This window comes from Anomaloglossus baeobatrachus, chromosome 11 (genome assembly GCF_048569485.1).
Source record: "Anomaloglossus baeobatrachus isolate aAnoBae1 chromosome 11, aAnoBae1.hap1, whole genome shotgun sequence".
In the NCBI taxonomy this organism is placed as follows: Eukaryota; Metazoa; Chordata; class Amphibia; order Anura; family Aromobatidae; genus Anomaloglossus; species Anomaloglossus baeobatrachus.
In genome coordinates, this window is record NC_134363.1 from 37675139 (window position 1) to 37819317 (window position 144179).

At 45.8% G+C, this 144179-nt stretch overlaps 1 protein-coding gene and 1 long non-coding RNA gene across 2 annotated transcripts; both read left to right on the forward strand.

Moving 5' to 3' along the window:
* The first annotated feature begins 35158 nt into the window (after window positions 1-35158).
* LOC142255787 (uncharacterized) lies at window positions 35159-101817 on the forward strand. The gene is made up of 16 exons (XM_075327234.1): window positions 35159-35207; window positions 41364-41720; window positions 50439-50702; window positions 58550-58807; window positions 65239-65349; window positions 65716-65765; window positions 69505-69537; window positions 70031-70240; window positions 84034-84157; window positions 84438-84779; window positions 87333-87608; window positions 90591-90680; window positions 94061-94198; window positions 98340-98401; window positions 101425-101457; window positions 101600-101817. Exons 1-16 carry the CDS (start codon window positions 35186-35188, stop codon window positions 101645-101647), a joined length of 2418 nt encoding a protein of 805 aa, XP_075183349.1. The 5' UTR covers window positions 35159-35185; the 3' UTR covers window positions 101648-101817.
* Window positions 101818-118544: 16727 nt separating this feature from the next.
* LOC142256858 (uncharacterized) lies at window positions 118545-125472 on the forward strand. Its single transcript, XR_012727573.1, has 5 exons — window positions 118545-118587; window positions 121712-121870; window positions 123942-124000; window positions 124256-124287; window positions 125343-125472. It is a non-coding gene; the product is annotated as an uncharacterized LOC142256858 (long non-coding RNA).
* Window positions 125473-144179: the final 18707 nt, after the last annotated feature.

A 144179-nucleotide genomic window follows, 5' to 3' on the forward strand; every position in this document is an offset into this window, starting at 1 on the left:
CCATAATCCTCCATATAGTATAATGCACACACCATAATCCTCCATATACTGTAGTATAATGCACACCCGATAATCCTCCATATAGTATAATGCACACTCCATAATCCTCCATATAGTATAATGCACACTCCATAATCCTCCATATAGTATAATGCACGCACCATAATCCTCCATATAGTATAATGCACGCACCATAATCCTCCATATAGTATAATGCACACTCCATAATCCTCCAGATAGTATAATGCACACCCCATAATCCTCCATATAGTATAATGCACACTCCATAATCCTCCATATAGTATAATGCACACTCCATAATCCTCCATATAGTATAATGCACACTCCATAATCCTCCATATAGTATAATGCACACTCCATAATCCTCCATATAGTATAATGCACACTCCATAATCCTCCATATAGTATAATGCACACTCCATAATCCTCCATATAGTATAATGCACACACCATAATCCTCCATATAGTATAATGCACACACCTTAATCCTCCATATAGTATAATGCACACACCATAATCCTCCATATAGTATAATGCACACCACATAATCCTCCATATAGTATAATGCACACTCCATAATCCTCCATATAGTATAATGCACACCCCATAATCCTCCATATAGTATAATGCACACTCCATAATCCTCCATATACTATAATGCACACTCCATAATCCTCCATATAGTATAATGCACACACCATAATCCTCCATACAGTATAATGCACACTCCACAATCCTCCATATAGTATAATGCACACTCCATAATCCTCCATATAGTATAATGCACACTCCATAATCCTCCAGATAGTATAATGCACACCCCATAATCCTCCATATAGTATAATGCACACTCCATAATCCTCCATATAGTATAATGCACACTCCATAATCCTCCATATAGTATAATGCACACACCATAATCCTCCATATAGTATAATGCACACTCCATAATCCTCCATAAAGTATAATTCACACCCCATGATCCTCCATATAGTATATTGCACACACCATAATCCTCCATATAGTATAATGCACACTCCATAATCCTCCATATAGTATAATGCACACTCCATAATCCTCCAGATAGTATAATGCACACCCCATAATCTTCCATATAGTATAATGCACACACCATAATCCTCCATATAGTATAATGCACACACCATAATCCTCCATATAAATGCACACCCCATAATCCTCCATATAGTATAGTGCACACTACATAATCCTCCATATACTATAATGCACACTCCATAATCCTCCATATAGTATAATGCACACACCATAATCCTCCATATAGTATAATGCACACTCCATAATCCTCCATATAGTATAATGCACACCCCATAATCCTCCATATAGTATAGTGCACACTACATAATCCTCCATATACTATAATGCACACTCCATAATCCTCCATATAGTAGAATGCACACACCATAATCCTCCATATACTGTAGTATAATGCACACTCCATAATCCTCCACATAGTATAATGCACACCCCATAATCCTCCATATACTGTAGTATAATGCACACACCATAATCCTCCATATAGTATAATGCACACTCCATAATCCTCCATATAGTATAATGCACACCCCATAATCCTCCATATAGTATAGTGCACACTACATAATCCTCCATATACTATAATGCACACTCCATAATCCTCCATATAGTAGAATGCACACACCATAATCCTCCATATACTGTAGTATAATGCACACTCCATAATCCTCCATATAGTATAATGCACACCCCATAATCCTCCATATACTGTAGTATAATGCACACTCCATAATCCTCCATATACTGTAGTATAATGCACACACCATAATCCTCCATATACTGTAGTATAATGCACACCCGATAATCCTCCATATAGTATAATGCACACTCCATAATCCTCCATATAGTATAATGCACACTCCATAATCCTCCATATAGTATAATGCACACTCCATAATCCTCCATATAGTATAATGCACACTCCATAATCCTCCATATAGTATAATGCACACTCCATAATCCTCCATATAGTATAATGCACACTCCATAATCCTCCATATAGTATAATGCACACTCCATAATCCTCCATATAGTATAATGCACACTCCATAATCCTCCATATAGTATAATGCACACTCCATAATCCTCCATATAGTATAATGCACACTCCATAATCCTCCATATAGTATAATGCACACTCCATAATCCTCCATATAGTATAATGCACACACCATAATCTTCCATATAGTATAATGCACACCCCATAATCCTCCATATAGTATAATGCACACACCATAATCCTCCATATAGTATAATGCACACACCATAATCCTCCATATAAATGCACACCCCATAATCCTCCATATAGTATAGTGCACACTACATAATCCTCCATATAGTATAATGCACGCACCATAATCCTCCATATAAATGCACACCCCATAATCCTCCATATAGTATAGTGCACACTACATAATCCTCCATATAGTATAATGCACACACCATAATCCTCCATATAAATGCACACCCCATAATCCTCCATATAGTATAGTGCACACTACATAATCCTCCATATACTATAATGCACACTCCATAATCCTCCATATAGTATAATGCACACACCATAATCCTCCATATAGTATAATGCACACTCTATAATCCTTCATATAGTATAATGCACACCCGATAATCCTCCATATAGTATAATGCACACTCCATAATCCTCCATATAGTATAATGCACACTCCATAATCCTCCATATAGTATAATGCACACCCCATAATCCTCCATATAGTATAATGCACACTCCATAATCCTCCATATACTATAATGCACACTCCATAATCCTCCCTATAGTATAATGCACACACCATAATCCTCCATACAGTATAATGCACACTCCACAATCCTCCATATAGTATAATGCACACTCCATAATCCTCCATATAGTATAATGCACACTCCATAATCCTCCAGATAGTATAATGCACACCCCATAATCCTCCATATAGTATAATGCACACTCCATAATCCTCCATATAGTATAATGCACACTCCATAATCCTCCATATAGTATAATGCACACTCCATAATCCTCCATATAGTATAATGCACACACCATAATCCTCCATATAGTATAATGCACACTCCATAATCCTCCATAAAGTATAATTCACACCCCATAATCCTCCATATAGTATATTGCACACACCATAATCCTCCATATAGTATAATGCACACTCCATAATCCTCCATATAGTATAATGCACACTCCATAATCCTCCAGATAGTATAATGCACACCCCATAATCTTCCATATAGTATAATGCACACACCATAATCCTCCATATAGTATAATGCACACACCATAATCCTCCATATAAATGCACACCCCATAATCCTCCATATAGTATAGTGCACACTACATAATCCTCCATATACTATAATGCACACTCCATAATCCTCCATATAGTATAATGCACACACCATAATCCTCCATATAGTATAATGCACACTCCATAATCCTCCATATAGTATAATGCACACCCCATAATCCTCCATATAGTATAGTGCACACTACATAATCCTCCATATACTATAATGCACACTCCATAATCCTCCATATAGTAGAATGCACACACCATAATCCTCCATATACTGTAGTATAATGCACACTCCATAATCCTCCATATGCTGTAGTATAATGCACACTCCATAATCCTCCATATACTGTAGTATAATGCACACCCGATAATCCTCCATATAGTATAATGCACACTCCATAATCCTCCATATAGTATAATGCACACTCCATAATCCTCCATATAGTATAATGCACACTCCATAATCCTCCATATAGTATAATGCACACTCCATAATCCTCCATATAGTATAATGCACACTCCATAATCCTCCATATAGTATAATGCACACTCCATAATCCTCCATATAGTATAATGCACACTCCATAATCCTCCATATAGTATAATGCACACTCCATAATCCTCCATATAGTATAATGCACACTCCATAATCCTCCATATAGTATAATGCACACTCCATAATCCTCCATATAGTATAATGCACACACCATAATCCTCCAGATAGTATAATGCACACCCCATAATCCTCCATATAGTATAATGCACACACCATAATCCTCCATATAGTATAATGCACACACCATAATCCTCCATATAAATGCACACCCCATAATCCTCCATATAGTATAGTGCACACTACATAGTCCTCCATATAGTATAATGCATGCACCATAATCCTCCATATAAATGCACACCCCATAATCCTCCATATAGTATAGTGCACACTACATAATCCTCCATATAGTATAATGCACACACCATAATCCTCCATATAAATGCACACCCCATAATCCTCCATATAGTATAGTGCACACTACATAATCCTCCATATACTATAATGCACACTCCATAATCCTCCATATAGTATAATGCACACACCATAATCCTCCATATAGTATAATGCACACTCCATAATCCTCCATATAGTATAATGCACACTCCATAATCCTCCATATAGTATAATGCACACCACATAATCCTCCATATAGTATAATGCACACTCCATTATCCTCCATATAAATGCACACCCCATAATCCTCCATATAGTATAATGCACCCCCATAGACCTCTGGCCACCGTTTACTCATTGATTAAAAAAAATAAAAACATGTCCTCACCAGAGGCGTAGCTGGGTTTCAGCTCAGAGCTTGTGTAGACACCTGTATTTTTGGCCCGAGTGTGATCTGATAAAACATCGGATCGCACTCGGACCAATGTTTTCCAATGATGCCGTGGTTATGTTCAATTTTGTTCTTGGACCGAGTGGTCTGGGAAAACAAATTGCAGCGCGCATGCGCACAATGATACAGTTACGTGTAGCGGCAGGGCCGTAGTTGGGGTTCATGCTGCCCCTACCAGTACGTCAGTCTAAAGCCTCATGCCGATGTGGCTAGAAGTATGCAAATCGCACACTTGTGGTCACATGACTGCCGCTCTCACCACCGGCACTGGAAAACCCTGACTGCTCGCTGTGCATATGCAATGAGGATTTACAAGTCTGCAGTCACAGGCCATTAAACTGCCAATCAGCTTCATATAATCAAACGGTCAATGATCATTTAAAGGGAATCTGACAGCAGGTATTTTCCCTCTAATCTGAGAGCAGCATAACATAGGGGCAGAGATCCTGATTCCAGCAATGTGTCATTACTGGGCTGCTTAGTGTAGTTTTGATAAAATCACTGATTAATCAGCAGCAGATTATCATTACAGGACTACTTGGCCTGATGCCAGGTAGTCCAGCATATTCATGAGCTTTTATCTGCAGCAAAGAAAACATTGATTTTATCAAAATGACAGCAAACACTTCAGTAAGTGACACATCGCTGGAATCAGGGTCTCTGTCTCTACATTATGCTGCTCTCACATGGGGGGAGCAAATCCTGGTGACAGATTCCCTTTAAAAGAGGGATTGTCCAGTATAAATGCTCCCTTAGATCCAGGTACCTTATTGGTGACTTCTTCTCAGATTGTAATGGTCTCATCCCATTCTTCTTCATCTGGTCCAGACGCCATGATGACCTTGGACATCCACAGCTTGTCTCCGCAGACTTCCATCTTCTCTGGTTTTCCACAACATATCCTAACATGATGCCCTAAAAAATTAGTGTCATTATTACACCTAAATAAAAAATATCCATACGGGCTGACCTTGGACATCCACAGCTTGTCTCCGCAGACTTCCATCTTCTCTGGTTTTCCACAACATATCCTAACATGATGCCCTAAAAAATTAGTGTCATTATTACACCTAAATAAAAAATATCCATACGGGCTGTGCACTAAATAACCCGTATACTGTGCACTAAATAACCCGTATACTGTGCACCTGAAAAAAATAATTCCCCCACTATGCTCCCTGACAAAAAAGTGACCCCGCATTGTCCCCTTTATGATACATGGCCTCCACACTGCCCCACTCATATACTATGACCACTGCACCATTCCTCCAGCATGATTTATGGCCGCCACACTGTCTTTCCTTATGAAAAATATTCGTAAAACCATCCACTCTCATTAACCCCTTCACCCCCGGGCAATTTTCCAATTTTGTTTTTTGCGCCCTTCTTTGAAGAGCCGTAACTTTTTTATTTTTCCGTCAATCTCGCCATATAAGGGCTTATTTTTTGCGGGGCGTGTTGTACTTTTAAATTAAACCATACATTTTATCATATAGTGTACTGGAAAATGGCCAAAAAAATGCCAAGTGCGAAAGAATTTTAAAAGAAAGTGTGATTGCACGGTTGTTTTTAGGATATTTTATTCACCGTGTTCACTATATGGTAAAACTGATGTGTGGCTGTGATGCCTCAGGTCGGTGCGAGTTTGTTGACACTAAACATGTATAGGTTTACTGTTATCTAAGGGGTTAAAAAAAATCAGACGTTTGTCCAAAAAAGTTGCAAATTTTTTGCGCCATTTTCCAAAAACCGTAGCGTTCTCATTTTTCGGGATCTATGGCTCAGTGATGACTTAATTTTTGCGTCTTGAGCTGATGTTTTAAATGATACCATTGTTGGGCAGATGCTATATTTTTATCATCAATGAAATAGGCTGGCAGCACGCACCGATAAAACGCTGCTTTATTCATGCTTCATTCGTGCATATAAAAGGCAGGCAAAAGGGGGGAGGGAGCACGCTGGGCAACGGCACCGTTTCACACCACTAGGGGTGCTTCCATGGGTCCATCACACACACACTACACCCCCATATGTCACACACCCTGCTCCTCATACAGCCTGCACCCCCCATATCACACACACTACATCCGCATATCTCACACACCCTGCTCCCCATACAGCCTGCACCCCCCATATCACACACTACATCCGCATATCTCACACACCCTGCTCCCCATACAGCCCCTACCCCCCATATCACACACACAACACCCCCATATGTCACACACCCTGCTCCCCATACAGCCCGCACCCCCCATATCACATACACACTACACCCCCATATGTCACACATCCTGCTCCCCATACAGCCTGCATCCCCCATATCACACACACTACACCCGCATATCTCACACACCCTGCTCCCCATACAGCCCGCACCCCCCATATCACACACACACTACACCCCCATATGTCACACATCCTGCTCCCCATACAGCCTGCACCCCCCATAACACACACTACACCCGCATATCTCACACACCCTGCTCCCCATACAGCCTGCACCCCCCATAACACACACTACACCCGCATATCTCACACACCCTGCTCCCCATACAGCCTGCACCCCCCATATCATAAAACACTACACCCCCATATGTCACACATACTGCTCCCCATACAGCCTGCACCCCCCATAACACACACACTGCACCCCCATGTCACGCATCCTGCTCCCCATACAGCCTGCACCCCCCATATCACACACACTACACCCCCATATCTCACACACCCTGCTCCCAATACAGCCTGCACCCCCATATCACACACACTACACCTCCATATCTCACACCCTTTTCCCCATACAGCCTGCACCTCCCATATCACACACACTGCACCCCCATGTCACACACCCTGCTCCCCATACAGCCTGCACCCCCCATATCACACACACTGCACCCCCATGTCACACACCCTGCTCCCCATACAGCCTGCACCCCCAAATCACACACACTGCACCCCCATGTCACGCATCCTGCTCCCCATACAGCCTGCACCCCCCATATCATACACACTGCACCCCCATGTCACGCATCCTGCTCCCCATACAGCCTGCACCCCCATATCACACACACTACACCTCCATATCTCACACCCTGTTCCCCATACAGCCTGCACCCCCATATCACACACACCCTGGTCCCCATACAGCCTGCACCCCCCATATTACACACACTACACCCCCATGTCACACACCCTGCTCCCCATACAGCCTGCACCCCCCATATCACACACACTGCACCCCCATGTCACACACCCTGCTCCCCATACAGCCTGCACCCCCATATCATAATCACACACACTGCACCCCCCATATCACACACACTACACCCCCATACAGCCTGCACCCCCATATCACACACACTACACCCCCATATCCCACACACCCTGCTCCACATACCTCGCCCTGCATGTAATCCAACTTACCCCTCTCAAAAACTCTGCACCCCTTCACATGCTTCTGTTACAGTCAGTCTGTAGGCCTCATATGCCCCTCACCCTGCACCCCCTCCCCCTCATATCCCCTCTTTTCTCATTACCAGTCATGTGTCCCAATCTCTGTCAGGAATCAATATCATTATCTTCTGTTTCTTTCTGCCCGGCATCCTGTGTCTCCTCCCACACAGTCACATGGGCAAATGACATCATCGCAGGTCTTGGAAGGATGGCTTCCGTCTGCTCAGCACTTCTACTCTGCCGCACGTCAGAAACGCCTGGTGGCCTCTCCAGGTCTGGAGCCCCTCTGTCCCCTGATGACACCGGGCCCCCCCTGACTCACAGGCCGCCCCCCCTGACTCACAGGCCGCCCCCCCTGACTCACAGGCCGGCCTCCCTGACTGACAGGCCGCCCCCCCTGACTCACAGGCCGCCCCCCCCTGACTCAAAGGCCGGCCTCCCTGACTGACAGGCCGCCCCCCCTGACTCACAGGCCGCCCCCCCCTGACTCACAGGCCGGCTCCTGGCGGTCGCGTAGTAAAATATCCCCCCTCACACACACACTGCCCCTCTGGATAAAGTACTCTACACTATTATGTGCCCTAATCCCCTCCTCACCCATCCACAGTGATTAAACCTTTCATCTTCGGCTCCTCCATGGAGCGTGCTGCCTGACGTGTCTCTGCGGCGACAGCAGCAGGGTGATGATGTCATTACGCAGCTGCACGTCGAAGCCCCGGTCCCGGCACTATCACTGATCTGTGTAGTTACGTCTGACAGACGTAAAGGAAGACTGGAGCTGCGGTCACTCTCCTCAGCAGTGTGCGCACAGCGGGCGGCATATTTTGCCTTGCGCACACGATCGCACAGTAGGGTCACAGAAGCACAGCACAGCGCGCTGCCTCCTGGTCCTGCTGCTCTCAGCTGTGCAAGTGTGCGTAAGGCAATTTTTTTGCTGCCCGGCATGCACACTGCTGAGGAGAGCGGCAGTGACTGCAGATTGAGCAGCCACTACAGGGACCAGCCCTTCTGACTGTGTGTGTCTTGCAGTGACAGGGCAGGTCGGGGAGGGGGGTCCCCGGCCGGTACTGTCAGCGTTACAGAGCTGGCGGGGTCCGGAGCATAGCCCTGTACTTTAAGCCAGAGTGCTTCAGGTCACCAGAAGTTATACCTTGAGAACCCGAGTATGACCCCCGGTGAATTGTGACATTACTGCTGCCAGCCAGGTCCCCCTTGTCAGTGTTTCCCGAAGCCCAGAGAGATCGGACATGTTTTCGGTCTCTCCAGGCTCGGATGTGGCAGAGCCAGGACCGTCGTGGAACATTGTGTGGATTACGACGGAGCTTCAAAGGTCTTTTGTGGGTTAATAAAGAGGGGAAAGAGGGTGCTGTATTTTATTTCAAATAAACGATTTCTCACTGTGTTTCTGTTTATTTCTTTTTACTTATAGGATTAGTTATGGGGGGGTTTCATAGACCCCTACTCATAACTATTTCTGGGCTTGATGACAGTTGTGCACTGTCATTAACCCCTACTACCCTGATTGCCACCGCACCAGGGCAATTAAGAAGAGCCGGGTAAAGCGCCGGGCTTGTCGCAGCTAATGGTTGCAACAAATCTGGGGCAGATCTAGGCTGCTATTGTTACTCTGGGGGCTTCCCAATAACCATGGGACTCCCCTGCCTGAGAATACCAGCCTCCAACTGTTGGGCTTTACCATGGCTGGGTATCAAAATTGAGGCAAAACGCACACCGTTTTTTTTTTAATTTATTTGTTTAAATAATTTAAAGGGAAAAAAAGCCACATGTGTGGTTCCTCTTATTTTGATACACAGCCAAGATAAGCACAGGGCTGGGGGTTGCAGCCTGTAGCTGTGGGCTGTATCTGTGCTGGGTATCATAATATGGGAAGATTCTACGTCAATCGTTTTATTATTTTTGCATCGTGATAGTGACCCGCAGACAGTTTCACTGCTTTCCCCACCCACCGCCTGTTCTGGCGCCTGTTATTGGTTGCAGTCAGATGCTGTCACACAGGATGGGGGCACGTCTAACTGCAACCAATAACAGATGCCAAGAAGGCTGGTGGGAGGGGAAAGCAGTGCATATGAGCAATGATGAGCGGCCCAGGAAGTGAAGGAGCGGCTGCTGGAGCAGTGTACGACCGGGTCGGAGCCTTCGTAAGTAAGGAGTGCTTGCTTCATTCTTATTTTCTTTATTTTTCCCCTTATTTTTTCTTTTAATTTCCCCAGTGTTGAATCCGGATCAATACCTGGAATCCCGAGTACGGAACCTGGGCACCTTTGATACAGTGCAGGTCCGGACTTTAAGGCTGTGTCCGCACTTTGCAGATCAATTCTGCAGCGTGTAAGTCACTGCGTGTGCGTCTCAGAACGCAGCCGAAAAAGCTGCGTTCTGAGACGCATTCGGCAGAACGCAAAGTGCGCACATTCCTGGGGAGAATTCATGCGTTCTGGATGCTTTCTCTGCCATAGACAGAATGGGAAAAGCATCCAGATCGCACATTTTTCACAGTACGCACCCACTCGGCTCTGCTGCATCCTCATAGACTTGTAGCAGAGCCGAGTGCGACCGCACTGTCACTGTCATAGCTGGCTGCGGGACAGTGCCGCGCGATCAGAATGAACTCGGATGAACTTACCCGACTTCATTGTGATTGCGCGGCTCTGCGGCTTGATTTGCGGTCACACGTGAAGGACTCACCTGTGATCGCAAATCCCCTGAGTGACTGCAGTGAGCCACGAGATCAGCTGTGCTTTCACTCAAGTTGTTACTCGCGGTCACAGCTGCAGTCCTCCACCTGAGAGCAGTGGTCGCGAGTAACCTCAGTGACAGCACAGCTGATCACGCGACTCACTTCAGTTGCTGCATGGAGCTCACAGGAGCGGCGGTGTTCTAGTGACGCTCCTGTCAGCTTCCGATGTAGCAGAGTTGGAAGCTCATGGGACCTTGCATGGATTACCTCGGACCTAGAGGTGTTTTTGAGGGGTTAATAAAGTGGTGAAAGAGGGTGTCTTTCATTACAAATAAATTATTTTTTGGATGTGTGTGTTTATTTACTTTAACTTACAGGTTCATCATGGAAGGTATCTCGGGGAGACGCCTGCCATGATTAACCTAGGACTTAGTGGCAGCTATGGGCTGCTGCCATTAACTCCTTATTACCCCGTTTGCCACCGCACTAATGGATGCGGCATTTCCGGGCGGCTGCTGGCTGATATTGTTAGGCTGGGAAGCTCCCCATAACGTGGAGCTTCCCATCCTGAGAATACCAGCCTTCAGCCGTGTGGCTTTACCCTGGCTGGTATCCAAATAGGGGGGGACCGCACGTCGTTTTTTTTTACATTTATTTATTTATTTATTTTACTGCTCGATATAGACACGCCCACCAGCGGCTGTGATTGGTTGCAGTGAGACAGCTGTCACTCAGCGTGAGGGCGTGTCTGACTGCAACCAATCATAGACGCCAGTGGGCGGGGGAAGCAGGGAATACGAGATGGATTAATGAGAGGCCGGCATTTTCAAAAGAGAAGAAGCCGCCACAGTGTGAACGCCTGCAGCGCCGCGCCGGTGATCGTGGATTGGTAAGTATGAGAAAGTGGGTGGGAGGGAGGGACCGACATGGACAGAGAGAGAGAGATAGAGACATAGAGAGAGAGAGACCGACCGACCGAGAGAGACCGAAAGACCTGCCTTTGTTATGTGAAATAAATACATGTGGATCGCAATAATAATGCAATGCAAGCGCACTGCTTAGCATTTTGGCAGCGATTTACTACAACTCATTGATTTCAATGGGTGTAGAACGCAGCCAAAATGGCAAAAACAATTGACCTGCTGCTTCTTTGAACGCATGGTTTTTGCCCAAAATTATGCAAATTAAACGCAGCGTTTGGAAATTCCCATTTTCCATAGACTTTGCTGGAAAATCAAAGCGCATGCATTTTGGCATGAAAACGCTGCAGTTCAAAACGGACCTAAAAAGCAGCTAAAAAGCAGGTGGAAACGGAAAGTGCGGACACAGCCTTACAGTCCAGGTTCATCCATCACTACTAGTAGCCATTTTTAAAAAAAAAAATAGGGTTGCTTTCTTGCAATATTAAACCTAAAAATAAATGAGAAAAAAATATTTAACTAAATAATTGCCAGCAAACATCTTTCATATCTGCAATGGCTTCTCCAAGCTCCTGGAAGAAGCAGTCATGTAACAAATCTGGAAGAAAAACAGGCATTTGTGCAGCTGATTTCTTCATGGATTTTGTTCAGGCTTAAAGCCCGCTTTACACGCTGCTATGTATCTTACGATGTGTCGGCGGGGTCACGTCGTAAGTGACACACATCCGGCATCGTAAGGTACATTTCAGCGTGTGACAGCAACGTGCGATTGCGATTGAACGAAAATCCGTTCACCGTATACACGTCATTCATTTCTCACGAATTGACCGTCCGGTTGTGCAATGTTCCCGAGGCAGCACACATCGCAGTGTGTGACATCCCGGGAACATTGAACAGATCTTACCTGCGTCCCGCAAGACCCCCGGGTCCGGACTCCCCTCGAGCCACCGCGGATCCGGATCCGAGCAGCCCGGCTGCTGACATGGGGGCGGCACACAAGCGTTACACATTTCCTGTCTCATCACTATTTCAGGCTGCTCATCTCTGTCCTGCAGCTCTGCCTCTGTCGCGGGCGGAGGGGACGCGCTCGCCACGCTCGGGTCCGGGGCTTCTGCTGCTGCTCGGTGGCTCGAGCGGTGGGTCGGACCCGGGGAGTCGAGCAGCGCTCCTAGTCCACGAGTGAAAAGGGGTTTTTTTGTTTAGGGAGATAGTTCGTGATGCCACCCACGGGTTGTGGTGATGATGGCACCACCGCTGCTGGTGACAGGGATCCCGGAAGCGATGGTAGGAAGCAGCTAGGATGTTGTCCCCTCCGTGGGTAGGGGTTGGTGATCCTGGGGCCCGGTGGTGTAATGGGGAGGCTGGATGGCTGGGGTGCAGGGTTGCAGGGGCAGCGCGGCGCGGTGCCGAATGGCACTGGTGTACTCACTCACGCAGTCAATGACAGAGTCTCTGGTAAACCAAACGGCTGGATGGATGGGTCCCGCAGCCGGCTGCAGTGCTTTTGTGCTCTCCCCGGACCGTGTGATGGTGGCTGTCTTTCCCTGCACCTTGTTATAATGTTCTGATTCCTGTGGTTGCCCACCGGTAGTCTGCTCCCCGGCGTATAGGTGCCAAAGGAGCCCGTTTTGCCCGCAAGCGCTGGCCCTTGGATCTCTAGCCTATGGCGGTGGCTGTATATCCTCACGGTGTGGACTGTTGCCTTCTGTCGGGTCTTGGTTGTTGGGAAAACCCCTGGGGTTCCGGTCACACTCGGATTTGACCGTTGTCGGCGGCTCCAAGCTTAGTCGGGCCCTGCCTGTGTGCTTAGCGTCACTCCACTCCCCGGTTCGGTACCGGCGGGCCACCTGTCCTACGATTTTGCAGAGATCCACTAACTCCTGCAGACGGCCACCACCGTCTGCCAACCTTGCTGTCAGTGCCTGGGCTCCGACCCAGACACTTGCAGTTTCTACTCCTCACACTTTCACCTCCAAAACTGAACTCAACTGCTTTTCCCGCCTCCAGGCCTGTGAACTCCTCGGTGGGTGGGGCCAACTGCCTGGCTCCGCCCCACCTGGTGTGGACATCAGACTCTGGAGGGAGGCAACAAGGGTTTTTGTTTGACTGTTGTGACTGTCCAGGGGAAGGGGGTGTGTGTGTGTTATGTCTGTGACTACCTGGCTAGTCCAGGGCGTCACATTTCCTCGGATTACTTGGTTAGCCTGTGATAGCCTGTCCGTGCCAGGAGAGATTAATTCATTCTGTCAAAGGCAGACTAATAAACTAACAGACAGTTAAAGCTCAGATAGTAGAATTCCAGTACTGGTCCATAAGAAGCAGACTAACAGAAGAAATAGACCATATGGTCCAGCTCATACAACACTACATTTCTATTTGTCTTATTTAAAGGGAATCTGTCACCAGGTTTTTGCTACTTCATCTGAAAGCAGCATAATGTAGGCAAAGAGATTCTGCAAGTAACGATGTAACGAAAGTAACGAGAGAGACACACACAACACAAAAATGTTACTATGGCGATGGACACACATCTCGCACCGTCCGGCGACGAGTACAAGGTAACAACCAAACCCCTTGCCCACTGGATGCTACAAAGTCATAACACTAAGGGGCACTTTGCACACAACGACATCGCAAGCCGATGCTTGCGATGTCGCACGCGATAGTCCCCGCCCCCGTCGCAGCAGCGATATCTTGTGATAGCTGCCGTAGTGAACATTATCGCTACGGCAGCTTCACATGCACTCACCTGCCCTGCGACGTCGATCTGGCCGGCGACCCGCCTCCTTATTAAGGGGGAGGGTTGTGCGGCGGTCATAGCGACGTCACACGGCAGGCGACCAATAGAAACGGAGGGGCGGAGATGAGCGGGATGTAAACATCCCGCCCACCTCTGTCCTTCCGCATAGCCAGCGTGAGCTGCAGGACGCAGGTAGGAGATGTTTCTCGCTCCTGCGGCTTCACACACAGCGATGTGTGCTGCCACAGGAGCGAGGAACAACATCGTACCTGTCGCAGTCGCGTAATTATGGAATTCCCAGACACTACACCGATGATACGATTACGATGATTTTGCGCTCATTAATCGTATCATCTAGGATTTACATACTACGATGTCGAGTGCAACGCCGGAAGAGCGTCATTTTCGACATGACCCCACCGACATCGCACCTGCGATGTCGTAGTGTGCAAAGTGCCCCTAAGACCTCATCACACTGCTTCTATCACCAGCACCGCAGCGCAGAGAATGCAGCTGGAAATGGGAAGTGCTCCAGGAGAAGACGAAGATTATATATATATATATATATATATATATATATATACACCATTATAGGAGAAAGGAGAGGGGGTACTATTGCTATGAGGACACCTTAGGGAAACGGTGGGGGTGGGATTGTGAAGGGGGAACATTATGCAGAGGGGCAATGTGGGACAAATTATGGAGCAGTGCAGGGTGTGGGGGCCATTATGAAGCGGTACAGGGTGTGGGGGACATTTTAGTGCGATGCAGGGTGGGGGGTATTATAGAGAGGTGCAGGATGTTGGGGATATTATGGTGAGGTGCAAGGTCCGGCGGAGCATTATGGAATGATACAGGGTGTGGGGGAATTATGGAGAGAAGCAAGTTGTAAGGGACATTATGGAGCCGTGCAGGTTGAGGGGAATATTATGGAGAGGTTCAGTGTGGGTGATATTTTGGGCAGGAAGCATAGTGAGGGTCAATGATTTATTTAGGAGTACAGCATAGGACATACTTTTGTTTTTAAAGGGAACCTATCAAGTGGGAAAATGCTATTAATCTGCTGATATGGGGTTAATCTGCAGGTTAAATTAATAGCATTCTAAGCCTGCACATGAATCCCCGCTGTCAGGAGGAAAAGAACTATAATCCTCCCGGCAGCGTTCTGCGCTCATGCGGACGACGCCGGCGCAGGTTCAGTCACCGCTGTGTATGGAAAGTGGGAGAGTGGCCCATGCCCCCCTCGCCCCACTCCTACCCCCCCCCTCACTCCACCATCTGGGGCCGGAAGTACCCACAGAGGAAAACCTTGCTGATTGGCTGCTCTGCAACCTTTCAACAAGCTTTATTCGGTTGACGAACCCGAACAGGAAATGGACGTACAGGTAAAAGTCTGTGTTCAGGTCCAAGATCCAGACACCCGGTATTCAGTACAAACCTCAAACTTTACATTTCGGGTTCGCTCATCCCTACTCTTAATGAATTCATCTTCAGCTCCCATGTTTTTTTTCTGATGAATTGCAAATATGCCACCCTAGTGCACAGCATGTACCCCCTATATCCCACACAACGTACACTCCCATATCCCACACACTCTGCACCCCCATATCCCACACAACCTACACTTCCATATCCAACACACCCTGCACCCCCATATCCCACACAGCTTGCACTCACATATCCAACACATCCTGCACCCCCATATCCCACACAACCTACACCCCCATATCCCACAGAGCCTGCACTCACATATCCATCACACCCTGCACCCTTCACACCCCTCTGTCACTGTCTGCATCCCCAATGTCCCCTCTCCCCTCATTACCGGTCACATGTGTCCCCATCTCCTCCAACATCTAAAGGCTACTTTACACACTGCGATATCGGTCCCGATATCGCTAGTGTGGGTACCCGCCCCCATATGTTGCGCGACACGGGCAAATCGCTGCCCGTGCCGCACAACAGCCGTCACACATACTTACCTGTCCGGCGACGTCGCTGTGACGGGTGAACCGCCTCCTTTCTAAGGGGGCGGTCCGTGCGGCGTCACAGCGACGTCACTGAAGCGTCAGTGAACCGCCGCCCAATAGCAGCGGAGGGGCGGAGATGAGGGGGACGTAACATCCCGCCCACCTCCTTCCTTCCTCATAGCGGCTGGGAGGCAGGTAAGGGGAGCTTCCTCGCTCCTGCGACGTCACACGCAGCGATGTGTGCTGCCGCATCAACGAGGAACAACTTCGTTACTGCTGCAGTAACGATAATTGAGAATGGACCCCCATGTCGCCGATTAGCGATTTTGCACGGTTTTGCAATGATGCAAAAACGCTTATCGGTGTCACACGCAACGGCATCGCTAATGCGGCCGGATGTGCGTCACAAAATCCGTGACCCCAACGACTCCGCATTAGCGATGTCGCAGCGTGTAAAGCCCGCTTTAGGCTGCTTTCTGCCCGGCAACACTCTGTGGCTCCTCCCACATGATCACATGGGCATGACGTCATTGCAGGTCCTGTACCAATCGCAGACACTTTCTTCATCTCGGCGGGAGCTGGTTAGTCGTCCTCCGCCCCTGGAGAGCGAATTCCTCCTAGTGGCTCATTCAGCCCTGAGCAGCAGTAGCTCCGAGTGGGCTCCTCCAGGTCAGGGACCACCACCCCTCTACTCCCCAGGTAGCCAGGCTACTGCCTCTGATAGCCCTGCAGCCTCTGCAACTGCCCCAATACCAATAGAATGGGCTTCATAGCCTCGAGGTTGAATATCTAAAGACGCAGGACACAATTCACATGACATGACAGCAGCCAGTCCACCTCCTTACATCACTTCTTGTTTATCTGGGACATTTTTACTTCTTTGTGACATTTCTGTTGTTTTTTTTTGTAGACATTTGTCATTTTGTAATTTTTGCTGCTTTAAGAGAAATCCAAGATGTCAGACGGGTTTAAGGAGACAATAGGAGTGGCGACCAATCCGTATTTACTCTACGCCGCATCTTCATGTGGACAGCAGCAAAATAAAAGAAAAAAATTACAACAATTTTTAATATTATATGTTTATAATAAAACTGTGTTTTTTTAACTGATTTTTTTTTTTATTTGATTTTTTGATATCAGGTTTGTGACATGGAGTTTGGCTGCAGATATATTTATGTAGATGACCCCAAAAGTCAAGATAAGACGCAGCCAGAAAGTCTCCAGATTCCAGTGACTGCACCCCCGTCCCAGTATGGTATGTACATATGAGCATCATGGTGACTTTTGCCATTGCAATGCTTATAAGAGCAGCGCTTGCAAGCTCTATAGCAAACAGCTTGTAAGTGCTACACTTTTTGCCTATGTGACCTGGAGCAACGAGCAGTAAGCAATAAAATGTAAAACTTTTCTATTTGTGAGAATGAGGAGGATTTTTAATAAATAGTAAATTGCAAAGTTGTTTCTTTTGTCAAGTTCCTGATTGAATGGCTGTTTGGATGACTGGAACTGTATGCTTTCCAGTAGCACAAAGACACCTTTGCAGTATTTAAACAATGCAGATGGAATGAAGCTGATCGGATACATCGATCCAACTAGCTTCAGAGCAGCGCTTACAAGCTCCATAGCAAAGAGCTTGTAAGCATTGCACTTTTTCCCTATGAGACCTGGACAACCTCAGCGATGAAAGGTAAGGGCGGTTTCACACTGCAGTCTGCTCCTCGTTCAGTGGTGCCGTCCGGGCTTCTTTCCGGACCCCTCGCATAATGGGTTTTGAATGTACTGTATGTGTCAAGGGGGCCCTGACTATAATGGTGCAGAAGGAGTCACCCTTTGCTTTGTTGTACCCCATTTTCGGGGGTATATGCCTATTGAAGGCGGACACCCAGATGTACCATAGTAGACTGCGTCTGGGTGTCCATCTCCAATAAGTGTATATCCCCGAAAATGGTGCACGACAGAGCACAGGGTGACTCCATCTGCACCATTATAGTCAATGGCCCCGTCGGCGTCTCATTTTGTGGGGGGTTTGGAAGGAAGCCCCAACTGCACCACTGAATGGGGAGAGGAACGCAGTATCCTTTAAAGGGGTGTACCATTTTTGTGAACAGAAGTTGACCACTTTTCAGCCTGTAGTCCTCCTGCTTTGCGATGGGGCAGTGCATTCCTTATCAAAAGGTTTGTCCAACCAGCTGCTCCACTGGCCCAAATTGTCAAGTTCCCGATTGAATGGCTGTTTGGATGACTGGAACTGTGTGCTCTCCAGTAGCACAAAGACACCTTTGCCTTTGCAGTATTTAAATAATGCAGATGGAATGAAGCTGATCGGATACATCGATCCAACTAGCTTCAGAGCAGCGCTTACAAGCTCCATAGCAAAGCGCTTGTAAGCATTGCACTTTTTCCCTATGAGACCTGGGCAACCTCAGCGATGAAAGGTAAGGGCGGTTTCACACTGCAGTCTGTTCCTCGTTCAGTGGTGCCGCCCGGGCTTCTGTCCGGACCCCTCGCATAATGGGTTTTGAACGTACTGTGTGTGTCAAGGGGGCCCTGACTATAATGGTGCAGAAGGAGTCACCCTTTGCTTTGTTGTACCCCATTTTCGGGGGTATATGCCTATTGAAGGCGGACACCCAGATGTACCATAGCTCTATAGCAAACAGCTTGTAAGTGCTGCACTTTTTAGCTATGCGACCTGGACAACACAAGCAACGACTAGTAAGCAATACATTAAATGTAAAACCTTTAATGAGGAGGATTTTTAATACTAAAGCACAAAGTTGCTTGTTTTTACAAGTTCCTGATTGAATGGCTGTCGGACAAGTGGCACAGGTGTGCTTCTGGCCCCAAATGTGCATTCCCCAGTACCACACAGACAGCTTTGCCCTTGCAGTATTAGAACAGCACAGATTGAGTGAACCTGACCTGATATAGTGATCCAACTAGCTTCGGAGCAGCACTTACAAGCTTTACAGCAAAGAGCTTGTAAGCATTGCACTTTTAGCCTATGAGACCTGGGCAACGCCAGCAATGAAAGTTAAACCATAAAATTAAGAATTCCTCTATTCTTTACATTAAAATTGCAATGTTTTGGTTTTTTTGGGCACTGTACAACGTGCACTCTTAAGATGTTTGGCTTCAATTTCCAAAAGCATTCATCTTTTTATTTATTTTCTTGCTGGCGTTACCCCTGGACCACGTTTTTATGACAATTTTAATGGTGAAGAAAGATACAGCAATAATGCCGGAGGTAATGGGAGGAACCAAGGCAAACAGAGGGTCCTGTGCACTGACACATGACTCCTTAAGAGTGACTCGCTGCGAAGGGAGAAGGTGTGGACCCTCAGGTGGACATTTATCATATTACTAGAAGGTGGCCCGTTTCTACGCATCGGGTATTCTAGAATTTACGTATTGTGTAGTTCATGTATGATTTTTGTTATATAAATATATATATAGATGTTGTTGTCTGTAGTTACCAAGTGTTTGTGTAGGGGCTGTACATGTTCTGGGTGTTGTCTGGGTGTGGCGGGGGGTGAGAGCGGTGTTGTATGTGTGTTGCGTTGTTTGTGGAGCGCTGTGTGTCTGTAGCGTTGTGTGTGTGTGTGTGTGTTGCGCGGTTTGTGTGGGTGTGGTGTGTTTTGGGGGGAGGTATGTTTTGTGCAATGTGTGTGTGTTGTGCGGTATGTGCGTATATTTATGTATGCCGCGGTGTTTGTGTGTTGGGTGTTGTGTGTGTGCAGCGTTGTCTGTGTGTGTGGGTGTCTGTGTAGGGCGGTGTTTGTGGTTCCCAGTGTGTGTGTGTGTGTGTTGTTCCCCCATGCTGCGCACCCCCCATCGTGCTCCATCCGCCATGCTGCGCACTCCCAAACGTGCTCCATCCGCCATGCTGCGCACTCCCAAACGTGCTCCATCCGCCATGCTGCGCACTCCCAAACGTGCTCCATCCGCCATGCTGCGCACTCCCAAACGTGGTCCATCCGCCATGCTGCGCACTCCCAAACGTGCTCCACCCCCATGCTGCGCACCCCCCATCGTGCTCCATCTCCCATGCTGCACCAGCATCAGCCTCTCTGCCCCCAGCATCAGCCTCTCTCCTCCCAGCATCAGCCTCTCTCCTCCCATCATCAGCCTCTCTCCTCCCAGCATCAGCCTCTCTCCTCCCAGCATCAGCCTCTCTGTCCCCAGCATCAGCCTCTCTCCTCCCAGCCTCAGCCTCCCCCAGCATCAGCCTCTCTTCTCTCAGCCTCCCCCCTCCCAGCCTCCCTCCTCCCAGCCTCCCCCAGCATCAGCCTCCCCCTCCCAGCCTCCCCCAGCATCAGCCTCCCCCTCCCAGCCTCCCCCAGCATCAGCCTCTCGCCTCCCAGCCTCCCCCAGCATCAGCCTCTCTCCTCCCAGCCTCCCCAGCATCAGCCTCTCTCCTCCCAGCCTCCTCCAGCATCAGCCTCTCTCCTCCCAGCCTCCCCCAGCATCAGCCTCCCCCTCCCAGCCTTCCCCAGGATCAGCCTCTCTACTCCCAGTCTCCCTCCTCCCAGCCTCCCCCAGCATCAGCCTCCCCCTCCCAGCCTCCCCCAGCATCAGCCTCTCTCCTCCCAGCCTCCTCCAGCATCAGCCTCTCTCCTCTCAGCCTCCCCCAGCATCAGCCTACACCCTCCCAGCCTCCCCCAGCATCAGTCTACCCCAGCATCAGCCTACCCCAGCATCAGCCTACACCCTCCCAGCCTCCCCCAGCATCAGCCTACCCCAGCATCAGCCTACCCCAGCATCAGCCTCTCTCCTCCCAGCCTCCCCCAGCATCAGCCTCCCCCTCCCAGCCTTCCCCAGGATCAGCCTCTCTCCTCCCAGCCTCCCCCAGCACGCCATGCTCCTCTGCCGACACTCACAGATCCGATCGCATACACTCACACACACACACTCACACATCAGAACACACTCACACACATCCGATCGCATACACTCACACACACACTGAAGATATTGCACATACGCGCTCACACTCACAACATCCGGAGATACCACATGCTTCTGGCCATGTGATCCTCCGGCAGGTCCTGGAAGGTCACTCCACAGTATCGCCGCCGAGAAGCAAGCGATATCCCAGGATGTTGTGAGTGTGTGGATGCGATGTGATGTGATGTGTGTGTGAGAGTGAGTGTGATCTGATGTGTGTGTGTTGTTATGTGTGTGCGTGTGTGTGTTCCGCCGCTGCAGGACCTTGATGCGTTGGTAACTATGCTACCATGGTTACCAGCGTATCCCGTCCCCCGCTCGCACGGGAGCCCACACCAGCATACGGCGCCAACCCCAGCAATGTGAGGGTATGTGTCGGCTGGGTTGGCGGCGTACGCTGATGTGGGCTCCCGGGAGTACAGTACTCACTTGGGAGTCGTGGCTCCGTGTCGGTTTGGGGAATGCGTGCGGGGGGCGGGGCTAGAGCGAGCGTGCATTGCGTGAGGGGGGCGGGGCGTGGCCGAGGGCGAGAGGCCAATCCGTGTGGGAGGCGGAGCCTGGGCGAGCGGCCGGCCAATCCGTGTGCGGGCGGAGACTGGGCGAGCGGCCAATCCGTGCAGGGGGGCGGGGCCATGGCGAGCCCAGCGGCCAATCAGCTTTGTGTCACCGTAAGGACACAATTTTGGAGCAAGACAGACAGACAGACAGACAGACAGACAGAATAAGGCAATTATATATATAGATCTGCGCCCAAAATTTGGGAATTTGGTGCATTTCCATGTCATAAATGCTGAGCGGGCTCTCCCATAATTCCTTGTAGTTGTCATGTTTAGCACAGCCAGCAGAAGGGATTATCATAGCCTGTATAAAAGCAGAGGCAGGGAATGCAGCAGCCATTTTCGGGGGAATCTGGATAGTGAGAGGATGTAACGGCTCAGAGCTTAGATATAAAGATATGGAGAGAAAGACATAGAACACTGAACAAATGCTGCAGACAGTGTGCGACAGCAGACATGAGGAAAGAGAAATCTTATAAGAGACACAATCAGTTCATGGCTGACCTGTCATTACTCCTAAGAGAAGATGCTCCAGTAGAGTTATATTATGGGACATGCAATATTTACTAGAACTAGATTTGGAACGTATTTCATGTTGCAGTTTATTTCCTACAATTATCAGTAGAGATTAGCGTGCTCGGGACTCCTCGGTCCTCATCCGGGTATCGCGGGTGCTCGAGTCCCTGCCCCATGTGTTTCTGGGTTGTTTTTATGCTATAAATGATGCAGGGATTGCCTGCCACTCACTCTGATGCTGTAGCCACTTTGGCTACTGACGTTACTGTGATTTGCCGGCCACATTAGGATGTTATATGAGACCTGGGGGTGCGATGCACAGTGCAGTTCAGGGAGAGTTGATGTAGTAGAGAGATCCTAGAGCAGGCATATAGGCAGGGTTTGTACACTTGCTGTCACACAAGGTACGGGGAATGGAAGTGAAACCCTGTGTCTAGGGAGAGGGAAGATGGTGACCCCTGACCAAACCTACTGCTGGTCCCTGGGGACCCCCACCACCCTAGATAGGTTCTGCACCTACACACAAAGTGATCTATTCCTATATACTATATAGAGTCATTACACACAGAGGAATCTATTCCTATATATTATAGAGAGTCATCAAACACAGAGGGATCTATTCCTATATATTATAGAGAGTCATTACACACAAAGTGATCTATTCCTATATATTATATAGAGACATTACATATAGAGGGATCTATTCCTTTATATTATATAGAGTCATTACACACAGAGTGATCTATTCCTATATATTATAGAGAGCCATTATGTGACGCCCTGGACTAGCCAGGTAGTCACATACATACCAACATACACACCCCCACCCTAGGCCGTTACAGCAGCCAAACACAAAACCCTTGTTGCCTCCCTCCAGGGTCTGATGTCCACACCAGGTGGGGCGGAGCCAGGTGGTTGGCCCCACCCACCGAGGAGTTCACAGGCCTGCAGGCGGGAAAAGTGTCAGTTCAGTCTAGGAGGTGAAAGAGAGAGGAGTGAACACTTGGGTGTCTGGGTTGGAGCCCAGACACTAACAGCAAGGTTGGCAGATGGCGGTGGCCATCTGCAGGAGTTAGTGGAACTCCGCAGAGCCGTAAGGACCGGGGTCGGGCAACGTCCCGCCAGTACTGGACCGGGGAACGGAATGAAGCTAAGCACACAGGCAGGGCCATCGGACCCCGACCAGGCTTGGAGCCGCCGTCATTAGTCAAATCCGAATGTGACAGGAACCCCAGGGGTTTCCCAACTACCAAGTCCCGATTGAAGGCAACCGTCCACCCAGAGAGGATATACAGCCACCGCCACAGGCTAGAGATCCAAGGGCCAGCGCCTGCGGGCAAAACGGGCTCCTACGGCACCTATACGCCGGGGAGCGGACTACCGGTGGGCAACATTTGAACATTTACAAAGGTGCAGGGAAAGAAAGCCACCATCAGCCATCCGGGGAGAGCACAACAACAACACTGCAGCCGGCTGCGGGACCCGTCCATCCGGCCGTTTTGGTTTACCAGAGACTTTGTCAGTGATTGTCTGAGTGAGTACACCAGTGCCGTCAGGCACCGCGCCGCGCTGTCCCTGCAACCCTGCACCCCAGCCATCCGGCCTCCCCGTTACACCATCGGGCCCCGGGATCACCAACCCCAGCCCACGGAGGGGACAACATCTCAGCTGCACCCTACCATCTCTCCCGGGATCCCCGTTACCAGCAGCGGTGGTGCCATTATCACCACGACCTGTGGGTGGCGTCACGAACAATCTCCCTAACCAATCCACCCCCCTTTTCACTCACGGGTGAGGAGCGCTGCTCGAGTCCCCGGGTCCGGTCCACCGCTCGAGCCACCGAGCAGCAGCATTAGAAGCCCCGGACCCGAGCGTGGCGAGCGCGTCCCCTCCACCCGCGACAATTACACACAGAGTGATCTATTTCTATAGATTATATAGAGTCATTACACACAGAGGGATCTATTTCTTTATATTATATAGAGTCATTACACACAGAGGGATCTATTTCACGTGTTTATTATATATTATATAGAGTCTTTACATACAGAGGGATCTAACTCAAGTGTTTATTATTAGAGATGATCGAATACCTCAAATATTCGGCTTTGTGAATATCCAACGAATAGGTTGCCGCTATGTGAATGTTCAATGTGCAATGTAAGTCTATGGGAATCCCAAATAGTTCCAAATAGTTGTTATTCGGGTTTCCCATAGACTTACATTGTGCATCAAATATTCGCGAATAGTCGAATAGTGGCTACCTATTCGGCAAATATTCGCGGAGCCGAATATTTGAGGTATTCGATCATCCCTATTTATTATATAATATATAGAGTAATTACACACAGAAGAATTTATTTCACGTGTTTATTTCTGTTAATGTTGATGATTATGGCTTACAGCTACTGAAAACCCAAAATCATTGTCTCAGAAAATTAGAATATTATATAAGACCAACTGAAAAAATGATGTTAAACTCTGAAATATTGGCAAAATTTACTTTCATCCTAAAATATCAACTTGGACCACTGAGAACAGTCCAGTTCTTTTCTCCTTGGCCGAGGTAAGACGCTTCTGGCCTTGTCTATTGGTCATGAGTGGTGACACAAGGAATGCGACAGTTGTAGCCCATGTCCTGGATACGTCTGTGTGTGGTGGCTCTTGAAGCACTGACTCCAGCAGTGTCCACTTCTTGTGAATCTCCCCCAAATTTTTGAATGGCCTTTTCTTAACAATCCTATCAAGCCTGTGGTTATCCCGGTTGCTTGTGAACCTTTTTCTACCACACTTTTTCCTTCCACATAACTTTCCGTTAATATGCTTGGATATAGCAGTATGTGAACAGCCAGCTTCTTTAGCAATGACCTTTTGTGGCTTACCCTCCTTGTGGGATGTGTCAGTGACGGCCTTATGGACATCTGTCAAGTCTGTAATCTTCCCCATGATTGTGTAGCCTACTGAATCAGACTAAGGGACCATTTTAAAAGCTTAGGAAGCCTTTGCAGGTGTTTTTTGGTAATTATTCTGCCCATGGGTTCACCCTATTTATTAGATCAAATCCACAGCATTTTAGCACAAAATGAAAATTGGCAAAAATTTAGCATTTGTCCTGCATTACATATCAGTGTAAAATAAAATATAATAAAGAGATATAGAACCTGGAAGACAAACGTTCAAAACATTGTTACCCTTTTGTTCGTCCGTGTATATATTTATAAAAAGTGATAGGTGCTTTTGAAAGTAACTCTCCATCTATAATCCTGCATTTAGAGTGATTGATAATTATAAATAATCATTAGCTTTAAGTATAGTCTGATATTTTTATGGTTTCTTTGTACTATATATTTCGCTCCATTCCCAGAGACAGAGAATTGAGAGTCTAAAGGCCCCGTCATACGCTACGATCTATCGTGCAATAGCGTGTGCGATCGCACCCGGCCCCGTCGTTTGTGCGTCACGGGCAATTCGGTGCCCGTGGCGCACAATGTTGTTAACCCCCGTCACACGCACTTACCTCCCTCATGACCTCGCTGTGGGCGACGAACATCCTCTTCCTGAAGGGGGAGGGACGTTCGGCGTCACAGCGACGTCACACAGCGGCCACCCAATAGAAGCGGAGGGGCGGAGATGAGCAGCCGTAACATCCCGCCCACCTCCTTCCTTGCTCATTGTCAGCGGCTGCAGGTAAGCTGTTGTTCGTCGTTCCCGGGGTGTTAAACGGAGCGACGTGTGCTGCCTCGGGAACGACGAACAACCGGCGCGCAGAAGGAGGAACGACGTTATGAAAATGAATGGCGTGTCAACGAGCAACGATTTGGTGAGTATTTTTGCTCGTTCACAGTCGTTCGGATGTGTCAAACGCTACGACATCTCGAACGATGCCGGATGTGCGTCACGGAATCCGTGACCCCAACGACATATCATTAGATATATCGTACCGTGTACCATGTTTCCAGTACGTACGGCGTCCGTTTTCACATGTACTGGGACACATTACCATACTCATTAAAATAGATATTGATTGTCACGCCTCTGTATGTCCACACACAATACATGTCCCTGTGAGCCATATGTGGGTCTGTGTGAACCACATAGAGACATGTACATTTTATATCACCAGCAAAGATGAAAAAAGCCAATAGAAATCTATGGGTATATTGAAAACAGCTAAAAGAGGACATCCATGTGCCATCCATGTCACACAGACCAGAATTAAATGCATTCTAGGAATTAAAGATTTTTATGGGATAAAGATGTGCAAAGATGAAAGACAGAGTGATAGATTGATTTTACAGCTATTAACCAAAATAAATAAATAATTAAAAGAAAAAACAATGTGGGGTCTTCCCCATTTTTAAAAACCAGTAAAGGTAAAGCAGACAGCTGAGGGCTGGTTTTATCAAGGTGCGAAGGTCTATGGATTGGCCCTTACCTGCCTAAAAATTGCAGCCCACAACCACCCCAAAATTAAATTTGCACTATTTTTGGGTGATCAGCCATGTGTGGCATACCTCTTTTTTATTTTATACTGTCTGGTTGATATATGCTGGATAGATCTCCTCTTGGTTATTATGTGGTGCCGTCCATTTTTTATTTTTATTTACCGCAGCTGCCCCAGAAGTGGCGCATTACATTAGATGCTTCAATTCTGGTGCTTTGCTCATCTTTTCCCGATGCTCTGGTATGGTGGCAGTTGGGGTATTGATCTTTGGGGTTGATCTCAGCTTTTTAGTGTCAGATGGCATCAAGCCCAAAGGTTAGTAATGAAGAGGTGCCTATCTGACATCCCCATTACTAACCCAGTAGTCTAAAACAAAAAAGACACATACACACACAAAATAATTTATTTCATAAACACTCCACAAATCTTTCCTTTATTTACCATTTTATGAAAACAAAATGTAGCTCCACCCTAGCCCACCGGATCCATCATAGTCCAAAAAGGATATCTGGAAAAAGAACTACAAAAAAGTATAAACACAGAGAAATAAAACAAGACACTTTCCCTCGTTCACCACTTTATTAAACAGAAAACAAAAATCCCAGTGGTCTGACATTGTACTAAGCGAATCTGAAGAACAAAGTGTATGGAGCCTCGTTCTAGCACTCCATACACTTTTCTTACATTCAATTCTGGGTCACACTGCACTCTATGAGACCCCGCGCCTCTGAAGAGCACTGACATTAGTAATGTTACCGCTCTTCAGAGGCGCCGTATCTCACATAGCACAGCGCGACCCTGAATTGCATGTAATCAAAGTTTACTGAGAGTCAAAAGGATGTTCCATAGACTTTTTTTCATCATGAACCTAGTCAGTCTCCAGATCTCAACCCCATAGAAAACCTTTGGAGGGAGTTGAAAGTCCGTTTTGCCCAGCGACAGACCCAAACATCACTGCTCTAGAGGAGATCTGCATGGAGGAATGGGCCAACATACCACCAACAGTGTGTGCCAACCTTGTGAAGACTTACAGAAAACGTTTCACCTCTGTCATTGCCAACAAAAGATATATAACAAAATATTGAGATCAACTTTTGTTATTGACCAAATACTTATTTTCCACCATAATTTGCAAAAAAAATCTTCCAAGTCAGACGCGGTGATTTTCTGGATTTGTTTTCTCATTTTCTCTCTCATAGTTGTGGTCACCTATGATGTCAATTACAGGCAAATCTCATCTTCATAAGGGGGAGAACGAGCACAATTGGGGGCTAACTAAATATTTTTTCCCCACTGTATATAAGAGTATGTGTGTGTGTGTGTGTGTGTGTGTGTGCGTGTATGTGTGTGTGTGTGTGTGTATATATATATATATATATATATATATATATATATATATATATATGTGTGTGTTATATATATATTATATATATATATATATATATCTATATATATATATACTGTACATCTCTGGAAAAAAGTAAGAGACCTCTGGAAAATTGTCAATTTTTCAGATTTTTGTCTTTTATATTTTTGAGTAAAATGTAAATTGTTCTTTTATTCTATAAACTACTGACAATGTCTTCGAATTTCCAAGCAATATGTTTTGGATTTATTTTCTGAAAATGAGAAATAGTCAAAGTAATAAAACAATGCATTTCTTTCAGACCTCAAATAAAGCAAGGAAAACAAGTTCATAATCATTTAGAAATAACAATACAGTACTAATAATGTTTTATCTCCGGAAGAGTTTTTAACTGTGTGTTTTGGGTCATTATCCTGTTGCAAGACCCATGACCTACGACTGAGACCAAGCTTTCTGACACTGGGCACTACATTTCTCTCTAGAATCCCTTGATAGTCTTGAGATTTCATTGTACCCTGCACAGATTCAAGACACCCTGTGCCAGATACAGCAAAGCAGCCTCAGAAGATAACCGAGCCTCCTCCATGTTTCACAGTAGGGACAGTGTTTTTTTCTTCATATGCTGCATTTTTCTATCTGTGAACATAGAGCTGATGTGTCTTGCCAAAAAGTACATTTTTTGTCTCATCTGTTCATAAGACATTCCCCCAGAAGCTTTGTGGCTTGTCAACATGTAGTTTGGCAAATTCCAGTCTGGCTTTTTTATGATTTTTTTCAACAATGATGTCATCCTTGGTCGTCTCCCATGAAGTCCACTTTGGCTCAAACAACGACAGATGGTCGATCTGACACTGATGTTCCTTGAAGTTCACCTTTAATCTCTTTAGAAGTTTTTTCTGGGCTCTTTTGTTACCATTCGTATTATTTGTCTCTTTGATTTGTCATCAATTTTCCTCCTGCGGCCATGTACTGGGAGGTTGGCTACAATCCGATGGATCTTAAATTTCGGAATAATATGTGCAACTGTAGTCACAGGAACATCAAGCTGCTTGGAGATGGTCTTATAACCTTTACCTTTAACATGCTTGTTAAATTTTCTTTCTAATCTCCTGAGACAACTCTTTCCTTTGCTTCCTCTGGTCCATGTTGAGTGTGGTGCACAGCATGTCACCAAACAGCACAGTGAGTATCTGTAGCCCTATATACAGGCCCATTGACTGATTACAAGATTGTAGACACCTGTGATGCTAATTAGTGGACATACATTGATGTAACATGTCCCTTTTGTCACATTATTGTCAGGGAACCATCATTTCTGTCCAGGCCTGCTTCCTGAGTTTTATTTTTATTTATTTATTTTTTTTAAATTCTGCTGAAGCAGAAAAGCAGCAATGTCTGATTGTCATTTGGTAATTTTCATAGATTTATTATTACTTTTGTGAGATTCAATTTATTTTGGTGACCGTTGTGGGTTTTTCTTTCACCTTTCACTAAGTGAAGGGGTACCAACAATTTTTACTGTATATATATATATATATATATATATATATATATACATATACATATATATATATATATATATATATATATATATATATATATTTTTTTTTTTTTTAATTTTTTTATTTCTTTTTAATTTTTGTAATTTTTTTGCTCACCATTGTTCCAATCCAGATTTTTTTTATATACTGTATATAGGAAAACCATGGGCACAAGGGAGGGTTAGTACAAAACGGCTACAGAGTAATTGAAAAAATAGAGATAACCAGAATTTTAATGAACATGAATTTATGCCAATATGTTATATGTAGCGGACGCCATCAAAACTTTAAATGCTACTGTCCATAAAGGTTGTGTTGTAGAAAGTGTGCCAGTCATGTGTAAGTGTACAGTATATCCAACCACAATATCAACCAATATTGCACTTACCCATGGAAGCGTGTGTCTCAATATGCACCGGCAGCCCTGAAAGACATTTCGCATGGGCTTCTTCAGGGGCCTCTCTAGTATATGTCCCTAGAAAATGACTTGTACTACACAAATGTTACAATATTTTTTTCGTCCTCCATTTCTGAGACTGGCTAATAAAAGGAAAAGATTAATATGGGCAAAAGAACACAGGCATTGGACAGAGGAAGACTGGGAAAAAGTGTTATGGACAGACGAATCGAAGTTTGAGGTGTTTGGATCACAAAGAAGAACATTTGTAAGATGCAGAACTACTGAAAAGATCCTGGAAGAGTGCTGTTCCTTTCTGACTTTTGTCCTGCTGAAGAAGGTGGAGATGCCTTTGAAACGCGTTGACCTGTGAAAATAAAGAAAAGGAATTCACGATATATCTTTGGATTGTGGTTTTTAGCGCAGCATTTAACCCGATTTCTTTTGATCATCCCCCAAGCATGGTGGAGGTAATGTGATGGTCTGGGGTTGCTTTGGTGCTGGTAAAGTGGGAGATTTGTACAAGGTAAAAGGGATTTTGAATAAGGAAGGCTATCACTCCATTTTGCAACGCCATGCCATACCCTGTGGACAGCGCTTGATTGGAGCCAATTTCACCCTACAACAGGACAATGACCCAAAGCAGCCTCCAAATTATGCATGAACTATTTAGGGAAGAAGCAGGCAGGTGGTATTCTATCTGTAATGGAGGGGCCGCCCAGTCACCAGATCTCAACCCTATAGAGCTGTTGTGGGAGCAGCTTGACCGTATGGTGCAAAAAGTGCCCATCAAGACAATCCAACCTGTGGGAGGGGGGGGGGAGCATGGCGCGAAACGTCTCCAGATTACCTCCGCAAATTAACAGCTAGAATGCCAAAGCTCTGCAAAGCTGGAATTGTGCAAAGGAGCATTCTGTGTCGAAAGCAAAGTGTGAAGAGAAAATTATTATTTCAAGTAAAAATCATTATTTTTGACCTCGTCACTGTCCGGACGATATTCTCTATTCATTATGCAACTCATTTAATAAATAAAAGTATGACTTTTCATGGAAAAGACAAAATTATCTGGGGGACCCCAAACTTTTGAACTGTAGTGTACGTAATCTCCATATGAATTAAAATTTCAGCAGATTTGCTCATCCTTAATCCAGACCGATATTGATCGGTGACATAGAAGATACAAAGTCGAAGGGTCTAACACAAGTTCAGAACAGACGTGGATAACCGAATGATTCAAATGCAAAAATTGCAGCAATTATCAATTATTTTGTATTTCCTATAACCAGTGCTTAAACCTCCATAAGGGCTGCTTCTCACTTGCGAGTTTCTCGCAGTAGAGCAATGTGAGAAAATCTCGCATTGGAAGCGGACACATGTTAGTGAATGATTCAGCTCTCATCTGCGATTTTTTTTCTCAGTCCAAATCGGACTGAGATAAAAATCGCAGCATGCTGCTTTTTTGCGAGTTTCTACTGCGAGTCTCTCCAATGCAAGTCTATGGGAGCGTGTAAATAATCGGATGTCACGGGACGGCATTCACACCATCCTGGTGTCATCCGATTTTCTAAATACATTTCTCGCATGTTTCCTAAAACACTGGAAACGAGTGATGTGTCACAATATCTGTCAATCACTATTCTCTGTCAGTCGGTCTCTCCCTCTCGGTCTCTATTCTCTCTGTCGGTCCGTCACTATCTCTGTCCCTCTCTCACAGTCTGTCAGTCATTTTCCCCTCCTCTCTCATACTCACCGTTCCCCGATCCCCGGCGCGGCGCTGCACGGCATTCACACTGCTCCGGCGGCTTTTACTATTTTGAAAAAGCCAGCCGCTCATTAAACAATCTCGTATTCCCTGCTTTCCCCGCCCACAGGCGCCTATGATTGGTGGCAGTGAGACACGCCCCCACGCTGAGTGACAGGTGTCTCACTGCACCCAATCACAGCAGCCGGTGGGTGTGTCTATACTGTGCAGTGAAATAAATAATTAAATAATTTAAAAAAAAACGGCGTGCGGTCCCCCCCAATTTTAATACCAGCCAGATAAAGCAAAAACAGCTGAAGGCTGGTATTCTCAGGATGGGGAGCCCTATGTTATGGGGAGCCCCCCAGTCTAACAATATCAGTCAGCAGCCGCCCAGAATTGCCGCATACATTAGATGCGACAGTTCTGGGACTGTACCCGTCTCTTCCCGATTTGCCCTGGTGCGTTGGCAAATCGGGGTAATAAGGAGTTAATGGTAGCCCATAGCTGCCACTAAATCCTAGATTAATCATGTCAGGCGTCTCCACGAGATACCTTCCATGATTAATCTGTAAGTTACAGTAAATAAACACACACACACCTGAAAAAATCATTTATTAGAAATAAAAAACACAAATTCCCTGGTTCACCAATTTAATAAGCCCCAAAAAGCCCTCCGTGTCCGGCGTAATCCAGGATGGTCCAGCGTCGCTTCCAGCTCTGCTGCATGAAGGTGACCGGAGCTGCAGAAGACACCGCCACTCCTGTCAGCTCCACGAAGCTACTGAGGTGAGTAGCGTGATCAGCTGAGCTTTCACTGAGGTGAGTAGCACGATCAGCTGAGCTTTCACTGAGGTGAGTAGCGCGATCAGCTGAGCTGTCACTGAGGTCACCCGTGGCCACCGCTGGATCCTCCAACAGTGACAGCTCAGCTGATCGCGCTACTCAACTATACTCATCTAATGTATGCGGCAATTCTGGGTGGCTGCTGATTGATATTGTTAGGCTGGGGGGCTCCCCATAACGTGGAGCTCTCCATCCTGAGAATACCAGCCTTCAGCCGTTTTTGCTTTATCTGGCTGGTATTAAAATTGGGGGGACCGCACGCCGTTTTTTTTTAATTATTTAATTATTTATTTCACTGCACAGTATAGACACGCCCACCGGCTGCTGTGATTGGGTTCAGTGAGACACCTGTCACTCAGCGTGGGGGCGTGTTTCACTGTAACCAATCATAGGTGCCTGTGGGCGGGGAAAGCAGGGAATACGAGATTGTTTAATGAGCGACCGGCTTTTTCAAAATAGTAAAAGCCGCCGGAGCAGTGTCAATGCCGTGCAGCGCCGGGGATCGGTGAGTATGAGAGAGGGATGCTAACTTCAGTCACTCAGGAGATTAGCGGTCACCGGTGAGCCCTTCACAGGTGACCGCTAATCAGGATGCGGCACAGACAGAGCCGCAGCATGACAATGAAGTCGGGTGAAGTTCACCCCAGTTCATTCTGATCGTGCGGCTCTGTCTGTGTCTGCTGTCATCTGCCATTCACCGCTGCTACATGGCTGTCTGTATCTGCTGTCAGCGGCCATGTAGCAGCGCTGAATGGCAGATGACAGTAAAAAATACACATTACACACGCATTACACACGCATTACACACGCTAGTAAAATCATTAATTTATTCAGAAAAAGCATCGCACTTGCGTTGCACTCGGACCGAACGTGAACTAAAATCAGCCGAGTTTTTTCAGCCCGGTCGGACTGATTTTACTCGCATAGATGTGTTTCCAGCCTAAAGGAGACAATAGGTGTTGCCAGTCCCCCCACCATGTAGCAATCTAGATTACCAACCATCCAGAAATTCTAGGACTGTCTGTAAAAGTAGGCACTTTTTTGCCTTGTCCATAAGAAACAACTACGGCGTTTGTGATTTTTTTTGTGTAATAATAAGAAATGACACAGAGGAAAAGTATTGAACATGCCTTATGAAATTTAGCTAATACGTCATACAAAAGGATTTTATTGGCCTTTGTTGGTGATGAAGCTCGTAGACAGCAACTGTAGGGAGAAATTAGTTGCCTGCATTGCTCAGGTGTGATTTTGGGCCATTCTTCCACACAAACACTTTTTACATCCTGCAGGTCCCGGCTCCTTCTATGAACTCTGAGCTTTAGCTCCTTCCATAAATTCATAACAAAAAAAAAAAAAATCCCAACTTTGTTAAAAAAAATTGGTCTGTGTTGCCATTGTTTGCATTTACTTTTTTATGTTTCAATTGATGGACCTGTATGACTTAAGGACCCGTTACATGCAATGACATCGCTAACGAGATGTCGTTGGGGTCACAGAATTCGTGACACACATCCGTCCTCATTAACGGCGTTGTTGCGTGTGACACGTACGAACGACCGCTAACGATCACAAATACTCACCTTATTGTTGATCGTTGACACGTCGTTCTAATCCCAAATATCGTTGATGGTGCTGGATGCAGGTTGTTGGTCGTTCCTGAGGCAGCACACATCGCTACGTGTGACACCCCAGGAATGACAAACAACACCGTACCTGCGTCCTCTGGCAACGAGGTGGGCGTCACTTTCCTGCGGCTGCTATCTGCCCCTCCGCTTCTATTGGACGCCTGCCGTGTGACGTCGCTGTGACGCAGCCCGAACCGCCCCCTTAGAAAGGAGGCGGTTCGCCGGCCACAGTGACGTCGTTAGGCAGGTAAGTATGTATGACGGGGGCTAGCGATATTGTGCGCCGCGGGCAGCGATTTGTCCGTGATGCACAAACGACGGGGGCGGGTACACTCGCTAGCGATATCGTAGCGTGTAAAGCCCCCTTTAGACTTGATATTTTGGGGTAAATGCACATTTTTATTGCATTTTTTGTTGGAGGTGCAGCAACCAAAAATGAGGAAGCGATTGACTTCAGCCAAGACACTTTATGAAGCAGACTATTTGGAGTGTAAAGATATTTCTTCACTGGATTTACACAATAGTTTGCTGTGGCTTGTCTGTCGCATGCAAGTTCCTTATTCTTCATTAGCTCTCCAGAAGAGTCAACCAGCAATCCATTTTATGAAATGAGGAGATTTGTATTAACAGGTAAGATTCATATACACATAATGCAACATTTATACGGAAGTGATAATAAGCAAGTGACTCTTCTGCCATTAGCTCATTATCCTTGCTAATAAAAATATGGTGTTCTGTCTACGTGACTGTGTATGCTGATAGTGATAGTACAGTGGGTGTTAGGTCTTCGTGACAACACATACACTGGAAAATGTATCTTGTTTGTTTGTTTCAACAACTATACAATTTCTGATAAAAAATAAAACTGGTGAGAGCTCAGAAACTACTACTACTACTACTACTACTCCAGAGTGTTCTGTGTTTCTTATATACAGTATATATATATATATGTATATATATATATTTATTTTCTTTTTTTATATATATATATATATTTTATATATATACATATATATATATATATATATATATTTATTTGTATATATATATATATATATATATATATTTATATATTTATATACAGCAGTGTGTATCGCTTTAGGAATTTTAATAGATTTTCAATTTCTATAGAACTATAGCTAGCCAATATATTAAAACTCCTTTGTAATCCAATTTTCAGATCATTTTATTACGATTTCTAAGATCTTTGTATCTTCTCAGTGAATAAAAACATTCACTATGTATGTGTGGAGGGTGAAAAAAAAAAATTAAAGGGAAGGTGCCATAAAAAAAAAAAAAATAACTGAAAAAATATAAAGTATTGATGTTTTAATGTTTTGTTTAAATATTATCATTTGTGTTTAATTGAGCAAAATATAAAAAATAATTTAATAAGTTTGATATTTTCCACTCAAACACTAGGGGGAGCAGCTGCTGAAAACCTAAGTGTAGAACTAGCTCACATTACAGCTGCAGTAAAAGTGGGGGGAACATGCTCTCCTGTGTGTGATGTCACCTCCCCCTCCCCTTCTGGGTGTTTACAAAAGGATAAGGGAAGATGAAGCTTAGGATCACAGTGCGGAGCCATTTTGTTGGTGACTGCAAAGTGATCCTAAACTGTAAACGGCTGGCATAGTGCTCCACTATATACTGTGACCCATATATTCTGCCACTATATTACTGTGATTCTTATTACTGTGCCCCATATTACTGTGTCCCCATATTACTGTGCCCCTATAATAATGTCCCCATATTACTGTGTCCCCATATTACTGTGCCCCATATTACTGTGCCCCTATAATAATGTGCCCCATATTACTGTTTCCCATATTACTGTGCCCCTATAATACTGTGCCCCCAATTACTGTGTCCCTATAATACTGTGCCTCATTGTGCCCCCATATTAATGTGCCCCATAATACTGTGCCCACATATGACTGTGCCCCCAATTACTGTGCCCTTATATTACTGTGCCCCATATTACTGTGGCCCTATAATAATGTCCCCATATTACTGTGCCCACATATTACTGTGCCCCATATTACTGTGCCCCTATAATAATGTGCCCCATATTACTGTTTCCCATATTACTGTGCCCCTATAATACTGTGCCCCCAATTACTGTGCCCCTATAATACTGTGCCTAATTGTGCCCCCATATTAATGTGCCCCATAATACTGTGCCCACATATGACTGTGCCCCCAATTACTGTGCCCTTATATTACTGTGCCCCATATTATTGTGGCCCTATAATAATGTCCCCATATTACTGTGCCCACATATTACTGTGCCCCATATTACTGTGCCACTATAATAATGTGCCCCATATTACTGTACCCCTATAATAATGTGCTCCATATTACTGTACCCCATATTACTGTGCCCCTATAATACTGTCCCCATATCAATGTGTCCCCATATTACTGTGCCCCCAATTACTGTGCCCCTATAATACTGTGCCTCATTGTGCCACCATATTAATGTCCCCATATTACTGTGCCCACATATTACTGTGCCCCATATTACTGTGCCCCTATAATACTGTGCCCCATATCACTGTGCCCCATATTACTGTGCCCCTATAATAATGTGCCCCATATTACTGTACCCCATATTACTGTGCCCCTATAATACTGTCCCCATATCAATGTGCCCCCATATTACTGTGCCCCTATAATAATGTGCCCCATATTACTGTACCCCTATAATAATGTGCCCCATATTACTGTACCCCATATTACTGTGCCCCTATAATACTGTCCCCATATCAATGTGTCCCCATATTACTGTGCCCCCAATTACTGTGCTCCTATAATACTGTGCCTCATTGTGCCCCCATATTAATGTCCCCATATTACTGTGCCCACATATTACTGTGCCCCATATTACTGTGCCCCTATAATACTGTGCCCCATATCACTGTGCCCCATATTACTGTGCCCCTATAATAATGTGCCCCATATTACTGTACCCCATATTACTGTGCCCCTATAATACTGTCCCCATATCAATGTGCCCCCATATTACTGTGCCCCATAATACTGTGTCCCACTGTGGTCTTTGTGCCACTGTTCAAAATTCACATTGCATCACCAAGAAGGAAAATTTGTGGAATGATGGAAATCATAGGATAGACAGAAATATTATCCATCTGCAAATAAGGAAAAAAAATGGTAACAAAATGTTCAAAACATCTCGATTAATTCAGTATGGAATCTCCACACTTACAGATTTGGCTGCCATCAATGAGGCTAATAATAGTTGTCTGAGGAACGTTCTGCCACACAGAATTCACTTGGCCAAATCATCAAGATCCGCTGCTGGCAGCTTCCTTTGTAAATGGCAACCAATGATGCACAAATGTGCTTGATAGGAGACAAGTTCGGAGACCCTGCAGCTCTCGGAGCACATCTAGACCACACATGCTGCTCACAGTAGCATAAGTAGCATACAGACTGGCATTGTTTTGTTGAAAGGGACACATCAATGTAATGCCAACCACCAAGTATAATCTCATTGATAGCAGCCAAAGCTGTAGATGCCAGTATTTCTGAGTATGTCGCTCATACTGGGTCTGGGTATCCACATACCTCCGCCCATGGGTGTGTTTCATATCTTAAAATGGTGTCTGTTTGTTTGACACATGGTCAGTGTGTGGAGGTTGTTACATCTCCAAGAAGGAACCTCTGAGAGAGGAGTTGTGTACTGACTGGGGTTTGTGAGTGGAGGCTGAGATACCTCCATTGGGATACTACTGCGGAGAAGTTGTGTCTGAACCTGTGCCAGTGTACCACAAGTTAAATGGACTGTTTGTGTCTTGTGAAGCCGAAGGAAGGCTTTTGTTATGTTACCAAGAGTATGGTATATCTGAGGCTGAATAAACCAACTGGACTTTTAAATGTAAAGTGTTCCTGTCATTCTCACATGCAGCAAGCAAAGTAAGTGTTTAGTACAGTACTGTATTTACATGTGGTGTAGTACGAGTGTATTAATAAACTCACCTAACACTGCTCTCTCCAGTGCCCAGTGCTGTTCTGCTCCTCTTCTTGGTGACATCACCACTCTGCAGACTCTCTGGGTCACGCAGACCCGGAAGTGACTTTTACAATGCAAGTCTATAGAGCCTCAGAACAAGGCTCTATAGACTTACATTGTAAAAGAGCATAGAATGAACCAGATAGTCACAATTGCGGTGATGTCAGTGAGAAGAGAAGCAGAACGATGCTGGACACTAGAGAGAATGGCAATAGATGAGTATATTAATACTCATGCACTATATCACATAGACATAGACACATTTAATCAATAAAAAAACCTAATAAGAGTGTTTATTTAAAGACCCCGGAGCATAATAAATGCAAAGTGTAAAAAGAAAAGAAAAAAAAGCACTCATACATCACAAGTCACCTACTCAAGCCTGCTGCTGCTGCTCCCTGTTTGCTTTCCGATTCTTCATTGTGCCACATCTCCAGTCAGGGGTCACCAGCATGCGCAGATACCCCCGAGATCTCCTCTCAGCTGGAAGTCCTGTCCCAGAGAGAAGATGTGGAGAACTAGACAGCAGAGAGGAGGCGGGAGCACCGGACTGGAGATGTGGCGAGAAGGAGGCATGGGAAACCGATCAGGGAGTTGCAGGAGTGCTCCAAAAAATTAGGTATTTTTTTTGCTGCTCCCTACTGTTCAGCAAGAAGACTGCTGCCGCTTCTTTACTGAATTTGTGCAGAGAAAATTTACAAAAAACAAATCCATGTTTTATACAATTACAAAAGTATTACCATCACTTTTTATTTTCAAAATATCAATCAATTTTATATTTTGGTTGGAAAACTTTAAACCTTAAGGTGGGCGAATGAGAGGGAATGGAGTATTTGCAGCACTTTGCTGCAGTATTATGGAGGTGACTTCCTTTGAAAATCTAATATATGTGTGTGTGTGTGTGGGTATATGTATGTGTGTATGTACTGTATGTGTACATGTATGTGTGTATATATATATGTGTATGTGTGTATGTGTATGTATGTGTGTGTGGTGTGTGTGTATGTGTGTGTGTGTGTGTGTGTGTGTGTATGTACTGCATGTGTATATGTAGGTGTGTGTATGTGTGTGTATGTGTGTGTGTATGTGTGTGTATATGTATGTGTGTATGTACTGCATGTGTATATGTATGTGTGTGTGTATGTATATGTGTATGTGTGTGTATGTGTGTGTGTGTGTATGTATATGTGTATGTGTGTGTATGTGTGTGTGTGTATGTGTGTGTGTTTGTGTGTATGTGTGTGTATATATGTATGTGTATCTGTGTGTGTGTGTGTGTGTGTGTCCACTAAAGGAATCTGCACAGTTGCATTTACAATCACAACATTTTGCACATATGTCTCATATGACTCAGGGAACGTAATAGACTATGTTCTGAGAGGAAAATTTAACCCCGCGCTTTACAATTATTCATCAGAAAACCTACTTACATTAAAGTCAATGGTGCTGGGAGCTACAGGTCATTAATAGGAGCTGTGATTGGTTGCTATAGGCAACAAAGGACATTCTTAGTATAAGAAGCTTATGTGTGAGGTAAAATGATATTGGTGGAGAGACGGAAGAGAGAGACAAAAAGAGACAGAGACAGACAGACAGAGACAGACAGAGACAGACAGACACAGAGAGAAATGGAGATACATACTGAGAGAGATAGAAAGACAGAGAGAGAAAGGCAGACAGGCAGAAAGAGAGAGACAGGGAAAAAACAGAGGGACAGAGAGATAGAAAAAGACAGAGAGAGGGAGAGACAGAGGGATAGAGAGACACAGAGAGAGACAGAGAGGGAAACAGAGAGACAGACCGATAAATAGAGACAGACGAAGAGAGAGAAACAGAGAGATAGACAAAGAGATAGAGAGAGAAGTAGACAAGGAGAGACACAGAGAGCGAGAGACAGACAGAGAGGCAGAGAGAGAGGGAGACAGAGAGGCAGAGAGAGAGGGAGACAGAGAGGCAGAGAGAGAGGGAGACAGAGAGGCAGAGAGAGAGGGAGACAGAGAGGCAGAGAGAGAGGGAGACAGAGAGGCAGAGAGAGAGGGAGACAGAGAGGCAGAGAGAGAGGGAGACAGAGAGGCAGAGAGAGAGGGAGACAGAGAGGCAGAGAGAGAGGGAGACAGAGAGGCAGAGAGAGAGGGAGACAGAGAGGCAGAGAGAGAGGGAGACAGAGAGGCAGAGAGAGAGGGAGACAGAGAGGCAGAGAGAGAGGGAGACAGAGAGGCAGAGAGAGAGGGAGACAGAGAGGCAGAGAGAGAGGGAGACAGAGAGGCAGAGAGAGAGGGAGACAGAGAGGCAGAGAGAGAGGGAGACAGAGAGGGAAAGTGAGAGAGTTGGAGAGAGACACTCAGTTACTATCCCGGGCACTGCCGGGTACTACAGCTTGTAAAGTATAAAGCTAAAATTCCCGTGCAAATGTCCAGATCAGAAATAAATCTGGTCCTGGCCATCAGTCCCCTTTAGATGCCGCTGGAAATAGCCACCATGGCAATTAAAATCTGAGGTAGGGGTTCTCTCTGTTCGCCTATTATAACACTTGCATTGTTAGCATGAGAGATAATGGCTAAAAGCATCGCAATATGAGTATTCAAGTCCAGTAATGGTGTAATAATAAATCAATGATCCCCTAATGATGGTAAAGGATTAATATCCTCGGGGCTGATCTACTGAAAGCCAATAACGATGGTTTATTTTTTATTGAAAGGTCTAAGATTCCTACGAAAATATAAAGAAACTGATGAACTTTTCTCTTTTAGTTTTCTTCATCCTCTCATTGGATGTGACCAGTGGAGAGATCAGTATCCAGCCGATCCCTCAGTATCCAGTTATTAATGGATCTGTCACCCTGAGCCTTACTGGGATTACTGAGAAACTTGAGGCCATCATCTGGTATACAGGACCAAATAAAAATTTTTCAAATCACATCGTGACGTATGTTCCTGGCATTAGTTCCCCATTATTTCCTGGACGTCTCTACAGTGATCGGATCTCAGCTTCTGATAATGGATCACTACACATCAGAGATCTACGTACCACAGATGAAGGGATTTATACAGCGATTGTACAGACAATGACATCAGCACAGGAGAGAAATGTGACCCTGACAGTCTATGGTGAGTATTACTTTTTGTTCACCTCTCCATATGTTACAAATATGAACTATCTAGAAAAAACTACCCAAATTACATATTAAAGCCAATCAGACATCAGCTTCTATTTTCTAATCTGAAATAAAAGGGCAGTAAAGAACAACATCCCTCCATGTGTGGTGCCCCTGAGGGTCCAGTCGCCACAGAGGTAGTGCCCTCAGCCATAGGTGTGGTATCCCATTCCATGGTAAGGAGGAGGTCACAGGCAGTTGTACACACATACACTCTTAGTATAGCTACACTACTTCAAGCCATGGTTAGGACGAGATTGCCCCTTAGGGAGAGTGACTCGCCCACCCCAGGGCTATGGGACACCCGGTGCCGGGCCGGACTAGTCCGGTGGTAGTCAGTGGTGGCTGGGCCCGGCTCCGTGGCCCTGGTGGGTGTCAGTAAAATATGTGGCTTGGTGAATAAAGTTGTGTTCGTGACGCCACCTGTGGTATGCGGCTATTAAGCCGCCGCTGCTATGTGAGGCCTCCGGGATGATGTTATGGCAGCAATGGTGGTACTGCTCCCCACAGGTGGAGCAATGCCCGGGGCACAGTTGGTGCTTGTGAGTGTCTATGCAGCTGTAATAACAGAGACAACTCCAAGGGTGCAGTTCAAGTTCTTTACTCACAGTTCTTATAAAGGCCGGCAGGAACCCTTGGACTGCTGGGACCTCTGTCAGGGACCTCCGCCGTTTCTGGGTGATTCAGAGAGTAAAAGCCGGTGCCCTTCTCTTAGTGTCTCTTTCTTCTGCTGTCTTCCTTAGCCTTGCCTTTGTTAGGATGGACCTGGCTCGGCCTCCACTACAGCCTCCAGGCTGGGGGGTCACCTGTCGGCTGATTACCCCTTTTCTGGAAGTCTGCTATGGGTTCTGGCCCTGGGAGTCTACAACCTTCCCTGGGCCTCGGTTTTTACTGTTTGGAGATGATCTTTGCACTCCTCCAGTCTCTAGGGACCGTCCCCTGTCGCAGCTTGATCCCTCCACCGATGTTATTGTGGAACAGGCCACCGTAGCTCTAAACTGCCCCGACAGCTATACAGACTACCCGTGGCCCTGCGACTCCTTCTGTCTCCTATGTGGTGTCACCTGGACCCTCCGAGTCCCAGGATCTTCACCAGGAAGTGTCTCCTTCTGTTTTTCTGCTCCTGTCTGACTTGGAGCTTTCTTTCCTTCTTTCTTTCTTTCTTTTCTTTCTTTCTTTCTTTTCTCCTCCTTGCCTGCCTCCAGCAGGCCTCCTCCTCCCTCCTTTCTCTGTTCTTCTCCTCCAACTACATGCTCACTCTCTCACTCCCTGAGGTAGACTAACTAAACTTGACCTTCCTCTCTGTGTCTGCTCTCAGATGGCTCCTCCCACCTCCCCAGTTGCTAAGCTGTACCCTATAGGAGCAGGGATGGGTCTTACGGCCCCTCCCAGCATGCAGCATGGGGGGGTAACTGCCACTTTCCCTGGTCCCAGTATGTACCTAACAATGGGTGTAGTGTGGATTTACCAGGGGACCGGAGTTCACTCTCTTCCTCTCTCAGAATGGGGCATCACACCGCTGGATGGGGTGCAATGACCTGTGGCGACGGAAGCCTCAGGGGCGCCACACTCCCCCACAGCAAATCCCAGCACGTCCTCGGGCTGATAAACAACAAAAACATGTGGAAGAACTGCAAAACATTTTTGGTATGCAAAACATAAAACAATTAACATTTCTTCCCTTTATGGGAGGCACAAATACTTTAACGTTGCAACTTCTTATAAAGAAACTATGTGTGCACTTTCAGTTCATTGCACAGTTTGGGCACTTCCCCCATAATTCTGGTAGGGGGCACAACGGGTGCAACTATATACATTTTCGGCTACAACAAGTCCAGTAGCCTGGCAGTTCGTTTCCTTTTTAAACAACAATGGGACAAAATCAACCAGCCACTAAGTCCAATGGCCTGCTTACATAAGACACACAAGACATTACATTTACCAGGGACCACATTCCAGTCTAGTGGCCCGGTATACATAAACATGGGGGTGACATCTTCGAAAAGAATAAGGGGCAAAACACGAGGGACTTCTTCAAAAAGAATGAGGGACAGACAGGGGCTATATACAGTTCAGCATCTTCTTACTTCTTTACATGTAGGGATTCTTCTCCGGCTCCCCACCTGGAAGCAGGTAGACAGCGGTCAGCAAAGTCTGCGTCTGCTGGTTTTGGCGGGCCGCGCCTGGCATGGCGGCGGCCTGTATTGGAGTCGCTGCTGTGACCGATTCTTGACGGGCCGCACCTGGCGTGGCTGCGGCCTGGGCTTGGCGGGCCGCATCTCCGGCGTGGATTAACGTCGCCGCTGCGGCGGAATCTTGCTTGTCCGAGCGGGGTATCGCTGCTGGGGCCTGAGCTGGACGGGCCGGGCTTAGCGTCGCTGCTGCGGTGTGGATGGGCGTCGCTCCGGCGGCGAAATCTTGGCGGACCGCACCTGGCGTGGCTGCGGCCCGGATCGGCGTCGCCATGCCGGGCATCTCTCCAGGGACCGCGGGCATGGTAGCGGGGGTTGGGGCACTCGCGCCAGCAGGGGCATTAAATGACTCACCCCTCAGTAGCATCTCCGGTGTTCTGGCGGTCGCTGCTCCGCGCGTCGCTTGCCGGATCTGCTGCATCACCTCCGCCTGCAGCCTTTCACACCACTGGTCCATCTCCCAGCCCCACTAGTCAGCGGAGTCTAGCTCTGGATCGCTGCGTGTGGACGCCATCCTCTCTGCGTCTCCTTCTGCACGATCTCCCAGCAGCAGGCTCGTCGCTTCTTCTAGTAGCAGACTTTTGATGTTGCTCAGCAGCAGGCTGGTAACTTCCCGCTCCTTCATCCTGTCAGCCATCCTCCCGACCTCAGCCTTCAGCTCAGCGGTGGTCACAGGCCTGATCCAGGTGAGCTCTTCCTGGCCTCCGCTTACAGGAGCCATCTTCTTTATCTGCTGGTCTGGCATTTAGACTCTTTCTGCCAGCCGGCCAGCTTATCTAGTCGCCATTTCTTCTTCCTCCGCCTTTCATGGCGGGCACCGCTTCGCGCTCTTTTCTTGGACAAGGGGGTGGGGCTTCTCTTCACGCACTTTCTTCTTGCACGCCCCCCTTCTTCCCGCGCTCAGTGTCTTCAATGGCGGCAGTTTCTCACAGTAAACACAGGCTATTTCACGATTCTTCAGGCGCACAGTACCCGGTGTGACTGGGCACGAAATCCTGTTCGTGACGCCAAATTTGACTCGCCCACCCCAGGGCTATGGGACACCCGGTGCCGGGCCGGACTAGTCCGGTGGTAGTCAGTGGTGGCTGGGCCCGGCTCCGTGGCCCTGGTGGGTGTCAGTAAAATATGTGGCTTGGTGAATAAAGTTGTGTTCGTGACGCCACCTGTGGTATGCGGCTATTAAGCCGCCGCTGCTATGTGAGGCCTCCGGGATGATGTTATGGCAGCAATGGTGGTACTGCTCCCCACAGGTGGAGCAATGCCCGGGGCACAGTTGGTGCTTGTGAGTGTCTATGCAGCTGTAATAACAGAGACAACTCCAAGGGTGCAGTTCAAGTTCTTTACTCACAGTTCTTATAAAGGCCGGCAGGAACCCTTGGACTGCTGGGACCTCTGTCAGGGACCTCCGCCGTTTCTGGGTGATTCAGAGAGTAAAAGCCGGTGCCCTTCTCTTAGTGTCTCTTTCTTCTGCTGTCTTCCTTAGCCTTGCCTTTGTTAGGATGGACCTGGCTCGGCCTCCACTACAGCCTCCAGGCTGGGGGGTCACCTGTCGGCTGATTACCCCTTTTCTGGAAGTCTGCTATGGGTTCTGGCCCTGGGAGTTTACAACATTCCCTGGGCCTTGGTTTTTACTGTTTGGAGATGATCTTTGCACTCCTCCAGTCTCTAGGGACCGTCCCCTGTCGCAGCTTGATCCCTCCACCGATGTTATTGTGGAACAGGCCACCGTAGCTCTAAACTGCCCCGACAGCTATACAGACTACCCGTGGCCCTGCGACTCCTTCTGTCTCCTACGTGGTGTCACCTGGACCCTCCGAGTCCCAGGATCTTCACCAGGAAGCGTCTCCTTCTGTTTTTCTGCTCCTGTCTGACTTGGAGCTTTCTTTCCTTCTTTCTTTCTTTTCTTTCTTTCTTTCTTTTCTCCTCCTTGCCTGCCTCCAGCAGGCCTCCTCCTCCCTCCTTTCTCTGTTCTTCTCCTGCAACTACATGCTCACTCTCTCACTCCCTGAGGTAGACTAACTAAACTTGACCTTCCTCTCTGTGTCTGCTCTCAGATGGCTCCTCCCACCTCCCCAGTTGCTAAGCTGTACCCTATAGGAGCAGGGATGGGTCTTACGGCCCCTCCCAGCATGCAGCATGGGGGGGTAACTGCCACTTTCCCTGGTCCCAGTATGTACCTAACAATGGGTGTAGTGTGGATTTACCAGGGGACCGGAGTTCACTCTCTTCCTCTCTCAGAATGGGGCATCACACCGCTGGATGGGGTGCAATGACCTGTGGCGACGGAAGCCTCAGGGGCGCCACAAGAGCACAGTCCCGGAGCCAGTCTGGGGGTGGGGTTAGTTAGTGGGTGGACACTTTAGAAGGGAGTGTGAAGAAGGAATATGAAACTAGTCAGAACAGGAGAAGGCTTTGGAAAGTGAAGGCAAAGGATGTAAGGAGGAGAGAGGTCCTGAGGACTGGAGTCGGAGGAGCTCGTCCTAATACAGGAAGGAATAAAGAAAGGAAGAAGGGGTCCCAGAGTTACGGGCAGTAAGAGATCCACCTGTGGGCTCGCATCCATATCTGACATACCGGTGTGGAGGGACTAGGCCACAAGGGGGAACCAGCCCCTAGACTAGTGGGGAACAACCAGACTCATCCAGCAAACCGGAGACTGAGGTATCTTTATGTGCTGAAGCCGCAGCCACACATGAATCTGCCGAAAAGGGGACCATAGAGGTCAAGGGAACAAGGACAGAAGAGCCTCCCAAACAAGACCTGCGGACATCGGATCGGGGCACTGTATGTGAGGGAAAAGGGCAGGAGGGCAAAGCCAGCGCAAAAAGACAACCAGGAAAGGGATACAGAAAGGAACAATGGTTCTATGCCTCCAAATTGACAGACGATCGGCTGTATCCCGTCACCATAGTGTGACTCCCTGGACTAGTCAGGTCATCCCAGGTAGTTCCACACACACACACACACACACACACCCTCCCTAAAAAGGTGACAGCAGCCAAACTTGAAAACCCTTGTCACCTCCCTCCAGGTTTGATGTCCACACCAGGGGGGTGAAGCCAGGCGGTTGTCTCCGCCCACTGAGGAGTTCACAGGGCTGGAGGCGGGAAAAACAGTAGTTCTAAGTAGACTAGCTTTGACAGTGGACTGGAGTAGTCAAGTTCAAGGGCAGACCTGCGACGAAGCCTGCCATAGTCTACCAGGTGTCTGGGTTGGAGCCCAGTCACCTCTGGCAAGGATGCAGACGGTGGTGGCTGCCTGCAGGAGCTGGGATTACAGCCGGTGGAACCGTAGGAACTGGGGTCGGGCGGTGGCCCGCCGGTACCGAACCGGGGAACCAATTGGAAACCGGAGCACCAGGAGGGGTACTCAGACCCAGTACGAGGCCCAGAAACAACTAGGCTAAGTCGAATCAACTGATTGAGGACTGGACTTTAGGACCTTTCCCACACAAGACCCGACTGAAGACAACAGCCCAACCATTAGGGTAAAGCCACCGCCAAGGCATAGAGACCCAAGGGGCCAGCGTCTGTGGGCAAACAGGGCTCTCCCGACACCCAGCAAGCCGGGGAGCGGACTACCGTTGCTTAGGCATAGAAGTCATAACATCTATACTAAGGAGGTGCAGGAGAAAGGCGTAAACCACCAACCTGTTAAGGGGAAGCTGCAGCCGGGTGCGGGCACCTTCCATCATCCCGTTTGGTTTACCAGAGACTCCAGTGAGTTGTATCATAGTGAGTACACCAGTGCCTTCGGGCCGCTCATCGCGCCGCACCGCACCTACACACCAGCACCATCCATTCCCCCGCCTCGGCACCTCCCTCAGGCTCCCGGGGCCATCACTCCCCTACCCACGGAGGGGGTCAACACCAGGCTGCGCAACACCGTCCCTGGGAGGCCTAGTCAACGGCAGCGGTGGTGTCCATCTATTCACCACAACCCGTGGGTGGCGTCACGAACTTAAATCTCCGACAAACCACCGCGGCTCCGGCCGTGGATCTCCCCACTGAAGTCCCTGCGTGTAGCACCAAACCCCCCTTTTCAGAGCGACGTGACCCCCGGGTCCGTGGAGAGCTCGAGCCACCCACCGACGAGCACGGTCCGAGCGAGCGGCTCGCAGCCGGCCAAGCCCGCGGGGCGGTACAATAGCACCCAGCATTCTGAGGGTGGTGTTTAACCAGTAGAGATAACCTGCAACTGCCAACTGTGAGTAAAAGAACTAATGACTGCATCCCGCTGTGTCCTGGAATTATTGTCTGCGCTGCCAGCCCCATGCTATTCCAATCACATCCAATCACTGCCAACGGCTGCCCTGGGGCCCAGCTCCACCTGTGAGGAGCTGTACCCTCTTAGCTGCGTCACCATCTGCCCCACCGGTCCTATCCAGCAGCGTTGGCCATACCTGCCGAAGACCACAGGTGGCATCACGACATATATATTCCCCCCAGTATCTTTAAATGACACCGCCAGGGTAACGGAGTTGAGCCCTGCTGCCGTGACATCAGTCTCTGAAACAGAACCGGCCCGGTTCCGAGTACCCCACGGCCCTGGTGGGTGTGTCACATGCGCTTTAGTGAACTCGCTGCCAAAGACTCATAGGACTGAATTGATAGTAGTGTCTCCTCCCAACTCATTGCCCTACTTTATGAATAACACATTTTATTTGCCCCAACCTCTAAGGTCACTTGAAATTTTCAGCAATTTTAACGGGCTTGAGGTTGGACCGGCCAACCAAATCTTCCATTGATCCTGGATTCTGATACAAGGTCCAACAGATATCAATATTTTCTCTGCTTTAGCTATTACATTAAGGTTCTGAATAACAGAATATATCAACTACAATTTTAAAATATATATCAAAATGTATTCTATCTTTTATTAAATTTATTAGTAGAGATTAACAGACCCATAGAAGTTCGGAACTGAACCACATATAAGTTAATAGAGACTCTGTGCTCTAAAATAGCTGCAAAAAGGTCATAGAAAGGGCTAGGGTGCTTCAAAAGGAAGCAAAATCTAAACGAATGTAGATAGGGAATAACAAAAAACAGAAAGATGTGGGGTTTCCCCTATTTTTGATAACCAGTGGAGGTAAAGCAGACTATTGAGGGCTACAACCCTCAGCTGTCTGCTTTACCTTGGCTTGTTATCAAAAATAGAGGCAATCGCACACCATTTTTAAAAAAAATTATTTAAATAAATAATTTAAAAAAAATGGTGTGGGCTCTACCCTATTAAAAAGAATCCATGGGTCCCGGCATCCCCCCTCGTGTGTATGTGTGGTTTTTTTAACGCTCTACTTACTGGGTTAGTAATGATGGTGTCTGATAGATGCCTGAGTATCTAACATTACACATCAGATATCAACTCCATAAACCATTGACCCAATTGCCACCGAACCAAGGCAATCGGAACGAGACGTGCAAGGCACGAGAATTATCACATCTAATGGAAGCACCACTTCTGGGGCAGCTGCTGACTGCTATTTGTAGGCTAGGAGAGGCCAAATAACCATGGACCTCCCCAGCCTGATGGTACCAGCCTCCAGCTGTCTGCTTTACTTTGGCTAGTTATCAAAAATAGGAGGGACCCTACAACGTTTTTTGTTATTTTTTTAAATAATTAATAAAAGGCTTGGCATCCCTTCGATTTTTGATAACTAGCCAAGGTAAAGCAGACAGGTGAGGGTTGCAGCCCCCAGTTATCTGTTTTACCAGCACTGGTTATCAAGAATAGGCGGGAGCCCAAGTCATTTCTTTTCCTCTTTATTGTTCACAGCAGTGTACAGGCAACTTCCACATGCAATAAAACTTGTTGATTGCCTTTGCTGCAGCCTTTCAACAAACTTTATTAACATGAACACTACCCAAATTTCAAACTTGATCGCAGATTTTTTTTTTTCAAAAAAAAGTCTGTGATCGAGTCCAAGACCCGGACACCAAGTGTTCGGTACAAATCCTGAACTTTACAGTTTAGGTTCGCTCATCCCTATTTTTTAGTTAAACAGTTATTCCCAAGATATTCAAGGAGCATGCTCTCCTCTGTTCCAGGCCAGGTTGGGCTGCAGAGCCCTGTTTTAGGGATTCCAGCACCATGATATCAGGGTTACTTGCTGATTGTTGTGAGTCCAACCTCTGGGACCCACAGTCTTCTGAGTCAGGGGCTTCGGAACTCTGTGAACAGGGCTCTGCAACGTTTTCTGGAATGGAGTAGAGATGTGCATCCTCAGCCTCCATTCATTATTGATGGGGCGAGGAGAGAAAAGCCAAGTCTCAGTTTCCCAATACAGTCCCATAAACAAAAAATTGTGCTAAAGTTGAGCATGTTCTATAGTCCTGTTTTCAGAATCACTGGGGATCTCAGTGGTTGAACACCAAGCTATCAACAAGGTGTTCCCCATTCTATGGAAAAGGGATAATGTGTTGTTGGGAATAACCCTCTAATTCGTACTTTTAATCTAAACCCAAATTCATTCACAGATCCGGTTACGAAACCTGAAATCAAATCGACCACCAGCCAACCCTTGGAAAATCATCCATTTGTCCTCGTCTGTAACACATCTTATGCTACAATGGTAACATGGACCAGGAATGGTGACGGTATCTCATCTGGAGCTAAACTTTCTACAGATAACAAGACTCTCAGCTTCTCTGGTGTTAGAGAAGACTCAGGAGAATACCGGTGTGAAGCTAGTAACGTTATTAGTAAGGATGTGAGTGACCCCTACACAGTAACTGTGGTCTGTAAGTATCCGTCATAGTTGTTCTGTTGAGATCATTATAGATTATGTTTCCATTTTGGATCCTTCATGATATTCTAAGGGCGGCTTTGCACGTTGCAACATCGCCCATGCGATGTCGGTGGGGTCAAATCGAAAGTGACGCACATCCGGCGTCACTTTTGTGTGTAATTCCTAGATGATACGATTAACGAGCGCAAAAGTGTCATTATCGTATCATCGGTGTAGGCTCCGACTTTTTCAAAATTACGCTGCCGTGACAGGTACGATGTAGTTCCTCGTTCCTGCGGCAGCACACATCGCTGTGTATGAAGCCGCAGGAGCGAAGAACATCACCTTACCTGCCGCCGGCGGCTATACGGAAGGAAGAAGGTGGGCAGGATGTTTACATCCTGCTCATCTCCGCCCCTCCACTTTGATTGGCCACCTGCCGTGTGACGTCGCTCTGACGTTGTACGACCCGCCCCCTTAGGAAGGAGGCGGGACACCGGCCAGAGTGACGTCACAGGACAGGTGAGTGCATGTGAAGCTGGCGTAGCGATAATGTTCGCTACGCCAGGAATCACAAGATATCGCTGCTGCGACGGGGACGGGGACTATCGCATGCAACATCGCAGCATCGGCTTGCGATGTCGCAACGTGCAAAGCACGCCTTACATGAAATCTAGATTGATTTGCTGTGAATTGACTTCAAGTCGAATTTCCTGAAATTCATAGGTTTCACCAAATTCAAACAACTTCTACTTTTATCTGATCGCATCACCAAGGACAAAAAAGCCACCCACCATTTTACACATTGCTGAAGATTGCATTAGACACAGAGCAAGTTTAAGACATCAGGCTTTGCCGCTCAGTCTTTCCCATAATATCCTGCAGCTATCACATCACATGTTGTAGCACCATTTATTAGGTGGGCCATCACAGGGACTGTAAAAGATAAGGGCAGAGAAAGCAATGACTAGTTTAATAATATATCCTAATGATAGGTGGTCAGAGTGCACACATAGAGATAGAAAAAGGCTAATATCTGATTGTGGTGTACTATTACTGTGCTAAGGAACATTGAAATTGGGAGTAGTATTTTCATTCCGTGAGTAATAATACACAGATTCAAATGTTAGGGAGGTGCAGAACCTGCCAAGTCTGTGTAAAGTGGGCTTCATCGCTAACGAGATGTCATTGGGGTCACGGAATTCGTGACGCACATCCGGCCTCGTTAGCGACGTTGTTGCATTTGAAACGCAGGAACGACCGTTAACAAACAAAATTACTTACCTAATCGTTGATCGTTGACACGTCGTTACTTTCCCGAATATCTTTGCTGTTGCAGGATGCAGGTTGTTCGTCATTCCTGCGGCAGCACACATCGCTACTTGTGACACCAATGGAACGAGGAACTACATCGTACCTGCGACCGCCGGCAATGAGGAAGGAAGGAGGTGGGCGGGATGTAACGGCCGCTCATCTCCGTCCCTTCGCTTCTATTGGGCGGCCGCTTAGTGACGCCGCACAAACTGCCCCCTTAGAAAGGAGGCGGTTCGTCGGCCACAGCGACGTTGCTAGGCAGGTAAGTCCGTGTGACGGGTGTAAGCAATGTTGTGCGCCACGGGCAGCGATTTGCCCGTGACGCACAACCAACGGGGGCGTGTAAAGCCCACTTAACTGGGAATTGATTAATCCATAATATATATGATATACTGCAGTTTTCAAGTGTTAGGAAGGTGCAGGATCTCCAGAGTTTGTGTGACTGTGAATTGATTAATCCATGAAACACGGGATATACTGAAGTTTTCAAATGTAAGGAAGATGCAGGACCTTCAGAGTTTGTGTGACTGTGACTTGATTCATCCATGATATAGTGCAACACAGCCCTTTAATAACACTGATTTTTAACACTCTGCAAACAAGGAGTGCATTTTATTAACAATCTGTCCTAATTTTACTACTGAAACAAAATTCTGAAATCAAAGCTTGCACATCAGGGAAAGTATGCTTCCAGGCGCATTAGACAGCTAAGCCTTAAGCTCTACTTTTGGCATCTTTTGCCTTTTTATGTAATGTTTATTACTCTTTTTCTTTAAAGACAAAATAACATTTTCCATATTCCAGAAATTTAAATGAAACTTGAGGATTCGAGTGTTAGGAAGGTGCAGGACCTGCAGAGTCTGTGTGACTGTGAATTGAATCATTAGTGATATACTGCAGTCCAAGACTTTAATAATACAATTTTAAAATAAGCAAACAAGGAGGGCAATTCAAAATCCCTCTGTCCTAATTTTGCTACTGAGAAAACCCTGAAACCAAGGCTTTTAGGTCAGATAAAGTGTGCTTCCTTACTTATGAGACAGATTAGTCATACACTTTATTTTTTGCAATGTTTACCTTTTTTTATGTAATGTTTATTACATTTTTTTTAAAGACAAGAACATTTTCCAGATTCCAAAAATTTAAATGCAACAATAAGTTCCAAATTTTTTGCACACCTCATTTTATCAATAGTACAGTGGTAGAACCATATACACTAGCAAATATTGCAGCCTGTTGCAGGAACTTACCTAAATTTATTGTCCTACCATTTTAGCAAAAGATTGGATTTGCATTGCTTTTTCTTAATCTTTATACAGTAAATATTCATACAGATTCAATTTTGATGACCTTTTTTTAATAGATACATTTAGTAACTGTTCAGCAGGGATGAGAGAACTAAAACTGAAAAGTTTAGGGTTCGTACCAAACAGTGGGTGTCCGGGACTCAGATTCGAACATGAACTAATAAAAAAGTTTGTGTCAGAGTTCAGAATTCAATAATGTTCATATGTTAATAAAGTTTATTGAAATTCTGCAGCACAGCCAATCAGCAAGCTTTGTTGTATGTGGAAGTTGCCTGTATGCTGATGAGAATAAAGATAAGATAGAAAAGAAAAAAAATATGTGGGCTCCCCCTTATTTTTGATAACCAGCCAAGGTAAAGCAAACAGTTGGGGGCTGGTATTATCAGGCTGGGAAGGTCCATGGTTATTTGATTTTATCAATTGTCGAACAAAAGGCGTCGTATACAAAGCAACCTGTATATGCGGACTCCAATATGTCGGGAAGACAAGGAGAGAGTTCCGCAGACGTATTGGAGACCACATGGGAGACATTGAACATGACAGGGACACCTCCCTGGCGCGTCATGTCAATGTCTCCCATGGTGGAAGAAAAGATGTCATCAAGTTTATTGGCATTGAGAAAATAGATAAACCCATCAGAGGGGGTGACTGGGACTGGTTGATCCTGCAAAAGGAGGCAAGATGGATTTTCCGGTTAAATACGGTATCCCTCTCTGGTCTAAATGAGCAACTCAACTACGGATGCTTTATTTAATTAATGGTCTCACATTTTTATCCCTGCTACCTCTTTCCCATCGATCGGTTAGTTTTGGATCTCCATTTTGTCAACTTTGTTAATGTCACCTGAACTCCATTATCGGGACATTTATTGCCCCGTTTTTTGATTGGGATACTAATGTTGATGATGTATATAAACCATTACATATCAAAATTCCTCTTTTTATGAGGACAGTGATCCCTGGCTCCTCCCCTCCCCCTCTCTTGTTTTGTTATGTACATCTGGATAATGCACATAGATGGCACCCATTGTGAAAGTTTTTCCTTTATGTGCATTGTTTTAATATCTGCATGACCAAGAGCTTTATTATGTGGTTCAATATAATGGTCTTTGGTGCTACACTGTGTATATAATTTATATGGACCACTTAAATTACCCCCCCCTTTTTTTCATAACATAGAGAGAGTCGTACGCTGTTTGTACACATATTACTTCCCGTTGTGAATAGGAAGAGGCTTATGTTCGCTTTGTTGAGATCGTGAACGTGCCATGTGAATAGCACAGAGCATGTCCCTCTCATCTAGCACCATAATCGCGGTTATGACTCTGTTAGACCTGTCCAGCGTTCTCAGTGAATGTTATATAACGCATATGTCATATTTGAAGACATAACACATACTTCTGATGCCTAGGACGCGCCTCCAAGTGTCACTGACCACGTGATCAGTCATGTGACCCAGGAAATGCGTCCCTTCATTGATGCATCGGCGCTATTTTCTGGGAGGTGACGTATACCTCATTGTCTCCAATATGCCTCCAATGACTACTGACCGCGTGTTCGGCCATGTGACCAAAACAATACCTCCCTCCACAGATGGATTGGAACTATGCATTGGGACGTGATGCACACCTCCGTTGCCTTTTGACACGCCCCTAATCGTCACTGACCGCGTGACCGGTCATGTGACTCTACAACTAGGAAGTAGATCCCTCCACTGATGGATCGGCGCTATAGATGTATGTTCCACTGTAATGAGGTGACGTATACCTCTTTGTCTCTAATATGCCTCCTATCACTATTGACCGCGTGTCCGGTCATGTGACTAAAACAATACATCCCACTACAGACGGATCGAAACTATGCATCGGGTCGTGATGTACACCCCCGTTGCCTTTTGACACGCCCCTAATCGTCACTGACCGCGTGACCGGTCATGTGACTTTACAACCAGGAAGTAGACTCCTCCACTGACGGACCGGTGTTATAGATACACGTTCCACTGTAATATCTGGTAGGATTATTATTGTGGCGATACGCCTTTACATGTCTTGACAGAGTCTATTCCAAATAAATTGCTTTGGATCATTAACCCCGGTGTAATTTCTGAATATCCGGGTTTTCTATTTCACCGCCACACTATTTGCATAATTTGCATAGGCGAATCACCAGAGGGGGGTGGGGTGAAGGCCCCCATTTTATAGCCCCATTGTTCCGTACATCCTCATGGATACCAGGCCATACAGGGTTGAGCTCTGCATTGAGCCATCACCGCCATTTTCAAGTGCCATATTCCTCCCCTGATGAGCATGGATATGATGTGAAACGCGTCGGGAGGCACTTGGTCTGGATAATAGGGCTAGCCACAACAGGGCCAGCTGTGGACTGCCCTTGTCAGGGCGGGAGTTTATTTTGAAAAAGGGTCAGCTTTATCCCTGACAGGGTTAGCGACCAAGTCACTTCTTCCGTCAACTTGACATATGGATCTCGATAACACAGGAGAAATCTGACCCCTGAACAGGACATAGGAATTGGGTGAGACCACTCCTTTTTCTTTTGTGTCTAATACACTATATGTCAACTGTTGTCTACAGCCTAACTACAGACAGGATTCTTCCTTGTGTATATTGGATCCACTTAGAGTCACCAACTAGTGGATACCCCATTCAACAATATATATACATCTATTGAAGTGTCCGTCTGCCTGTTAATATATAGGTTGTGTTTTCATTACTAGGCAGCCTACTTTTTGCTCAAATATCGCCAATTGCTATGTAGTATCCTGGGCTGGCTGCAAGCCTCTTTATTGTAGGCCATTTCACCCAGTGTCCTTATAGCTGACGATATTTAGATGGGTATTGATATATAGGGTAGATTGCCCTCTTGTTTACCTGTGTTATGATATGAAAGTGATGGTGCTTCATTCCTTGATTGGCCTCATCATTTTCAGGTTTTAAATTGGTGTGGATCACTATTTGCACTTTATACTGTATTCTTAATATAACCCAATTAAAAGTTAAGTTTTAATTAACACATGTTGCTATTTTCACATTAACTATACATGTAAGAGTTCCACTCTAATACCTACTGGTGTTGAATACTTGCTTTTTCAATGTTCATATGTTAATAAAGTTTATTGAAATTCTGCAGCACAGCCAATCAGCAAGCTTTGTTGTATGTGGAAGTTGCCTGTATGCTGATGAGAATAAAGATAAGATAGAAAAGAAAAAAAATATGTGGGCTCCCCCTTATTTTTGATAACCAGCCAAGGTAAAGCAAACAGTTGGGGGCTGGTATTATCAGGCTGGGAAGGTCCATGGTTATTTGACCCATCCCAGCCTAAAAATGGAAGCCCGCAGACACCCCAGAATTGGCATGTCCATTAGATGCACCAATTCTGGTGCTTTAACTAGCTCTTACCAATTCTCTTGGTGCAGTAGGGGTAATACATGTGGGGTTGATGTCAGATTTGAACTGTTCACATCCCAACAATATAGCCCGCTCTCACCACAACTTAATATCTGTACATGCACCTACCTTGCAAAGGAGTTTTTGAGTGGGACATTTATGCCAAGATATCTAAAGAGAAAAATACCAAAAAAGGTTACATTTTTGCATAACTGTTTTACTAGTTCTAGCTAAAAAAAAACACAGCTGGCCGTGCTGTAACTTCCTTTTTGTGCATGGACCTACCAACCAACAAAGCATTCTTTCTTCCGTTTTTTTTCGGCAGGGGGAGAGATAATAGTGCTTAAAAATAAAAGTATAATTTAAAAACATTATGCCAACTTTTCCTTTATTTCTTTCTTTTTTTGTGTATCATGTGTGTGGATTATGTCCATTTGATTGACCGTGCTTCCAGGCCCCCCTCCCCCATTAGCCACAGGTGTTTTTATCCTATAATGGTGTGTCTCTCTGTTCCCAAATATATGTGGTTTTTAAACCCAGAGATAGGTAGTAATATAGAGTAGGACCCAGTATAATGAGGTTGCCGTGACATGGCTACTGGGCAGGTATAAGAATGGCCATTCTGATATGCTAAACACCTCAACAATATTTCAATATTTTTTGCTTTTTTGTTTTTTTTTTTTGTTTCAAGGTTTGGCATGTTAGTCTTTCTTTCTTTCTTTGTCTGTGTACAACTTTTACTTTATGCATACCTGTTTTAATATTCCAGTTAATCAACTGTGCACACCACAACTATAATGTGTGCAGTGGAAGCATAGTGATATGGCATTAGTTCTTCTGTCATCCCTGCTTGTCCTCAAATCTTAAAATTAATTATTACACTAAATTAAGACACTAATGTGTGCAGGTCTGTTTTTGCAAACCTTAAGTTGTCAAATTAGAAACATATACACACCAAACTGATATCTTGGGTAGTGTAACGCTATACAAAGAGAAATACTGAAGCTACAAGCAGTGTAGATTCAGAGTGCAAAATGCAGACAGCCCACAAGAGGGCAGTAGAGTAGTCAGTGAGCCGGGGCTGCAGCAGGAGGTCTCGTCAGTAATACAGGGATAATCAAATCGTGGTCAGGTGAGAGCCGAGGGTCTGTAGCCAGGAAGAGACGGAGCCGAAGTCAGGAACAAGGATACAGGTCAGATTCCAGGAAGTCCAAATAACATACAAGGGTGGACGGGGTGCAGGTCAGGCTCGGATGAAGACAGACAGGGCTGGGATGACAGGGAGACAGGACAGGGTAATCAGGGAATGAGATGAGTGGACGAACGGAAAAGGGCAAGGGTCAGAACAAGGTCACTAGGGAGGCAGGACAGATCAGGTAACTCACGGAGCCAGGTACGCACGTTGCAAGCAGGAACTATCACTGGCACTGCACCAGTGGCGCAGCGCCAGGATATAGCGGCCTGACATCCTGAATGAGGCAGGATAATATTAACCCCCTAATGATCAGACTCTGATAAGGAATATCGAGTGTATCATAGATCATGACAGGTAGGTTTTTGTAGTTGCATTACGCTTTTCATCTGTCACCTGCAGCCTAATTTGCATTTCTAATTGATTCCATATTTTTTAGGGTTAGATAAGTCTAGTAAAAATGTTTTCTAACGTTATACAATTGTATGCTGAATGAAAAAGTGGCATTGGGAGTGGATATAATAGCATGACAGAAAAAAACTCAATGCCACTGGAAAAATGTTGGAGCCACTAGGAGCCCCATTGGCACTGTCGGCACCATCCATTCTTTGTTTGTTGAGCCTGCATCTTTTTTGTTTTGCAGATGGTCCAGATGAAGCACATATAGAGGGTACATTAAATGTGAGGCCCGGTGCCTTCATCACAATAACGTGTTCTGCTGATTCTTATCCATCTCCTGAATACCAATGGAAAGTCAATGACACAGTATTGTCGGAAAAGACGAACAAATATAATATCAGTGATGCTGCTCCCAAGGATGAAGGATATTACACATGTGTAGCGATGAACTCGATGACTCTTCGCACCGCTACTGACTCTGTGTATGTCAGTGTGAAACCAGGTGGGGATAAAAAGTAATTAATTAGTTGTTTTTTTTGTTTATTTGTTTTCTATTGTCAAACAACTGAAATATGGTCGCATTTTAATGTTTGTATTGTTGGCAAAAAAAAAAGGGAAATCATTTTTGCTTTTTAATCTCTGTATTATGGGCAAAAAAATGGGAAATCCATTTTCTAAGTTTCTACTGATCCTAAATGTAAATACCATAAAACCTGACACTTTTCAATCATAACCAATCCTAATTTTAATTGATAATGTCACGCTGTACAAAGGGTTGGTAGGACGTAGTACAGCGTATTCCCCACTAGGTGGCAGCAGAGTAGTGAAGGAGAGACAACACAGTAACAGAAAGGCAGCTGAAGTACAGCAGAGTAACTTCAGCAGGCAGTTAACAGGCGAACCACTAGGGGGCAATAGAGTAGTAAAACAGTCAGGGTCTGGCCGGGAAGTCAGGTAAGTGCAGAGGGAGGATCAAAACGAAGTTAGAAAACAGAACCGAGTCGGAAGTCGGGAGATCAGGTATGCAGAGGGGAAGACAAATAACAGACAGGAGCGGGAATTCAGGGACCGGGACAGGTAGACAAATGGGGAAGGGTACAGGTGAGGGCACGGTAACAAGGAGACAGATCAAACAAGAATTCTGGCCAGAGCCAGTCACAGGCTGCAGAGCAAAACTATAACCAGCACCAGGATGCAATTGCAGAGACCAGATATAGTGTCTCCTGAAACCAGAACGAGGCTGATGGGAGTTAACACCTGACATGACCAGGCCGGGTCTGGGAAACTCTTGAGCGGAGAATCCTGGTCCTGGATCATGACAGATAAGTTGTATTTTTTATTATGTATAATGAATATAAGTCTTCTAGAGATGAGCGAATCTTTTGAAACTCAAGTTCATCAGCTTCGTCAAACTTGATTTACCAGGAATCCTACTCCAAAGGCTCCAGTTGTCCTTAAAAATCATGTGTGACACTAATCACTTTTTCTCACACACTAATTGTCTACATTGCTGGGGTGTTGCACACTATCTAAACAGTTTCTTTGGGTTTTAGAGCTTTCTATCCCTATCTCTATGGCTAAACTGTGAGCTGTGACGTTCTTACACTATCCAGATTCACCTTAAGATGGCTGCTGCATTCCCTGCCTAGGCTTTTACACAGGCTATGACAATGTCTCCTGATTGGCTGTGCTATATTATTATAATTGTTATTATAGCGCTATTTATTCCATGGCGCTTTACATGTGGAAAGGGGTATACATAGTAGGGACAAGTACAATAATCATAAACAATACAAGACACAGACAGGTACAGGAGGAGAGAGGACCATGCCCGCAAGGGCTCACAGTCTATAAGGGATGGGTGAGAATACAGGAGGAGAGAGGACCATGCCCACGAGGTCTCACAGTCTATAAAAAATGGATGAAGATACAGAAGGAGAGAGGACCATGCCCGTGAGGACTCAGTCTATAAGGGATGGGTGAGGATACAGGAGGAGAGAGGACCATGCCTGCGAGGGCTTGCTATCTATAACGGATGGGTGAGGATACAGAAGGAGAGAGGACCATGTCCGCGACGGCTCACAGTCTATAAGGGATGGGTGAGGATACAGGAGGAGAGAGGACCGTGCCCACAAGGGCTCACAGTCTATAAGGGATAAGTGAGGATACAGGAGGAGAGAGGACCGTGCCCATGAGGGCTCGCAGTCTATAAGGGATGGGTGAGGATACAGGAGGAGAGAGGACCCTGCCCACGAAGGCTCACAGTCTATAAGGGATGAGTAAGTATACAGGAGGAGAGAAGACCCTGCCCGCGAGGGCTCACAGTCTATAAGGGATGGGTGAGAATACAGGTTGAGAGAGGACCATGCTCGCGAGGGCTCACAGTCTATAAGTGAGCCTTCGTGGGCATGGTCCTCTCTCCTCCTGTATCCTTATACAGGAGGAGAGAGGACCATGCCCACGAAGGCTCACAGTCTATAAGGGATGGGTGAGAATACAGGAGGAGAGAGGACCATGACCACGAGGGCTCACAGTCTATAAGGGATGGGTAAGGATACAGGAGGAGAGAGGACCCTGCTTGCGAGGGCTCACAGTCTATAAGGGATGGGTAAGGATACAGGAGAGAGGACCAGGCGCATGAGGGCTCACAGTCTATAAGGGATAGGTAAGGATACAGGAGGAGAGAGGGCCATGCCTGCAAGGGCTCACCATCAATAAGGGATGGGTGAGGATACAATAGGTGAGGGTAGAGATGGCCGTGCGGCGCTATATCAGACTGAGGGTTACTGCAGGTTCTAGACATGTTGGAAGAGGTGGGTCAAGAGCTATATCATGTGATATGATAGCTCTTGCAGTATTCCGCAATCTGTAAAATAGCGGCCATCAATTGTAGGCAATTCACTCAAAGCAAATTGCAAATTGTTCAAAATTCACTGGATTCAGTGAATTCTTATAAATTTGATCTAAAATTCAAATTTGCTCATTATATAAATGTGTAAATCTAATATACTTATTTGCATTAGTCATTGTTTATGTGAGCAAAATTATTATTATTATTATTTATTATTATAGCGCCATTTATTCCAAGGCGCTTTACAAGTGAAAGAGGGTATACGTACAACAATCATTAACAGTACAAAACAGACTGGTATAGGAGGAGAGAGGACCCTGCCCACGAGGGCTCACAGTCTACAGGGAATGGGTGATGGTACAATAGGTGAGGACAGAGCTGGTTGCACAGTAGTCTACTGGACTGAGGGCTATTGTAGGTTGTAGGCTTGTTAGAAGAGGTGGGTCTTGAGGTTCCTCTTGAAGATTTCCACGGTAGCGGAGAGTCTGATGTGCTGAGGTAGAGCGTTCCAGAGTATGGGGGATGCACGGGAGAAATCTTGTACGCGATTGTGGGAAGAGGAGATGAGAGAGGAGCAGAGAAGGAGATCTTGTGAGGATCTGAGGTTGCGTGCAGGTAGGTACCGGGAGACTAGGTCACAGATGTAGGGAAGAAACAGGTTGTGCATGGCTTTGAATGTCATGGTTAGTGTTTTGAACTGGAGTCGTTGGGTGATGGGAAGCCAGTGAAAGGATTGGCAGAGTGGCGAGGCTGGGGAATAGCGAGGGGAGAGGTGGATTAAGTGGGCCGCAAAGTTTAGGATAGATTGGAGGGGTGCAAGAGTGTTGGAAGGGAGGCCAGAGAGCAGGAGGTTGCAGTAGTCAAGGCGGTAGATGATGAGGGCATGCACTAATGTTTTTGCTGATTCTTGGTTAAGGAAAGCACAGATCCGGGAGATGTTTTTGAGTTGTAATCGGCATGAGTTGAAGAGGGCTTGGATGTGTGGCTTGAAGGCTAGAGCAGAGTCGAGGGTCACGCCAAGGCAACGAGCTTGTGAGACTGGGGCGAGTAAGCAACCATCGAGTTTGATGGAAAGGCTTGTTGGAGGAGATGAGTGAGAAGAAGAAAAGACAATGAACTCTGTTTTGTCCATGTTAAGTTTTAGGAATCGCGCAGAGAAGGATGAAATAGCAGACAGACATTGTGGGATTCTGGTTAGTAGAAAGGTGATGTCAGGTCCAGAGAGGTAGATCTGTGTGTCATCGGCATAGAGATGATACTGAAAGCCGTGGGACTCTATGAGCTGTCCCAGGCCAAAGGTGTAGATGGAGAACAGCAGGGGTCCAAGAACTGAGCCTTGGGGGACACCGACAGATAGGGGGCGAGATGAGGAAGTGGTGTGAGAATGGGAGACGCTGAAAGTTCGGTCGGTTAGGTATGAAGAAATCCAAGATAGGGCCAAGTCTGTGATGCCCAGAGATGAGAGAATCTGTAGTAGGAGGGAATGGTCTACTGTGTCGAAGGCAGAGGACAGGTCCAGGAGGAGGAGGCTAGAGTAGTGTCGCTTGGCTTTGGTGGTTAGTAGGTCATTAGTGACTTTAGTTAGGGCAGTTTCAGTGGAATGATGCTGTCGGAAGACAGATTGTAGCTGGTCAAAAAGGGAGCAGGAGGAGAGGTATGAGGACAGTTCAAGATGGACATGCTGTTCCAGTAGTTTTGAGGCATAGGGGAGAAGGGATATGGGGCGATAGTTTGACACAGAGGATGGGTCAAGGGAGGGCTTTTTGAGGATGGGTGTAATAGAGGCATGTTTAAAGCATGAAGGGAATACACCAGTTGTTAGTGATAGGTTGAAGAGATGGGTTAGGGCTGGGATGAGGACTGCGGTGATGTTGGGGATGAGGTGCGATGGGAGCGGGTCAAGTGCACAGGTGGTGAGATGTGATCTTGAGAGTAGAGTGGAAAGATTGTTTTCTGTCATGGTGGAGAAGCTGGATTTGGAGGAAGAAGGCTGAGTGGCTATGATGAGTGGCTGTGGTGATTTTGGGCCAAAGCTTGCTCTGATGTTGTCTATCTTCTGCTTGAAGAAAGAGGCAAAGTCTTCAGCTGACATGAGAGGAGAGGGAGGTGGTGCAGGAGGACGGAGGAGAGAATTAAAAGTGTTGAATAGCTGTTTAGGGTTGTGAGAGAGAGAGGATATGAGGGATGAGAAGTAGGTTTGTTTTGCAGCAGTGAGTGCAGACTTGAAAGTGGTCAGGGACTCTTTATATGCAATGAAGTGCTCAGTGGAATGAGACCTCTTCCATCTGCGCTCAGCAATTCTGGAAGCCCATCTTAGTTCTTTAGTCTGCCTCGTGTGCCAGGGTTGCCTGTTGATTGTGCGGGTTTTGGTGTGTGTGAGGGGGGCAGCTGATTCAAGAGCTGCAGAGATTGTAGTGTTGTATAAAGTTGTAGCAGCATCTGCATCGTGTAGAAATGCAATGTCTGTGAGAGGGAGAAGGGACTGAGAAAGGGCGTGTAAATCAAGGTGTTTTATGTTTCTGCGAGGGTGTGAAAGTTTGTGGAGGGGGGGTTGCATACTTGGAGAAGAGAGGGAAGAGAATGTGAGTAGGTTGTGGTCAGACAGGGGAAGAGGTGAGTTAGAGAGGTTAGATAGGGAACAGAGGCGAGTGAAGATGAGGTCCAGCGTGTGGCCATCTTTGTGAGTAGCTGCAGAAGACCATTGGGTGAGGCTGAAGGAGGAAGCGAGTGTTAGAAGTTTGGAGACAGATGAGTGGGAAGTGTCAATGGGGATATTGAAATCACCCATGATGATGGTGGGGATGTCGGTGGAAAGGAAGTGTAGTAGCCAGGTGGTGAAATGATCAAAAAAGGCAGTGGCTGGCCCTGGAGGGCGGTAAATGACAGCCAGCTGAAGGTTGGAGGGGGCGTAGATGCGTACGGAGTGCACCTCAAAAGAGGGAAGAGTAACAGAGGGTGGTAGTGGAATTGGTGTAAAGGAGCATTGGTCGGACAGGAGCAAACCAACTCCTCCACCATGCTTGTTACTGGGGCGGGGGGTGTGAGAGAGTTGGAGACCGCCATAAGAAAGTGCAGCAGGAGAGGCAGTGTCAGAGGGGGTGAGTCGGGAGAGGCGGTGTCAGAGGGGGTGAGCCAGGTTTCAGTGATGGCGAGGAAGGAGAGTTTATTAGTGATGAAAAGATCATGAATGTAGGATAGTTTGTTGCAGACAGAGCGAGCGTTCCATAGTGCTCCTGTTAGTGGGATTGGGGGAGCGGGGGCTGGGTGAATGTGTATGAGGTTTGAGAGGGTGTGGAAATTTGTGTTAGGTTGTGGATGTGGGTTTGAGGTGACAATAGGGATGTGGTGAGGAGGACCAGGATTTGGAGAAATATCCCCAGCAGTGAGGAGAAGCAGTGAGAGTGTTAGTAGGTGGGAGCAGGAGAGGCCATGAGGTGGCCATGTGTGTCTGGAGACACTGGGTGTAATGTGGAGGAAAATGTCATGTATTAAAACACACAGCAGACAGAAGGGGATAGCACATCAGTTCATGGAAAAGTAGGATGAATCAATTGACATACCATGTATTAAAACACACAGCAGACAGAAGGGGATAGCAGATCAGTTCATGGGAAAGTAGGATGAATCAATTAACATACCTGTGGGAAGATAGACATGGTGATTAGATGATGGCAGAGAAGTGATGGTAGAATACCATGTGCATCATAATAATATCTCTGGCCTAATTCAATGCATCATACTTATATGGTGCAGACTTGTCATGGTGCAGACAAATTCACTCCTTCTATGCCTCTGGATCTCCAAATTAATAAGATTTGTTTTACAAGAACTTGGGAAATCAATACAGCACACACGTTCTGTGGTGTACTGAAAGTTTCTGCTTTATTACATCATGGGACCAGTTTATATAGTATCCCAAACAAAGAAATTCCTCCCCTGAACTATGCACCAATAAGAGCCACAGGGGTGTGTGTAGAAGTGTGAAACGTCCCAGACCATCACTGTAAGCTGAACCCTATGATAGCATTCAGTTATAAGCCAAGATGGTGCATTCTCTCACATTTCTTTTTATTTTCTTTCAGCATTAATAAACTATGGTTTTATACTTGGACTTGGCATAATCTCAGGATTTGTAGCCATTGCTATTGGAGGTATCTATTTATACAGGAAATATGTAAAGAAGAGGCTGAAAGGTGAGAAAAGAATACATATGCACGTTACAATTTTCAGATTTATATTTTTGACGTATTTTGAAAACCCTATATCATTTCCTTTACACTTCTCAAATATTTACTACTTAGAGTTGGTATATCACATAAAATCCCAAAAAATACATTTAAGTATTTTCTCTGTAACATTGCAATTACTCCAAGAAAAGTGATGCCTATTACTTGGTAATCCAGTGTGCAAGAGCTGAGAAATCAAGCTGATAAGCCAGATACAATCAGATTGCACCAATACACCCCAATGCACTTGTAGGAATGTTTTTGCAGAGATAACATTAAATTGTCGGTTGCTTTAATAATAGGTTCTTAATGTATCCCGCCATCCATCTTTAGGGTCATCGGAAAGAAGACGAGAAACCATCAAGGATTATGAAAATGTGAAGGTAAGTGACAATGACGAGCGAGTGCACAGTGCGTTACTATGAAAGGATCAAATGGTCAATAAAAACCTACAGTCATATGAAAAAGTTTGGGCACCCCTATTAACCATTTTTCTTCATAACAATTTGGGTTTTTGCAGCAGCTATTTCAGTTTCATATATCTAATAACTGATGGACTGAGTAATATTTCTGGATTGAAATGTGGTTGATTGTACTAACAGAAAATGTGCAATCCGCATTTAAACTAAATTTGACCGGTGCAAAAGTATGGGCACCCTTATCAATTTCTTGATTTGAACACTCCTAACTACTTTTTACTGACTTACTAAACCACTAAATTGGTTTTGTAATCTCATTGAGCTTTGAACTTCATAGGCAGGTGTATCAAATTATGAGAAAAGGTATTTAAGGTGGCCACTTGCAAGTTGTTCTCCTATTTGAATTTCCTATGAAGAGTGGCATCATGGGCTCCTCAAAACAACCCTCAAATGATCTGAAAACAAAGATTATTCAACATAGTTGTTCAGGGGAAGGTACAAAAAGTTATCTCAGAGATTTAAACTGTCAGTTTCCACTGTGAGGAACATAGTAAGGAAATGGAAGAACACAGGTACAGTTCTTGTTAAGCCCAGAAGTGGCAGGCCAAGAACAATATCAGAAAGCCAGAGAAGAAGAATGGTGAGAACAGTCAAGGACAATCCACAGACCACCTCCAAAGACCTGCAGCATCATCTTGCTGCAGATGGTGTCACTGTGCATCAGTCAACAATACAGAGCACGTTGCACAAGGAGAAGCTGTATGGGTGAGTGATGCGAAAGAAGCCGTTTCTGCAAGCACGCCACAAACAGAGTCGCCTGAGGTATGCAAAAGCACATTTGGACAAGCCAGTTACATTTTGGAAGAAGGTCCTGTGGACTGATGAAACAAAGATTGAGTTGTTTGGTCATACAAAAAGGTGTTATGCATGGAGGCAAAAAAACACGGCATTCCAAGAAAAGCACTTGCTACCCACGGTAAAATTTGGTGAAGGTTCCATCATGCTTTGGGGCTGTGTGGCCAATGCCGGTACCGGGAATCTGGTTAAAGTTGAGGGTCGCATGGATTCAACTCAGTATCAGCAGATTCTTGACAATAATGTGCAAGAATCAGTGACGAAGTTGAAGTTATGCAGGGGATGGATATTTCAGCAAGACAATGATCCAAAACACCGCTCCAAATCTACTCAGGCATTCATGCAGAAGAACAATTACAATGTTCTGGAATGGCCATCCCAGTCCCCAGATCTGAATATCATTGAAAATCTGTGGGATGATTTGAAGCGGCTGTCCATGCTCGGCGACCATCAAACTTAACTGAACTGGAATTGTTTTGTAAACAGGAATGGTCAAAAATACCTTCATCCAGGATCCAGGAACTCATTAAAAGCTACAGGAAGCGACTAGAGGCTGTGATTTTTGCAAAAGGAGGATCTACAAAATATTAATGTCACTTTTATGTTGAGGTGCCCATACTTTTGCACCGGTTAAATTTTGTTTAAATGCGGATTGCACATTTTCTGTTAGTACAATAAACCTCATTTCAATCCAGAAATATTACTCAGTCCATCAGTTATTAGATATATGAAACTGAAATAGCTGCTGCAAAAACCCAAATTGTTATAAAGAAAAAGGGTTAACATTAATAGGGGTGCCCAAATTTTTCATATGACTGTAATTCCCCAAACTCAGAAATTGCTACAGACAGCAAGAGTCGGCGGGATTACTGAGATACACTGTATAACATCTGGCTCCTCATCCCCCAGTGTATAACATCCAGCCCCTCACCCCCCAGTTTATAACATCTGGCTCCTCATCCCCCAGTGTATAACATCTGGCCCCTCACCCCCAGTGTATAACATCCGGCCCCTCACCCCCGGTGTATAACAACCGACCCCTTACCCCCGGTGTATAATATCCGACCCCTCACCCCCGGTGTATAACATCCAGCCCCTCACCCCCAGTGTATAACATCCGGCCCCTCACCCCCAGTGTATAACATCCGGCCCCTCACCCCCAGTGTATAACATCCGGCCCCTCACCCCCGGTGTATAACAACCGACCCCTTACCCCCGGTGTATAATATCCGACCCCTCACCCCCGGTGTATAACATCCAGCCCCTCACCCCCAGTGTATAACATCCGGCCCCTCACCCCCAGTGTATAACATCCGGCCCCTCACCCCCAGTGTATAACATCCGGCCCCTCCCCCCCAGTGTATAACATCCGGCCCCTCACCCCCAGTGTATAACATCCGACCCCTCACCCCCAGTGCATAACATCCGGCCCCTCACCCCCAGTGTATAACATCCGGCCCCTCACCCCCAGTGTATAACATCCGGCCCCTCACCCCCCAGTGTATAACATCTGCCCCCTTGCCCCCGGTGTGAAAGCTCCAGTCCTTTAGTTTATAGCATTTAGTTCCTTGCCCCCAATGTATAACATCTGGCTGCTCACCTGCCAATGCTTAAATCTTGGCCACTCTGCGTGGTCTATAACATGTGGCCTCTCTCACCCTCCCATATTGTAGAACATAAGGCCCATCACCTCCAGTGAACAACATCTGGCCACTCGCCATGCCGCCAGACCGAGCTTCCTGTACAGAGCTCACTGATAAATAGTGAATAAGTGTTGCGAGCAGCTAAGTAGGAAATGTGGGTTAATTGGTTTCTCAACAACCCCTTCTCATTCTCCATGTTAGCCTTTCATTAAAATAAAAAAAGCTTATACTCACCACCACTGCTGGTACCATTCCAGTGGTGTTGGCTCCCATATTCCCGGGGCTCATATGAGGTTGTGACATCATGTGAGCCCCTCATGCAATCACAGCCGGCTTCTATCCACACCTTCAGACACATGAGCAATCAGCAGGAGGTCAGAGCTGCAGCTGGCCGCTCACTTCCTGTTTATTATCCATATATCCGAAGGCGTGGAAAGAGAAGCCGGTAGTGATTGGACTTTTGGGCTCACATGACGTCACAACCGCACGTAAGCCCTGCGTCCAATCACCCCTAATGTCTCTCCCCCCACCTTCAGACACATGAGTAATCAACAGGAAGTCAGAGCTGCGTCTGGCTGCTCACTTCCTGTTGATTACTCATACATCCAAAGGTGGGGAGAGAGAAGCCGGTGGTGAGTGGACTTGGGGCTCGCATGACATCACAACCCCACGTGAGCCCCGCGTCCAATCACCCCCGACTTCTCTCTCCCCAGCTTCAGAAACATGAGTAATCAACAGCTGCGGTCAGAGCTGCGGCTGGCTGCTCACTTCCTGTTGATGACTCATACTTTCGAAGGCGGTGAAGGGGAAGTCGGCAGTGATTTGACATGGGGCTTGTGTGATGTCACAACCCCATGTGAGCCCCGTGAACGTGAGAGCCAACCTTTCTTCAATGGCGTCAGCAGTGGAGGTGAGTATAAGCTTTTTATTTTAATGGGGGCAAACATTGAGAATGAGAAGGGGTTGTCCAAATAGTGGACAACCCCTTTAATATACAATATAAAAGGAAAAAAATCTTTGAGGTTTTTTTTACTGTTATTCACATTAATAATAAAAAAATTATACAATTTCACCTTCATTCGTTTTCGCCAATTGAACTCACAATAACTTGAAAAATGCAAAACACTAAAAACTTAGAGAAATGTATAAAAAAAAATATGTTTAACCCACAGTTTCTTCTTCCTCCTTTCATTTTATGTTTTCAGGAAGTACAACCACATGAAGAATCCTCATATATGGTGAGTAGAGAAACTTGAATTATATATATATATATATATATACATATATATATATATATATATATATATTATTTATTTTATTTTTTTTATTTTTTTCTAGAGACATGTTCCAAAAAGGGGAGAACAAATACTTTTATGTTTCAACTAATTTTGAAATGTACAAAAAGTTACTTAATGGTTCACCAAGATGATGTCCACCGGTTGCTGCCGATTTGGTGAATTGGCCCAAGTTGCAAAATATTCAGTGGAATTCAATTTTTTTTAAAATTTGAGGAAAATTCAAAATGATCTCGAACAAATTTGCTCTTGTCTAGTTATTACTAAATAAAAACTTTGGTAATTACTCTGTATATAAATTTCAGCACAAATTGGATAGGTTTACATGATTCTCCAAAATTTTGCTTTTTTTGTACATCCCATCGTTTATATCAAGTTGTAATTTTTTACTGTTTGTGGACATTTAGTAATTATATCTACCTCTTTTATCTTGCAGAGCTTGCAGTACAAAACTGAGGACATCTACACCCAGTTAAAACCATCAGAAACATCAGAGATTGACACCATTTCGGCCATTCAGGGAAAAATTTTAGATCAGGAGATCATTTCAAAGGGTCCTCCAGAAAATTCTCTTGGCCTAACAACTTTTGACTATACTCCACCAGCAGCTGCTGGGTCATCTATTATAGAGCCAACCACAGTAGAAGTACATCTTCCCTAGAAGGTTTTGATATTTTGGCCATAAGTTGGTGCCACTCTTTATTGATTCCACCAGTCTCCTTTCCTGATCTGGCTCCCAGGTCATGTCCAGCTCACAATCATCATCCCTGACCCTTTCTTCATGTCATGGTCTGCTCATTTTTGATTCCCATCTCTGGATTTGCTCCTAGTGCAAGATCCATTGAAAGGGTCAAACCAAAAAAGACTCCTAGCATTTCTTTATCCACCAACTCCAAAAAGTTCTCTAGGTCTAACAGGTTTTGAATATACTCCACTAGCAGCTACAGGGTCATCTATTATTGAGCCAGCCACAGTAGAAGTACATCTTCCTTAGAAGGTTTTGATATTTTGGCCGTAAGTTGGCGCCACTCTTTATTGATTCCACCAGTCTCCTCTTCCTGATCTGGCTCCCAGGTCATAATCATCATCCCTGACCCTTTTTCATGTTATGGTCTGCTCCTTTTTGACTCCCATCTCTATATTTTCTCCTAGTGAACCTACCACCATAACTGTATGACGGTGTTCCTACCGCCACCACCACCTCGGCTACCATGTCAAGTTATGGTGTCTTCATTAGATTTAGAAGACTTCGGACGTATTCAGTTCAGTTATTCTACAATGATACCCAATGAAAGCTGAGGCCAGCGTGTGCCACTACTGGTGCCGACAGTGTTGCTGCCACTACCCGTATTCTTACCGGCACATGATGTTTCCTTTACTCCATCCGAGGTCGCATTTTCATTTATCAGACATTTTTTAAAGAGGGCTTATTATTTTGTGCCATACCTCTCTAAATTATCAGTGTTGGTTGTCATGTTTCGAGCCTATCCCTTTTAGTAAGCAATATTAGTTGCGGCAGTAAATGCACACCGGCCAGGTCCGGTCAGGTACAAGACGCGAGCAGGGGTTGAGCTAAATTGTCACGGGCTGAGCTAAATTAAACAGTGCTGTCCATGATGGTGTCTGAATTCGATTTCTTTTAGTTTGTCTCCAAAAATGATGCAATATTGATTGCGGCAAATTACATGTATCTGTGCAAGAGCAAAGTGATTGAGAGAATTGTGCACTAATTAGCAGCAGCTCCATGCACGAGACCGCATTCACATCTCAGTTTTTCACGTACGAGTGCTATCCATTTATTTTGCGGATAGCGCTTATAAATATAATAGTCTATGTGGCTTTTCACATGTGTGGCGCCCCTGCAGCCTCAGGCGCCATAGGGTACTGCACCTCACCCGAGGTGCAGTATTCATTGTGGATGCGGAGGAGGTCACCACTGGTAACAACTACAACCACACTCAACCAACATATAACATAATACGGTAGGTGCTGGGGTAGCCATCACAAGGTATGGGACCTCATGCCCACTAGTTCAGGGACCCGGGAGGCGGGGCACCCACAGGGGGAAGTGAGGAGCCATCTCACACACTAGAGCAGTTTGCAGTGGACAGCGTCCAAGTCAGGTCGGACTCTGGAACAGACAAGCAAGAGAAGACACAGAAAGTTCAGGGCCCATGGTCTGGAGGCCGAGGCTCGACCCGCGTTCTTAGGAAAAAAGGGGGATCCCAGAGTTCGCATGGAGTTCAGAAGGCACCCGTGACCCGTTCCACGGCCCAGAAGCTGGGGTGGAGGGAAACCATCGAAAGGTGACGTACAGAAGGAACCGCCGGCCACGACTTCCGAAGTATCCGGGATCGCCTGAGGCCCATCACAGCGTAGCCTGGTGCTCCAACGGCAGTGTGTGACCAGTGAGTAAAAGATCTCGAACTGTTCCACCTGTGTCGTCCTGTTACTGCTGGTTCCCTCCCCATCGCGCCACCGCGCCATCAGCGCCTGAGAGACTACTACCACCACCATCCTCCCCGGGACCATAGCTCTGCCTGTAGAGAGCTGAACCATCCGAGCTGTGTTGTCATCTGCCCCGGCAGAGAAGTCCTGGAGCGGCAGCAAATATTGGCCACGCACCACAGGTGGAGTCACGAAGAACTACCCCCGTGATCCCCATCCCCAGCCTCTTATTGACACCCAGGAGAAGCATTGCGGCCCGGTGACAAGTAGACCCTGACTCCGTGGGCGCGTCACATGTATATAATTTTGCGCAGACCAAGCAGTCAGCGCAATATTGCGTACACATGTACAAGTTTAAGATCAAACTCTGCAATGAAAGTCTATGGGTCCGTGAAGAAATCGGACAGCACTTGGATGCCATCTCTATGTCGTCTGTTTTTCACTGGCTGATAGATAAAAGCTCGAGCAACTTTATTTTTCCCGTCCGTGAACAAAATGATGAAACTCGTCTTGTTTTTCTCGTGAGTCAAAAAAACTAAAGCCTGAATGAGTCCTAATTTCTCGTCACAATTACTCTGCTATTTCTCTCCCTCTTTCAATTTCTTGTAATTAAATCTATTCTCTTCTCACACTTTGCATTCTGGAGTCTTTTCTTATAGTGTTCATTGTGCAGATGGATAAATAGCATGGGTCATTACAGAAATAACACCGCCAATTATGTGACCTACTGTATATACATTTTTTTTTATGTATTAAAAAATGAATTTAATTGGAAAAAAATACATTTTTTTGCAACTTTTATTTTAAATCCATTTTGGAACTTGAACATTTCATATTACATTGGATTCAAAGATCCAAAAATATCCGGATTCATACTTTATGGTTACAGCTAATGAAATAATTCTTTTTACTTGAGGAAAAAAAGACAAAAAACAGTCAAAATGTAAAATATATATACACAATACTCACAAAAAGTTTGGGATATTTGGCTTTCCGGTGAAATGTATGGGAAACGTAAAGTTCAAGCAACAGTGATATTTTATCATAACAGTAGGGCATTTAAGTAGATGCAGTTATGGGGAATACCTCATCTCAAACTATTTTTTGAAACAAAAGCCAACACCAGTGGTGGTATACTCTTCCAAAAATGTCAATGTCTCAATAACTTGAGGTCATGTGACCTTTGACATTATAGGCATGTGAGGGCTGGCGACCAGGACCTAATATATATGTAGCACTATGTCCCCTGAGGAGTCATTGTGGACGAAACGCGTCGGGACGCCTATAGGGTCAGCTTAGGGGGTCCAGCTTTGCACTACTAGATGTGGTCCGTCCTTGTTAGGACGGAAGTTTGGGGCAGCAGGCAAATTTGTTATTTTGTCTCCAGGTTGGACAGGGAGAGTGAATGCTGAATGGCATGCTAAACCCAGGATCCGGATGGAGAGACTGCTTGCCCTCTTGTGAAAGGATGTGGTGAGACCATTCCTTTTTATATATGCCTAATATATGTTGATATATCTTGATGTCTGACCATTGTCAGCATATTACGGAATTGTGACATATATTTTTTTAGGTATATTAATTTTTTCTGCTAAGTTTATTTTTCTGGACCACTGTCCTTGATCTTGGCAATAATACTTCATTTATGTTTGTTGTGTTTTTTTGTTGTGTATTTTTGATCTAGTGGCCACCACTGTGTGTATCCCAACATACATGGTCCGATGACCTACAGATTGGGTATTCAGAATCCAATTACACATGGTGATGGCTTGTTGAATTGATTTGTGGAACTAGAGGAACTTGGATTCTTCTTTTTAAATCAATATTATTAAAGGATTGAATTTTATTGCTGTTATACATAATTGTATTTGGGATTGCTGTACCTCATGTGGCCTTGAGCATCAATTACAGCTGACGATGACTTCTCCTGCTGGTCACCAGTGGAGTTATTGTCTGCTAAGGCGTGGCGTCCCACTCTTCTTCTTCCTCATTGACGTTCTGGGGTACATAGTTACGGCCTCTTCACGGCGACTCAGGTGATCCCATAGGTATTCTATGGGATTCATCAGGTCTGGAGAAAGTGCAGCGGCTCCATTTGAGATCCCCAAGTCTCCAGCAGCCGTTCCCTAATGATGAGACCTCAATGAGGTGGAGCACTGTCAGGCCATGAAGATGAGATTAGGCCGGTGCCATTTATGTAGAGGCACAATGGCTGGATGAATTATGTTATTCCAGTATTAGGGGCTGTCACTGTACCATGACAAACCTACAATCTACAATAACCCTCAGTCCAGTACACCACTGCACAACCAGCTATGTCCTCACCTACTGTACCCTCACGCATCCCCTGTAGATTGTGAGCCCTCGCGGGCAGGGTCCTCTCTCCTCCTATACCAGTCTGTTTTGTACTGTTAATGATTGTTGTACTAGTTTTTATGTATACCCTTTTTCACTTGTAAAGTGCCATGGAATTAATTGCGCTATAATAATAAATAATAATAATAATTCACACAGTATAGGGCCATTTTGTAGTGACTAGACACACCAGTCCACACTGTAACACCACCACCACCATCAAAGGCTCGTCTGGTGACAACAGTGGCTGATGCAGAGTACTCTCCCTGATATCTCTAACATCGTTGGCGGCCATCATTTATGCTCAGCATGAATTGATTTTCATCAATGAACAGCACTGAGGCCCACTGGTCACTCGTCCAGTGTAGATGACATCTGTGCCTGGTGGTGTGGTCAGGTATATAGATGACTCCTGTGCCTGGTGGTGTGGTCAGGTATCTAGATGAATCCTGTGCCTGGTGGTGTGGTCAGGTATCTAGATGAATCCTGTGCCTGGTGGTGTGGTAAGGTATGTAGATAACTCCTGTTCCCGGTGGTGTGGTCAGGTATATAGATGACACCTGGTGGTGTGGTCAGGTATGTAGATAACTCCTGTGCCTGGTGGTGTGGTCAGGTATATAGATGACACCTGTGCCTGTAGAGGTGGTCAGGTACCTTGCAGGTCATTGAGTATGCAGACCAAATTGATGTAAATTGTTTCCAATGATAATGACACTCGGGTGCCTGTAGTTGTGTGGCATTCATCCTCCGGTTCTGGTTCCATTATCCACAATGAAGCGGTTATCATTGTTGGATGGGACCAAAGGACGTCCATTTGTCTGCCTCTTTGGACTCTTCCAGTCTTTCTGTATCTCTATACAACCTACTGGTGACACTTTATGACACTAAGCTCAGTGGCCACTTCCATCTGAGAACATCCTGCTTGAAGCCTCGCAATGGCGCATTGCTTCTGATCAATTTTTAGGGGTCGTCTTGGTCTCATGATGTCAAAATGTGAACAGCGTGATTGATGAGGAGGACTGTTTAATACCAATTCTAATTGACCGCAAAATCTATTGGGTGATTCATGAATCAAACACCTGTTGTGAACTTTCCATTAAGCTCCTTGTGAGAGAACAGCAAGTTGTGCAAAAAGTCCTGAAACATAGAACAGTTGGACATGAACATCCAAAAGTTTAGAGAAGATAAGTTCACCTGAAAAGATCAGAGGGCATTGTAGGACATCCTGAAATTTCACCAAAAAGCCAAATATCCCTCCCTTTTTGTGAGTAGTGTATACAAGACTGATTGTTCATCATACATGCCAAAATTCGTGCTTTGCAGTCTATTATTTTAGTGCTTATGGGGGCCGAGCCATACCAACCATGCATTTAACACTAGAAGTCCCAGAGAGGGGTCATTTAACATTTCTACCTTTGGAACCCAGAGTCGGGTCGAATGACCTGAAGGATTTTAGCTAACATCCTATAATCAATGTCTTTTGTTCTGTAATTGAGGCCATTACTGTCACACCACAGGAGGTTGTTGTTTTCCATTGAGTTTAGCCATTTAGTTTCTAGTTAGTTCTATTCAGTTGGACTAAGGGTCATTTGACCCTCTTTCGGGACTTCAGGGGGGAGCTCGAAATTTCTCGGACTTCTAGTGTTAAGCCATGTTCTTACGTAGCCTAAATGCTTCATATTTTCTGTTGCATTTCACATTTTAGACAAAGTGGATGTAATTTCATGAAAAACATTTGTGCCTCTAGAACTGTGCATTTTTGGTCCATTTTTTCCCTATAGGCTTCTTTGGGGTGCTTGAAAAAAAGTATGGAGAAAACAGAATTGCCTATATGTAGTGTAAAATCCCAGCATTTCTGCAAAAAAAAAGTATAACAATGCATTAAATTTGCAACAAAAATGCATTGATAAAAAGCATAAAAAAATTCTGTAAAATAAAATGCCAACATTTCTTCGTTGGTTAGTAAGAATTTCACTAGAGGGCGCTGTCGTTTTCTTTTACGTGCAACTTCCTTATTCTACGATTGATCTTCGTGAGAGTCGCACAGCGATCCGTCATGTGCAATGAGGGGATTCATAATTACAGGTAAGATCATATACAAACAACATTTATAAATCAGTTAATTAGATACATAGATAAAAATAAATCAGAAATCAGATAATTAGCAAGTGACTGTTCTGGCGCTAGCTAATTATCTTTCCTTTTTAAAATAAGGCAGTGTGTTTAAAAGACACTGATAATATAACAGAAGAACCTTGAGGCAACCTGTATTAAACTGCAGGTCACTTGACCTCAGGTGACTTCATTAAATTCAGTGGCCTACTTGCCACTTTTATTATTTTATTTTATTTAATTTATTTATTTTTATTTTTGTTTTATTTTTTTGTATTACCCGAGAACCGGATCTGGATCAATACCTGGAATTTCCTGAGAATTATGGGGTACTTTCCTTTCTTTAATTATTTTTCTTATTGTACTGTCATTGAGTTTCTTCCGTCATTCAGTATGTTTGATTTCATTTCAGTCCGACGTTTAGTTCTTATGCCCCACTTGCCCCGATTACATGTCACTGCTATGATGACGCAACCACCGCGACTAGCACCACTCATTTAAATGCCCCTATTGGCGGCAACGTATACACTTATCTCCATCACACTCTATCTATATGGATTACCAGTATGCCTTTTGTATTAGGTCTTTAGTTTGCTGTCACAAGTGCGTCACAACCTGATGTGATCTCAGAGGATCAGGAATCAGAAGGTCACAGGGTATTGTGGATTGCAGATCTGCTTTAGTGCGTGTTCATCATGTACAGTGAGTTGGAGAGTGCTTAATTCCATCCAGTACAGAAGGGGTTAAGGCTCCTTTATATCCTGCAGTGATCTAGCAGGTAATTATAACCTCAGCTGCAACCACTCCCTTCTGCCAGAAATATCCACTCCTCACTCCTCCTTATGCCGGCTATAGCTCATACCTATGCTGTCCACTTGGAAGGAACCAGTCTCTGGAGGAAGCTGTTGTTTCTGTTGCAGCTGAGAAATTTCAGCCAGAGTTTTATTTGTTGTGTCTTTCTCCCCTGTTTATCTATCCTATCCCATGTTGTCTTATGCCAGTAGCAAGACTAGCATCTTGCTGGGTTGCACTAGTCAGGGTCAGGGCAAACTTCGGGGCCAGTGAGGGTCTAGGCACGTGAGTAATGTATGGGGGGGAAGGACCCGTCTAAGGATGTTAGGGAATGCAGGAATCAGCCTCAGGTAAGTGGGTAACCCCACTACCCTCTCCATAGCACCAGGGCCCTGTTATATCGTGTGTTTGGGTATACCTTGTGTGTTGCAGTGCTCACCAACAGTCACCTTAAACCTTGCAGGACTCCGGTAGTAACTGCAAGACCTCTGCCTATGATACTTGTACCTCTGACTATATTCTTCTGTGTGTCAGGCTGCCACTAAGGGGAGCTCTAGTCCTGCAAGGAAATACACTACAAGGAGCTGAATAAGCCAGGAGGGGAACTCCCAGTGTGCTGAGCATCAGCTGGAAAGCAGAAGAGGGGGAAGGTCAGGCAGGCCAGGTCATACACAGTACGGGGAGAAGGAAGACTGGAGGAAGGAGCAGAGACAGGATCAAGGTCAGACCGAGGTCAGTACCAGAGTTAGCAACCGAGTGGGGAGGTAGGAGAGGGGGGAACAACCAGGACTATTGTGGGAAGGAAGGAGGTGGGACAGAGGAATGGCAGAATGACTAGGGGATGGAACACAGACAGAGAGCGAGGGCACAGAAAGGGGACGGATCAGGATCACACTTACAGGGACCAGCACTCACAGGCAAAGCAGCGCTAAGCTTATAGCCGGCGCTGGTTCACTATTGATGACAGTATTTAAAGCATCCAAGCTCCGGAACTGAGGTCCGGGAGAAGGCTCTGCCCCCTAGCCATGTGGACAGGGAGGCAAAACCGTGACACTGTGGCTTACCATATTCCACCGCTCCATGGGTTGATTAAGGAGTTTATAAACTCGGACAAAACTTTTATCATGGTACCACCCATTTCTTTTTCTTTTCCTTTTTGCTTTTATTCCATTTATTTAATGTCCGACCCCTTCTCTTTACTAGTGTGATATACACTACTTTATTGTGGTGTTTACTGAGCTATTTTGTATATATAAGTATATCTACACAATTGTTGTATATTGTATGTAGAAACCATTTAGTCAGGCAGGCCAGGTCATACACAGTACAGGGAGAAGGAAGACCGGAGGAGCGAGCAGAGACAGGGTCGAGGTCAGGCTGAGGTCAGTACCAGAGGTAGCAACCAAGTGGGGAGGTAGGAGAGGGGGAAACAACCAGGACTATTGTGGGAAGGAAGGAGGTGGGACAGAGGAATGGCACAACGACTAGGGGATGGAACACAGACAAAGATCGAGGGCACAGAGAGGGGACGGATCAGGATCACACTTACAGGGACCAGCAATCTCAGGCAAAGCAGCGCTAAGCTTATAGCCTACACAATCTACACAATTGTTGTATATTGTATGTATAAACCATTTTTGTCCATATACTACTGCTATTTTTTTGTTGTTTAGTTGCATCAATTTATGATTATGCACACACCATGCAGATATTTTGTGTACATAAGTGTATCAACACACTTATTATACTGTATATTGTATGTACTTACGATTTTTTACTCAATGTTACAACTATTTTTTTTTGCTGTTTGGCTGCATCAATTTATGATTATGCACATGCATTCATATGTAGTGATGGTCGAACCTCCCGATGTTCGGGATTGGGAGCTTCGCCCGAACATTTTGTAAAGTTTGTATTCGGGGTCGGAGATAACGCGAACTTGTGTCTGAACACCGAACTTGGATTTTACATTTATGGGATATGGGATGGGGCGGGGGGGGGGGGCTGTAAAATAAAGAATATAGTTAATAATAAACATTGTCATTATACTTACCACTCCCGTGATGTGTCCTGCAGACTCTGTCTCCCGGCCGCTTCTGCTTCCACGTCCGATCATTGCTGTGCCCCCAGGGAACCAGCACTGACTACAGGACTTTCCATGACGTCATAGCTATGTGACCAGTCTCGTGTTAATGTTGTATTACCTCATGGGTTACAGACTGGTCACATGGCTATGACTTCATGGAAGGTCCTGTAGTTAGTAGTGGTTACCCGGGGGCACAGCTGACCGGCCTCAGCTATGCACTCCGTTGAAGGCTCTAACCGAGCAGACCTGTATTTTTCTCCTTGCACAGATGTAGCAGTGCTGAAGATGCTCGCACCACCTTTGGCCTACGTCAGACAGGTTTTTTTGAGTAATAAAGATGGAGTCCTAAATGTCTTCTGTTTTATTTCTAATAAAATATTTTTTTCTCTGTGTCGTTTTATTTTACTGTTAAAATATCAGACAATCACAAACGTTGTCACGGAGTGGGCATCTGTGATTGGATGCTGGAGTAACCTGAAACCAGCCCATACATTCTACATGCTAGAATATATGGTCAGATTCCAGGTCACTCCAACAGCCAATCACAGACGCCCATTCTGAGTGACAGCGTCTGTGATTGGCTGTTGGGTCCCTGAAACGTATAGTAGTGTAAAAATAAATAATTAAAAAAAATGACAGTGCCCCGCAGTATTTTTGATTCTCAGCGCAGATAAAGCTGATGGCCATGGTCTGCCACCGCATCTGCCTGGCTCCCGCTGTATTTTGATTGCTAGTCAGGTAAAACCAGGCAGCTGAGGGCTGGGATTCTCAGCGTGGTAAGGTCCAAGCGTTGTGGGCCCCCCTGTTACGGGGGGCTGTCTGATAATAACCGAAAGGAGTATCAGACAGTCAGGGTCCACCGTGCAAAGACTTTGCTGCAGACTATGGCAGAGTGCAATACCTCTGTTAACTCACAGAAGGATATAATAAGTAAGTAAAGCAATTCCTCCCTTACTTGGAGGGTGTGTGGAATGATCTCTGTTAATAATCACAGAGACAAAGGCAATGTGTGCGAAATGGCACCTACCTAGGTCCGCTCTTCCAGTGGTGCAAAAGAGACGAACAGCAGCGTAAGCCGCACAAAGCTCCTACCTGCGTTCGCTCCACTAGTGTGCGAGGACACGAACCACTAAATATGGCACCTGCCTAGGTCCGCTCTTCTAGTGGTGCAAAAGAGACGAACAGCAGCGTAAGCCGCACAAAGCTCCTACCTCTGTTCGCTCCCCTAGTGTGCGAGGATACGAACAACTGCCAGACGCAGTATAAGGAACGTTACCCTAGCGGCAACGTCCACCTACGAGTAGAATCACAAGGCCCAGCCAGACCATGTGCCTCAGGCACCTGCCTATATCCGCTCCCCTAAGAGGTAAGGATACGGACAGCAGCCGAAGCTGTAAGGTATAAGAACGCTACCCTGCCGGTAGCGCTCACCTAGCATAGACAGAGGAATGCCTAGAGGAACGCGCACAGAGCGTCTACTCATATGCATGAACCAAGAGGACTGAGCACCATGCGGCGTGTGTCAGGGTCTTATATAGACTCTGTGCCCCATCCAAGATGGAGGACACCAGAGCCAATCCGCTGCCAGAACGACAGGAGTGACGTCATGCTGGCCTATCACCGAGCAAGACGTCACAAGCACATGACCAGCGACCAATCGGCATAGAAGGTGTCAGAGACATGTGACCTCGTGTCAGCGATGATGTCACCCGCACATGTGCAATGGCTCCAAGATTGGACTTAGTCTCCGGAGCTCGCACATGTGCAGTAGCAAGAAATCTGGACTTAGTCTCCAGCGCTCGCACATGTGCAGTAGCAAGAAATCTGGACTTAGTCTCCAGCGCTCGCACATGTGCAGTAGCAAGAAATCTGGACATAGTCTCCAGTGCTCGCAGCAACCGTAACACCCCCACACTAAAAATCACAGCCCGCAGCCACTCCTGAAGATGGCGCATTGTTTCTTAGCAACATTTCCAAGCGCTTTACCCAGCACGTCCAGCGGCTTTGATGGCGTGGCACGCTGGGTAATAATGGGTTTAATACCAGGTTTGTATTCTCGACTGGTAAAGCCCGACATTCATGGTGTCAAGCCAAATGAGACATGGCCACCATGAATTTCTAGTAAACAGTTAAAAAAATAACACATAGAAAACATTTTTTTATTAGAAATAAAACAAAAAAACATTTAGAGACTCAATCTTTATTATAAAAAAAAAAACCTTAGTCCGACATAGTCCACAGGTAGAACAATGTCAATTCTACTTCATCACTCTGTAGAGACAAGTTTCTCTAGAGAACAAGAAGCAGGGAGTGCAATGTCAGCTCTGCTTCATCCCTCTGTATAGACAAACATCTTACAGAGCGAGAAGCAGGGAGAGAAATGTCAGCTTTGCTTCATCACTCTGTACAGACAAACATCTCTACAAAGCAAGAAGCAAGGCGAGAAATGTCAGCTCTGCTTCATCACTCTGTACAGACAAACATCTCTAGAGAGGGAGAAGCAGGGCAAGAAATGTCAGCTCTGCTTCATCACTCTGTAAAGACAAACATCTCTACAGAGCGAGAGGCAGGGCGAGAAATGTCAGCTCTGCTTCATCACTCCGTACAGACAAACGACTATACAGAGCAAGAAGCAGGCTGACAGTGAGGGTATGATTCCACTTGCGTATGACTCGTGCAAGTCTGACATTGCATCACCCCGCACGCTACACACTTTCCTGACATGGGCGCCTCAGCTGCATGTAAATAAATGAAGGTGACCTGCTTCTGTCAGGAGAGTGTGTGCCGTGCCAGGTGATACCGATGCGACACTTGCACAGTGACAGTCAAAGTTCAATCGAGTCCTTGAGCCATGGACTCGGGGGAACCCTGACGTCACTGCAAACAAGGCAGAAAACAGCCGAAAATGGCCGAGTGACAGCAGTGCAGTGAATGATCAGACCCGGAAGCAGAAGCGGCCAGCAGACAGCGGCTGAGCGGGTCTGCAGGACGTGGCATGAGACTGGAAGTATAATCATAATGTTTTTTCATAATGTGCTTTTTTTACAGCTCCTGGACCCGAACTGGACTCGAACTGTAAGGTGAGCTTCCTAGGAAAGCTCGTGTTCGGGATCGTGTGCACAAACACTATGTGTTCAGTATGGACCGCAAACTTTACAGTTCGGGTTCGCCCATTACTATTCATATGTCAAATATTTATTTTTGTTATTTTTTTACATATAATTTTAGATAGCATCTGTGTTACTATAGTTTGTTTGTCACACAGAGGTTTTTTCAAACATCACGGCTTAATTGGGATCTATTTAGACTACAGATTCTGACATTCTGCCTGATAACTTCTCTGATGTCTGTGATCAGCGCAGGCAGATTCGGGTGTTGACCAACAGATTGGTATTTGATAGGCAAGCTACCAAGCATTAATCTGCTGATCTGCTTGTTAGTCTCCTTTGATCACATGTTGTGGGCGAGCCAATGACATCAGCTTCCTTCCTATATATGCTGGCTAGATCATTCCTTTTGTGCCAGCTATAGTTCATCTAAGCTGGTCTGGTGAGGTGTTGTGATCCAGACTTAAGGCCCTGTCACACACACAGATAAATCTTTTGCAGATCTGTGGTTGCAGTGAAATCATGGACATATTGTTCCATTTGTACACAGCCACAAACCTGGCACTAATTGTCCACAATTTCACTGCAACCACAGATCTACCACAGATCTACCACAGATCTGCCACAGATTTATCTGTGTGTGTGACAGGGCCTTTAACTGGTGGTTGTAGTACTTGTTGGTCTGTGCGGTTGTAGAGTTAACCTTTGTTGTATTTTGCTGCTACCTTCCTGCTCTTGCTTTTTTCCTGAATCTCTCATTGTTTTTTTACTGTGAGTTTGCAGTGTGTCAGAGATTTAGTTTTTCCCTATATGTCTTTATCTCTGTTTCCATCTCACTCCTGCCTTTTTATTCCTGGGTGGCAGGGGGGAATCAGGTTTGTTCTGGTCAAGAACATAGTCAGGCGTGGGACTCAGGCATCTCCACCATTAAGGGTAACCCTGTGGTTAAGGATAGCCTAGGGACAAAGTGGGTGAGGGACAGCATAGGATCCCCTGTCCCTCGCTATCTTACAGTCATTACTTTACATTATTGTCTCATATATGAATTTTGTTGTAACGTTTTAGGCCTTGAACGAGGTCTTATGACTTAATTGTTGGCCCACATTAATTTACAGACTATGGTGATGCAAAAAAACGCTTCATCTTGACATTTGATATGCCACTGTATTTTCTTCGATTGATTTATTCCTCTAGCATTGAGCACCCACCTTAATATACCATGTAGTACCTACCATATCATTTTGAAATAGTCCTCCCTTGACCCAGAAGAGCACTGGATTGACTCTAGATACTGGAGAAAATGGTGATCGGTGAGTATATTAATACACCTACACTATATATACATTCACATAGGTTTAGTGCTTCTTTAACTTTTGCATTATTTCTGTAGGAACTGCTAAATATAGTAATGATATCCCCATGTTCTACAGCCAGAGGTGGCCGTCATACCGAAGACTGAAAGGAAGTAGAAAGGAAATTCTCTATCTAAGGAAACATCCTTTAACTTCTGATAGCACCACAGTACAATATGTCTTTCAGGATAACACAGTGTCACCAGATATTCCCATCAGCATGTCCACCAGAAAGAGGAACATAATATCTAGCAAAGCCTCAGTGTTCTACGGGGAAACCTACGGCCAAGGAGTCAGCTATGAGAGCCGACGTGATAGCAGGTAATGTTTTAGGTGCTTTATATATATATAGAAGTCTTCGTTTGCCTAGGCAATACCAGTTTTGGGCTCCTGAGGTAATTTCTAAGGAACTTTTGGGTCTAAATTGTCAAGAAGAATAACGGTCCTTGTTGCCTCCAAACTGTGTAGATGAAGAAGGGTTTATAGGTAGAACCTATCTTCTCTTAGTGAGACTCCTTCCCAGTGTCGTAGAAGACGTTTGCTAGACCATTTTTGATCATCTATTATTTGTTCTGTGTCTTTCCTTTTTAGTTTTAATTCTCCACATCGACCTGATCAATGGAAAAATAATTATCGAGCCGAATCCAAAGTATCCGATTGTCAAGGAATCCGTCACGTTGAGCGTTACCGGGATTAAAGGAGACATCATGTTTTTCAGTTGGTTTAAAGGACCAAAAGCAACCTCTGAGAACCAAATATTCACGTATATGAATGGTTCACTACTTTTTGGGAACCGGAACGTCTCTCGGGTCAGCGCTTTCGCTAACGGATCGTTACAGATCAAAGATCTTCAAGTTGGGGATCGAGGGAATTACATAGTGAAAGTACAGACGGAGGCGCAAGAAGATGCAGACGTTTACCTAAATGTTTATGGTGGGTACCTATGTTGTAATGCTATGGTTAAGTTTCGGTATCTTTGTAGGGGTTTCAATAGCAGCAATAGAAATGCATGCAAAGCTATATTTGCCCTCAAAAATTTTGATGAAATTCTGATAGACGCTTAGTCAATACGAGTGAGTCACCTTTGGCATCCCAAATGGATCATTGGCACTATGGATCTTCCATGAGGACTTGTGTCATGAAATCGAGAAATGAAACTTACCAATTGGAAATACCCTATTAGGGAATTCGACATTCATAATTTAGGTCTCTCTATTGTAGCTTATATTATTAAGCTAGGACACAGGTGTCATGGTTCCGATTGACGGAACATCTTGTGCTCTGTTCTCCTGCAGAGCTAGTGCTTGCCTGTTTTGTCACACTGAGCATATTGCAGACCTTAATGCTCTACTGCTTGTATTGCATTCCGGTGGAAGGGTTGGTACTGTGTTGGTGCTGAGAGTGGCCTTTTCACATACTCCTCATTCTGGGTGATTGCTCTATTTCACGAGGGAGCACCCTCGCCCGGAACGCCGCCAGTTGTAGTTCCTGGTTCTGCAGTAAGTGCTTCCGGCTCTCACTCGTGTACAGTTCTGATCTTGGCTCTTGATCCCGGACCATGTTTGATTCCCTCTGCCTGTTCCCCTGACTCTGCCGTTACCTCCTGGCTTCTGACCCCTTGCCTGTACCTCGACCTCGTCTCCATCTGCTCTTTGTGTCCTGTATGTACTCTCCCAGTATCCTGACCCTCAACCGTTACCTTGATCATGCCCCCTCTTACTCCCAGTATCATGTCATGTTCTCCTGTTCTCACATCCCAATTTATTTGACTACTTCTCTGTTCACACTACATACTAATTATCTAGCGACACCTAGTGACTAAGCATCACAATAGGTTTCTGGAAGTATAACCACTCCCAACTCGGATAAATACCCTCAGCTCCCAAAAGGGAGCTAGGCCAGGAGAGTGAAGGTTGTGTTTGTACTGCTGTCTGTTGTATTTTGTGTGAAAGTTACCCGCTCTTTCGTAACTTTCTCCCTTTCTTTATTTACCTCCAGTGTACGGTTTGTGTCTTCCCTTGTGTGTTTGGTAGTGGTGTGCTTTAGTTGGATTGCACCCCCTTTTGTGTGTCTGTTGTGGGGTTTGTGACTACTGTCTCGGTCCATCCCTTGGGTGATGGGTGTGGAGGGAGTTACACCAGGACCTGGATAGTAGACAGTGAGACGCTAGGGGCTCAGACCTCACTACGATCAAGTGTACCTCTGGGTTGAAGATCAGTTCAGTGTCTACCTAGTCTAAGAGTTTATGAGTCTCCATCCAGTTACTTTCTAGTTCTTGGAGTGACAACTCACTTCTGCAAGCACAAGTGTGCACAGAGCAGTGTGGCTCCATAAAAAGTCTATGTCATGATCCATTCCTGGCTCAACTACCGCTGAGCCATTGCTGGTATCTTATCTTAAAGTTACAGGCCATGGAAGGAGTTAATTCGATTCTGCCTAGTTCCGGAGGACAGGCCGCTATATCCTGGCACTGATACTCAACATGGAACAGCGCCAGTAATAGTTCCTGCTCTGCACTGTGCGTGCCTAGCTCCCGTGAGTTAACCTGATCTTCCCTGCCTCCCTGCTACCTAGTCCTGACCTGTGTCCTCCTCTGTTCGCCTGTCCCTCGTTGCCTGACTCCCCTATCCTGTCTATAGTTGTTGTCCCAGTCCTATCTGTCTGACACCGATCCCAACCTGTGTATCCTCCACCCCTGTATATTACTTTGACTCCGCAGCCTCTGACATGTATCCTTGTTCCTAACCTCAGCTCCGTCTCTCCCTTTTGCAGTATACGTGACATCTTGGCTCCTGACCCCTGGCTATCATCTGACTACAATTTGCTTACTCTTGTACTATTGACGAGACCTCCTGTTGCAGACGAGGCATGCTGAGTACTCTATCGCCCACTTATGGGTTATTTGCTAACTGCACTTTGGAGATCTCTCTCCAATCCGTCTCATTGCCTCCACAAGCAAGCGTGATAGTCTATAGGTCAGTACACTGCTCGGTGCAAGGAGTCATGCAGAAGGTGAGCTGACGTGTGTGTCCTCCACCCCTGTATGTTACTTTGACTCCGCAGCCTTTGAAGTGTATCCTCATTCCTGACCTCGGCTCCGTCTCTCCCTTTTGCAGTATACGTGACATCTTGACTCCTGACCCCTGGCTATCACCTGACTACAATTTGCTTACTCCTGTACTATTGACGAGACCTCCTGTTGCAGACCTGGCTTGCTGACTACTCTATCGCCCTCTTGTGGGTTATTTGTTAACTGCACTTTGGAGATCTCTCCAATCTGTCTCATTGCCTTCATAAGCAAGCGTGATAGTCTATAGGTCAGTACACAGCTTGGTGTAAGGAGTCATGCAGAAGGTGAGCACTCGTTGCTTGAAAAAAGTGGGAGTCTCAGTAGTAATACCCCCATATATAGGTGAAAATTTGCTCAAACTTGAAATACATCTTTAAGGCTTCTTTGAGTAATTTATCATCTCCTTTTGTCCACAGAGACTGTTGGTAAACCGGTAATCACAGCATCTCACTCAGAAATCAAAGAAAATGACTTTTTCTCCCTTACCTGTGCCTCAGCCAATGCCGACAGGATCGTATGGGTGAAATCAACCTCCAAAACAATAAAAGAAGAAAATGGAAACATTGTAACTCATGAGAATGGGACAATCATGTTCGCGAACATCAAAAGTAACGACGAAGGAAGATACAAGTGTCGAGCGGAGAATTTGGTTAGCACAAGCTCCAGTGAAGTCTATACTCTGTCCATATCCCGTAAGTAATGTCATATACAAAAATATAGTAAAGAACTGCATTATCTAAGGGCTTGTGCATTCACTATACAAATGCTAATCTAAGTGTCCCCATTGGGGCTCACAACCTATATTCCCTATCATATCTTTGGAACATGGGAGGGAACCGGAGAAAACCCACTCAAACATGGGGAGAACATACAAACTCCTTGCAGATGGTGGGATTTGTACCTAGGACCCCAGCCCTGCAAAGCAACAGTGCTAACTACTGAGCTACCATACAGTGCTAACCAATGAGCCATGTTGTGTATGTGTTCCTCAGCCTCTTTAAGTACTGTAGCCCTTACAAGTTCACGCACTCACATCTTGGCATTGAAATATGAGGATAAAATAAGGGTTTCCTAATTTATTGGGCACAAAGTAGGCTTATTTCTCCTGCAATGTCTCCTTCAAGATATCTAAAACAAAACTTCCTTTCAAAAAGTTATTTGCCCTCTCTTGTTATGTACAGCACCGTCCCTTACATATATTCTCATGTTATTTATTGCTCCCTGTCTTTATACAGTATATAGTGTCCTCCCTTGTTAGATATAAAATGAAATAACTCCTAATGGAGGAGCTGAAGGACTTGCTCTTTGGGTCAGATGCTGTTCCATCAGTAGTCATTTTGTATCTAACAAGAGAGGATTATGTAAAAGAGGGGTGCTGTGAATAACAATAATGAGAATATGCTATGTAAAGGACAGTGCTATACATAGTAAGAAAGGACACTATACATTAAGGAATAGTGCCATACATAACTAGAGAGGAAACTAATAAGGGACAGTGTTATATATAATAAAAAAGGAAACTATGCAGTTAAGGATGATACGTTACATAATAAATGGGCTTATTAGATACTAATAGACTGTGATATTCAAAATAAGGCTATAGTCCTGTATCTGTGTGAAGTGTTGGTGTGCTGCCTGATTTTTTTTCTTGGACAATGCACCAACCAATTAACTATGTCCTATTCCTCATAATAAGGTTAGAGTCTTCCAGAACTCTTTCCGGATGTGTGATTTTCATGAACATGTGAATGGATTTATGAAACGCTATGAATCCGTGTGCCGTCCGATACAAAATGTGGAAGCACACGGACATAACCCTCAAATGTGCATATGTTGCATGTTTGGTGCAGAAAATATGCAATGTTTTATGGCACAAGAAAAGGGAGGGAGACTCCTGCAATCTCACGTACTCATGCGTGTTTCACCCATACTAATGAGTGTGGAAAAATATGCAACAAAAATGCATGTAAAAAATGTATATTTTATGCAGTGTTCTTCTTGCCAACACATCAGGAATTACAGCAGAATTTTCTGCTGCAAATTCTGAACATATACACATTTCACTCCTACAATTTATTATAAGTCCCTGATAAGTCATAATGAGTTTTTGGAATGGGAGAAGCTGCTATCAGGGTCTAATAATGAATTGTGGGTGGGGTGAGTATGCTATCAGGTACGTAGCATCCTCCACAACCCTCCAATTCATTACAAGTCCTCGCTAGTATCTTCTCACCGTTATCTCCTCTCTCACCCCCCAATACATTTCAAGTCCCTGATAGCATCATAATGAATTGCTGTGCCAGAGAAGATGCAATCAGGTCCTTACAATGAATTGTGGGGTGGGGAGGACAATAGCAGAGCCTTATAATAAATTGTGGGAAGGGGGTGGATGCTATCACGACTATATAATGAATTATGGTGTGGCACAATATAATGAATTTTGAAGTGGGGAGGATACTACCAGGGTGTAATAATGAGTTGTGGGGTAGGGAGGATGGTTTTAGATCCATATAATGAATTGTGGGCCATTTAATGAATTGTGGGGTGGGTGATGATGCTATGAGAGCCATATAATGAACTGAGGTGTAGGAAGGTTGCTAAAAGGGCAATATAATAAATTATGGGGTGAGGAAGATGCTAATAGGGCGTAATAATGATTTTTGTGGTGGGGAGGATGCTATGAAGGCCATATAATGAATTAGGGTGTGTGGAAGATGCTATTAGGGTATAATAATGATTTTTCTGGTGGGGAGGATGCTATGAAGGCCATATAATGAATTGTGGGGTGGGGGAGGATGCTACAAGGGCATGATAATTAATAATGGGGAGGGAATGCTATCATTCTCATGAGAAATTCTGGGTCTGCCACAGACCAGCAGTGATCTATGGAGCATCGCTCTGAGAATATTCTCAGCACAAAGCTCCATAGGAATTGATGGGACATCACACTTTAAATTACGTCTCAACTTCCAGGATTTCCTTTGAAGTAATACATTAGTAAACAAAGGTGTGTGGGAGAGTCTTTATTCACATAAACTTTTTTTTCCCAGTGTCTGTGCATTTTTTAACTCTATACTTGCCAGGTTAGTAATGGATGTGTCTGATAGACGCCTCTTCATTACTAACCCCTGGGCTTGATGTCATCTGTCAATTCCCAGCTGATATCAACCCCCCAAGTATTACTGCAGCAGAGAAATCAGGAAGAGCTGGGCACAGTGCCAGAATTGGAGTATCTAATGGATGCGCCACTTCTGGGGCGTATGTGGCCTGCAAGTTTTAGGCTGAGGAGGACCCAATAACCAATGGCCATCTCAGCCTGATAATATCAGTCTGGTGCTCTCTATTTTACCTTGGATGTGGGGGAACCCATGCCATTTAGAAAAAAAAAAAATTAAATAAATAATTTTAAATTATGGCATGGGATACCCTCTATTTTTGATAACCAGCCAAGGTAGTAAAGCAGACAGCTGAGGATTGCAGCCCACAGCTGTCTGTTTTACCTGATCTGGTTATCAAAAAGAGGTGGGAGCCCAAGTAATTTTTTTATTTACGCCATATCCACATGTTTGTAGGGCAATTGCACCCTTTTTGCTTCCTTTTGCAGCCTTCTACCCTTACTACAACCATTTTACTACAACTGGCCATCAGCCTTTACTTCTTTCATCTGATTTCAGGTGAAGAAAATGAGCCAATTATCCCTGAGCCATATGGATCCACCACTATAACAATATACATGAATGCAACATCAAACTCTAAACATGCAAGTACTGTACATTTTTATTTCAGTTTTTCTCAGAATATTTGTATTTTTTTTACTATACACAAATTTACTTGTAAGCTAATTATGTTCATAACTTTAAAGTCAGTGTAAGGAGACTTATAGGCCACGCAATGCTTCTCTGGGAAATTAACTATGCAAATTGCCACCTAATGAAAGTAGCAAAAAGTAAATATCGACCCTTTAAAGCACACCAATCACCAGACTTTTCCTATATAGCCTAAACCAGTGCTATACTGGCGCTATCAGGCTGATTCTATACATACCTTTAGTGGTCAGCTCGGATGTATAGGTTTTGAAACACAAGCAAGTAAAGTTTGTAAAATGAGGAGCTTCTTGAATGACAGCAGCTGCTGATCAGCATATTGCTGGGGGGTATTCATAGTTATCCCCTCCCCCTGTAATTTATGCTAATTCTATTATGGAATTGTTTTACTAAGTGACTAGAAGGACCTTTGCAGATGTCATACCCATGTGACCAGAAGGGGTGGGGCTTCAGCCAACAAAAAAATAATGTTGCTTCCTGGTATCAACTATGTTGGCTTAGATCTCCGCCCCTTCTGGTCACATGGATATGACATCAGCACAGGTCCTTCTAGTCACAAAGTAAAATGATTCCATAATAGAATTAGCATACAGGTAGCATCTAAATCCCAGTGGCCAGAGGGACCTTTGCTGACCAGAAAGGGGCGGTTCCTCCACTAACATTGCTCATACCAAGAAGATACATTATTCTTCTAAGTCCACGTCAGCATAGAGTTGATTGTAATAGAAGTGGGGTTTAGGTGTAAGACCCACAGATGGAGTGGTACGGGAGGGGGCGAAGCATTTTTATAGTGGATGGAAGGAAACATCGCCACGCCCACCAAACAAGCAGTCACGCCCACTATGGAAGCCGGTCACGGTTCACAGATCCTTCTACCCACTGGGATTTAGCCACAACCTTAGCATGAATAACAGGGGGACGAGAGAACTATGAACATCCACCCCAACTATCAGCTTATTGGCAGCTGCTGTCATTCAAGAAGCTGCTTATTTTACAAATTTTACTTGCTTGTGGTTCGAAACCTATACATCCGAGCTGAGCACTAAAGGTATGTATAGAATCAGCATGATAGTGCCAGTATAGCACTGGCTTTAGGTTATGCAGGAAAATCCTGTTGATTGGTGCACTTTAATGAGCCTTCACACAAGACTAAAGGCCCCGTCACACTAAGCAACATCGCTAGCAACATCGCTGGTAACGAACAACTTTTGTGACGTTGCTAGCGATGTTGCTGTGTGTGACATCCAGCAACAACCTGGCCCCTGCTGTGAGGTCGTTGGTTGTTGCTGAATGTCCTGGGCCATTTTTTAGTTGTTGCTGTCCCGCTGTGAAGCACAGATCGCTGTGTGTGACAGCGAGACAGCAACAACTAAATGTGCAGTGAGCAGGGAGCCAGCTTCTGCTGAGGCTGGTAACTAATGTAAACATCGGGTAACCAAGAAGCCCTGTCCTTGGTTACCCGATATTTACCTTTGATACCAGCCTCCTCCGCTCTCACTGTCAGTGCCGGCTCCTGCTCTGTGCACATGTAGCTGCAGCACACATCAGGTAATTAACCCGATGTGTGCTGTAACTAGGAGAGCAAGGAGCCAGCGCTAAGCATTGTGCGCTGCTCCCTGCTCTGTGCACATGTAGCTGCAGCACACATCAGGCAATTAACCCGATGTGTGCTGTAACTAGGAGAGCAAGGAGCCAGCGCTCAGTGTGCGCTGCTCCCTGCTCTGTGCACATTTAGCTGCAGCACACATCGGGTTAATTAACCTGATGTGTGCTGTAACTAGGAGACTGGGGGCTGGTCACTTGTTGCTGGTGAGCTCACCAGCAACTCGTGTAGCCACGATCCAGCGATCCCTGCCAGGTCAGGTTGCTGGTGGGATCGCTGGAGCGTCGCAGTGTGACATCTCACCAGCAACCTCCTAGCAACTTACCAGCGATCCCTATCGTTGTTGGGATCGCTGGTAAGTTGCTTAGTGTGACTGGACCTTAAGGGTAAAAGCCAAACCACATACTCTTTTTGTAGACACATGTTCCAGGGTGTTTACCCTTCTGCAGTGCAAAGCACGAAGTCTTATTTGGCTGTAGGTTTGTCCAGCCAATCAACGCAGTGTCTGGCAGCCAATCATTGAGCTCCTTGGCTTTCCCTACTAAAGGTCCAGTCACACTAAGCAACTTACCAGCGATCCCAACAACGATAGGGATCGCTGGTAAGTTGCTAGGAGGTTGCTGGTGAGATGTCACACTGCGACGCTCCAGCGATCCCACCAGCAACCTGACCTGGCAGGGATCGCTGGAGCTTCGCTACACGAGTTGCTGGTGAGCTCACCAGCAACCAGTGACCAGCCCCCAGCGCCGCGTGGAAGATGCTGCGCTTGGTAACTAAGGTAAATATCGGGTAACCAACCCGATATTTACCTTGGTTACCAGTGCACGGAGCTACACGTGCAGAGAGCAGGGAGCAGCGCACACTGAGCGCTGGCTCCCTGCTCTCCTAGTTACAGCACACATCGGGTTAATTACCCGATGTGTGCTGCAGCTAAATGTGCACAGAGCAGGGAGCAGCGCACAATGCTTAGCGCTGGCTCCTTGCTCTCCTAGTTACAGCACACATCGGGTTAATTAACCCGATGTGTCCTGCAGCTACATGTGCACAGAGCAGGAGCCGGCACTGACAGTGAGAGCGGCGGAGGCTGGTAACAAAGGTAAATATCGGGTAACCAAGGACAGGGCTTCTTGGTTACCCGATGTTTACATTGGTTACCAGCCTCCGCAGAAGCCGGCTCCTGCTGTCTGCACATTTAGTTGTTGCTGTCTCGCTGTCACACACAGCGATCTGTGCTTCACAGCGGGAGAGCAACAACTAAAAAATAGCCCAGGACATTCAGCAACAACCAACGACCTCACAGCAGGGGCCAGGTTGTTGCTGGATGTCACACACAGCAACATCGCTAGCAACGTCACAAAAGTTGTTCGTTAGCAGCGATGTTGCTTAGTGTGACGGGGCCTTAAGAGCCACTGACCTTGGTGATTGTCTGATGCGCTATAAACATGATATCAGGGCTGTAGCCAATAACAGACACTGGGAAGAACGACAGAGAATGTTTTTAGCTTTTATCTATACTTGTCGAGTGTGAGCAGATCAAAACTTTTAGTATTTTTGTATTTATTTTTGTTTGTTTTTATATCATTGTACGAATCCCGTGTAATAATGTAATCCTTTATTCATTGATATTGATCAACTTCTTTAGTCTTTCATCAACATAAAATACAATTTATTTATTTATTTATTTTAATTTTTTTGTTTTTTCTCTTCTTTTTTTCAGATTTTCATGACGCTTATAAAAGTGCAGGAGTTACTGCAGGAATTGTATCCGGGACAGTCCTGGGAATTCTAATAATCTTTATTGTAAGCTTTCTTTTTTATAAAAGGTGTAGCCATCAGGAAAAAAAGAAGAGGGCAGGTAAGCAGCGAAGGGCTGTAATTGAACTATGTTAGTAAGATTTAATATTTTATGAGCTCCTTCACGCATTAGGTGACAAATAGACCAAAAAGTGTCCAAAAAGTTAGACATTAATAAAGAGTGAAACATGTTACATCTCTCATTGTGAAAAGTGGCAAGTCAGTGTAAGGAGCCTAATAGGCCATGCAATGCTTCTCTGGGAAATTTTAGTATATGATGACTTAGAATTGTGAGCTTCTCTTGACCAAGCGCGATCTTATCAACTTTTTTAATAAGTGAAGGAAGGTTAGTAGTTAAAGATGACCTTGCACATAAAGTGGCTGTTGGCCAAATTCTCAACCAAGTTGAGTGTTATGGTTATTATTATTAGTATAATTATTATTTATTATTTTAGCGCCATTAATTCCATGGAGCTTTACAAGTGAGAAAGGGTATACATAAAAACTAGTACAACAATCATAACAGTACAATACAGACTGTACAGGAGGAGAGGACCCTGCCCGCGAGGGCTCACGGTCTACAGGGAATGGGTGAGGGTATGTGACACCCTGGCCTATCAGGTCGTCACAGGGCATTGTGCAATCTACCCTTCTGTGCAATATCCACCTCCTCCTTGGTTACGGGTCCCCAACTTGTGGTGTTGCCAAAACCAGCTAATCAAAATCCTAAAAACACTCTGCACCACACCCACCAGACACACCAGTGGACGGCCTGAGTGGAATAGGGTCACCCAGTTGGGGGGTTGGTTAAGGGAAGTCAGGAGTGTCAGGAGTAGGCCAGTGTAGTGTTGGAGGTCAAGGAGAGAGGAGGTTGGGAGCCGGGCTCCTTGGAATTAACTAGGTGGCAGACGGTGGTCTGGGCCTAGTAGGAGCTGGACCCCCGGTCGCAGGGGATCGTGACAAGGGGCACGGAACTGTCGAGGAGGACAGCCGGCGGCCTTGTACCATCACCGGGCTGGGACCAGGGCACGACGTGGTACGTGGACCCTAGGTCAGGGAGTAGCTTCAAGCAACCTGACAATTCACCCGACGAGAACGAAGCCTTCAAGATCCGCTCTCCATCCACTCCAAAATCAGGGTACTAGTGCAACGAAGGGGAAAGGACTTTCCACAAAACGGTCCAGGAAATCCCAAGCGTGAACCCTGAGAGCAAGCTCCCACAGTTAGCCACACTGGGGATCGGGACCCGATTAGTGTTACGCTACCGGGGCCAACTAAGAAGTAGACAAAGTGCCAGGGAAGAGGTCACAGATCATCAGGCAACACCATCGGGGACGGGACCCAAACTAGCTCCCCTCGGCGGCAGTGGTGTCCAGAACTTTGGTTTGCCAAGTTGTCGGTGTCAGCTTCATGAACTGAGTGAGTACGAAACTGACCCTGTCATCCCCCAATGGCACTTCCTGGTTCCATCACCGAGTCCTGGGGCATCCCCCCTACCCGTGGAGGGTTGTAAGACCTGGCTGCCCCCGTCATCACCCCACGTACTCCCCAATGGCAGCGGTGGTACCCCACCTTACCACACACCACGGGTGGCGTCACGAACTCTAAATTCATAATCCCCTGTAAATACCCCCCCCATCATTTGAGTGGCCACACGACCCCCAGGTCCGGACGCCCCTCGAGCCACCGCGGATCCGGATACGAGCAGCCCGGCTGCTGATGTGGGGGATGGCACAGGTACAATAGGTGAGGACAGAGCTGGTTGCGCAGGGGTGTACAGGACTGAGGGTTATTGAAGGTTGTAGGCTTCTTGGAAGAGGTGGGTCTTCAGGTTCCTCTTGAAGCTTTTCACGGTAGGGGAGAATCTGATATGCTGGGGTAGAGCATTCCAGAGTACGGGGAGTCACGGGAGAAATCTTGTATGCGATTGTGGGAAGAAGAGATAAGAGAGGAGTAGAGAAGGAGATCTTGAGAGGATCTGAGGTTGCGTGCAGGTAGGTACCGGGAGACTAGGTCACAGATGTAAGGAGGAGACAGGTTGTGGATGGCTTTGTAAGTCATGGTTAATGTTTTGAACTGGAGTCGTTGGGCGATGGAAAGCCAGTGAAGAGATTGGTAGAGTGGCGAGGCTGGGGAATAGCAAGGAGAGAGGTGAATTAAGTGGGCTGCAGAGTACAGGATAGATTGGAGGGGTGCAAGAGTGTTGGAAGGGAGGTTAGAGAGCAGGAGGTTGCAGTAGTCAAGGCGGGAGATGATGAGGGCATGCACTAATGTTTTTACAGATTCTTGGTTGTGTGTAACTCACATGGGAAATAGGCAACATGATAAAAAGTCCATCTGACCCTGCCCGTTCCTGTACACACTAGAGATCCTGCTCCCGCAGTCCCTAATGGTTCCTGCAGGAGCTGGGATAGCCCTAACAAAAGACTAAACTATGGCAGCTTGGATCTATTCTGTCTGATCAGCAGTTGAGTGCTAAAGAACAGGATATTTAAATATCCAAATGAGAATATCTCCAGCAGGAAGTACCGGAATAGAAAAAATATTTAAAGCCCCACCCGAAAGGTGATTGGGTAGACAATCGAGTAAATGAAAACACCTGATCCTCTAGCAGAACTAAAGCATGGATAACTTAAACTAAGCACCAGAAGAAAAGGTGTATCGGCTGTGGCTCAGACAGAGAAGCCGACCACGGGCTTAAGGGTTTGAATCCGGACGTATGACACTGAGATTGCATGTGTATTGGAAGATTGGGAGGGATAACTCTCAAATGAGCATTCTGTCAAAAGCTCCCTTTCCTAAAATGTCTCCTATACGAAGACAGGCAGGTCCCACCAAAATCATAATCCTTGGTCAACTTTATTCCATGTGTATGGGGGGCTTCAAAAAGAATCTATCAGCAGTTTTTGCTATGGAATCTGAGAGCAGCATGATATAGGGGTAGAAACCCTAATTCCAGTGAGGTATAAGCTACTGGGCTGCTTGGTGCGGTTTTGATAAAATCCCTGTTTTCTCTCCTGTAAGTGTATCAGTTGTCTGATTGCTGAGCCCTGTATAACCCCACACACAGTCCTGGTTGGCAGCTTCCTGGGTAGACTGCTGCTGCTAATCAGTGGTAAGGGCAGGGTTACACAGGTTAGCTGGACTGCCAGGCACATAATACCTAGTCCATGTCATGCTAGGTATGGGGGAGTACCAAGCGAATGGCAAAAGGGAAGTGAAGAGAAACCCTACGTCTATGGAAGGGGGAGATGATGACCTCTGACCAAACTTACCGCTGGTCCCTGGGGTCCCTCACCACCCTAGATAGGTTCCGCACCTATGTGCCAAGCCGGATACTTGACCCTAGGATGACCCTGGTGCTGGGACCTAGATACGGAACAGATAGGGATGAGCTCTTCATGAACCCCACTAAACACTAAAGATGACAAAGGGAGCACACAGATGGGGAAAGAGCATGAACTACTTATCTCCAGATGACTCAGGTAGAAGTTCAGCAACAATCCTACAGATGAGTGCAAGCCGCCTGCTTGCATCCTGAGCTTGTGAAGGAACTGAATATCAGCAGCACAAGTCTAAAAAAAATTAGAGTATTTAAACACAAGGGGAAATACAGATGATTAGTTGCTGAAGCAAAAATGAGGTCCGCAGGGTCCTAAAGGGAAAAGAATGAAAACCCTGCAGAAGAGATACCTAGTACACTGATTACTAACAGCATGAAAAATAGAAAGTCAGTAAGCCAAAAGCTGTGACCTTCTATTGCCGAACACCACAGGATTGTCTATCACCTGTGACATACCCATGACAGTCCAGCAGTGATAATCTCCTGCTAATAAAATACTTATTGTATTGAAACTACAGCAAGCTGGTGAGCAAGTGAGACATCCCTGGAATCAGACAATCTGCTACTATATTATTGTGTTCTCAGATTAATCAGCAAAAACCTGATATATTCCATTTAAGGGGTCAACCTCCCATTGGGGCCCCTGTATAATCTTGGGGTCATAAATTGTCATGATAATAGTATGGTGAGGACATTTTAACAGCTATGACTGTCTATTTGGAAATATAGGTTCTTTACACAGACATTAGTCCTGACCCATAAAATGTCTTTCTCATTTGTCAGACTACTAGTAAAATCTTCATAATTGGTAACTTTACAAGTATATAAGTATCACTTATTTATTTTTTAAATTAATTAGGACCACCAATGGATGGACCAGCGCAATATGCCATATACAACAACATACTGGACCCAACAGCAGTGAGTGATACATAAGGACTGTGTTGTATGGCTTCATTGAGTAACAGGAACAATTGCAGACTTATACCGGAGGCGCCTCATTGAACAAATGTCGGTGTAGGCGTTTGTTTAGACTTTATTGTATGACCTCTCAGTGTCTTGTTTGTGTCTATTCTTTTCCTGTATCCTCCATGTTGCAATAACGAAAAAAAGGTCCTTAGGGAACCATTTCCTTATCCCACAATGAGTGATGAATGTTTCTGCTGAAACCTTAAATCTGCAACATTCATAACACAATAATTTATCAGCAATTCCATGTTGGTGTTGATTACTAAGGTATTCTTCCTTCCTGGTAATTGCTCAGGCTTCTTTACTGAACCTTGCCAGTTGTATTCTCTGGTTCTGCAGTTGTGCTGTTGGCTTGTGTCTCTGATAGTGTTCTGATTTTTGCTCTCTGACCTTGGACTGTTATTTGACTTCTCTCTGCCCGCTCCCTGTTCCTGTCGTGACTTCCTGCCTTTTGACCTCGGATCGTTACCTGACCACGTCTCTTTTTTCTCCCTGAACCTATTACGTGCTCTTCTGGAAATCTGACCCTCAGATTGTGACATTCTTAGTTTGGAGTAGTTTTATCAGTGACTGTCAGCTGTGATGCTAATCAGTACTTACAAATAGTATAGACGGAAGAGTAGTCCGGAAAGCATATGATGACGGGGAGTAAACAGAGGCATAGCCAGGTCACAATCTGGAAATCTATACTATCCGTAAGTAGTGATTAGTATCACAGTCACTGATAAAACTACCCACCGGACCTGCAAACTAAAAATGTTTCAGAATAAGTTGTTGAGGAAAAACACTATACCTGTCCATTATATGACATACACCCTAAATTTTTCAGTTTTCTACTTTGCAGGCTCCGACTCTAATTTTCAGTTGTCTCCGAGCTAGTGAGTTGAAACCAGCTGCAATGACGTCTACAATGCAGGACACACATAGCCATAATGGATTCCTGCTTCTCATTCCTTAGTTAACACATAGACAGAAGCAACAACAGCATGAGGGTCTTTATACAGAAGTACTGAGCTTTGCAGATGTGAATCCAGCTCTTGGGTGAGATAAAAGACTTGTTAGAAAGCTCAGCACAATCTTTCTGTGTCTCTCTCGCTCCATACTCCTTTTCCCTCGTTATAGGAGAGGTGTAACTTGACTTTTCACTTTATTGGCAGTCCATCTTGTCTAAAGTAAGACTGAATTGAGCTATTTTTTATTAATTGGATGGTGAATTCAGGAGCAAAGGGAGGGGAATAATATCTCATAAGTGGAGAAAGAAGCAGCAATTTCTAATAACGCATAATACAAACTTTCTTATATCCACCTCTACTATTCATTTATACAAAATTTATTAAAAGTACAGTTTCCATCTAAATCAATAAATTACAATTTATACTGCATATAAAACTATATACCACTTTGTAATGCAAACTAGAAAAGTTGCCGACACTTCCTAATCTCATAGTTGGAACTGGTGCATACTGAACATGACATACAATATTCACTCAATGCGTGCAACTGCTATTTTTTAATATATACCCCTTTGCTCAGCTCTTTTTGATCAATAAAATTATTCTAGAACATTACATAGCATTTTTGTCCCACGGAATTTTTCACAGTTGGCATCAAGCTCTGTTCACATTGCAGATTCTGACACTTTGCCCAATGGTTACTCTGATCAACATAGACAGCCTCGGGCGTTGACCTGCCTTGTGCTCAGTCATAGCCAGGCTAGCAAGAGGTAACTTCTGCTAAGCTGCTTGTTAGTCTCATTTGATCACATGTTGTGAGGAAGCCAATCACATTTGCTCCTCTCATATTTAATCTGGATAACATGTTCTACCTATGCCAGCTATAGGTTATACTGTGTTGGTTTCATGATCCAGGCCAACTTTTCCCTGGTGCTGCTGGTTACTCCCAGCTCTGGCCTGGTCATGTCAGGGGTTAACTTCCCTTGCCTCGTTCTGGATCCCAGGCCAGGATGCTATATCTTAACTCTCACTATGGCTCAGTGCCAGTGATATTTCTGCCTTGCAGTGTGTATACTGCCTCTGGTGAGTGTTCCCGATCTGTTCTGCCTCCCTGCTACTGTGTCCTAACTTGTACCCTCTCTCGTTCATCTGCCTGTCCCGGTCCCTGACTTCCCTCTCCTGTCTGTTGTTTGTGTTTCCCTCTGCATACCTGATCTCCCGGCTTCCGACTTGGTTTTGCTTTCTGACTTTGATATTGATCCTCCCTTTGCAGTAACTCAACTTTCCTGGCTAGACCCTGACTGTTTGACTACTTTATTGCCCCTTGGTGATTTGCCTGTTAACATTTCTGAAGTTACTCTGCTGTACTTCAGCTGCCTTTCCCTACAGTGTTTTTTTGTCTCTCCTTCACTACTCTGCTGCCACCTAGTGGGGATTAAGCTGTACTACGTCTTACTAGCCTTTGTACAGCATGACAGTTGGTCTGTGTTTTTTGTTGTCCAAGACTATCTGGAAAGTGCTGCTTTTTGCCTGGAGTGGTTGTGGAGTGGTTGTGGTTGTGGAGTTTACCTGTCGTCTTCTTGTTTCCTCCTTATCTTTTATACCTCTGTGAGTGAATGCTGTGTGACAAACCTTAGGTTTCCCCTATATTTTTGTGGGTTTAATCTCACTCCTGTCCTGAGCACCCCTGGAGGAGGGGATGGGATATCAAATCAGAGCTGCTCAGGAACAGGGCCAGGAAGGAGACTCAGGCATCCCCACCTTTAAGAGTATCCCTGAGACTAGGGACTGCAGAGGTCATCCCTAGCCTGATGGTCAGTTTAGGAGCCCCGGTTTTCTCCTATCCCCATAGTCACTGTGCCAATTTTCTTGAAGTTTTCTTTTAGTGAATAGGGATGAGCTTCATTATCTTGCATATGTACCAAAAAAAGGCTAAAACTTTTTCTAATCCTATACAACCCATTAAATTAACTAAAAAAATACACATAACGTAATTAACCTTTTCTAACTCTTATTTTTCAGGAGCTGGAGTCAAAAGATGAACCTTTGTATATGGTAAGATCTTAAAACTTATTTATATAAAGTAGATTGTCTTAATGTGAACCCCTTTTTGATATTGGATCAGACCATTTTTGGCATTTTATTTTAAAAAACATTGAAAATACAAAAAAATAATACTATTTTTAATCTCCTACAGTGTCTGGAGTTTGCGTCAGAAGGGGCATACATAGAGCTACAGAAATGAGCCTGCACCAAAGAACCAAAGAAATGAGGTCTTCTGTTTGGAAACCTTCAGATCTTTGACAATGAGCAACCATCCCGTTAGCAGAAGACAAGCTACTATGTGCTCAAGACTATATCATTGTCCATTTAAGTTATATCCTTGCAATATGCCAAGCGAGAAAGAAAACACGTTAAAACATCAAAAACTTTATACATTTTTTTTTCTGTAAATAAAATTTGGGTAATAAAGTAAAAATATCTATGTCTGGATTATTTTGTTTTAAAGGAAACCTGTCACCATATTTGGGGCCTATAAGCTGCGGCCACCACCACTGGACTCTTATATACAGTATTCTAACATGCTGTATATAAGAGCCCAGGCCGCTGTGTAGAGTGTAAAAATCACTTTATAAGACTCACCTAAGGTGCGGTGCAGACTGGTCGGATGGGTGTCTCTTTTCTCCGGTACCGGCACCTCCTCTTTTGGCCATCTTTGTCCTCCTTCTTCTGAAGCCAGAGTGCATGACGTGACCTACATCATCCACACTAACCGGCATTGAGGTCCCGCGCATGCACACTACAATACTTTCATCTTCCCTGCTCCGTAGGCAGATCGAATACCTCAAATATTCGGCTTCGCCAATATTTGCCGAATAGGTCGCTGCTATTCGACTATTCGTGAATATTCGATGCGCATTGTAAGTCTATGGGAAACCCGAATAACAACTATTCGGAACTATTTGGGCTTCCCACAGACTTACATTGTGCATCGAATATTCGCATAGCGGCGACCTATTCGTCGGATATTCGCAAAGCTGAATATTTGAGGTATTCCATCATCCCTACTGCTTAGGGTAGATGAAAATGCGCCTGCGCAGGACCTCAATGCCAACCTGTGTGAATGACGTAGGACATATCATGCACCCAGGCTACAGAAGAAGGAGGATAAAGATGGCCAAAAGAGGAGGTACAGGAGAACAGAGACACCCATCCGCCCAGTTTGCAATGCACTATCCTTTAGGTGAGTATTATAAAGTCATTTTTATGTTCTACACAGTGGCCTGGGCTCTTATATACAGTATGTTAGAATGCTGTATATAAGAGCCCACTGGTGGTGGCCGCAGCTTATAGTCACCAAATCTGGTGACAGGTTCCATTTAACATGCTACAATGGGATGTTCCTGGACCCAGTTCAAAATGGCTTCCCTGAATGATATTTTAGAGATCTTTCACTATTGTTGATTGGTTAATCCCTGAAGAAGTCTGAATTTAGTTCAAAATGGCTTCCCTGAATTATATTTTAGAGGTCTTTATCTATTGTTGATTGGTTAATCCCTGAAGAAGTCTGAATTCAGTTCAAAACGGCTTCCCTGAATTATATTTTAGAGGTCTTTATCTATTGTTGATTGGTTAATCCCTGAAGAAGTCTGCAGATTCAACCCCATAGATGTTAGGGGGTGCTGGAAGGATACTGGGGAGGCTACACTGACCCTAGGACTGTGGGCGCTGCGCTCGCCCTGACCCTGGAGGTACCCTTGAAGGTAGGGAGATAAAAGTCCCGCCCTGGCCTTGTCTCCTGTGCGACTCTGTCCTAATACCCCCCCATACCCTCAACCCTGGGATAGGGCTGGACCCAAAGTAACAACCTCCCCCAAGACACAGATAAGGGGTTAAACTGAAACTCACTCACACAGCAAACAACAACAGAGGAGAGACAAAACAACACCGAAGGGAATAAACCAAAATGGGTAGGAGCAAGTCACACCAGGGTACTCTCAAACCGTGCAGACAACAAGCCGCTATTCACCAAAAAGAGTAATGCTATGGAAGCCTGGATATCGCAACTGCAAGCAGAGACTATATTTGGCAAAGAAAACTCCCCAGACTTAAGTAGGAGGAGACCAGCTGGAAATGGTGATTAGCAAACCTGGTTCCCTGAAAAGCCATCCACTGCTCCAGGAGACATTAACTCCTAATGTGCCAGAAGCAGAGGTAACTAAAACAACCGACGTCCGACAGTACAGAGCTACTAGCAGAAACCAGGTTGATTGTTGGAAGTGTGTACAGTCTAATCAGGTAGTGAAAAATTGCAGTGCCGATCCGGGTGACGCATGGTAGGTTGTGTAGTAGTGATTCGTAAATGAGGATCCGCACTGCGCATGACAATACATTCATTTAAAGAAAAACAAAACTTTATTTTTCAATTTTGTTTACATTTAAATTAAAGAGAACCTGAGAATATAAACTAATCATGTGTCCAAGGATAAGGACACACAGTGCAATTTGGAGTAGGTTTTCGGTCAGTCCAAAAAACCAAAAAGGTCAGTTTATGATATATTCATTTACAGCACCCCTCCAACAGGGATTTTTGTTTGTGCTTCTAGTATAAGGTCCCTGATCCTAGTATTATACTAACCCGCTTCTGTCTTCACATTTTATTGGTGCTGCGCCAGTCCCATGGCTTCATCTTGTAATCACACCTTCTGACTAACCGAAATTCAGACGTGACAGTAAAAAGTGCTCATTGTGAGTCAATGAGAGCCAGAGCGAGACTTTCATAGACTTACATTGAAACAGTAAAGCTGTCAGCGGTGCACAAATTGCCAAAGACCGTCTTGAGTGGTGGGGGTATAAGGTGAAGACTATGGCGAGTGAGTATAAGACAGGTGTCAGGAAACATAGATTAGAAGCATGATGGAATGGTCAAAAACGCTCTAAGTCTATTTAGAGCCAGAATGAGTCCAGAACAAGGCTCTCGTAGGCTCTCTGCATTGCTCCAGCAAACACGGGAGCTACCAGCAGTTCACAAACTGCTTAAGACCAACCGGAGGGGCGGTGATAGAAGTTCAAGGAAACATAGATTAGAAGCACTATGTAATGGTCACAAGAGCTCATTGTTAGTCTATGAGAGCCAGAACGAGGCTCTTATAGACTTACATTGAATTGTGACTTCTGGATCGCTCCAGCAAACACGGGACCTACCAGCAGTTCACAAACTGCTTAAGACCAACCAGAGTGGTGGTGATCGAAGCTGAAGACGGCAGCAAATGAGTATAACATGGGGATCAGGAAACATAGATTAGAAGCACAATGTAATGGTCACAAGAGCTCATTGTTAGTCTATGAAAGCCAGAAGGAGGCTCTCATACGTTACATTGAATTGTGACTTCTGGATCGCTGCCAAACACTGGAGCTGCCGGCAGGTCACAAACTAATGAAGACAGACCGGAGCGGCAATGATAGGTGAAGATGACGGTGAGTGAGTTTAAGGGCTGCTTCTCACTTGCGAGTTTCTCGCAGTAGAGCAATGCGAGAAAATCTCACATTGCAATCGGACACATGTTAGTGAATGATTCAGCTCGCATTTGCGATTTTTTTCTTAGTCCAAATCGGACTGAGAAAAAAATCGCAGCATGCTGCTTTTTTGCGAGTTTCTACTGCGAGTCTCTCCAATGCAAGTCTATGGGAGCGTGTAAAAAATCGGATGTCACGGGACGGCACTCACACCATCCTAGTGACATCCGATTTTCTAAAAACATTTCTCGCATGTTTCCTAAAACACTGGAAACGAGTGATGTCTCACAATGTCTGTTAATCACTATTCTCTGTCAGTCGGTCTCTCCCTCTCGGTCTCTATTCTCTCTCTGTCGGTCGGTCACTATCTCTGTCCCTCACTCTCTGTCCATGTCGGCCTATCCCTCTCCCCCCCGCTCTCATACTTACCGATCCCCGATCACCAGCGCGGCGCTGCACGGCATTCATACTGCTCCGTTGAGCTTCTCCTCTTTTGAAAAAGCCGGCCGCTGATTATTCAATCTCGTATTCCCTGCTTTACCCGCCCACCGGCACCTATGATTGGTTGCAGACACGCCCCCACGCTGAGTGACAGCTGTCTCACTGCAACCAATCACAGCAGCCGGTGGGCGTGTCTATGCTGAGCAGTAAAATAAATAAATAAATAATTAAAAAAACTGGCGTGCGGTCCCTCCCAATTTTAATACCAGCCAGATAAAGCCATACGGCTGAAGGCTGGTATTCTCAGGATGGGGAGCTCCACGTTATCGGGAGCCCCCCAGCCTAACAATATCAGTCAGCAGCCGCCCAGAATTGCCGCATACATTATATGCGACAGTTCTGGGACTGTACCTGGCTCTTCCCGATTTGCCCTGGTGCTTTGGCAATCGGGGTAATAAGGAGTGAATGGCAGCCCATAGCTGCCACTAAATCCTAGATTAATCATTGCAAGCGTCTATGAGACACCCCCAATGATTAACCTGTAAATTAAAGTTAATAAACACACACATTGAAAAAATCCTTTACTTGAAATAATAAACAATAACAAAGACCCTCGTTCACCACTTTATTAAGTGCCCAAAAAATCATCCTTGTCCGACGTAATCCACGGAGGTCTCTTGACGCTCTCAGCTCTGCTACATGAAGGTGACAGGAGCTGCAGAAGACACCGCTGCTCCTGTCAGCTCCACGCAGCAACTGAGGTAAGAAGCGCGATCAGCTGATGTCAGTCAGGTTACTCCGGCCACCGCTGGATCCTCCAACAGTGACAGCAAGTCGCCCGAGTGATAGCGATGAAGTCACAGGTGAGTTGCGGTCACGGGGGGAGGATCTAGCTGGCCGCGGGTAACCTGAGTGACGGCAGCGCTAATTGTGCTGCTCAATTCAGTCACTCAGGTGATTAGCGGTCACCGGTGAGTCATTCACGGGTGACCGCTAATCAGGACGCGACACAGACAGAGCCGCGGCATGACAATGAAGCCGGTGAAGTTCACCCGAGTTCATTCTGATCGTGCGTCTCTCTCTGTGTCTGCTGTCATCTGCCATTCAGCTCTGCTACATGGCTGTCTGTGGCTGCTGTCAGCGGCCATGTAGCAGAGCTGAATGGCAGATGACAGCTGCTGAGAAAAAAAGGATCACACACGGATCACACACGCATTGCACATGCACTGCAATCATGAGAAAAATCTCAGGATCGCAGTGCAGTTGCATTGCATTCTGACCTAACGTGAACTAAAATCAGCCGAGTTTTTTTCAGCCAACTCGGACCGATTTTACTCGCATAGATGTGTTTTCAGCCTAAGACAGGGGTCAAGGAACATAGATGACAAGCACCACTCCACCCTGTAATAAAAAAAACCCTTGACTGGGGGTAAAAACTAAGTTGTTGGGTGTCGGACCCCACCAATCTGATATTGATCGCCCGGCAGCTGGCTTTTGAGAGCGCTCAGCTGATCGCCCAGCAGCCGGCTTTTGAGAGCGCTCAGCTGATCGCCCGACAGCCGGCTTTTGAGAGCACTCATCTGATCGTCCAGAAAAACCGGCTTTTGAGAGCGCTCAGCTGATCGCCCGACAGCCGGCTTTTGAGAGCGCTCAGCTGATCGCCCGGCAGCCGGCTTTTGAGAGCGCTCAGCTGATCGCCCGGCAGCTGGCTTTTGAAAGCGCTCAGCTGATCGCCCGACAGCCGGCTTTTGAGAGCACTTAGCTGATCACCCAGCAACCGGCTTTTGAGAGCGCTCAGCTGATCGCCCGACAGCCGGCTTTTGAGAGCGCTCAGCTGATCGCCCAACAGCCGGCTTTTGAGAGCGCTCAGCTGATCACACGGCAGCTGGCTTTTCAGAGTGCTCAGCTGATCGCCCGACAGCCGGCTTTTGAGAGCGCTCAGCTGATCACCCGACAGCCGGCTTTTGAGAGTGCTCAGCTGATCGCACGGCAGCTGGCTTTTGAGAGCGCTGAGCTGATCGCCAGACAGCCGGCTTTTGAGAGCGCTCAGCTGATTGCCCGGCAGCTGGCTTTAGAGAGCGCTCAGCTGATCGCCCGGCAGCCGGCTTTTGAGAGCGCTCAGCTGAGCGCCCGGCAGCTGGCTTTAGAGAGCGCTCAGCTGATCGCCCGGCAGCCGGCTTTTGAGAGCGCTCAGCTGATTGCCCGGCAGTCGGCTTTTGAGAGCGCTCAGCTGATTGCCGGACAGCTGGCTTTTGAGAGTGCTCAGCTGATCGCCCGACAGCCGGCTTTTGAGAGCGCTCAGCTGATCGCCCGACAGCCGGCTTTTGAGAGTGCTCAGCTGATCACCCGACAGCCGGCTTTTGAGAGCGCTCAGCTGAGCGCCCGGCATCCGCGTGATCAGCTGATTGTTCACAATAGTCTGCTGCCAGTAAAACTGTAAAGAAGAAAAAAAATAAATAAATTAAAAAAAAGCTTTCCGTTGTTTTGTACGATCCGTTGCATCCGTTGTGCCATTATATGCAACGCATCCGTTGCATCCATCACACAACGCAATGCAATGGATGCCGTTCAACGCAAGTGTGAAACTAGACTAAGTGGCTCTGTGCACACGGCAGCTCTTAAACTTCAGGTCAGGCGCTGGATCTTTCGCTCACTCACTACCAGTGTTTTTTTTCCTAAAGTGGCTCTCCAGTGTTTTTTTCCTGAACTGGCTCTCCAGTGTTTTTTTTCCTGAACTGGCTGTCCAGTGTTTTTTTTTCCTAAAGTGGCTCTCCAGTGTTTGTTTTCTTAAAGTGGCTGTCCAGTGTTTTTATGTTTTTTTCCTGAAGTGGCTCTCCAGTGTTTTTTTTCCTGAAGTGGCTCTCCAGTGTTTTTTTTCCTAAAGTGGCTCCCCAGTGTTTTTTTTCCTAAAGTGGCTCTTCAGTGTTTTTTTCCTGAAGTGGCTCTCCAGCAGTGTTTTTCTTGAAGGGGCTCTCCAGTGGTTTTTTCCTGAAGTGGCTCTCCAGTGTTTTTTTTCCTCAAGTGGCTCTCCAATGGTTTTTTTCCTCAAGTGGCTCTCCAGTGTTTTTTTCCTGAAGTGTCTCTCCAGTGTTTTTTTTCCTGAAGTGGCTCTCCAGCAGTGTTTTTCTTGAAGGGGCTCTCCAGTGTTTTTTTCCTGAAGTGGCTCTCCAGTGTTTTTTTTCCTGAAGTGGCTCTCCAGTGTTTTTTTCCTGAAGTGTCTCTCCAGTGTTTTTTTTCCTGAAGTGGCTCTCCAGCAGTGTTTTTCTTGAAGGGGCTCTCCAGTGGTTTTTTCCTGAAGTGGCTCTCCAGTGTTTTTTTTCCTGAAGTGGCTCTCCAGTGTTTTTTTTCTAAAGTGGCTCTCCAGCAGTGTTTTTCCTCAAGTGGCTCGCCAGTGTTTTTCTCCTGAAGTGGCTCTCCAGTGTTTTTTTCCTCAAGTGGCTCTCCAGTGGTTTTTTTTCCTGAACTGGCTCTCCAGTATTTTTTTCCTAAAGTGGCTCTCCAGTGTTTTTTTTTCCTGAACTGGCTCTCTAGTGTTTTTTTCCTAAAGTGGCTCTCCAGCATTTTTTTCCCTAAAGTGGCTTTCCAGTGTTTTTTTTCCTGAAGTGGCTCTCCAGCTGTGTTTTTCTTCAAGTGGCTCTCCGGTATTTTTTTCCTGAACTGACTCTCCAGTGTTTTTTTCCTAAAGTGACTCTACAGTGTTTTTTTCCTAAAGTGGCTCTCCAGTGTTTTTTTTCCTAAAGTGGCTCTCCAGCGTTTTTTTCTGAAATGTCTCTAGCAGTGTTTTTCCTAAAGTGGCTCTCCAGAGGTTTTGTCATCATTTTCGCCACTAACAACAACAATAATAACAATAATAACTATAGATGGGTGTACTCGAACTGTAAAAGTCCAGATCCACGCAGTTTCAAAGATACCCGGATCCAGCACTCGGGGAAATTTGAAAAAAATAAAGGAAAAATTGTGACAATGAGATGCAAGCAAGTGCTCAAACTTACCAAGGTTCTAGCATGACTGTATACTGCTCTCGTGGCCTCTCATTCACTTCCTGGGTGACTCTTCATCCATATGCACTGCTTTCCCCACTCACCGGCCGTCCTGGAATCTGTGATTGGTTGCAGTCAGACTCACCCACCAGCCTGTGTGACAGTGTCTTACTGCAACCAATCACAGGCGCTCTCTGCGGCTCACTATAGACACTTCCTATTGCTAATCAAGGGCTTAGTGGCAGCTGTGGGCTGCCATTACCCTCTTATATTACACCAATTGCCACCACACCAGGGCAATCAGGAAGAGCTGGGTAAAGCACCGGGCTTGTCACATCTAATGGATGCCACAATCCTGGGCGGTTGCAGACTGATATTTTTAGGCTGACTTGCAACTCAATAGCCATGGGCCTCCCCAGTCTGAGAATACCAGCCCCCAGCTGTTGAGCTTTATCTTGGCTGAGTATCAAACTTGTTGAGACCGCATGTCGTTTTTTTAAATTTTTATTTAAATAATTAAAAAAAAATCTGCATGCGGTTCCTCCTATTTTGATACACAGCCAAGATAAGCACATGGCTGGGGGCTGCAGCCTGTAGCTGTGAGCTTTATTTGTGCTGGGTACCATAATATGGGGGGACCCTACACCAAATGTTTTTATCTATTTTTATAGCACGATAGATGCATGTAGCGTCTGTGATTGGAAGTGAAAGACACAATATCACTCAGGGTGGGGGCGCGTCTTACTGCAACCAATCACAGAAGCCGGTGGGCGGGGAATGCATTGTATAAGGATGAGCCATAATGCACGGCACTGGAAGTGAATGGGTGGCCCGGAAGCAGTGTACAGCTGTGCCACAACCTCGCCCTTGCTCCAATCCCCCTATCCCTTCTATCAATATTTTTAATCCCCATAGACTTATAGGGGGACCAAAATCTGTCCCGAAACCGGATTTTGAAAAAACGGATCCCTGGGATCCACAGGTCTCGGATATCTGCGAGTCTGTTCATCACTGAAGAATCTTTTGTGTAGCATTTTCCCATATTTATTCAGTAGAACCTGCCTGAAAAAGACGCCATGTGCACAAAGACTTATGCTCAAAGCAAAAAACAGATGCAACATGATGGTGACCGGGTACATACTGAAAACCTTCTCAAATTAATTCTTCTTCCTCTTACTCAATAGATCTGAGTTGATTGTGATTGACTAAGTTCTAGGAAATACGGAAAAGAGGATCTCCTTGTTATGATTTATTTAATGGAACATGTCAACAATTTGCAACATTTCATAATAAAAATACATGTAAAATGTGGAATCAGTTTGTAAATACTTTGTAAAACTGTTTTATTTAGTGCTGTAATATTTCTATAATGTGTATATGTTTTTAAAAGCAGAATAAAAGTGAATTCCCCTGTTCTGTTTTTATTTTTTTTTGTTTAAAATGTGCTAAATATGTGCTGATAATTGCAAAATACATAGTGGTTCTTGAGTGTATGACGGCCTGATGTGGCGCCCCTGAGGCTCTGGTCGCCACAGGCTACTGCACCTCAATTAAGGTGCGGTATCCATCTCAGGTAGGGGGCAGGTTAATCACCGGTGTTCCACATTCACACACTAGATACAGTTCAGGAGCCTTCCCACAGGGTGGGCAGGGGGTGGCCATCACGATACATGGGACTTCCCCGGACACTGAATCTAGCCACTTGGGGGGCGAGGTCCACTTGGGGTAGATATTTCGGTGCAACACACTCTCACTAGAGAGATCCGTCGGGACCATAGTTCTGACAAGACATTGGACTTTTAATAGGCCCGGGGCCTGGAGCGGGAGTTCAGCCGTGGAACCTAACAGCGGAGGGGAACATACTAGACCCAGGACATTCTCCTTTTCTCTCTCCTCAAACACCTGTGGTGACCCCCTTTCTTGCCTGGAGTTGACCAGAGCCTACGACAGCAGAGACCAGCACCTGGGTGCAACTTTGAACCAGTGAGTAAAAGAACCTGGAACCACAGTTGCCGACTCAGACTCTGATTAGCGACGCCCTCACCCCGCACTCCGGCACTCCCAAGGGACCGCCATCCCACCGACATCCACCCAGGGCCTGCTCCGCCTGTGGTGAGTGATACTATCCTGGCTACCACAACATCTGCCCTGGTGAGGAACCCTGCAGCGGCGGCTACTCGTTAGCCACGCACCAAAGGTGGCCTCTCGACAAACTTTCCCCAATCACCCCGCTTTCCCCACCATTTAACTACACACCTCGGGGCAACGGAACCGGGCAAGGCCACCTGTGACAACGCCTGACCCGAGCCGAAAAGGCCCGGCAACCAGTAGGTTAACCACCTGCCCCATGGAGCACTGCAATGTGAACTCAGGGAGACCTAGAATCAGAAGGTCATAGTGTGTTGTTGATTGCAGATTGTTGATCGCCACGTCACAGCGAAATTAGTAAAGTGGCTACTGGGCAGGTATGAAAATGGCCATTTTTATATGCAAAACATCTCAAAATTTTATTAGATCTTTCTTAGTTTAGGCATTTCAGTGTGCAGCTGTTCCTTTTTTGTTATGATATACCATGATCAGATACGCACCTGTTCAAACTAGCCCCTAGGCTGGCCCTAAAACTTGAGGCCCTGCACTGTCCCTTACCTCGAAGGTAGGTTTGATGGTAACCAGGTTTGAGCCCCCTGCATGACCCTAACTACGGTCCAGACCCTGATCTACTCCCCTTCTCCCACACCCTCAGGGTGGGTCAGAAAACACAAAGATAAAACCTAACAAAATGACACGGATAAGGGAGGACGTAAAATTGTACACACAGCATTCAAAACACACAGGAGAGACAATATGTGTACTTGGGGGGCAACGTAAGAGGGGAGGAAGTAACACACAAAGGGGGACGCTCACACCACTGAGAAGGACAGCATGGATCACCATACACAGGAAAAGCACCAAGACCGGGATCACTAGTGTAAAAACTGAAGCTATCATCAGCACCTCCTGTATGTAAAGATGCAGTGCTTTAAATGGGGAAGTGACAGCTGCACTTGGCAATCAGCAACCTGAGCATTTAGGTCCTACTCAGTAGTCAGCAGGAATTAACTTCTGCAGAGCTGAAGACCAGTGAACCTGAACCAGCCGACACCCTGCTCTGGCTGAACAATCCAGAAGCCTCAGGTTGCTTGTAAGACTCTGCAGTGTGAACAGAGTCTGACGCCAACGTGCCTGCGAGTGTGTGCAAAGCCAAACACCGCATGAAAGTATATTTGGGAGTGCTGTCAGTCATTTCAGTCATTTTTATAATGTTATGTAGGTACGTAATCCCAACACGGGTATAGGGACAAATACTCTTACAATTTTGCAGCTGAACCTACACCCTACTGGCTCCTGTACAGACTAGAAAACCCCTGGCTGCACAACTTAAAACACCAACTCTGACCTAGCTCCCAGAAAGGCCATCAAGCAGTTTCTTGTTCCTCCTGAGAAACCAGAGGTCAGGCCGGTATGCCCAACTAACCAAGAAAGAGAAAGGGTGCAGAGGTAGACATGAACCTAAGGGGCGGACACGTAGAGCATGTGCACAAGAGGAGGAAAGGAAAACAATAAATGAAAGCAAGAGAAACCTCCCAGTAACTCAGGAGAGAGGAAAAGTGCTGGGAAGGTAAATAAGAAAACTCAGAGAAGCAATACTAATGGTCTCTTCTGCTAACAGGCAAGATGCCTTCACCAAAGGGCTGGATCTCTTTAGCAACTACCCACTGCAGAACACAGTCAGCAAGGAAGGCTGGTGAAATGTGAGTATAAATAGCACCTCCTAAGCTGTGATAGGAAACAGACAAAATAAGAAAGTGAGAAAGAAGGCAGGTGCAAGGTGAGTATAAATAGCCCTACCCAAGATTTGATAGGACAGAGACAAAATAGGAAAGTGAGAAAGAAGGCAGGTGCAAGGTGAGTATAGATAGCCCCTCCCAAGATGTGATAGGACAGAGACAAAATAGGAAAGTGAGAAAGAAGGCAGGTGCAAGGTGAGTATAGATAGACCCTCTCAAGATGTGATAGTGTACCGCCGCGGTGTTGGTCGGGCTGCTCGGATCCGGGATGTCGTGGCTCGAGGGGTCTGGACTCGGCTTGGTGGATCCGTAAAAGGGGGGTATTTACAGGGGATTAGTTCATGACACCACCTGCGGGTTGCGGTAATGGGAGTACCGCCGCTGCTGGAAGGAGTACCGGGGCAGGTGGTATGGAGCAGCAAGGTGTCAGTCCCTCTACGGTAGGGTAGACCCCGGGCTCAGGATGTTGGTAGACTTGGGAGGACCGACTGCAGGGGACCAGGGTACTCACTGTGGGTAGTCGTGGTGCTGGATGAGGTTTAGAAAGGAGACACACACACTGTAGGTAAACCAAAGTCTCTGTGTACAGCTGCCGCTGTTGAGAGTCCGTCCAAGTACCCGGTCCCACCGATGTCACTTAGTGGTCTGGAGCCTGCCTCCGTGCACAATTTATTGTCCGTTGGTGGTCCCCGTGGCTTGAAACTGTTGGAGGCCCTGCTCATAATTTGTAGTGTAGCCGTGCTCTTGAGGGATGGCACTTGCGACTTTAGTGGGTTAATGTATCTGGAAACACCCCTGTCACCCTCGTTGTGCTGATTCCCTCAACCTCTGAGCTCATAGGGAAGTCCTTGAAGATCCTCTCTCTTTCAGGTGAATTGCCAGGACGTTGAATCGATACCTGACCTAGGGTCATGTACCCCGTCGTGCTTGGTGCTGGTTAGTTCTGTTGGGCCCTTCTGGTGCCGACAGTCCTCCAAGACTATGTCCGTCACACCCTTGTCCGGTCCCCGACTCCTCTGGACCTGGATCACCGCTTGCAACCAAACCAGTGTCCCTAGCTCCCCAGGAGCTCACTCTCCCAGCTCCTCTCTCTTTGGCGCCTACTTCTGTTCTGTCTCCCTCTCACAGTCTGCTCAGTTCCCCCAAGTGGCTGGCCCATTTCCAGTTAGTCCAACCCCCCTGGTGGGTCTGCAGTCACTGATGTGAGGTGATTGGATTTTGTGGTGCAGATGGGAGTGATATCGGTTTCCTGGGTACCTGGAACCATGGGGGGGTAGGCCATGCACCCTGGACAAGGATACAGTACACTGTGGCACCCTGATGTATTCAGGGGCACCACATTAGGACAGAGACAAAATGGGAAAGTGAGATAGAAGGCAGGTGCAAGGTGAGTATAAATAGCCCCTCCCAAGATGTGATAGGACAGAGACAAAATAGGAAACTGAGAAAGAAGGCAGGTGCAAGGTGAGTATAGATAGCCCCTCCCAAGATGTGATAGGACAGAGACAAAATAGGAAAGTGAGAAAGAAGGCAGGTGCAAGGTGAGTATAGATAGCCCCTCCCAAGGTGTACCACCGCGGTGTTGGTCTGGCTGCTCGGATCCGGGATGTCGTGGCTCGAGGGGTCTGGACCCGGCTTCGTGGATCCGTAAAAGGGGGGTATTTACAGGGGATTAGTTTGTGACGCCACCTGCGGGTTGCAGTAATGAGAGTACCGCTGCTGCTGGAAGGAGTACCGGGGCAGGTGGTATGGAGCAGCAAGGTGTCAGTCCCTCCACAGGTAGGGTAGACCCTGGGCTCAGGATGTTGTTAGACTTGGAAGGACAGACTCCAGGGGACCAGGGTACTCACTGTGGGTAGTCATGGTGCTGGATGAGGTTTAGAAAGGAGACACACACACTGTAGGTAAACCAAAGTCTCTGTGTACAGCTGACGCTGTCGGGAGTTCATCCAAGTACGCGGTCCCACCGATGTCACTTAGTGATCCAGAGCCTGCCTCCGTGCACAATTTATTGTCCGTTGGTGGTCCCCGTGGCTTGAAACTGTTGAAGGTCCGGCTCACTATTTATAGTGTAACCGTGCTCTTGAGGGCTGGCACTTGCGACTTTAGTGGGTTAATGTGTCTGGAAACACCCCTGTCACCCTCTTTGTGTTGGTGCCCTAAACCTCTGAGCTCATAGGGAAGTCCTTGAAGAGCCTCTACTTTTCAGGTGAATTGTCAGGACGTTGAATTGGCTCCTGACCTAGGGTCGTGTACCCCGTCGGGCTCGGTACTGGTCAGTTCTGTTGGGCCCTTCTGGTGCCGACAGTCCTCCAAGACTATGTCCGTCACACCCTCATCCGGTCCCCGACTCCTCTGGACCCAGATCCCCGCTTGCGACCCAACCAGTGTCCCTAGCTCCCCAGGAGCTCACTCTCCCAGCTCCTTTCTCTTTGGAGCCTACTTCTGTTCTGTCTCCCTCTCACAGTCTGCTCAGTTCCCCCCAAGTGGCTGGCCCATTTCCAGTTAGTCCAACCCCCCTGGTGGGTCTGCAGTTACTGATGTGAGGTGATTGGGTTTTGTTGTGCAAATGGGAGTGACATCGGTTTCTTGGGTACCTTGAACCATGGGGGGGTAGGCCCTGCACCCTGGGTAAGGATGCAGTACCCTTTGTCACCCTGATGTATTCAGGGGCACCACATTAGGACAGAGACAAAATAGGAAAGTGAGAAAGAAGGAAGGTGAGTATAAATAGCACCTCCCAAGATGTGATAGAACAGAGACAAAATAGGAAAGTGAGAAAGAAGGCAGGTGAAAGGTGAGTATAAATAGCCCTACCAAAGATGTGATAGGACAGAGAAAAAATAGGAAAGTGAGAAAGAAGGCAGGTGCAAGGTGAGTATAAATTGCCCCTCCTAAGATGTGATAGGACAGAGACAAAATAGGAAAGTGAGAAAGAAGGCAAGTGTAAGGTGAGTATAAATAGCCCCTCCCAAGATGTGATAGGACAGAGACAAAATAGGAAAGTGAGAAAGAAGGCAAGTGCAAGGTGGGTATAAATAGCCATACCCAAGATGTGATAGGACGGAGACAAAATAGGAAAGTAGAGACATCTGAAATAGAAGTATACCTAGGAATGGGAGAAAAGACAAAAGAACTATCAACAGTTGGACAGAGAACAGAACAGGCTGTGGCTCAGCAGAATGGGAAGCTGACGAGGCTTCCCGAAACAGAAGCATGACAACAAGGTTATTTGTTACCCAGAGTATCACTAGTATTGTGGGTCAGAAGCTGTTATTCCTTAGAGCAATACATGTTTATGATAGCTCTGTCTTGTAATCTTATAATAATGAATAGTGATCCTGACTCTACATTGGGCAATGTCAGGCAGCAGTTATGATGTCGTAATTTCTTGTAAGCCTTGTTAACAGATGCCAAAACATTGCACAGGGAAGTTGGCTGAGAAATAATGTTTACCACACACAATATAATTCCAAAGGAGATGCTAAAATATTTAAAGAGAACATTTCATCATGTTTCCTTCTCTGAAATAAACAAGGTGTGTAGATTCTTTACATCGGGGAACCCCAACCTGGAGGCTCGTGGGGCTTTCTACTTATGTGAGCAACACACACACTCAAACTGAATCGGTGTCCACAGGTCACTAATGTATTTAAAACCCATGGTGGGGCAGAGAGCCATAGACTTCCTGCTCCATTTTTAAGGCCGCAAGTTTCTTTATGCTTTCAACCAATGGAATGGCTTGACCACTCATAGGCCATCAGCTTTCCAGCATCACTGCATCGCTCCACCTGACCTGAAACGCTACATGAAGAAGATTACAGTAGTGAGATCTTTGAGGACCTTTGGGTGAGGTGAGTATGCTTTTCTCTGGGGCATTGTTGCTTTTACATAAGGACTATGGGATGTTGGCTGCACACTCTGATCTGCCACAGCAATGTGCCTTCCCAGCTCTGCTGTTCCAAGGTTCTGCCTGCACACTGCAGAGCGCAGCATTAAGGTACTTCTTTGTCTATGCAACAAACTGCTGTCCATACACTCAGCCCTACCATGTCAAAGTGCTTGACTACATGCACTGTCCTGATCCTGATGCCACCATTGCACTCAGTTCTGCTATTCCAAGGTCTCTGTCCGCATCTCCGCTAATCTAGATGCCATCCAGTATATAATACTTTACTGATCTACATACCATCCAGCATATTCTGATCCTACCTGTTCTTTGTGCCACCTCTCCTGCATCAATGCCTCAGGTCTGTGATGCTCAATCTGATCTACATCTTAGAAAATACACTCCACCATGTGAGCCATAACACAAGGCCATCCTTTCATTACAATGAACATCATGTAATAGCACATACCACCTCTCTCAACAATTGGGTTATGGCTGATAGCTAAGCCGTTTTTTTAACCCCCTTTACTGAGCGCCCATTGGTTGTGTAACGCCCATACCGGCATCCCAGCGCTGTCCTGCCCCCTCCCCTGGTGAGACATCGGTTACCTGACATGTCCGGACATCCTACGATGGCTACTCCATCCCTGCTCCATGCAGCTGCCTCCCAGAGCCTGTGCACACATCACAGGCATCCTGGTTCTGCCAGAATGCAGCACATGTAGTCACACCTCTTTTCTGAAAGGGCCAGCGCACCCTAACCCGGAAGTGCCTCTCAGGTCAGATGAGAGGTTACAGGTACTTAAGGCACCTTTCCCCTATGGGAGGTGCCTGGGCAATAAGTTAGTAACATTGCTAGTTCTCAGGTCCTCTGTGCTGCTGCGAGTATTGTATAACATGCTGCTACTGATTTGTGCTTCTGTGTCAGTGTACTCCTTATTCACTGTTGCGGTTACTACCATCTACGCCGGCTGTCTGCCCGATACCAGCTGCTGCAAGTATCCATGCCGGCCACTGCTGCCGTATCCATCTATCCCGGATGGATCTGCCTGCTGCCGTTTTTACCAAAGACTGTACTGTGTCCATGGCGCCAGATGCTGGGGTACCACAGATTCCCTGGTGCTCCCCTCTGCCGGCTGCTTACCAGCGCATTCACCAAAGGTGGCAGTAGTGAAGACTTGGCAGCCGGTCCAGTTCACTCTCCCAGGCAAGTGAACGGTACTTTTGGTCCAGTGGACCCAATAATACAGCCGTCGTCCCATGAGCATAACAGTTTGCACCCCTCTTCTTAATGGATATCATTGGTAATCCAAAGGAAAACGTCTTGCAGCTTAAATAGTCCTGCTAAAAGTATCGTAATGTATATGGCCATAATACGCGGAGGTGTATAGGATTAGACGGGTCAAGCATGAATCATGTCCAGCCCTGAACATATGACCTAACTTCATACTTATTACACATTTCTATGTGAAACTGCCAGAACTGATCTTGTGGTTGGACTAACACTTCCCTATTGAGCACAGACAGCAAGGTAAGACCGACGGGAGATTGGAGGGTGCGATTTATGTACCGTATGTATCACATGGCATTGACTTTATATTTGCAAAGGGGAATGTAGGTCTACTAGGAGACACAAGTTCCTTATTGCTTTAAAGGAGAATTCTACCACCACCAGCTTAGATGAGGACTGATGTCTAAAGTTTTTAGGAAAAATGAAAATTTTGAGATCCAAGAGAGGGGGGTGAACAATTTGGAACAGTTCCAGCATATCAGTTGGCAGAGCTGGAGCCCGAGAAGGACAAATATATGGAAATCTGGATTAAATGTTTAGTGTGCATGGACATACATTTAGTACAAAGCTACAGTACCAGGCACAGTCATAGGCCGTGAAGCACCATTGTGCTATTCAGATCCGTACTGATAATTTGGTGTAAGTGCAATCTCTGAATTAAACTCTATGTTGATCCCATGTGACATCTCAAGTATAGCTGAAACGGCACTCTAAAAGCTTTCCCATGACAGTATCATATTTTTGTGTCATACCATAATTTACTAATCACCAGACCAACCTGCAGTCAGAATACATAACCTACACACCTGGGACATTAAGGGATGCACAATGGAAGGGGAATGGACCATGAAAAATAACACAGGTACCAAATGATGAAATTATGCTTTGTATATGTTTTATGGTTCCTGTTCTATGTGAAAAGTAACACATTATTTACTTACTGATCAGTAGTGATGCGCAAGCATGCTTAATACTGGAGTATCGTAGGTGGCTGAGCGCCATGCTTGAGTTCTCGCCTGCATATTTTGCTGCTGTTGTTTTTCAGCTACTAAACACGCAGGGATTGCCTGCCAATCATAGCAATGCCATAGCCATATTAGCTACTGGCATGATTGTGATTGGCCATCTGCATCGCGTCATCGGATCTATATAAGACCCGGTGACGTGACACTCAGCTCACTCTACCCCTGAAACAGTGTAGGGATAGCTCCTGAAGGAGGGATAGGTTTGGATTAGAGGCCTTGCTGCTGCACCCTAAAACCAAAAATCCCTGGTCAGAGCTACATTTATTCTATTCCCTATTAGTATCATTGTTTGACAAATTCAGTGTAATGAGAGCTGCTAGAGGGATAGGTTTGGATTACAGGCATATAGGCAGGGATTATTGCAGTCCTTGCTGCTGCACCCTAAAACCAAAAGTCCCAGGTCAGAGCTATATCTACTCTATTCCCTATTAATATCACTGTTTGATGCATTCTGTATAAGGATAGCTGCTGGAGGGGGGATAGGTTTGGATTACAGGCGTATAGGTAGGGATTATTGCAGTCCTTGCTGCTGCACCCTAAAACCAAAAGTACATTGTCAGAGCTACATCTGTTCTATTCCCTATAAATATCACTGTTTGCTACATTCAGTGTAGTGAGAGCTGCTTTAAGGAGGGATAGGTTTGGATTACAAGCATATAGGTAAGGATTATTGCAGTCCTTGCTGCTGCACCCTAAAACCAAGTCCCAGGTCAGGGCTATATCTACTCTATTCCCTATTAATATCACTGATGCATTCTGTATAGGAATAGCTGCTTGAGGTGGAATAGGTTTGGATTGCAGGCATATAGGTAGGTATTATAGCCTTACAGTCCTTGCTGCTGCAACCTAAAACAAAAAGTCCCAGGTCAGGGCTATAGCTACTCTATTCCCTATTAATATCACTGATGCATTATGTATAGGGATAGCTGCTGAAGGTGGGATAGGTTTGGATTGCAGGCCTATACGTAGAGATTATAGCCTTACAGTCCTTGCTGCTGCAACCTAAAATAAAAAGTCCCAGGTCAAGGCTATATCTACTCTATTCCCTATTAATATCACTGATGCAATCTAAAACCAAAAGTCCCTTGTTAGTTCTACATCTATGCTATTCCCTATTACTACCACTGTTTCCCAAATTCACTGTAGTGAGAGTTGCTGAAGGAGGGATATGTTTGAGTTACAGGCATATAGGCAGGGATTATTGCAGTCCTTGCTGCTGCACACTAAAACCAAAAGTACCTTGTCAGAGCTACATCTATTCTATTCCCTATAAATATCACTGTTTTGCTGTATTTAGTGTAGGGATAGCTGCTTGGGGAGCTATAGGTTTTGATTACAGGCATATAGGTAGGTATTATAGCCTTACAGTCCTTGCTGCTGCAACCTAAAACAAAAAGTCCCAGGTCAGGGCAATATCTACTCTATTCCCTATTAATATCACTCTTTTATGCATTCTGTATAGTGATAGCTACTGGAGGTGGGATAGGTTTGGATTGCAGGCATATAGGCAGGGATTATAGCCTTTCAGTCCTTGCTGCTGCAACCTAAAACCAAAAGTCCTTTACCACGGCTACATCTATTCTATTACCTTTTAATATCACTGTTTGCTGCATTCAGAGTAGGAATTACTGCTCGGGGAGGAATAGGTTTGGATTACAGGCATATAGGCAGGGATTTATTATAACTTTATACCCATAAATAACAATGTCTACAGTAAGGACACAAACTGGGAAGATTAAAGACAACAAAGCAAAAAATAGTATTTGACCTAAAAATATTTTTTATTAATATAAAAGTGAATGTGTGCCTAGCACTGCACTGCAAGTAAAAGTGCCAAGTGTTAAATATAGGTATATTAGTAGCAGCGAGTTCAGTATATAAAGTGCAATAGGTTAAATAGGTAAAAATATATATAAAGTGGTTGAATTGTATATAAATGGCCACTAGAGGGGAGTAATCTCAAGGTAACCTAAGTAACAAACTGATCGGTGCAAATGCAACTGTATATAGCAATAGCTAGATACTATAGTGCTTATTAATGAAGTATAAAAACAGTCAAAAGTAAATAGATTAAATCCTAATCAAGTGATAGAACTTATATGAGGTAGGTGTCTGTCATGGTCTCTGATGCCCTGACGCACGTTTCGTATCAACTTCCTCCAATACATGGCTCTCTATAGGCTCCCATGTAAAAAAAAAATTATATAATGCAGTATTTTTAGCCTCTTCAGGTTAATCAGATCCTATGTATATGTTTTTCTGGTGCAACTTTCAAGCTGATAAAGTCCCTCTAAATTCTGCTTTATCTTCTAACCATTTTCCTGTTTATCTGTTTTCAGTTACAGATATAATGACGTGTCCTCATCATGATCCTTTTGGTGCTATTATAGTGGGAATATTTTTTGGGTCCGTTGTGGTAATTGTACTTATACTCGGAATCATTTTCTTGCTGCACCAACGATATATCCTACCGGACAGAGAGAGGAAAGGAATGGAAGGTAATAAAGTCAGTAACTTCAGCCTATAGTAACTGATTGGAGATTTGCTTTATTTCTAGGTACTGATTGGCTGGCTTAGTTTTATCAATTTCCTTAAGTAACAGAGTGGCAAATATCCATTAAATAATAGACAATAAAAGGTCAATAATAGGGATGACGAACCCAAAGGGTAAAGTTCAGGCTCCGTACTGGACACCTAGTGTTCTAGGCTTGAACTCAAACACGGACATTTCTTGGAAGTCCTTGTCCTAGATCAGAGTTCGGGTGCCGCCAATCAACAAACTTTGGGCAGGGGGAGAATGCATGTACACTATCATAGTATCATAGTATCATAGTTTTTAAGGTTGAAGGGAGACTCTAAGTCCATCTAGTTCAACCTGTAGCAGTAACTACTGTGAACAAAATAAGTTAACTAAAATGACTTGACTATTTTTGATAATCAGCCTAGGTAAAGCAGACAGCTGTGGCTGCAACCCCTAGCTGTCTGCTTTACCTTGGCTGATTATCCAAAATCAAGGGGACCCCACGCTGTTTTTTTATTTTAAATAATTTTAAAAATGGCTTGGGCTCCCCCCTATATTTGATAACCAGCCAAGTCATGAGCAGGATATGCATCCAGACATTACCAGATAAAACTAACCCCTGGGCTTGATGCCTGTTGTCAATTAACAGCTGACATAAACCCCAAAAGTATGACCCTGATTGGGGTTGCTCAGGAAGAGCCAGGAAAAGAGACAAAATTGTCTCATCTAATGGATGCATCCCTTTTGGGGTGGCTGCTATTTTTAGGCTGGGAAGGCTCAAATAATAATGGAAAATGCCAGCCTAAGAATACCAGTCCTCAACTGTCTCCTTTACCTTGGCTTGTTATCAAAAAAAGAGCGGACCCCACACGGTTTTTTATTTTTACTTATTTATTTAAATAATTTAAAAAAAAATGGGACCTCCCCTATGTTTGATAACCAGCCAAGTCATAAAAAGGATAGGCATCTATCAGACATTACTAACCCCTGCGCTTGATGCCAGATGTCAATTAACAGTTGACATCAACCCCAAAAGTATTATCCCTAGGGCAATCGAGAAGAGCCAGGCAAAGTGACAGAATTGGCGCATCTAATGGATGTGCCACTTTTTGGGTGGCTGCGGGCTGCTATTTTTAAGCTTGGAAGGGTCAAATAATCATGGAACATCCCAGTCTAAGAATACCAGCCCTCAGCTGTTTGCTTTACTTTGGCATGTTATCAAATATAGACTTTTTTTAAAAAGAAAATAAAGGAAATAAATAAAAAAACAGCATGGAGTCTCCTCTATTTTTGAAAAACAGCCAAGATAATAATAATATTTATTCATTTATATAGCGCTGTTAATTCCACAGCGCTTTACATACATCAACAACTCTGTCCCTATTGGGGCTCACAATCTAAATTCCCTATCTCTATGTCTTTGGAGTGTGGGAGGAAACCAGAGAACCCGGAAGAAACCCACACAAACACGGGGAGAACATACAAACTCCTTGCAGATGGTGTTCTTGGTGAGAATTGAACCCAGGACCCCAGCGCTGCAAGTCTGCAGTGCTAACCACTGAGCCACCGTGATAAAGAAGATAGCTGAGGGCTGCAGCCTGCAGCTGTCTGCTTTACCTGTACTGGTTATCAAAATTAGGGGGGACCCCACGTAATTTTTTTAAAATTTATTTATTCCCTATCCACATTTTTTTGCAGGGCAATTGTCCTCCCATTTTGCTTCCTTTTGCAGCCCTTTGCCCTTACGCTGGGATAGAAAGTTAAATATAGCAATATTATACCATTCACATAATAGAAAGAAAAAAAATAGTTGGATTTGTACCAAGGACGATCCTAAACACATGCGCTCATGTCTTTTAGCACATCTGTGGTTAAAAATGAAAAAAAATTGCTAAACTCTGAAAGTCCCTGGGGGGTTGTAGTGAAGTTTCCCTTATTACATTGTTGCTGATGGGTCATCATAGGTCATTAAATATAATGCAAAAAAGTATATAAAGTCGATAATAACGAAATAGTGGATGATTTGGAATGTTTTCTGCTCTGTTTAGGGTCATTGTATAAGAGGCAAGGCTCAGCTGTAACACATGAGCATGGATACTCCACAGCGGTGAGTAGGGTACAAGGTTGGGATCCATATATATATATATATGTTGCTATGCCGAAAACAGTGCACACATGCATCGACTGAAAAGAGAGTGGAAATATATATATATAGATAGATAGATAAATAGATATATACATGGATATATATATATATATATATATATATATAATAATAATAATTTATTCATTTATATAGCGCTATTAATTCCACAGCGCTTTACATATATATATATAATATTTTCTTCTTCCTTTATTTTAGTTTAATGTTGAAAACGTGGACATTCAGAGATGGTGAGTTCCTTTATAACACTAATAAATATTAGCCACTCAAGTAATGTAACATATGTAGACAGTGACTGCACCAGCAGAATAGTGAGTGCAGCTCTGGAGTATAATACAGGAGGTAACTCAGGATCAGTAATGTAATGTATGTACACAGTGACTGCACCAGCAGAATAGTGAGTGCAGCTCTGGAGTATAATACAGGAGGTAACTCAGGATCAGTAATGTAATGTATGTACACAGTGACTGCACCAGTAGAATAGTGAGTGCAGCTCTGGAGTATAATACAGGATATAGCTCAGGATCAGTAATGTATGTACACAGTGACTGCACCAGCAGAATAGTGAGTGCAGCTCTGGAGTATAATACAGGATATAGCTCAAGATCAGTAATGTAATGTTTGTACACAGTGACTGCACCAGCAGAATAGTGAGTGCAGCTCTGGAGTATAATACAGGAGGTAACTCAGGATCAGTAATGTAATGTATGTACACAGTGACTGCACCAGCAGAATAGTGAGTGCAGCTCTGGAGTATAATACAGGATGTACCTCAGGATCAGTAATGTAATGTATGTACACAGTGACTGCACCAGCAGAATAGTGAGTGCAGCTCTGGAGTATAATACAGGAGGTAACTCAGGATCAGTAATGTAATGTATGTACACAGTGACTGCACCAGCAGAATAGTGAGTGCAGCTCTGGAGTATAATACAGGAGGTAACTCAGGATCAGTAATGTAATGTATGTACACAGTGACTGCACCAGCAGAATAGTGAGCGCAGATCTGGAGTATAATACAGGAGGCAACTCAGGATCAATACAGGATCAGTAATGTAATGTATAGACACGTTGCATCTCAAAAAAGTTGATTGGGAATCGACATGATATTTGCAACCAACTTATTATATCTATGAATAGTACCGTAGTGGCAGGCAGTGGCCACAAACAACTATTGAGTGTTACCTAACTTTAAATTTAAAATATTACATAATAAGGAAAAAATAAAATCTTATTTTTATACTGAAAATGAAATAGAATTATTTCTTTTCCTCTTTTTTTACAGAGTCTGTATTATAGAGCCGAGGACACAGCTATTTCATGTCTTGCCATGTCTGATGCAGCCAGCAGGAGGCAGTGTTGTCCTGTCACTTACAGTTGTGGCTACTAGTGCTGAACTTTTATTTCCTCTTTTATTCACCATCTTTTTGCAGATAAAATGTTCTTGTTCTTTCCTTTTTTAAAATATTTTTTGATGAATTTTAGGAAGTCTCATTCAGTTGGGAATTATTCTCATCATCTTCTCATTGAAATAATTATTTTTAACCAGCTGCACATTCATGAGAACACCAAAATTGGCAAAGCCTCAAGTTGCGCCAAAATATTGAGATTTCTCAAGGCTTTTTGAAATTCTGCCATTAAAGCTTTGTGGAATCGGGCCGTGTGTGTGTGTGTGTGTGTGTGTATGTGTGTGTATGTATGTGTGTATACAGCGTCGGTCTGGCGTGGCGGGGTAGCGGGGAAACCCCCGGTAGGCCCCAACCTTGTCTGTAATCTATCTATGTCTCCGGCAGCCTGCAGGGCCCCCTTGCCGGGTGTATTAAAATGACCTGCGGCCGCGGCTCGCCATACGCCACCGCATGTGATAATATTGTATGCAGGCAGTCAGATGATAGCACCAGTAGGTACACGGGTGGGGGGGAGGGCGGTGCTCCTGACCTGGAGGCACCCGGAGCTCATGAGCTGCAGCGCGGCAGGGGCAGAGCAGGAAGAAGATGCATTCTAGTGGTGGATCTGGATGACTCATGCCCATGTGACCGTGTGGGAGGAGCTGGGCAGGAGCTACCGGCCAAGGATGATGTGCGAGAGGAAGAAGTTTCCGGTAAAAGAGGGATGAGTGGCATATGGGGGGGTCCAGACTGTAACAGAGGGGTGTTAGTGAATACAGGGTGTGTGGCACATGCGATTTCAGTGTGTTTGAGAGAGGGGTAATATAATAATAATATACGGAAAAGGGTGTGTGTGTGCCGTGTGTGATTTGGAGGTGCAGGGTGTGTGTAATTTGGGGGTGCAGGGTGTGTGTAATTTGTAGGGGTGCTGGGTGTGTGTAAATTTGGGGGTGCAGGGTGTGTGTAATTTGGGGGTGCAGTGTGTGTCTGATTTGGGGGGTGCAGGGTGTGTGCACCAGTCCCTGCTGCATGATGTGAGTGAAGTCCACACGATAGCCATACATCAGTAGGGATTAGGGAAAGAGAAATAGCAGCAGTCAGAGCATGGGATGGGATTGGGAAAGCTGGGTGCTGAGCTGAGAGAAAGAGGCTCTTTTCCTCCTCATCATCATCCATCTTTTCTATGGTCTGATATCCATCTTGTCCTCAGCTCTCAGATTTCCCATTCTCTGATATTAAGTGTCTTATCCTGTACCCCCCCCCCCCCCCGTGTCATTATCCTGTACCCCTGGTGTTATTGTCATTATCCTGTACCCCCAGTGTCGGGGTCATTATCCTGTACCCCCAGTGTCAGTGTCATTATCCTGTACCCCCAGTGTCAGTGTCATTATCTTGTACCCCCAGTGTCGGGGTCATTATCCTGTACCCCCAGTGTCAGTGTCATTATCCTGTACCCCCAGTGTCAGTGTCAGTATCCTGTACCCCCAGTGTCAGTGTCATTATCCTGTACCCCCAGTGTCAGTGTCATTATCCTGTACCCCCATTGTCAGTGTCATTATCCTGTACCCCCAGTGTCAGTGTCATTATCCTGTACCCCCATTGTCAGTGTCATTATCCTGTACCCCCAGTATCAGTGTCATTATCCTGTACCCCCAGTATCAGTGTCATTATCCTGTACCCCCAGTGTCAGTGTCATTATCCTGTACCCCCAGTGTCAGTGTCAGTATCCTATACCCCCAGTGTCAGTGTCATTATCCTGTACCCCCAGTATCAGTGTCATTATCCTGTACCCCCAGTATCAGTGTCATTATCCTGTACCCCCAGTATCAGTGTCATTATCCTGTACCCCCAGTGTCAGTGTCATTATCCTGTACCCCCATTGTCAGTGTCATTATCCTGTACCCCCAGTGTCAGTGTCATTATCCTGTACCCCCATTGTCAGTGTCATTATCCTGTACCCCCAGTATCAGTGTCATTATCCTGTACCCCCAGTATCAGTGTCATTATCCTGTACCCCCAGTGTCAGTGTCATTATCCTGTACCCCCAGTGTCAGTGTCATTATCCTGTACCCCCAGTGTCAGTGTCAGTATCCTATACCCCCAGTGTCAGTGTCATTATCCTGGATCCCCAGTGTCAGTGTCATTATCCTGTACCCCCAGTGTCAGTGTCATTATCCTGTACCCCCAGTGTCAGTGTCATTATCCTGTACCCCCAGTGTCAGTGTCATTATCCTGTACCCCCAGTGTCAGTGTCATTATCCTGTACCCCCAGTGTCAGTGTCATTATCCTGTACCCCCAGTATCAGTGTCATTATCCTGTACCCCCAGTGTCAGTGTCATTATCCTGTACCCCCAGTATCAGTGTCATTATCCTGTACCCCCAGTATCAGTGTCATTATCCTGTACCCCCAGTGTCAGTGTCATTATCCTGTACCTCCAGTGTCAGTGTCATTATCCTGTACCCCCAGTGTCAGTGTCATTATCCTGTACCCCCAGTGTCAGTGTCAGTATCCTGTACCCCCAGTGTCAGTGTCATTATCCTGTACCCCCAGTGTCAGTGTCATTATCCTGTACCCCCATTGTCAGTGTCATTATCCTGTACCCCCAGTGTCAGTGTCATTATCCTGTACCCCCAGTATCAGTGTCATTATCCTGTACCCCCAGTGTCAGTGTCATTATCCTGTACCCCCATTGTCAGTGTCATTATCCTGTACCCCCAGTATCAGTGTCATTATCCTGTACCCCCAGTATCAGTGTCATTATCCTGTACCCCCAGTGTCAGTGTCATTATCCTGTACCCCCAGTGTCAGTGTCATTATCCTGTACCCCCAGTGTCAGTGTCATTATCCTGTACCCCCAGTGTCAGTGTCATTATCCTGTACCCCCAGTGTCAGTGTCATTATCCTATACCCCCAGTGTCAGTGTCATTATCCTGGATCCCCAGTGTCAGTGTCATTATCCTGGATCCCCAGTGTCAGTGTCATTATCCTGGATCCCCAGTGTCAGTGTCATTATCCTGTACCCCCAGTGTCAGTGTCATTATCCTGGATCCCCAGTGTCAGTGTCATTATCCTGTACCCCCAGTGTCAGTGCCATTATCCTGTACCCCCAGTGTCAGTGTCATTATCCTGGATCCCCAGTGTCAGTGTCATTATCCTGGATCCCCAGTGTCAGTGTCATTATCCTGTACCCCCAGTGTCAGTGTCATTATCCTGGATCCCCAGTGTCAGTGTCATTATCCTGTACCCCCAGTGTCAGTGCCATTATCCTGTACCCCCAGTGTCAGTGTCATTATCCTGTACCCCCAGTGTCAGTGTCATTATCCTGTACCCCCAGTGTCAGTGTCATTATCCTGTACCCCCAGTGTCAGTGTCATTATCCTGTACCCCCAGTATCAGTGTCATTATCCTGTACCCCCAGTGTCAGTGTCATTATCCTGTACCCCCAGTGTCAGTGTCATTATCCTGTACCTCCAGTGTCAGTGTCATTATCCTGTACCCCCAGTATCAGTGTCATTATCCTGTATCCCTCAGTGTGATTATCCTGTACCCGCGGTGTCAGTGTCATTATCCTGTACCCCCAGTGTCAGTGTCATTATCCTGTACCCCCGGTGTCAGTGTCATTATCCTGGACCCCCAGTGTCAGTGTCATTATCCTTTATCCTGAGTGTCAGTGTCAATATCCTGTATCCCCAGTGTCAGCGTCATTATCCTGGATCCCCAGTGTGACGACCTGGACTCTCTCAATGCTTAGAAAGGGTTAAATTTCTTAAAATTCAGCCAGACATGAAGATAGTTTGTTTATAGATGGGGATAAGCCCTCATTGTTCTACAAGACTCTTGGAAGTTTAGTATTGAAGTTTTTGTTAACTCATGTTTGCTAAACTATTGTTTGGGATCATTGTAATGTAGTTGTGTATTGCTAATCTAATGTAAATTACCTCAGTGGCCATTGTCTAGTCTGTGCCTTCCAGGCCACATGTAGATATCCTCAGTCTTTCTATCCACACCATTTAAATGAACATTATCCATGCAGCTTGAAATTCATCCTATAAGAGAAGCAACCTTGGACAACCAATCTGATAAGGGCACAGTTTATCCTAAAGGCCCCGTCACACTAAGCAACATCGCTAGCAACATTGCTGCTAACGAACAACTTTTGTGACGTTGCTAGCGATGTTGCTGTGTGTGACATCCAGCAACAACCTGGCCCCTGCTGTGAGGTCGTTGGTTGTTGCTGAATGTCCTGGGCCATTTTTTAGTTGTTGCTGTCCCGCTGTGAAGCACAGATCGCTGTGTGTGACAGCGAGAGAGCAACAACTAAATGTGCAGGCAGCAGGAGCCGGCTTCTGCGGAGGCTGGTAACCACAGTAAACATCGGGTAACCAAGAAGCCCTGTCCTTGGTTACCCGATATTTACCTTTGTTACCAGCCTCCGCCGCTCTCACTGTCAGTGCCGGCTCCTGCTCTGTGCACATGTAGCTGCAGGACACATCGGGTTAATTAACCCGATGTGTGCTGTAGCTAGGAGAGCAGGGAGCCAGCGCTAAGCAGTGTGCGCTGCTCCCTGCTCTGTGCACATTTAGCTGCAGTACACATCGGGTAATTAACCCGATGTGTGCTGTAACTAGGAGAGCAGGGAGCCAGCGCTAAGCGGTGTGCGCTGCTCCCTGCTCTGTGCACATTTAGATGCAGCACACATCGGGTAATTAACCCGATGTGTGCTGTAGCTAGGAGAGCAGGGAGCCAGCGCTAAGCGGTGTGCGCTGCTCCCTGCTCTGTGCACATTTAGCTGCAGTACACATCGGGTAATTAACCCGATGTGTGCTGTAACTAGGAGAGCAGGGAGCCAGCGCTCAGTGTGCGCTGCTCCCTGCTCTCTGCACGTGTAGCTGCGTGCGCTGGTAACTAAGGTAAATATCGGATTGGTTACCCGATATTTACCTTAGTTACCAAGCGCAGCATCTTGCACGCGGCGCTGGGGGCTGGTCACTGGTTGCTGGTGAGCTCACCAGCAACTCGTGTAGTGACGCTCCAGCGATCCCTGCCAGGTCAGGTTGCTGGTGGGATCGCTGGAGCGTCGCAGTGTGACATCTCACCAGCAACCTCCTAGCAACTTACCAGCGATTCCTATCGTTGTTGGGATCGCTGGTAAGTTGTTTAGTGTGACTGGACCTTAAGAGAAGGCGATGGCTATAAAAGGGATTTCTTTAAGTCACCAGCTGTTGATGGATGTTGCATGATCCAGTCTAAGCTCTTAGGAGCTGGCTAGGGGATCAGGACCAGGATGCCTTGTGGACTCAGTCTAGGGACTTTGGCTCCGACTAGAGGATCACTTGGCTACATGGCTTCAATCTAGAGACTCCAATTCTGATTGGAGACCATATCCACAGTCTAGGGATTTCGACTGCGGCTGCCAGGATTATATCATCATACCAGAGACTACTTAAGGAGGAAACCCAGCTTGGGACAATTTGGTCACCTGGCTACAGACTTTGCAGTCCTCAGCCAGCTTCCTAAATCTGGCGTTATTCCATTCTCGGTGGGTGCCCGCTGTAAGTGGGGTGCTGCTGGATTGGAGTAAGTAGCCCTGGAAGCTCTGAGGCACGGTCATTCAAATCCCTGGTGAGCCAGCGGAAGGGTGAGACTCTGTTGCCTGTTACATTTGTGTGTTTTGCTGGTTATGTGTTATGTGCCGTTAATTGTTTGGGGATCCAATAAAGTCTAATTATTGTGGTTCCCTCACCCTGTGTTGTCTGAGTAGTGTTCCGCCCACGGTTAAGGAGGTCGTGCGTTCAGTTGGGATGAGCCCTGGGCCATGCTGTCTTTTTAAAGGTGGCTGGGCCAGAGGACGAGAGCACCCACTGAGCCCCGTGTCTCCACACCCAGTATCAGTGTCATTATCCTGTACCCCCAGTGTCAGTGTCATTATCCTGGATCCCCAGTGTCAGTGTCAGTGCGCACTCGAAAATGGCATTTTCTTAAGAAAATTCTGCACCCGCGGCAAAAGAACGCACCAAAAACCGCATGTGGATTTGCTGTGGTTTGTTTTTGGTGCGGATTTGCCGCGTTTTTTCCGCAGGTTTTTACCCTGCAATTTTTAACCATTATTTAATGGCAAAAACGCAGGTACCTGCGGAAATTAAGGGACATGCTACTTCTTTTTGCTGCAGAAATTCTGCAGCAAAACCTGGAGGGAGAGAAAAAAACCGCAGTGTGCGCACAGCAATTTGATTTTCTCATAGATTTTGCTGGCGAAGGCATGCAGGAAGGTTATGAACAAAATCTGCAGCTTTTCTGCAGCAAAATCCTTGGCAAAAATGCAGTGTGCGCACAGGGCTTAATAGGGGATTTCCCTATATGGTGGATAGATGGGGGCGCACGTTATATTGAGAGAAGCCGGAAATGATCAAGTAATAAAAACGTTTATGGTAGCTATAAGGGGGCTTTACACGCAGATGTTGCTCGTGAAAGCACCCGCCCCCGTCGTTTGTGCGTCACGGGCAAATCGCTGCCCGTGCGCACAATATCGCTAACACCCGTCACACATACTTACCTTCCTAGCGACGTCGCTGTGGCCGGCGATCCACCTCCTTTCTAAGGGGGCCGTTCGTGCTGCGTCACAGCGACATCACACGGCAGCCGTCCAATAGGGGAGGAGAGCAGCCGAAAGAAAGTGACTCCCACCTTGTTGCCGGAGGACGCAGGTAAAGTGTTGTTTGTCATTCCCGGGGTGTCACACATAGCGATGTGTGCTGCCTCAGGAACGACCAACAACCTGCGTCCAGCACCAGCAACGACATTTGGGATTAGAACGACGTATCAACAAGCAACGATAAGGTGAGTATTTTTGATCGTTAAAAAAACACCAAAAAGGAGCCAAGACAAATGATATGTGCACACACAGAATGTGGTGAGCCTTCCTCATAAAGATGGCTGCAGCCGAGGTGCAAGATGCTGATGTCACAGCCACTCAACCTCCACACTAGGGGGGAGGGGCGGCTGCTTAGCATAAGACATGCACACTTAGGCTATGTGTCCACGGTAGAATGTACCTGCGGATTTTTCTGCCTGAAAATCCGCGACTTTCGCGGCAAATCCGGACCCGCGGATTTGCCGCGGATTTTGATGCAAATTTTTTTTTTTTTTCCTTCATTCAAAACCAAAAATCCGCACCAAATCTGCACCAAACAATTGACATGCTGCAGATTTTTCCGGATCAAAATCCGCGGCAAATCCGCAGCGGAAAAATCCGCAGCATGGACACAGCATTTCCAAAATGCCATTGAAATGGCTTGGAAGTGCCGCTGCTGCAGATTTTCGGGAAATCCGCGGCAAATCCGCGGCAAAATGCGCGCAAAATCCGCGCAAAATCCGCAGCGTGGGCACATAGCCTAATAAGGCTTGCACTGGGAGCCCATCATATAATGAGTGAAATGCAGTGTCTGAACTGTGACCTATAAATGACACCAGAAACCCAGGTCAGGCGGGCTAAACAGCACTATATAGGTGCATCTTGCACGGATACACGAGACTCACAGTGTCTGAATAATGGCCTATAAATGATACAGTTCTTTGTGGTTTTTCTAACTATTTTTGATCGTTAGCGGTCGTTCGTATGTTTCACACACAACGTCGCTAACGAGGCCGGATGTGCGTCACGAATTCCGTGACCCCAACGACATCTTTTTAGCGATGTCATTGCGTGTAAAGCAGCCTTTAGTGTGGGCCCTCAGAGTCAATTTCCCTGCTAGGCCCCTGGCACCCCAGTCTGACCCTGTGTGTATATGTGTGTGTGTGTGTGTGTGTGTGTGTGTGTATATACAGTACAAACGAAATGTTTGGACACACCTTCTCATTCAAAGAGTTTTCTTTATTTTCAGGATTCTGAAAATTGTAGATTCACCTTGAAGGCATCGAAACTATGAATTAACACATGTGGAATGAAATACTTAAAGAACTGTGTAACAACTGAAAATATGTCTTATATTCTAGGTTCTTCACAGTAGCCACCTTTTGCTTTGATTATTGCTTTGCACACTCTTGGCATTCTCTTGATGAGCTTCAAGAGTTAGTCACTGGAAATGGTTTTCCAACAGTCTTGAAGGAGTTCCCAGAGATGCTTAGCACTTGTTGGCCATTTTGCCTTCACTCTGCGGTCCAGCTCACCCCCAAACCATCTCGATTGGGTTCAGGTCTGGTGACTGTGGAGGCCAGGTCATCTGGCGTAGCACCCCATCACTCTCCTTCTTAGTCAAATAGCCCTTACACAGCCTGGAGGTGTGTTTGGAGTCATTGTCCTGTTGAAAAATAAATGATGGTCCAACTAAACGCAAACCGGATGGAATAGCACGCCGCTGCAAGATGCTGTGGTAGCCATGCTGGTTCTGTATGCCTTCAATTTTGAATAAATCCCCAACAGTGTCACCAGCAAAGCCCCCCCACACCATCACACCTCCTCCTCCATGCTTCACGGTGGGAACCAGCCATGTAGAGTCCACCCGTTCACCTTTTCTACAAAGACACGGTGGTTGGATCCAAAGATCTCAAATTTGGACTCATCAGACAAAAGCACAGATTTTCACTGGTCTAATGTCCATTCCTTGTGTTCTTTAGCCCAAACAAGTCTCTTCTGCTTGTTGCCTGTCCTTAGCAGTGGTTTCCTAGCAGCTATTTTACCATGAAGGCCTGCTGCACAAAGTCTCCTCTTAACAGTTGTTCTAGAGATGAGAAGGTGTGTCCAAACTTTTGGTCTGTACTGTATATATGTGTGTGTGTGTGTGTGTGTGTGTGTGTGTGTGTGTGTGTGTGTGTGTGTGTGTGTGTGTGTGTGTGTGTGAATATACTGTGTAAGTGGAAAGGTAGCTGTATCCGGAAAAGTTTTCTGTGACATTTACTGGTTTATAATGTTTATTTGTTATTAAAATAAATATTGTGTAGAGCAAAAAAGTGTGTATTTAAATTGTTTTGTCTCATTGTATCATCACTAGCTACGAGTACCGAGAACCAGAGCATGGTAGTGCCCGCTCATCACTATTTACGAGTACCAAGAACCCGAGCATGGTAGAGCCCACTCATCACAACATTATTTAGGAATTAGGAGTCCTTTTAGGCATCTCCACATTCACCATCTTTGAGGGGGTTCCCCCTATGCCCATGCAGTGTTGTCATTGGTACACTTTAAGGGGTACTTTGAACGTGTAAAGCCTAGATGCGCCGATAAACGATCGCAAAAGCGTTGTAAATTGGTGATCTGTGCAGTGTCGGACATTTTCATAATGTTGCACCAATAGGAGATACGATGTTGTTCCTCGTTCCTGCGGCAGCACACATCGCTGTGTATGAAGCCGCAGGAACGAGGAACATCTCTTTACCTGCCTCCACCGGCTATGCGAAAGGAATGAGGTGGGCGGGATGTTTACGTCCCGCTCATCTCCGCCCCTTCGCTTCTATTGGACGCCTGCCGTGTGACGTTGCTGTGACGCCGCACGACCCACCCCCTTAGGAAGGAGGTGGGTCGCCGGCCAGAGCGACGTCGCAGGGCAGGTGAGTGCATGTGAAGCTGCCGTAGCGATAATGTTCGCTACGGCAGCTATCACAAGATATCACATGTGCAACAGGGGCGGGGACTATCGCGCTCGGCATCACTAGCATCGGCTAGCGATGTCACAGCATGCAAAGTACCCCTAAGAGTGATTTTGGGTTTTCCTTCTATTCTTGAACATCACTTAGGTGGCTCCTTACAGTTGTCCACTTCCACCATGTGAATGATCGTTGCAGGGGTTCCTTTTAGGCCAGTGCATTGTTCGGGAGTGTTTTGATGTTGCACCACACAATCTGCCTACACAAACTTTCTGCAAATCCAGCTGATGACTCTGTATTTCGTCAGAACTTCTTTGCGCCATTTCATTGTGTGTGGTCTTTAATCATTTCAGGAAATGTGGAGGAACTTGGGTGAAGTTGTTACTTCACACATTGTGATTCAGCTTCTAGCTAATTCTCTTTTGTTGTCAACCTCAAATTTCATTGCAAAGCTCAGTAACTTTTGGTAGGAAATAGAGGAGGTTGGAATCAGGGAGACTTGTCTGAAGGCCTCAAATCAAGAGCTTATTCATGAAGGTCCTCCAATGGTAGATATATTAGAGTTTGTCCTATTATGGAAATGAAGACAAGTCTCCTAATAAAGTGATTTACAAAGTTTCAGAACTTTCCATGCTTGAGAAAACTATCACAAAACAGATAAAAGTTTAGTATGTGATGATCATGTCTGTCTTCTTAGAATTAGAAAATGAAAGCACACTTGTGTTTCCGAAGAACTACAGCTACTACCTTCATAACAGTTCTCTTTTACAGTAAATGACCCCAAAATCGTTTCTATCTGTGAATCAACCTGCAGTCTTCCTGTCTGAGATATGAGCGTCTCACGAATGTGTGTATTCTGGGGAATCTGCTGAGGATAGTATACAATATAACATTCAAATAGCTTTCGATTTATGGCATGTTATTTATGTAGGGTTAGTAGAATCCACGCAGATCGATATCTGTCATATCAGGTCTGGTCACCAATGGACTTTACACTCAGACAGACACAGAAGAACTCACAGTCCAGTGCTAACGAAGAGCTGACCAACTGTCCAGTGCCAGCGAAGATCTGACCAACGCTGACCAACTGTGCAGTTCTAACGAAGAGCTGACCAACGCTGATCAACTGTCCAGTGCCAGCGAAGATCTGACCAACGCTGACCAACTGTGCAGTTCTAACGAAGAGCTGACCAACGCTGATCAACTGTCCAGTGCCAGCGAAGATCTGACCAACGCTGACCAACTGTGCAGTTCTAACGAAGAGCTGACCAACGCTGATCAACTGTCCAGTGCCAGCGAAGATCTGACCAACGCTGACCAACTGTGCAGTTCTAACGAAGAGCTGACCAACGCTGACTAACTGTGCAGTTCTAACAAAGAGCTGACCAATGCTGACCAACTGTGCAGTTCTAACGAAGAGCTGACCAACGCTGACCAACTGTGCAGTTCTAACGAAGAGCTGACCAACGCTGATCAACTGTGCAGTTCTAACGAAGAGCTGACCAATGCTGATCAACTGTCCAGTGCCAGCGAAGAGCTGACCAACGCTGACCAACTGTGCAGTTCTAACGAAGAGCTGACCAACGCTAATCAACTGTGCAGCGCCAGTGAAGAGCTGACCAACGCTCACTAACTGTGCAGTGGCAGAAAAGAGCTGACCAACTGTGCAGTGCTAACGAAGACCTGACCAATGATGACCAACTGTGCAGTGCTAACAAAGAGCTAACCAAGTGTGCAGGGCTAATGAAGAGATGACCAATGATGAACAACTCTTCAGTGCTAACGAAGGGCTGACCAACTGTGCACTACTAACAAAGATTTGACCAACGCTGACCAACTATCCAGTGCCAATGAAGAGCTGACCAACACTGATCAACTATTCAGTGCTAACGAAGAGCTGACTAATGCTGACCAACTATCCAGTGCTAACGAACATCTGACCAATGCTGACCAACTGTGCAGTGCTACCAAGAGCTGACCAAGTGTGCAGGGCTAATGAAGAGATGACCAACGAAGGGCTGACCAACACTGACCAACTGTGCACTACTAACGAAGATTTGACCAATGCTGACCACCTCTGCAGTTCTAACGAAGAGCTGACCAGCGCTGACAAGCTGTAAAGTGCTAACAAACAGCTGACCAACTGTAAAGTGCTGACCACCTGTGCAGGGCTAATGAATAGCTGACAACTGTGCAGGGCTAATGAAGAGCTGACAACTGTGCAGGGCTAATGAAGAGCTGACAACTGTGCAGGGCTAGTGAAGAGCTGACAACTGTGCAGGGCTAGTGAAGAGCTGACAACTGTGCAGGGCTAGTGAAGAGCTGACAACTGTGCAGGGCTAGTGAAGAGCTGACAACTGTGCAGGGCTAATGAAGAGATGGCCATCTATGCAGTGCTAATAAAGAGCTAACTAACTTGGTAGGGTTAGTGAAGAGCTGACCAATTGTACAGTGTTAACAAAGAGCTGACCAGCTGCGTAGGGATAACGAAGAGCTCACCAACTGTGCAGTGCTAATGAAGAGCATCAATACATATAATGCTGCTGCTATTGGAACCTATCAAGATGCTGCTGCAGATTGATATCAATCATATCAGTGCAACATCCTTGCACTGTCCTGCGAGGACGTCGGTTTCCTCACCTGTCCAGGCGTCCTGTGGCTGTGGTCCCATCCCTGTCCCATGCTGCCACCTCCTGGAATATCTGTACACCTTGCAGGCTCCCGCCTCTGCCCGTAGGGCACGCCCATGGCCACGCCTCTTTTCTTAAAGAGCCAGCCTCCTCCTAACCCGGAAGTAGTATTATTATTATAATTTATTATTATAGCGCCATTTATGCCATGGTGCTTTACATGTGAAAGGGGAATACGTAATAGTGACAAGTACAATATTCAAAAACAATACAAGGCACAGACAGGTACAGGAGGAGAGAGGTCCCTGCCCGCAAGGGCTAACAGTCTACAGGGGATGGGTGAGTAAATAGGAGGTGAGGGTAGAAGTACCTCCCAGGTCAGCTGGCAGGCTGCAGGTACTTAAGACACCTCAGCCTTATCAGTGGTGCCTGGGCAATGAGTCCTTACATTGCTAGTTCTCAGGTCCCCTAGCACTGTGCTGCTGCCGCTGCTGCATTGTGCTAGTTCTGTTGCTGATACCTGTTTGCATTTAAGAATGCTGCTGCCGTTACCGCTACCTTCCGCTGCTGCGAGCAACTACTCCGGCCGCCTACCACGATACCCGGTGCCACGAAGTATCAGCCACTGCTGCTGCTTTCATCTATCCGTCAATCCATTGCGGACGGAATCTCGAAACCTACTGCCAGAGACTGTCGCCAGCCGATGCAGCACCGGTCTTCCCGACTGGCACGCGGACTCATACCTGCAGCGTAACACCATCACCTTTAGGGGCTCTGGAGAAGACCAGGCTTAGGTCCGTAGTCAAGCCCCTCCGGGTTTTCTGTGTGTTGTGGCCCAGTGGGATCGCTAAACATCTCTGCTCGCCTGGCAAGCCTAACAATCAGGTCCTCCTGTCCCTGTCCGGGAACAAAATTGTCCACATTTGAACTTTAGATGGACCAAATATTTTCTTTATAAATTATCTTGATTGGAAAAATGTTCCAAAAAAGATTGTTCGCTCATTGTTGGAGTCATTGAACATTTAATGGCCAATAATGGTTGAGTTAATAATTGTTGAATCTACTAGTATAAAATTTGTATTTAAAACATCAACCAAGCACAAGGTGTCATGAACTTTCAGCCAACTTTAGACATAATATGGAATGATTACGGGGCAAATGAACAAAGGCAGTAACATTCTTAAGGTTGTTTGTAGAAGGTGTTTGTACAGATAAGATCTGGCCTGCTTGAGCAATACAACAGGATGTGCAACTTGATAAAACTTTATAACACTAATGGGCCCCATACACATTGGATAAAATTCAGTTTGACACATTAATTTCATTGGGATTGGCTCACTATATAATGTGTATGGGGGATTCCCAACTCTGCTGCTCAAATCTTATGGGTGAGGCCTCATTCTGAAGCTCCTTAGTAGAGTTGAGCGCGGTTCGAGGTTCGTGGTTCTCCAGTTCGCGGCTCGAGTGATTTTGGGGGCTGTTCTAGATAGAACTAGAACTCGAGCTTTTTGCTAAAGCTCGATAGTTCTAGATAAGTTCGAGAACGGTTCTAGCAGCAAAAAGACCAGCTAATTCCTAGCTGGCTTTCCCCTGTAATAGTGTAAGTCACTCTGTGACTCACACTATTATGACATTTCAGTGTATAGTGTGCGGGAACAGCGCCTTCAGATCACTGCTGTTTGGATAATGGCGATCACCATTTTTTTTTTTCCTTGTTTTCCTTCCCTAAGCGCGCGCGTGTAGTGGGGCGGGCCAGCATGTCAGCCAATCCCAGACACACACACAGCTAAGTGGACTTTTAGCCAGAGAAGCAACGGCATGTGTGATAGGATGTCCATGTCACATGTCCCTGCATTATAAAACCGGACATTTTCCTCCAGCACGCCATTATCTGCCTTCTGCGTCCTTGGTGTCAGTCACCGCTGGCGCAGCGCCTAGCTCCGATACCGCTGTGTACGCTCTATACACAGCGCTGTACAGCATAGGGATAGCACTTTCTATCAGTCCTTTTAAGGGCTAATACCGGCAGGGTCAGAGCCATAGGTGACAGGTCCGTGAAAACAGAGTTTAACAGCTACACAAGATGACAGCGTCTGTGTAGCTAAGGTCAGGGATTTCCTCGTTGCATTTCCCCATTAGGAGGGATAGAAAGGCAGGCTTCCTTTCCTCTACCCAGAGCCCCACAATCCTGGCACTGTACCCTCCTGCCCTTTGCACACTCAAACTCATTGTTACTAAGCCATTATACTAGCAAACACTGAGTGAACTTAGTGGCATCCTAAACGTGGCTGTTGGACTTCTGTATCGTCCCACAAGTGCAAAGATATTTGCAGCACCTCTGCCTGCATTGCACACTCAAACTCATTGTTACTAAGCCATTATACTAGCAAACACTAAGTGAACTTAGTGTCATCCTAAACGTGGCTATTGGACTTCTGTATTGTCCCACAAGTGCAAAGATATTTGCAGCACGTCTGCCTGCATTGCACACTCAAACTCATTGTTACTAAGCCATTATACTAGCAAACACTGAGTGTACCTAGTGGCATCCTAAACGTGGCGGTTGGACTTCTGTATTGTCCCACTAGTGCAAAGATATTTGCAGCACGTCTGCCTGCATTGCACACTCAAGCTCATTGTTACTAAGCCATTATACTAGCAAACACTGCTGCCAGTTTAAGGGCCGTAGTTGCATTGTCAGTGATAATTATTGTTGATTATTCTGCTGTTAATAAAGCTAGACCACCGCTGCAATCTACACCACCTCTCAATTTTTACTACCACATTTTCAGTGCACAATCTTGTCGAAATCAACATGAGTGGCAAAATGACAGATGCTGGTAGAAAGGGGAAGAGGCGTGGTGGAAAAGGAAAAAAAGGGTTTGTCCGTGGGGAAGGTGGCAAAGCTCCATTATCATCTGCTGAAGATAGACCATCTACCAGCAAAAGTAAGATGTCTACTACTTACCGTGGACAATCCGATGTGCTCCCTTTTTTACGGACACGAACAACAGGAACAAAGGTAGATGATGGCCAAAAAAGGAAAATGCTTGAATGGATCTCAAGTGGTCCAACAAGTGCCCTCTCAGCCACTTCAAGTACCGCATCCAAAAAACACCAGTCCTCTGAGTTGTCATCCCAATCAAACTTGCATTCTCCCAGCTCTGAAGTCTCCATCAGCCCTGCACAGTATGGTGGAACTGAGATGGCTGAGTCTGCAGAGCTGTTCAGTCACACTATAGCCTGGGAATCAGAGGTCTGCTCCCAAGCTACAGTGAGTACAGACCAGGAAATGGTCTGCAGTGATGCCCAGAACCTTTGTGACTCTGATTCAGGCCGTGAGGACCAAGTTTCTGAGCATAATGTTGACCCTTTTTCACCAACTGTAACACCTGTTGTTATAGACAATGAGGAACATACTGATGACGATGAGACGCAGATACCAGATTGGGATGACAACTTAAATATTCGGTCAGGGCAAGAAGAGGCTCGGTCTGAGGGTGAGGGGAGTGCAAACACAACAATTGATGAGGAAGTTCTAGATCCCACCTACTGTCAACCCACAGTCAGGCACTCGAGGAGGTCAACAGAGGTGGTGGAGGAGGATGCAACTGATGACGAAGTTACCTTGCGCCTTCCTGGACAGAGTTGGAGTACTGGTAACACGTCTACAACTGCATCCTCAGCCACCACTCTGCCTCTGAGCACTAGTTGGGGTGGATCAACAGGTCGCATGCCCTCTAAGCCTTGCCTAGCCTGGTCCTTTTTTGACATAGCAAAAGATCGCCCAAATTATGTGATCTGTAAAATTTGTCATGATTCTGTTAGTAGAGGTCAAAACCTCAGCAGTTTGACAACTTCTTCCATGAATCGTCACATGAATAAATATCATATGTCCCAGTGGGAAGCTCACCGTGCTGCAATGCGGCCTAGCGGAGCGAACCATCCACCGCCTGCCCCTTCCAGTGCATCCGCGCACTCTTCATCTTCTAGGACTGTGGGGACAGCTGTCACACCTGGTTTTCCACGCACAACTTCCACCACTGTAACCGCAACAGGCAGTTTGCTTGGTAGGTCGTCAGTTGGTTTGGAAGGGGAAACAAGTGTGTGTGTACAGCTCTCTCAGACATCGATAGCACCAACGTTGGATGAAGGCAACATCATGTCTACGCCTGCACTTTCCTCACAAAGCTGCATTTTTCCAGGGACACCCTACTCAACACCGTCTACACACAGCAGCCAGATCTTTGTCCCTCAGATGTGGACAAATAAAAGGCCATTTCCTGCGACCCATGACAAAGCTAAGAGGTTGACTTTATCCCTCTGTAAGCTCTTGGCTACCGAAATGCTGCCTTTCCGCCTGGTGGACACACAGGATTTTAGAGACCTTATGTCTGTCGCTGTGCCCCAGTACCAGATGCCTAGTCGCCACTACTTCTCTAAGAAAGGTGTTCCCGCGCTACACCAGCATGTCGCACACAACATTACCGCTTCCTTGAGAAACTCTGTGTGTCAACGGGTGCATTTCACCACCGATAATTGGACCAGTAAGCATGGACAGGGACGTTACATGTCGCTGACTGGGCACTGGGTAACTATGGTGATAGATGGTGAAGGGTCTGCTGCACAAGTCTTGCCGTCCCCACGACTTGTGTGTCAATCCTCTGTCTGTCCAAGTTCCGCCACTGCTTCTGCCTCCTCCACCTCATCTGGGTCCTCCACCTCCGCCCCAAGCCTGCCTGGTCAGGCCACCAGCGTTCTCACTGCGCAGAAGGAATCACGCACCCCTCATTACTATGCTGGCAGCAGAGCGCAACGGCATCAGGCGGTCTTTAGCTTGACATGTCTTGGAAATAAGAGTCACACAGCTGAGGAGTTGTGGTCAGCTCTGCGGTCCGAGTTTAATAAATGGTTGTCTCCACTCAACCTGCAGCCTGGTAAGGCCGTGTGCGACAATGCTGCAAACCTGGGTGCGGCCCTTCGCCTGGGCAAGGTGACACATGTGCCTTGTATGGCTTACGTGTTGAACCTTGTTGTCCAGCAATTTTTAACACACTATCTTGGCCTAGATGGCCTTCTGACCAGGGCACGAAAACTGTCTGCTCACTTCCGCCGTTCAACCGCCGCAGCTGAGCGACTTGCATCGCTCCAGAAGTCTTTTGGCCTGCTGGTTCATCGCCTGAAATGCGATGTGGCGACACGCTGGAATTCGACTCTCCACATGTTACAGCGACTGTGGCAGCACCACCGAGCCCTGGTGCAATACGTCATGACGTATAGCCTGGGCCAACGAGATGCAGAGGTAGGGCAGATCACCCTGATGGAGTGGTCTCAAATCAAGGACCTATGCACCCTTCTGCACAGTTTCGACATGGCGATGAATATGTTTAGCGCTGACAATGCCATTATCAGCATGACAATTCCAGTCATTTACATGCTGGAGCACACGCTAAACACTATTCGGAGTCAGGGGGTGGGACAACAGGAAGGGGAGGAACTACAGGAGGATTCATATGCGCAAGGGACAACAACATCACCAAGATCCAGACGTTCATCATCACCAAGGCGGCAGGCATGGGACCATGGGGGACAGGGATCAACAAGGGCGCATGGTAGCAGGCGAAATGTTGAGGAAGGTGCAGGAGAACATGAAGAAATGGATGACGAACTGTCCATGGACATGGAAGACTCAGCGGATGAGGGAGACCTTGGTCAAATTTCAGTTGAAAGAGGTTGGGGGGAGATGTCAGAGGAAGAAAGAACGGTTAGCACCTCTATGCCACAAACACAGCGTGGACTTGGTCCGCATGGCTGCGCAAGACACATGAGCGCCTTCTTGCTGCACTACCTCCAACATGACCCTCGTATTGTCAAAATTAGAAGTGATGATGACTACTGGCTTTCCACACTATTAGATCCCCAGTACAAGTCCAAATTTTGTGACATAACTCCAGCCATAGAAAGGGACGCACGTATGCAGGAGTATCAGCAGAAGCTGTTACTCGATCTTAGCTCTGCTTTTCCACCAAACAACCGTGCAGGTGCAGGGAGGGAATCTCCCAGTTGTAACTTGACAAACATGGGACGGTCTCGTCATCTTCAACAGTCTACCCGTACCAGTAGCACCGTATCTGGTGCTGGCAACAGCAATTTTTGGAATCTTTTCATAATTTTTTTAGACCGTCCTTTGCAAGGCCACCAGAGACAACAAGTCTGACACATGGTCAACGGCTGGAGAGGATGATACAGGAGTATCTCCAAATGAACATCGATGCCATGAGTTTGCAAATGGAGCCTTTTTCATTTTGAGCTTCAAATCTTGAAAAATGGCCAGAGCTCTCCAGTTACGCCTTGGAGATCTTGTCGTGTCCAGCTGCCAGCGTTGTCTCTGAATGTGTCTTCAGTGCTGCTGGGTGTGTGCTGACAGATAAGCGCACGCGTCTGTCCAGTGACAATGTGGACAGACTGACGTTCATCAAAATGAACAAGTCATGAATCTACAAGGAATTTACTACCCCTGTGT

Bases quoted from the DNA above. Each gene is read 5' to 3' on its own strand.
- LOC142255787 (XM_075327234.1), top strand. From the start codon at position 35,186: ATGAGGAGATTTGTATTAACAG. The intron at 84,158-84,437 runs GTGATAGCAGGT...TTTCCTTTTTAG, and splicing joins AGTCAGCTATGAGAGCCGAC to TTTTAATTCTCCACATCGAC. The intron at 94,199-98,339 runs GTAAGCAGCGAA...TAAATTAATTAG, and splicing joins GGAAAAAAAGAAGAGGGCAG to GACCACCAATGGATGGACCA.